Raw genomic sequence first — 144,179 nt, 5'->3', positions numbered from 1 at the left:
TGGCTATGGCCTCCTTTTCTATTTGGGAATAGCGTTGTTCCTTGTCCGTGAGCGAACGACTGGCGTATGCCACTGGCATCCAGTCCAGTTCGTCCCTTTGCTTCTGCATCAGTACTGCACCCAGTCCTGCGGGACCAGCATCCACCGCCACCAGGGTGAGGTTTCGGGGGTCGAAGAACGCTAAGGTGGTGGTGTCCGAGAGAGCAGCCTTGATGTCCTCAAAGGCCTTGTCCTGACCTGGGCCCCAGGTCCACGGAGTGGAATCCTTTGTGAGCTCTCTCAGGGGCAGTGTGAGATTGGCGAGGTCTCTGATGAATCGCCCACAGTAGTTCACCATCCCTAAGAAACTGCGGACCTCAGTGACGGAGGTAGGAGGTTTAGCTTCTTTGACGTCTCGGACTTTTTCCGGGTCTGGATTGACACCATCCACTGAGAAAGTGTAGCCGAAGAACCCTATTTTTCTTCTTAGGAACTCACATTTTTCTCTATGTAGGGTCAGTCCCGCTTCTCGTAGTCTCCGGAACACCTGCTCCAGTCGTTGGTTGTGCTCCAGGATTGTTCGAGCGTGTATCATGATGTCATCACTGACATGGATCACCCCTGGTATGTTCGCAATCAGTTCCTGTATTACATTCTGGAAGACCTCCGCAGCACTGGAGATTCCAAAACTGAGTCTAGTATATCTCCGGAGGCCTACGTGCGTCGAGAACGTGGTTATGTTCCTTGACTCTTTGTCTAGCACCAATTGATGGTATCTGGATCGGAGATCCAGCTTCGAGAACCAGCATGCTCCTGCCATTTCTCCAATGAGATCATCAATGGTGGGTGTGATGTGGCGTTCCCGTTTAATGGCAACATTTGGGAGGCGCATGTCCACACAAATCTGGACGGCTCCTGGTTGTTTGGGCTTCCTGGTGACCACGATAGGCGATACCCATGGAGTAGGTCCCGTCACTTTTTCGATGATGCCAGCCGCCTCCAGCTTTCCAAGCTCTTCTTCCACAAGGGCCTGAGATGGAACGCAATCCTACGATGTCGCAGTGCCACTGGCTGAACTGTCGGGTCCACATGTAGGTGGATTTCGCGACCCTTGAAGCGGCCTATACCTTTGAAAATGTCAGAAAAGTCCATTATGAGCTGCTGTACGGACTCTTCGTGAACCCCAAGCGCAAAGGTGACAACTCCCAGATCCTCCGCGGCCCGACATCCCAAGAGCATGCCTTGCCCATCTTCTGATACAAATATTTTCGCCGTGATTGTCCTATCTCCATGGCTGACGGTTGTGCGGAACTTTCCTCGGATCTTGAGGGGCGTTTCCTGACCATATGCAAACACCATGATTGGTGAGGAGCTCAGGTTGGGAGGGTGCGGGATGGTCCTATAGAGTGCTGTGCTCATGATATTGATGGTGGCTCCCGTATCTACCACGGCCATGATCTCCTGCTCCGCCACTCTGATCGAGCATTGTGGGAGTTTCCGGGTTCGCCGCGCAGCTGTACCAATCATGTGTACTTGGTGCACTGTTCTCTCTTCCTCTTCATCATCGTCCATATCACTTCGGCTCTGATCACCTTCCGGCACCGTATTCACTACCTGTCGGGGCTTGCGAAATTTCTTTGAGCGGCATACCTTCTCAAAGTGGTTGAGTTTGCCACACCCTGAGCACCGCTTCCCTCGAGCCGGGCATTCTGGTGCGGGGTGACTCGGGCCTCCACAGTATCCGCAAGGAAAACCGGATGCTCCTGTCGATGCCCTAGCAGGTTTCTTATTCCACTTAGTTGGTGATCGGACCTGAATCTTGTTGACCGGTTCGGCCTTGACCGGTGCTTGGAGAGCGGCCTCCATGTGCGCAGCCCTTGCTTTGGACAGTTCTTTTGTGCGACCCAACGTTAGGATGTCAGCTAGCGGTTTGCCAGACTCTTCCAGAATGCGTTCTCTCAACTTCGCCGACGCACACCACTGGATTATCTGACCTCGTATCTCCTCTGTAGCATCCACAAAACCACAAGACAGGGACAGTCTCTTGAGTCTGGTGTGGTACGTGTCCAACGACTCCTCGGACAGCTGTCGCGCTTGCCTGAATACGAATCGTTCATAGTCCTGATTAGCCATAGGTTCAAAATGAGCATTCAGGGCATTGATGAGTGTGTGGTGAGTCCTGGGTGTGGCTTCCGTGAGCGTTCTCGCAATGGAGTGTACATCTTTGCCACCGAGATGGAGCACCATGGCTCTCTTCTGGTCCTTATAAACTTTCGTGGCTTCGAAGAACACCAAAAGTCTGTCTACCCATTCTTTCCATTTAGGTGCCAATGAGGAAGGGGACCCCTCCACCACAAACGGCTCCAGTGGCGGAATCGTGGCCATGGCACGACAGGCAATGGGTGATTGTTATATGTGTGTCGGGCAGGCCTTGGAGTGGTGGCAGGTGGGTCGTGGCCACGCGATGTCCCCCGTGGCTTGTGTGTTCACACAGCCGTGTTGTGCCCCTGGGCGCCGGAGAGTACTGTGGACTTGTGGTAGCTGAAACACCGTAGTCCCTCCTCCCTCTGCAGAAACAGCAAGACAGGCGTCTTTTATCCCCCGCCGAAAACGCTGCGTCCGCCCGATGCGTGGGACTCGGCAGGGCGCGGCTTCAGGCGCGGAGTTCCAGCCGCACTGGGCCCAGACGGGAGCGCGCTTCACGCACCGGCACAGAAAGCCGGGTGCGCGCAGGCCAGATGGGGCACCAAGACAGTGTAGGAGAGGCGGCCCACTGGGGTAGACAGCAAGACGCTCCGGAGAGCCGTGGGGCAATGCGCGTGGGGAGCGGGTAGATCGCAGGGGGCAGAGCGGCTCACCTGCACACCTGCCAGACCAGGCGCTCCGTCAATGAGCTCGCACAGCGTGTGAGCGGCCGTGTGGCACGAGCACCGCGAGCGGATGGACACGCTCGCGGCCGCCGCACAAGGACGCTGGCACCACTCACGCGCAGCGAGGGATCGGCAACCACCCTCGTCGCCAATGTTGTGTTTGAGGGTGACAATGAGATCCCTAGGGGTTCGATCTAGGACCCTACACTCATGGGGCATCTACAGTGGCCTGGCCTGACACGTGGCCTTATAATAAACACAGACAGACACTGGGGATATGGTTATGGCTCTCCGCACCTCGCCCAAGTGGCGTACGTGCGTGCGGGGTCCCTTTTTATTCTAACAGCACACGTGACCCGGCTCCTCACGCCTGTGACGTACACGACGTGCAGAGCCGGGAACATAACAGGTCCCAGACAGAGCACAAACTCCTCTTGTCTCGCAATATTTATTTATTTACCCTTGCCAGAAATTCATTACGCCTTTCGGTCACCAAATGACCTTGCTTACATAACAAAACGCTATACAATGCCTCTATTTAAACATAACATGTGATCTCCTCAAGTGACATACTGGGGCATAGGCATAGTAAGCAGACTATTAAATGGCATAATCTCGATTTTGCAAGTTGAGGAGACTGTCCTTCTACTATTGAAAAAAAAATATTATGTATTTGTATATATGTTTTGCATGAGACAAAGCGCAATAAATATATAAATATATAAATAAATACATGTATGTGCAAAAAAATATCAATTTATACCTAATAGTAGTTATATTGTATTTGGCAATTTTAACAATTTGTAGCAACATAATTCTTTGACTGAAGGTTGGATCTGGTAATTCAACATTACTTTCTAATTATATATACATATTCACAGAAAAAACATACATTTCAGGGACGTTATAGTTAAAAATTAGCATTTCAAAAACCAGAGAAATTCGCTGAAAAAAACACAGGTTTCAGGGATGTTATAGTTATTTGGCCATCTCACTTGTACAACACCAGAGAAATTTAGTTGTTATACTTAGTTGAGCTAACTATAACGTGCACCCTCGCAATGCACAGCTGATGACATCACATTTTACATCTCTCATGACATGGTCAGTGACATCACTGATGGCATCTCAAATGACATCCCTGATGACATCACTGATGAAATCATCCAGTGGTTGAGTGTTTCTAAAAAGTTTAAATATGTGATATATATATATATTCACTGAAAAAACCATAGGTTATAGACCATATATAGTTAGGAATTAGCATTTACAAAACCTTGAAAATTCACTGAAAAAACCATAGGTTATAGACCCTATATCGTTAGGAATTAGCATTTACAAAACCTTGAAAATTCACTGAAAAAACCATAGGTTATAGACCATATATTGTTAGGAATTAGCATTTACAAAACCTTGAAAATTCACTGAAAAAACCATAGGTTATAGACCATATATCGTTAGGAATTAGCATTTAAAAAACCTTATTTTACTCACACAAAACCATTGAAATTCCATATATAGTTAGTTGCACTAACTATATATCGCGCACCCGCAATCCACTGCTGATGATGTCACATATTACATCATTCATGACATGGTCAGTGACATCACTGATGACATCACTGATGACATCTCAAATGACATCACTGATGACATCACTGATGACAACATCCAGTGACTGTATGTTTCTGTAAAGTTAAAATATGTCTTACTTATTGAAGAATGAGTGGAAGTATAAGTGTCTGGATGAAGGATTTAGTAGGTGCATGACTGAATGTATGAGTGAGTGATTAAATGTGTCTCACTGAGTGCATGGGTTAGTGACTAAACTGTCTTAATTTGTGCATCATTATGTCTGTTGTTCTGTAAACTGCTGCATGTGTTGATCAGTAGCTATATGATTAACTATATGGGTTATTGATTGATTGTCCAAGTATTTGTATGGGAGACTGAGTGTGTGTGTGGCTGGCTGGGAGGTGTGTGACTCTGTGCAGATCAATGTGTACTTGTATCAATGATTGTATAAGAGAGTAAGTATATGTTAGTATATGTTTGAAAATGTAAGGTGCTCTATGTTTAACTGTATAGACAAGAAAATGGAAGTGTGATTGATTCTTTACAGGACTGACTAGGTGTGTGAGTAACTCCATGGATGAGTGGCAGAGTGTGAGTATCTGTATAGGTGTATGAGTGCGTATGATAGTGTTGTAAAGATGAGTGATTGTATGTATGAATGATTGTATGGGTGAATAAGTGAATGTGTGTGTAGACGTAGGAATCAGTGAGTGCGTATGTAGTAACTAGTATTGGTGTGTGAATGGTTTCAAAAATTATACTCTGTATTTAATACTGGGTGTAACAAAGGTTATATTAAAATGTGAGGAGATGCATTGTATTGTCACATGAATGATATCATCAGTGATGTGGTCATTGATGTCAAATGAGATGTCATCAGTGATGTCATCAGTGATGTCATTTGAGATGTCATCAGTGATGTCATCAGTGATGTCACTGACCATGTCATGAATGATGTAATATGTGACATCATCAGCAGTGGATTGCGGGTGCGCGATATATAGTTAGTGCAACTAACTATATATGGAATTTCAATGGTTTTGTGTGAGTAAAATAAGGTTTTTTAAATGCTAATTCCTAACGATATATGGTCTATAACCTATGGTTTTTTCAGTGAATTTTCAAGGTTTTGTAAATGCTAATTCCTAACTATATATGGTCTATAACCTATGGTTTTTTCAGTGAATTTTCAAGGTTTTGTAAATGCTAATTCCTAACGATATATGGTCTATAACCTATGGTTTTTTCAGTGAATTTTCAAGGTTTTGTAAATGCTAATTCCTAACTATATATGGTCTATAACCTATGGTTTTTTCAGTGAATTTTCAAGGTTTTGTAAATGCTAATTCCTAACTATATATGGTCTACAACCTATGGTTTTTTCAGTGAATTTCAATGGTTTTTTAATAGCAAATATCATAAGCTGTCGAATGTCAAGTACGTGGTAAGTAAAAACATTTTCGTGTTTATGCACACTGATCTGCTTTGAATGCTGCCCCCCACCCCTCATTTCTATTAGGAGTACTCTCTCTTTGCAGATAGTGAAGGGTATTTAACGCAGGCCTTTGCCCCCGTTGTAATCCGTCGTGCCTGCTTCTCTCTCCATTTGATTGATTGTTCTCTTTGGTTCATTCTCTATTTACAAACAAGCACAGAGTCGCAATACTCTGTTTAGTCTTTGCAGATAGCGAAAAATCGTGTAAAAAAACAAAAGAAATCGAGCAAAATCAGTAGGCCACTAATGGGATCTCTTTTTGACCTCGCTAAAATAGAAACATTAGGAACAACCTGTTGAAAATAGCAATGTGTATGTACATAAGCGGCGTTCATTTGTGTTCACAGTACCCCTTGTTGATTGTTTGAATCGAGCATTGAATTGTTCGAAGTTGGTTCTCTTAAGGATCTTCTCTGCCTGCAAACGACGAAGAATAGGAATATTCTCTCTCCCTTTGCAGATAGTGAAGGGTAGGTAACGCAAGCCTTTAACACGTCGTACCTATTTCATTCCTCATTGATTGATTGATTGTCCGAACATTAACTGTTTGGGAATTAGTTCTTTTTGGAGGTATTCCCTGTTTGCAAATAAACGTAGGAAAATCTTTGCAAGTAGTGAAAGGGTACGTAATGCGGACCTTTCTCCCCCGTTGTAATCTGTCATGCCTATCTACTCCCCACTGATTGATGCACCTGTTTCACCCGGACCATTTACTAGAGATAGGTCATCTGGCCCGACAAGAGAGCACCCCTAGTGAAAAGGACATATGCAATAATAACGAAGTGATCACTGTATCCTGTTAACAGAAACTTTAGCATGAAACAACCTGGAAAGAAAAGAATAGGAAAACGAAAATCAGTAGGCCACTGATGAACTTTTTATTAAATAACAAACAAAGAAACGATAACAATACGTAATGATAAAACCTATTATTGTCCTAGAAACAAGAAACGTTAGAAGTAAGCCCGTAATAAGAAACCTGAAAACATCGACCCTCACTGCCCCAAAACGTGTCTGTCCCACCGCCTGCCACGGCCAAATAACGGCAAACTGGGAAAGATAGAAGTCAGCAGACATCCGCCCCATTCTAGAAACTTCCAAAGGGCAACAGGTTTTCGGCTACGCCCAGCCGGAAGCAACACATATAAGGCGGGTCCTGCTGCCACGCCTCGGCCAGGAGATCATCACGTAGGGTGTAGCCGGAGGAGAGGCCGAGGCCAGCGGGACCCGGCCAGGGGGATTGACAACACTGGAGAGTTTTAGGGGGGGGAATGTCCGTGTCCTCGACCCTCCCCTCTCTCTCCCAGTCCGGCCGCGGTGGCCCTTGAGAGTTGCAGGTTGTCCCTCCACACTCTCTCCCGGTCCGGCCACCAACGGCCGGGGGCTGGGGCCGACGGGATCCTGCTGCAGCCGATGAGCCAAGGAACCCGTTCATGGGGCCAGAGCAAAGGGCGTCCGGCCGCCATCCACCGGAGGTCCGGCCCAAAGACGGACGGGACATTTCTTCTTTCTTGAATAATTGCTGCAACAACCCTGGGGGGGGGATGTCTTGCACATGCCTCCGACCCCCCCCACCCCCCTCTCGTCCTCATCGCCTGGTCCGGCCATAACAAATCTCAAGCGAGACGCCGTGGGGTGCACTGGGAGGGAGAGACGGTGCGAACAGGCCTCTCCCGCCTCCCCAGGTGGAGGCTTCCCACCTGCACCCTCAGCGCTCCAGGCGCCCGGAAAAGGGTTCTTCCACTGTGGCGATGCTGCAACGTCTCGCCCGGCAGGGTGGAGCCCGTTGGCTCATTTGACTCCGCGATCGCCAGTAGCTACCGAACTCTCAAAATGGCGGTCGACCTGGCAAGAGCGGGCCCAGCATAAAGAAATGGCCCGGTCACTGGTTGACTCCACCACCGTAGTCCTCCACGACCTTGAAGATTCTAGAGGAGCCGCGGGAGTCCCCGACCCCCGCAGACACCCCCGATGGGGAATGACTGCCATGATCGCCCGTGGAGTGACGAAACTGTAGCCGCGGGACGTCGGCGCTCCCATGCTGGCGCCAGCCTCAGTTTGAATGACTAGAATCCTGCAGACCTCAGTTCCGGTGAAAGCACAGTGTGACCCGGTAGGAAAAATTGTTGCACCCCCTCCCCTTTTTGACTGATGGTTCAAACCACCGATCCTTTCCTTTGCCCTTTTAACGGAACTTTGGACTGCCTCCCCCCCCCCCGCGGCACCCCACGCCGTTATTTGCTGGGCGGCAACTTACTAGACATCACCTTCGTGCCATCTAGATTTCAGCGCGTTCTGCTGCCTTGGAACTATTCGCACAACAGACTGCTACTGACGACCCACCCCTAGGCAACATCTTCTGAATTTTCATAATTTTAAAGAACTAGTAACATGTCCTCATCAGGAATTTCCTCTTCAATCATCTCATCAGGAATCTCCTCATGAAAAGTCTGCAATGATGATTCTTGTTACTCTATGGTCTCCAAACATTCGATAAATTCGCCATCAAGAGATTGATCAAAAAAATCATTCAAGTCATCTCCTCCTTGTGAGAATATTTCATTATTGGTGCTGTCAATTTCATTAAATGTAGTGGATAATTCAAAAGAAATTGCCACGGTCTCTTCATTGTTTAAATGTTTTTACTGTTTTTGTTTTGTTGTATATATTTATAAGTTATTAAAGTTTTATATTCCTACTACTTTGTTGGAGTGCTATATATTTTTAATGTGACACATAATTGTAAAAACTTTGATGTACAAAGAGTCATCCCTGGAATCTTCCGCTTCAGGCTCGGTCCCCTCCCCAATCACAATACAGGATGGTTTTCAGATAGTATGAACACGTGTGGTGTGACGGATCTCATCGGGTGTGGGCCTTGATCTACTATAACTCCTTTGAAGAGGGGTGATTCTTTACAGCTGGGGCCATAAACTACATCTGCAGGGCTAGCTGATAGCCTAGGACCGGCCTGGACAATCGGACACAGAAGAAGAGGAGTGTCAGAGGGTGCGGTAGTGAATAGGGCGAAAGGGAGGTGTCGGGCGGGCACAGAGTGTGATTCTCAGGGAAGAGCAGCGCAGATGGGGGAAGGTTTATTGCCCATGCATAAGACAGAGAGCGGGGGTGAGCAGTGCCTGGGGAAGATGCTTGCGAGGGTGGGGAGCCATGCTACGAATCGACAGCGTGCAGAGAGTGGGTCTGGTCAAGGCATCTAAAATGGCTGCCGTGCACAACAAAAGTGTGGCATTTCAAAAAAGGCAAGATGGCGCAGACAATGTTTTTCAACACTTCCTCATTTCCTTCGAATCGAACGTTAACAGACGTTGGTGCATATTGCCAAATTTAAGCGAAATTTATCGCTAACGATGCTTAGCAACGAATTTTTTTACCGCTAAGCATCGTCAGAAATTATCGAAGATAAACCTTGCTATTATCAAGGTTTATCGCAAATGCGATAAAAAACGGCCGCAATGCATGAATATCGCTAAAAAGTCAGCGATATTCATGCATTACCGAGCTAATGCTCTTAGCCATGTTATCCACCTCCCATTGGATAACATGGCTAAGAACTGCTCAGGGCAGGTGTTAGTTTTTGGAGATATTCGCGCTTAGCGCGAATATCTCCAAAAGTTGGTAATAGGAGATAGATATCTTGCATGTTGTAATGCAAGTTATTGTGGTATATGGAACTCATACCATAATCTCTCAGGAAAGCAGAAACTCATCCTTTTGGGACCGCCTGAGAAGGCCTAGGGGGTGAGGGGTACTCTACTTTGCCCCCTTTTCACGTTCCGAACTATTTTATTTTACTCTCTTCTGTAATTACACAAAATGGCAGCGATAAGATGCATCAGAGACAGACAGTGAGAGAAAGGAGGCCGGAGATGAAGAAAAGATGTCAAATACACATTGGAGATAATATAGTGGAAGAAGGAAAGTAAATATGAGTAAACTTACCATGTAACATAAAAATGTTCCACTCTATACTATAAGTCTCATTTTATACTACAATCACTTCGCTACAACCTCATAAATTAAAAATAAAAATGAATAATGTCTCAAACAATTTTTGTATTTCTAAATATAAATTTATTCTTCTGAATTTTCAAAATTTGAAAGAACTAGTAACATGTCCTCATCAGGAATTTCCTCTTCAATCATCTCATCTGGAATCTCCTCATGAAAAGTCTGCAATGATGATTCTTGTAACTCTATGGTCTCCAAACATTCGATAAATTCGCCATCAAGAGATTGATCCAAAAAATCATTCAAGTCATCTCCTCCTTGTGAGAATACTTCATTATTGGTGCTGTCAATTTCAATAAATGTAGTGGATATTTCAAAAGAAATTGCCACGGTCTCTTCATTGTGAGCCATTTTATTTTGAAATTGCTTGCTGTAAATTGCAGAAAAAAATAATCACTTTCATTTATCGTTTTTAGTAATACATAATATAAAACTAACTTTATCAAGTATTTAGTATAACAGAAGGACTGTAAATAAATAACAGAAAACATTTTTCAAATTATCCTAAAGTGTACAACATAGTTCCCCTTACAAATTAACAACTCACCTTTTTAAAAGTAGGAGAAGTGTTAGTACTGTGTAAACCAAACACCAGAAATTGAGCACCAAAAATTCCTCACAAATGTACCTCAGACAGTAGTATCACAAAATGGCTGTGGTTTCCTCTCATTTTAGATATATACATAACCAATTAACTTTCATCACACACAAATACAAAATCAAAGTAACATTTTAATTGGTTCTAAATTTCAACACTTTCAAATGTGTTTTCCCCATGCAATTTTCCATAGGACATTTAGATACGTCTACAGCCTGAATGGCTGAACGGAATTACACCAAACTTGGCAAAATGGTACATCAAACCTAAGAGGTCAGGGAGGATCTACTATGCCCCCTTATGGTCATTTGCCCCTTCGCTTTGGCCTCCTCTTGTCTCTCGATCCTACCGAGAGACAAGATGGCGGCCGCTACGGACTGTTTGCAATGTTTACAGACGCCGGAGAACCAATCAGCTTCGCAAAGCTCCGTTACGCGAAAAGTACGCGAAGCGGAGCGCTGTTACAGATATATATCTTTTTTTGAACGTTAATTTCTCAAAATCCACTGGAGCACATATATTGAGACCTAGCAAAGGCACATCGGGCTACCAGTCCCTACAATTTTGCCAAGTTTCGTGCAAATCCATTCAGCCGTTCGATTATTATTATTTTTTATTTTTTTGCCCCGCGGGGCCCTTTTAAAACCTCCACATCAAACCTAGAGGGTCAGGGAGGATCTACTATGCCCCCTTATGGTCATTTGCCCCTTCGCTTTGGCCTCCTCTTGTCTCTCGATCCTACCGAGAGACAAGATGGCGGCCGCTATGGACTGTTTGGAATGTTTACATACGCCGGAGAACCAATCAGCTTCGCTTCACAAAGCTCCGTAACGCGAAAAGTACGCGAACTGGAGCGCTGCCTGGTCCGCTGTTACAGATATATATCTTTTTTTGAACGTTAATTTCTCAAAATCCACTGGAGCACATATATTGAGACCTAGCAAAGGCACATCGGGCTACCAGTCCCTACAATTTTGCCAAGTTTCGTGCAAATCCATTCAGCCGTTCGGGCTAAAAGTGAGGCCAACCGCCCTATGGAAAACTCAATGTTAAAAACACGTTTTGGGACCCCCCTTTTTTCTCGGCCCCCCCTTGACGAAACCCCCCCAAATTTTCAGGGGCTGCTCGGAAACAAAATGTTCCATTTTCCTGAAAATTTCAGCCAATTCCGTCCACAAACGCCAAAGTTATTAGACATAGAATTTTCAAAAATCCCATAGAGAAAAAATCCTAACTATATATACCTACTGGCGACCGCCAGTAGGTAATACAGAAGTGACCGAAATGCATCGGATTAAAACTTTTGAGAACGTGCTGATTGCAAATTAAAACATTGTACAAACGGATGGAGTGGCGACTCATTCCCCTCTCGAGTGGAGGGATTGCTGTAATTTAATGAGACTGGGCCCAACTCAAGAGACACGCACCGCCCTACAAAGAGTGCCAGTGCACCCGATCGAAGGACCAACCTTTTTGTAATGTGGAAACATGCCAGGGTGCAAGGTGATGCCACGGACTGGACTGTGGTAAAGGGTCCTGTTCAATGTTGAAAAGGACATTGGACGGGCGTTCAGAGAGAGCACTGAAGAGGTCTGCTCACAGGCAAGTAGCGAACTACACATCCCACAACAACTTGCACTTAATTGATAACGTAGCGCCCAGCAGGGAGCAATCAATAACGGGTGTTACAAAAGCTGATGGCCGTGTGGAGAAAATGTTTGCTGCCTTAACCTGCGAAGCTTGTACCTCATCTCTGACGAAGGTCACAGAAGTGACCGAAATGCATCGGATTAAAACTTTTGAGAACGTACTGATTGCAAATTAAAACATTGTACAAACGATGGAGTGGCGACTCATTCCCCTCTCGAGTGGAGGGATTGCTGTAATATAAATGTATATATATATATATATATATATATATATATATATATATATATATATACGGTGGTGTATTGAAGGATGAGTGGGTGTATGAGTCTCTGAATCAATGATTTAATAGGTTCATGATTGACTGTATAAGTCAGTGATTAAATGTGCCTTACTAATACATGGGTGACTGACTACTCTGTATGAATATCTGTATCAGTCTGTCAGTTGTAGTGTAAGTTGCTACTTGGGTTGACGAGTAGCTACACGAGTGTCTATATGGGTTTGTGATTGGTTGTCTGTGTACCTGAATCGGGGCCTGAGTGTCTGTATGGGTGGGTGGGGTGTGTGTGACTCCCTGCATGGATGTGTGAGTTGGTGATTCACTGGGTGTACGGGTTCAAGAGTGCATCTGTGAGGAGCTGTATGGGTGGGTGAGTCTGTGTATGACTGTGTTGGTGAGTGAATGGATGTTTCAGTGGTACATGTGTGAGTAACTACAAATGTGAAAGGCAGTGTATATGAGTGTTGGAGTATATAAATTATTATATGTGAGAGTGAGTGATTGTGAGAGTGGCTGTATGGATGAGTGTGTGCTTGTAACAGAGTTTGTATAAGAGACTAAGTATGTGCTAGTATCTAGAAATAAGTGAGGTGGTGTGTGTATAACTGTGTAGGTGAGTAGATGGGAGTGTGATTGATTCTTTGCATGACTGACTAGCTGTGTGAGTAACTCAATGGGTGAGTGGCGGTGTGTGAGTGTCTGTATGGGTGTATACGTGCATATGATAGTGGCTTTATTGATGAGTGACTGCAAGTATGAGTGACTGTTTGGATGAGGGAGTGGATATGTGTATAGACCTAGCCGCAATTCAGACGCTGTCCGGCTGCGCATTGATAGGCGCATTTCCAGGAGCATTACATCACGAGGAGAACAGCGGGAGCCAAGAGTCGTCGCAACAGAAGGCAGCCACCGCGAGTAACCGCGAGCACCAGGCACGCCACCGCCGCCCCGGGACTTCAGGTCCCGGCAGCCACAGCGGCGGAGGCGCGTTCCCTGACGCGTCTGTTACGCGACAGGAGGGGCGTATTTAACCAGGAAGCCCTCAGCTCCGCGGGACGCGAGCGGGACGCCCGGGGCTAAGCCCGGGCAAAGGGCGGGCCCTCTTAGGCCCTCCAAGGCACGAGAAGGCCAGGCAAGGCCAATTCCCTGACATCTAACTCGCGGATACCAAGGTACTGTGCACTTGTCTTGATATCTGGCATAGCCTACTGTTTAGAGACCTTCCATTGTTATTCTCATCATAGTTGCATGACTCACATTGTATAGTGCAATCGCTTTTTTACATTGATTGTTCTCCTGAGGCACAGCTCATAGCATGGGGAAAAAACTGACACCTGCCCCAGTTGAAGCTGTGAACACCTTAGACTCGTATCTAGTTCAAGTCGTTAGCAGTATCAATAATAAGCGTAGACAATCTTTGGGCCTGAGTCAATCACCGCTGTTGCCTGAAGACAGTCCACTAACAGGTGCTGCTAGCACTGCAATGTCTGACTCATTGCTAGCTAATCCTCCGCTTATTATGGCCGATCCTGATTCCTCTGATAATGTCATCGAGACCGCTGACGATCTGGAGTCCTCGATGGGTAGAAATGATTTGATAGATTTGTCTGACAATACCCTCATTGATTCCAACAGTGAGATTGCCACCCAGAATGAAGACCAACAATCTCCGCAGCCAGAGACACGCGCGGTTAGAGCGTGTAGAAAGCTACCTACTAAACGAGGGGGAAAACATTTAAGCAAGAAAAAGCCCGCAACACCTCCCCCCAGGAGGGCGGGCAAACACTCTGTCGTCGAGGTGGATTCCGAGTCTACACGAATCAGTGATGATTATCTTTTCAACAGGATCCAAGATATGATTGACCTCAAAATCAGGACTATAATTAAACCTCTGATTGGTAAAGTGGATAAATTAACTGCTGAAGTGAGGAAGTTGAGTGGGGTCCACAATGTTTTGGCTAAGGAGGTAGAGAATCTCTCTTCCCTCGTAACAGATCTTACATCTACGGACGAGGAGGACTCCCCCACTGAAAGTAACTTACAGCCCACTCAGATTATTCAACAAGGGCCGGTTCCTTCTCCTTCATTGCTTTCACCACACGTCATGGATCAGAACGTTGAAACCGGAGTCCCTCACGTCGGCATAACTGACGCAACAGTGGTTGCGCACCAAGAGACTCCCGTAGCAGAATTTATTGTGGAAGCCTCACCGGTAGTTTTGGTGTTGGCCAATGTTCCAGTCCTTGTTCAAGATAAAATTGAGTCTAGCCAGGGTCTAAAAGACAAAGCCCTACATTGGCTCTCTAATAACATGCATATGGCTCAAGAAGGGCTGGATAAACTGGCTGGGGACATAGTTCTGACCAGGAGGGTATCCTGGATTGGCAGTAAGCCCAAAAAGTTTAAAGGCGACTGCGTTATTTTAAATTTCGCAAACGCCGAAGTTCTCCCAGACATTTTAAATAATGTGTTTCCACCACAACGTCGCAGTGGTTCTATAATCCCACTAACTCTCAAGTTTTTCTATGATGAGATTCAGTCTGCCACTGTGCCTAAAGCCATCAGGCAACATAAGTCTACTAGTGCTAGTAGCTGGGGGAGGGCCACTAGTCTACTACACCCAACTGAGTGGTTCCAGCCGATGGTACATCGGGATGTAGGAAGACCTAGCTACCCGTACGAGCAAAATCATCAGTTTGATCACCAGCATGATTTAAGAGTAAACGGGTGGGGGCCAGGTCCTTGGGGATTCAACCATAATGAGCGGGGCTTTAGGCCCTCATTGTGGCAGAGTTCGGGCCCTTTCCCGAACCACTCAAATAGTTCATACCCAAGTTGGAACGCAGCTTACAATGGTCACATTCAGCCATCTAATCCATCCGTGTGGGGTTTTGCCACAGGAAACAGATTTGGCCCCCTATCTGACTTAAATACCTGCGACTGACTTGCAATAGGAGCAGATCAGGTACGCGAGGGGCCCAGCAATCAAAATACTAGTAATAACGGTTCTATAACAGAGAAACACTCTAGCTCGCAAATGTGTAAGGCAGCGGTTGAGTCTCACCCATCTATAAATCTTACCCAGCAACTAAATCTATCTGGGCTTGTGGCCGGTGAGAAACCGGGTGTCAATGGAGAAGACACACAGTGTCGAGGTCATGGGGAAACTAGAGAGGTATTTCCATCGTCAGTCACATCGGAAGGAGACCCTGTGGGCGGAAATGAGCCAAGCGAAATCATTGATTCGTGTAAGGTCATAAGCTGGAATATAGCAGGACTAAACTCTAAAAATCTGGACCCAGTCTGGCGGAGCTTTATTGCAGAACATCATATTATCGCTCTGCAAGAAACCTGGGTCACATCCAGCGATATCTGGTGGGATGGGTTCACTAGTTTCATAAAACCTGCAGTCCCAGGTAGAATGGGCAGGGCTAAAGGGGGTTTGGCGCTCTTCTTTGCTCTGAACTTAAAAGGAAGTTACAGGCAGATCGACTCTGATTCTGACAACATCTTAATAGTAGAAAGGGTGATCAGTAAAACTAGTAGGACTCTATACGTTAATTTTTACAATTCTGGGAATAGTGATTACGCCGGTCGTAATATTTACAGCCTGGACAGCATTTTAAACAAAGTCTCACAGAATATCGTATTTGCTTCTGAGTTTATTTTAGTAGGTGATTTTAATATTCATTTATGTAATCTAGATTGTAAGGGATTTGAAGTTGATGAAGTGGATGATGCGGCACCTTTAGGTCCTCATTTTGTACATTCTGCAGAGGGTAAGGAACTTGAAGATTTACTCGCCACCTATAATCTGTTTGAACCCGACTATGGTTTGAGAACGCCAACTTTTGTGGGCGGCAACCATGGAACGGTGATAGATTATATTTTTGTCTCAATGGGTATTCTCAATCGAACTATTGCCTACCGTACTGTAGAAACCCACTATAGTGATCACAACCCAGTATTATTGGAAGTGGCATGGGGAGCCCAGATGGGCGCTTCACCATCAATTGTAAAAGCTTCACACCCCCTGAGGACCACCGACCAAGACAGAAGATTGAAGTGGGCAAAAGTGATCCCGGATAATTTCTACAAAAAATGTTTCCCTAAGATAAAAAAACAGGTGGAGCTTTGTCAGAATCCGGATGCCCAGGGGAAACAGATTGTAGAAGCTTTTGAGGAGATATGCGTCCAGGTCTCTAGTGAGTTGTTAGCTAAACCTATTCAGAGACCTAAAGGACACAAGCGCTGGTTTGACACAGCATGTTCGAAGGCCCATAGAGACCTGTTGGCGGCATTAAAAATCGTACCAAGGGCAACAGATAACATTGCGAGGCTAAGGAAAGTCTATAAGTCAGCAATAAAAAACTGTAAAGACTCCATCAAACACGAAACATGGGAAAACCTCCAGTCAGCGGCAATATTGAAGGACAGTAGGAGGTTTTGGGAGATTATTAAGCAGCCTTTATTCTCCGAAGACAAAAATGAACCCATGGATTGCGTGATTGCTGACGATAAATGGTTGTCTTTTTTCAAAAGTGTATATGGGGCCGACGAGGGGGATGAGGGCATCAATAAGGGTTTGTCTAACGGACACGCATACCCTATCGTCTTTAACCCACAAGAAGTTGAAAATGCACTTAAGGAAACTACAAAACACAAGGCACCCGGTCCGGACGGAGTCCCGGCTGACTTTTTTATGCACTCACCTAAACTATGGTCGAACGTTTTGTGTAGTGTGTTTAATGCTGTTACCGACAACTCAGCCCCCGCTTCTTGGGCAATATCTACCATCGTCCCTATTTATAAAAATAAAGGTCAGCGGGACGACCCAGCATTCTATAGACCCATTTCACTTTTGGACTCAACTGTAAAAGTTTTGGGCAGAGTCCTTTTGCATAGATTAAGGGAGAATGTGGAGGGCTGTGGTGGGCTGTCCGAACTGCAATATGGTTTTAGAGAAAGAAAAGGCACAATCGAGCAATGCATTAACTTGCACTTACTCATTTCAAAGTATACGGTGGCCAAGGAGGGGTCCGTGTATTTAGCTTTCATGGACCTCTCTTCGGCTTTCGACCTTGTTAATAGGTCCAAACTATGGTTGATCCTTTTGGAATTAGGCATAGATAAAGCATTGGTCACATTTATGGCCACTTTGCACCAGGAGCTTTTTGCAGCCGTCTGAGTGTCTAATAATGGAAGGTGTACCCCTTTATTTAAATCTTTAAAGGGGGTTCGGCAAGGCTGCATTTTGGCCCCCACGCTTTTCACGATCTATATTAATGGCCTGGGGGCATACCTGCGAGGCAGGGGCACGGACGTTCCACGTGCAGGAGAAGCCCAAATTCCGGCACTCCTGTACGCGGACGATGCCGTGCTTATTGCCCGCACCGGTATTGGTCTTCAGGTTCTCCTGAATGCCTTTGGCTCCTTTATGGAGAAATTGGACCTCAAGATTAACGTGTCTAAATCGCACACCATGGTCATGGGCCGGGATTGTGCAAAAAAGAGCCATAAAACCTTTTTTTGCAGTGGGGTTCAAGTATCCAAGGTCACAACATTTCCCTATCTGGGCGTTTTGTTTGACCACAAAGGGACGTGGGGCCCACAGATAAGCGCAAAGCGCCTGGCGGTAACCAGATCCGCCTCAGCTCTCTTAGGTTTTGCAAGCAAGTTGGGAGCAAGACCCATGGAAGCCTTGTTAAAAATCTACAAGTGTAAACCTGTGGCCATAGCCTTATACGGATCCCCCTTGTGGGGATACGTAAATCTTGACCCCATCCAGAGAGCTGAGAATAGATTTATTAGATCACTCTTATCTGTCCCTCAATCAACTCCAACTTATTCTATCCACAAGGAAGTGGGTTTAGCGTATTTATCAGACCTATTGAGCCTAGCGCCCCTGACTATGTGGATGAAAATGTGGTTAAATGAAGACCTCTCATTGAACCACAGTATCTTGAAGGACGTTCTATCTTTAGACAAACACAGGAAAATCCCATGGCTGGAGTATTTGATTAAATCCTTCACGAACTTGGGTCGCCCAGAACTTTTCTTTTGTCCAGAAAAAATCAGGGCCCAAGATATAGGTCAAATTAAAAAGCTATTTTATGAAAAGAAGGAAGCGTGCCGTGAGGCAGCTGAACTGCAGAAACCAGCAGTCAGGGCACACTACCTTTTGGTAAGTGAACCCCATCTTGCACCTTATCTCAGCTTCGTTACAATCCCTTACCATAGGTTTTTATTAATTAAATTTAGGTTCAATCTTTTACACTTTCACCTTGGTTCTTTTAACGGTTGGCAGAAGCCGGAACAAGCTGCCCCCTGCAGCTGCGACAATTTTTCGGTGCAGGACACAATGCATTTTGTCATGTTTTGTAGCTTGTATCATGAGCAGAGAAAAAAATACCTGCTCCCTATTTTGAAAGAAGCAGGGTTCACACAGGTGCGCCCTGCGCTGCTCTTTTTACAGCTCTTGACAAATCCTTGCACTACTTTTAGTATTGCAAAATTTTTAGTGGCAGCTGCAAGTGCCAAAGCCAAAGCCATCGGCAATTCTCTGTCTTAAAAATGTCCCTATTTAGGGGAAATAAACATGCATCTTCTTGTATAAAATGAATTCTTAAACTTGTATATAGTATTTAATATGTGTTTGTTTTTAGGCAGATGCTTTTTAGGAATACTGTACGTTTAAACATGCTTTTTATGTAATATTATATGTTTGTTTTGTTTGAATGTTTTTGTCTCTTTGTATGACTTGGAATAAGTCGAATAAAGATATTCTGACTGACTGAGTGGCTATGGAGTAACTGGTATTGTTGTGTCTATGGTTTCAAGAATGGCAGTCTGTTTTTTAGAGTGAGTATATCAAAGGTTATATTAGACTGTGAGGAGGTGCATCAGATTATCACATGGATGATGTCATCAGTGATATCATTTGGGATGTATTCAGCGATGTCATCAGTGAAATCACTGATTATGTCATGAGTGATGTAATATGTGATGTCATCAGCAGTGCATTGCGGGGGCGTGAGTTATAGTTAGCTCAACTAACTATAACGGCCGAAGTTCTCTGGTTTTGTATGAGTGAAATGTCTAACTAACTATATTGTCCCTGAAACCAGTGGTTTGTTTCATTGAATTACTATGGTTTTTTAAATGCTAATTTCTAACTATAACATGCCTGAAACCTACGTTTTTTTCAGTGAATTTCTATGTTTTTTTAAATTATAATTTCTATCTATAGCATTCCTGAACCCTATTCCTTTTTCAGTGAACTTCTAAGGTTTTTTAAATGCTAATTTCTAACTATGACTACATAGGTAGAGGCATGTGCAGAAAGAGGAAGAAAGGCCCAGAAAGAAGCAAGAAAAGTGCAGAAAGAGGCTAGAGAGGTACAGAAAGAGGAAGAAAGGTGCAGAAAGAAGCCAGCGAAATGCAGAGACAACAGAAGTCCAGAAAGAGGAAGAAAGAAGCAAGAGATGTGCAGAAAGAACCAACAGAGGTGCAGAAAGAACCCTACTTTGACTGTACCTTACAACAGACTCATACAAAGTACCTAACTCACTAATCCTTCTCTGAAGGTGTGTTAAACTTTACATTTTCCTTGAAGGTTCGCTATTAATCGACTGCTCAGAATGTCGGGCCTACCAAATAGAAAATAGCAATCGTAAGAATATCACTGTTGTAAGTCTGATCATGTTTGTGAATGTATGCCTGCGTGTCTAGGCTTTTACCAAGTGACATGTTAAATGAAAATAAACATACATATACCTGTGTTTCAAACAGCATACTCTGTAAATTTGTGTAAATAAAGTGTATGCATTTCTTTCTGCTCACAATACAGGGCACATATGTATTCATTACTATATTTGAGGTGCTCTATAACACATATATACATAAGAGATGTCTGCCTGTGCAACCGAATGACAGAGCAGAACTAAGAAGATTTGACCACCTCTAAGAGAAGCTACCCGCTTTTTAAGCTAGCATCTTCAGATGCATAACAAATGTGAGAATACATGGCAATTAGACATATACCTCAGTCACGAGAGTACGCAGATCTTTAAACCTGACAGCTTGCACTTCCCATTTGTATATAAAAACAGGTGAGAGAAGTACAGAAAGTAGCACGATAATTTCAGAGGTGCAGAAAGAGTAAGAACTGTGCAGAGCCAAGAGACGTGCAGAAAGAGGCAAGAGAAGTGTAGAAAGAGGTAAGAGAAGTGCAGAAAGATGCAAGAGAGGAGCAGAAAGAGGCAAGAAAGGAGCAGAAAGAGGTAAGTGAGGTACAGAAAGAGGCAAGAGAAGTGCAGAAAGAGGCAAGAGAAGTGCAGAAAGAAGCAACTGGGTTAGAGACAAGAGAACTGCAAAAAGAGGCACGAGGGTTGCAGAAACAGGTAAGAGAGGTACAGAAAAAGGGAACAGGGATGCCGAAAGAGGCAAGAGAGGTACAGAATGAGGGAAGAAGGGTGCATAAAGAGGGAAGAGGAGTGCAGAAAGAAGCAACAAGTACAGAAGGAAGCAACAGAAGTGCATAAAGAAGCAACAGAGGTGCAGAAAGAGGAAAGGAGGTACAGAAAGAGGCAATAGGGATACAGAAAGATGCAAGAGGGGTGCAGAAAGAAGCAATAGAGGTGCAGAAAAAAGCAAGAGAAGTGATGAAAGAGAGAGTTGCAGAAACAGGCAAAAGATGTACAGAAAGAAGCAACAGAGGTGCATAAAGGGGAAAGGAGGTGCAGAAAGAGGCAAGAGGGGTACAGAAAGATGCAAGAGGGGTGCAGAAAGAAGCAACAGAGGTGCAGAAGGAGACAAGAGAACTGTAGAAAGAGGCAACAGTTACAGAAACAGGCAAAAGAGAGGTGTAGAAAAAGGGAATCGGTACAGAAAAAAGCAAGAGAGGTGCAGAAAGAGGGAAGAAGGGTGCAGAAAGAGGCACGATAAGTGCTGAAAGAAGCAACAGAGGTTCAAAAAGAGGCAACAGAGGTGCAGAAAGAGGGAAGAGGTGTGCAGCAAGAGGCAAGAGGGGTGCGGAAAGCAAAATGTAAATGTCATGGTACTTATAGAGCGCACTGTCACCAGACAGTCACCTTGCGGTGTCGCCTATTCGGCTTCCTGGCGCTGATACTCATACCACTTTGAAACCCCTCCTGGCTTTCCCTGTGAAGTGTCCACTCCTGGGCACCCCCATGGTGAAGCCAGGCATTCTTAGCGCTGTTAGGGCTGGTGTGGAGGCTAAGCAAGCTATTGCCCAGAGTTGCAGCGTGGGGCCCGTGATTAGAATAGGCACAGAGGCGAGAATTAACAGGTCCGAGGAAATTAAGCCCGAGACCCCGCCGAGGCAGGAATTGAACCCTGGTCCCTGGCCAGAACTCTGCATCAGGGTCTGCCGCTCTAACTATTGAGCCACACTCTTCCACACAGCAGCAACAGAGGTGCAGAAAGAAGCAAGAGAAGTGCTGAAAGAAGCAAGAGAGGTGCAGAAAGAAGCAAGAGAAGTGATGAAACAGACAAGAGCGTTGCAGAAAGAAACAAGAAAGGTGCAGAAAAAAGGATGACAGGTGCAGAAAGAGGAATGATAGGGTCAGAAAGAGGCAGGAGAGGTGCAGAAAAAGACAAGTGAGGTGCAGACAGAGGAAAGAAGTGTGCAAAAAGAGAGGACAGAATGGCAGAAAGAGGGAAGAGAAGTACAGAAAGACAGAACAGATATGCAGAAAAGGGAAGGGGATACAGAAAGAGGCAAGGAGGGTGGAGAAAGAAGCAACAGAGGTGCAAAAAGAGGCAAGAGAACTACAGAAAAAACAACAGTGGTGCAGAAGGAGGCAAGAAAAGTACAGAAAGAGGCAGAAAGATGGTAGAGGGGTGCTGAAAGAGGCACAATGGGTACACAAAGAGGCACCAGGGGGGTGAAAGAAGCAACAGAGGTGCAGAAAGAGGCAAGAGAAGTACAGGAAAAACAAACAGTGGAGCAGAGAGAGGTAGGAGAAGTGCAGAAAGAGGTAAGAGAGGTACAGAAAGAGGGGAGAGGGGTACAGAAAGTGCCACAAGGGATGCATAAAGAAGCAACAGAGGTGCAGAAAGAAGGAAAGAGGGTAAGGAAAGTGGCAAGAGAAGTGCAGAAAGAAGCAACATAGGTGCAGAAAGAAGCAACAGAGGTACAGAAAGAGACAGGAGGAGTACAGAAAGAGAGATAAGGGGTGCAGAAAGAGGCAGGAGGGATGCAGAAAGAAGCAAGAGAGGTGCAGAAATAAGCATAAGAAATGCATAAAGAAGCAACAGAGATGCAGAAAGAGGGAAGTGGGAGAGATAAATAAAGAAGCAAGAGAGTTGCAGAAAGTAACAAAAGAAGTGCAGAAAGAAGGAACAGATGTGCAGAAAGAGGAAAGAGGGGAGCAGAAAGAGGGAAGAGGGATGCAGAAAGAGGCACAAGGGTTTCAGAAAGAAGCTAGAGAAGAGCAGAAAGAAGCAACAGAGGTACAGAAAGAGGGATGAGGGGTAGGAAAAGAGGCAAGAGAAGTACAGAAAGAAGCAACAGAGATGCAAAAAGTGGGAACAGGAGTGGAACAAGTGGTGAGAGGTGTACAGAAAGAAGCAAGAGAGGTCCAGAAAGAAACAAAAGAAGAGCAGAAAGAAGGTACAGGGGTACAGAAAGACGCACGAGGGGTACAGGAAGATGCAAGAGGAGTGCAGAAAGAGGCACAAGGGGTTCAGAAAGAAGCAAGAGATATGCAGAAAGAAGGAACAGAGGTGCAAAAAGAGGCAACATGGGTGAGTAAAGAGGGAAGAGGAGTGCAGAAAGGCAAGGGTCGCAGAAAGAAGCAAGAGAGCTGCAGAAAGAAACAAAAAAGTGCAGAAAGAAGGAGCAGAATTGTAGAAAGAGGCAAAAGGGATGCAGAAAGAGGCAAAAGGGATGCAGAAAGAAGCAAGAGGTGCAGAATGAAACAAACAAAGTACAGAAAGAAGGAACAGAGGTGCAAAACAAGGCAAGAGGGGTGCAGAAAGAAAAAACATAAGTGTAGAAAGAAGCAACAGAGGTACACAAAGAGGCAAGATGGGTGTAGGAAGAGGCAAAAGAAGTACAGATAGAAGCAACAGAGGGTCAAAAGGAGGCAACAGAGGTGCAGACTGAGGCAAGGGGGTGTAGATAAAGATTAGAGAAGTGCAGACAGAGGTAAGAGAAGTACAGAAAGACAGAAGAGATGTGCAGAAAGAGTGTACAGAAAGAGGCAAGAGGGGTGCAGACAGAAGCAACAGAGGTGCAGAAAGAGGCAAGAGAAGTGCAGAAAAACAACAGTGGTGTAGAAGGAGGCAAGATAAGTGCAGATAGAGGCAAGACAGATGCAGAAATATGGTAGAGGGGTGCAGAAAGAGGCACAAGAGGTACAGAAAGAGGCAATAGGGGTGCAGAAAGAAGCAACAGAGGTACAGAAAGAGGCAAGAGAAGTACAGAAAAAAACAACAGTAGAGCAGAAAAAGGCAAGAGAAGTGTAGAAGGAGGCAAGAGAGGTACAGAAAGAGGGAGGAGGGGTACAGAAAGAGCCAGAATGGGTGCATAAAGAAGCAACAGACGTACAGAAAGAGGGAATGAGGGTAGAGAAAGAGGCAAGAGGAGTGCAAAAAGATGCAACAAAGGTGCAGAAAGAGGTGACAAGGGTGGAGAAAGAGACAAGAGAAGTGCAGAAAGAGCAACAGAGATGCAGAAAGTGGTAAGAGGGGTGGAGAAAGAGGTAAGGGAAGTGCAGAAAGAAGCATCAAAGATGCAGAAAGGCGGAAGAGGGGCAGAGAAAGAGGCCGGGCAAGTACAGATAGAAGCAAGACAAGTGCATAAAGAAGCAACAGAGGTGCAGAAGAGGCAAGAGAGGTATAGAAGGAAACAAAAGAAGTGCAGAGCTGCACATGAGGTAAGAGGAGTTCAAAAAGAGGGAAGGGGTGCGGAAAGAGGGAAGAGGGGTGTGAAAGAGGCATGACAGATGCAGAAAGAAGCAAGAGAGGTGTAGAAAGACGCAAGAGAGGTACAAAAAGAGGCAAGAGCAGAACAGAAAGAGGGAAGAAAAATGCAGAAAGAGGCACACAGGGTCCAGACAGAAGCAAAAAAGGTGCAAAAAGAAACAAAAGAAGCACAGAAAGAAGCAAGAGAGGTGCAGAAAGAGGCAGGAGGAGTGCAGAAAGAGGGATGAGGGGTACAGAAAGAGGCAGAAGGGGTACAGAAAGAAGCAAGAGAGGTGCAGAAAGAAGCAAGATAAGTGCATAAAGTAGCAACAGAGATGCATAAAGGAGGAGGTAGAGAGGAGAAAGAGATAAGAGGGTTACAGAAAGAAGCAAGAGAGTTGCAGAAATAAACAAAAGAAGTGCAGAAAGAAGGAACAGTGGTGCAGAAAGAGGTAAGAGAGGAGCAAAAAGAGGGAAGAGTGATGCAGAAAGATGCACAAGGGTTGCATAAAGGAGGGACAGAGATGCAGAAAGAAGCAAGAGAAGTGAAGAAAGAAGCAACAGAGGTAAAGAAAGAGGGATGAGGGGTAGAAAAAGAGGCAAGAGAAGTGCAGAAAGAAGCAACAGAGATGCAAAAAGGAGGAACAGGAGTGGAGAAAGTTGTGAGTGGGTTGTAGAAAGAAGCAAGAGAGGTCCAGAACGAAACAAAAGAAGAGCAGAAAAAAGGAACAGGGGTGCAGAAAGAGGCAAGAGGGGTGCAGAAAGCAAAACAAGGGATGCAGAAAGAAGCAAGAGATGTGCAGAAAGAACCAAAGGAAGTGCAGAAAGAGGAATAGAGGTGAGGAAAGAGGCAACATGGGTGAATGAACAGGGGTGCAGAAAGGCAAGGGGTGAAGAAAGAAACAAGAGAACTGCAGAAAGAAGGAACAGAGGTGTGGCTAGAGGCAAGCGGGTGCAGAAAGAGGCAAAAGGGGTGCAGAAAGTAGTGAGAGGTGCAGAAAGAAACAAAAGAAGTGTAGAAAGAAGGAACGGAGGTGCAAACAGAGGCAAGAGGGCTACAGAAAAACAAAAGAAATACAGAAAGAAGCAACAGAGGTACACAAAGAGGTACACAAAGAGGCAAGGGGCGTGTAGAGAGAGAGGGGAGAGAGGTGCAGAAAGAGGCATGAGGGGTGCAGAAAGAACCAAGACAAGTTCAGAAAGAAGCAAGATAAGTGCATTAAGAAACAACAAAGATGCAGAAAGGGGAAAGTGGGGTGGAGAAAGAGGCAAGAGGGATACAGAAAGAAACATGAGAGGTGCAGAAAGAAACAAAAGAAGTGCAGCAAGAAGGAACATAGGTGCTGCAGAAAGAGGCAAGAGGGGTGCAGAAAGAGGGAAGAGGGGTGTGAAAGTGGCACAAGGGATGCAGAAAGAAGCAAGAGGGGTGCAGAAATAAGCAATAGAGGTAAAGAACGAAGCAAAAGAAGTTTAGAAAGAAGGAACAAAGGTGCAGAAAGCGGCAGGAGGACTGCAAAAAGAGGGAAGAGGGGTGCAGAAAAAGGCATGAGGGGTGCAGAAAGAAGCAAGAGAGATGCAGAAAAAAACAAAAGAAGGGCAGAAAGAGGGAAGAGGGGTGCAGAAAGAAGCACAAGGGTTGCAGAAAGAAGGGACAGAGAGGCCGAAAGAAGCAAGAGAAGTACAGAAAGAATCAAAAGAGGTGCAGAAAGAGGGATAATGGGTGGAGAAAGAGACAAGAGAAGGGCAGAAAGAAGCAACAGAGATGCAAAAAGGGGTGAAAGGGGTGGAGAAATTTGCAAGAGGAGTGCAGAAAGAAGCAAGAGAGGTACAGAAAGAAACAAAAGAAAACCTGAGAGAAAGAACAGAGGTACATAAAGAGGCGAGAGAGGTGTTGAAAGAAGTAAGAGAGGTGCAGAACGAAGCATAAGTGGTGCAGAAAAAAACAAGAGAGGTACAGAAAAAAGCAAGAGTAATGCAGAAAGAAGCAACAGACGTGGAGAAAGAGGCAAGGGGGTGCAGAAAGAGGTAAGAAGGGTGCAGAAAGAGGCACGGGTGCAGAAAGAAGCAAGAGAGCTACAGAGAGAAACAATAAAGTGCTGACAGAAGGAACAGATGTGCAGAAAGAGGCAAGAGGGGTGCGGAAAGAGTCAAAAGGGGTGCAGGAAGAAGCAATAGGTAGAGAAAGATACAAAAGAAGTGGCAATAGAAAGAACAGAGGTGCAGAAAGATGCAATAGGGTTGAAAAAGAAACAAAAGAAGTGCAGAAATAAGCAACTGGGGTACACAAAGATGCAAGAGGGGTTCAGAAAGAGGGAAGAGGGGTGCAGAAAGAGGCATGAGCGGTACGAAAGAACCAAGAGAGGTGCATAAACAAGTAAGAGAAGTGCATAAAGAAGCAAAAGAGATGCAGAAAGGGGAAGTGGGGTGGAGAAAGATGCCAGAGGGATACAGAAAAAAACAAGAGAGGTACAGAAAGAAACAAAAGAAGTTCCAAAAGAAAGAACAGAGGTGCAGAAAGAGGAAAGAGGACTGTAACAAGAGGGAAGGGGGACAGAAAGAGGCACAGGGGGTACAGAAAGAAACAAAAGAAGTGCAGAAATAAGCAACAGAGATGCAAAAAGTGGTAGCAGGGATGGAGAAAGTGGCAGGAGGGGTGCAGAAAGAAGCATGAAAGGTGCAGAAAGAAACAAAAGAAGACCAGAAAGAAGGAACAGAGGTTCAGAAAGAAGCAAGAGGGTTGCAGAAAGAGGGAAGAGTGGTGCAGAAAGAGGGAAGAGGGGTGTGAAAGAGGCACGAGGGATGCAGAAAGAAGCAAGAGGAGTGCAGAAATAAGCAAGAGCGGTACAGAAAGAAACAAAAGAAGTACAGAAAGAAGGAACAGAGGTGCAGAAAGAGGCAAGAGGACTGTAACAAGAGGGAAGGGGTACAGAAAGAGGCACAAGGGGTGCAGAAAGAAACAAAAGAAGTGCAGAAAGAAGCAACAGAGATGCAAAAAGGGGTAGCAGGGGTGGAGAAAGTGGCAGGAGGGGTGCAGAAAGAAGCAAGAAAGGTGCACAAAGAAACAAAAGAAGACCAGAAAGAAGGAACAGAGGTTCCGAAAGTTAACGACAAGTCCAATGGAAGAATGGACTCATGAATACCATCTCTTACTGTTAGGTTGGAAAGATAGGGGCCTAATCGATTTTGATGAGTATTGCTATTTGAAGACAGAAAATCCAATTGTTGCTACGATATACTTCTTGCCTAAAGTTCATAAATCCCTCGTGCGACCTCCAGGAAGACCAATTGTGAGCTCCATAGGGTCATTGTTAGAATCAACATCAAGATTTATTGACATCTTTCTAATGAACTATGTGACAGCATTGCCCTCTTTTCTAAGGGACACAATGGATTTCCTCAAGAAGATTTCAGAAAGTGAATGGAAACCAACTTATCTGATGGCAACCATTGATGTTGGCTCCCTTTACACTGCAATACGCCATGAGTGCACTAGGAACACGCTCAGTGAGTCTGTTAGAACATACAGCAATGCTGTTGGAGATGCTTCACTACTGTTTAACACACAATGTCTTTCTGTTTTTGGGGAAAATGTATCTCCAAAAGCAGGGGACCACAATGGGGACATCATTTGCGCCCACTTATGCGAACCTCCTGATGGGGGCTTGGGAAAGTGAGGTGGTGAAGAAAGAAGAGGAAAACATAAATGGATCCAGAATAAAACTTTGGTGTCGTTTTATAGATGACTTGTTCATCATATGGGAAGGAGACAACAGCTCATTAGAACAATTTATTGAATCCCTAGAAGTTAATGATTATAATCTACACTTCACCTCAAGCATCAGTTCCACAAAACTCATCTTTTTAGATGTAGAGATATTTGTGAAGGACGAAAAATTGTGCTCCAAACTCCACAGGAAACCCACAGCGTGTAACAGCATCCTCCACGCCAATAGTGGACATCCTGTAAAATTAAAGTGGAGCATTCCATATGGCCAAATGCTTCTAACGAAAAGAAACTGCTCTAAACAAACAGATATGGATGAGGAAATAAATAAAATGAGCCTTCGATTCCTTGAGAGGGGATACCCTGAAGAAGTAATATCTTCTGCAAAATTGAGGATGCAGACGAAGAATAGAGTGGATTTGCTTGTACCAAAAAATCAAAGATTTGAAAACAATTTAAGCATGGGAAGCAATGATGAGAATGTAGTAATGAGAATAATCATGGACTTTGACAACCAAAGTAACGAATTGAAAAGGGCATTGCAAAAACATGGGAAAGTCCTGCTTCTGGATGAAACCTTGAAAAAGAATTTAACAGCTTTTCCAAGTATTGCCTACCGGAAGACTTCATCTTTAAGAGATATCTTAACACAAAGCCATCTTGAGTTAAGAGAACCGGACAAACATACCTGGCTAACAGCTCCTGGGTTTTGTAAGTGCTACAAGTGCAAAGCCTGCGAGCATGGCGTGAACATCAAAGAGTACAAACTTCAAAACGGCAAAACGGAGAAAATAGGGGACCACATTACATGTGAATCCAAATGTGTGGTCTACAAACTCCAATGTCCCTATGATAAATCTTACGTCGGGAGCACGATCAATAAATTGAAATTAAGAATATTGCAACATCTAAGGGCAATCAAGAACAAAGACCCTAGCTGCCCGATGGCCACACATTTTGCCAAATACCATCAGAGCAATCCCCCTATTGAAATATTCAGGAATAAAATTGAGTAAAATCTCAGAGAGAGGTGGAGATCGAACTCTTCAACTTCGAAAACTGGAATCTAGAATGATTTTGGGCATGGGAACTGAGTGAGGTCCCATTTGGACATAATCTGGATGCTGAACTGTTTGTACATCTATAAAAGGGAGTGACAGGGGAAATGAGAACTCCATTTCACAGACTATTGAAATTTAAGAACAGTATAACTAATGTAAATAGGTGTGAGGAAAATTGGAATTTGAATATAACAGATCAGCCAAAACCCACTAAACCAAGAAATTTTCTTTTTTACAAAAATCTCTTTTTTTCAGCATCCCATGATCTATACGGCAATATTATGGATCATTGTGACTTAGGTAATGGACAATATTGGTGACAACATGAAATTGATGGGCGTTTATGATATGATCAAAGTGGATATATATTTGTACTTTACATAAATCTCGAATGATCAAATTGCATAACCCAATGATAGAGTGCCAATTATACTAAAAACAAACCCCCCCCCCTTTTTTTGTAGATTGTAATCATTTACATGTAAATAGTGTACATATATACATACTAGGGGAATTAGAAATTGGCCTTAAGACTGTGTAGAAATACAAACTTGTCCAGGACTTTGATTTTGAAAGTGTACTTCACAGAATATAGTGAGAAACAATGTATTCACAACCTACTGTGGGAACCGTATTTGTAAATAGAATTGGGATACTGAAAATGGTAAATTGTAAATATGTACATAGTATGATTTGGTTTTAATAGGGTTGACCAAAACAGAGTACTTTACATCAATAGGGAAATGTAAAAATGGCTGCGCGAGTATGCCGATAATTAACTGTGCAGGGTTGCCGGTTTAGATGACCAAGGAAATGGAAAAGGATACTTATCACTGAGCACTTTAAAAATGGGGTCTAGACCAGAGGACTCTGTGGTCCAGTAGAAGGCTAGGAGTAGCCGAAACTCGTAGACCGTTATTTGATGCACTTGATTTTGCACATGGTGCGTAAATAAAATAATTGTAAACTAACCTGTTGCTGTGCCGTGACTTCATCCATGTGGAATTGTGGTGAGAAGAGTCGAAGCAAAATATATATATATATAAATATATATTACCTACTGGCGGTCGCCAGTAGGTATATATAGTTAGGATTTTTTCCCTATGGGATTTTTGAAAATTCTATGTCTAATAACTTTGGCGTTTGTGGACAGAATTGGCTGAAATTTTCTGGAAAATGGAACATTTTGTTTCTGAGCAGCCCTTGAAAATTTGGGGGGGTTTCGTCAAGGGGGGGGCGAGAAAAAAGGGGGGTCCCAAAACGTGTTTTTAACATTGAGTTTTCCATAGGGCGGTTGGCCTCACTTTTAGCCCGAACGGCTGAATGGATTTCCATGAAACTTGGCAAAATTGTAGGGACTGGTAGCCCGATGTGCCTTTTCTAGGTCTCAATATATGTGCTCCAGTGGATTTTGAGAAATTAACGTTTAAAAAAAGATATATATCTGTAAGCGCGCTCCGGGCAGCGCTCCGGTCCGCGGACCTTAAGCGTACCGGAACTTCGCGTAGCTAAGCTGATTGGCTCTCCGGTGTCTGTCAACAGTCCGGAGCGGCCGCCATCTTGTCTCTCGGTAGGATTGAGAGACAAGAGGAGGCCAAAACAAAGGCAAAAATGACCATAAGGGGGCATACTAGATCCTCCCTGACCCCCTAGGTTTAATGTGGAGGTTTTAAAAGGGCACTGCGGGGCAAAAAAAACAAAAACATTTTTTTTTTTTTTTTTTTTTGCGTGGGGAGCGCCCGGTCCGCGAACCGGGAAGCGTTCTGGGCAGCGTACTGCAATGAAAAATGAATGATAGACTTTTCAAATGCTGTATGTTAATTGATTGTTGTTTTTGTTGATTATTTTTTATTTTCTTTATTTTTTAAGCATTTTTTTAATGTGATTGGGTTTCATAATTTATTAAACTTTCTAACATTTCATTGTCAGAAATTTCATAATTATCATGGAATATACATTGTAGTCTCTGAGGGTGTAAAATGTCCTCATTTGCAAGGAGGTTATCTACTGCTTGTACACATTGCAGTAGTTCATTGTCCCAAGTTTCATCGAAAAATTCAATGTCAATTTGATCAATTGTATCAATCAATTCTTGGCTGCTCTCTTGCAGGTCCATTTAAAAAGAAACTTGGTTTTCGCCTTCCATTTTGCCTGAAATTTGAATTAAAAAAATATATATTAGTAGAGATAGGGCAATGTTGGGAATAATTTTAGATAGGCATTTTTTATCAGTGAATTTATCTTTGGGCAGTGTATAGTATCAGAGTGGAAGTAGGAATATAAAAATGTGTATGTGATTTAACGTAAGTAAATTCATAATTATACAAGAGAAGCCTAACTCCATCCATAACTATAACAGAGAAGTCTCTCTAAATCTATAACTACTACAGAGGGATAGTATATATCTATCAGAAAAAGTTTACCATATTAACTTATAGTGCACAATATACTTCAGTTTTAAAAATAAAAACTTACCTTTAGAAAGAAGTTGAAGGAATTAGTGAAAATACTATTGAAATGTACAGCAAGAAGTAGTAGTCAAAATGGCTGTGTTTTCTTCTCTTCCTTTATATATATTCAGGTATATAACCAATGAAATGTCAGGTAAAAAAAATAGAAAATGAAAGTAACATTTTCATTGGTTGTCAATTCCAACACTTCAGATGTGTTTTGTGAAGTAATTTACCTCAGGGTATTTAGAGAGGTCTACAGGCTAAATGACTAAATGGAATTCCAATCAAATTTGTGAAAATGGTAGGGATTGGTATGTAGTATGAGCTAATCTATATTTGGTGAAATTGTCTCCAGTGGCTTTTCTGTGAACTACTTTCCCACCTTTTTTGATGGTGCGCTTCCCAGGGAGCGACCCGGTACGCGAACCGTTGAGCGCCCCGGTTCGCGAACCTTAAGCGTAACGGGAGTCCACCATTTTGTGTTTCGGTCGAATTAAGATACAAGATGGAGGGCAAATAATGTTCAGAATGGGTAGAAGGGGGCACGGTAGACTTATCTTGACACCCTAGGTTTTGTGAGGGTGGCTGAGGAGGCTTATATGTGCGGAAAAAAACCATTTTTTAAAAAAATTTCGCGAGGTTAGCTCCCGGTTCGCGTACCGGGTAGCGCCCCAGGGAGTGTATTTTGTTGGAAATTAGTGAAAAATGTTAGAGTAAAATAATAATTGTGAGTGATCAGATGTAGGGTAGCTCTGAGAAGAGCTTTTGGGTTTATGGTACATTTAGGTACTTATAAGTAGGTACCAATGCACATTCTTAAATTCAGAGTGAAAACTCTGTTGCCCTCATCTGAGAAGTGAACTCCATCTCCTCTGTAGATATCTTGCATGTAGTAACGCAAGTTATTGTTGTACAGGGAGCCCATTCCATGGTCTCTCATGTAAGCTGAAACAGATTTGTTTACATGCTTCCTCGACTTCTCAATTTGTGGACAAAATTGGTTTGACCACCTCCATTTCTGTCTTTGGCATATATTTGAATATACCAAGGCAGTCTGAGGAAAAAGTGCCATTAATTGCTCAAAGGTGTCCTTTAAAAGCATTTCCAGACTTACACCAGTCAAAGTGCCCAAGTCATTACCTCCACAGTGCACAATTAACAGGTCAGGTTTGGGCAAATGCATAAAGGTTTTCACCAATGGTATCAATTGGTGACATTTTAATCCTCTGTGGCCAAACCACTTAATTTCCACATCTTGTAAATTGAGGTTAGGTAATTTCCTGTTTTCAACGTACCTTTGAGCCCAGTGAATATAACTATGTCCAACAATCCAGACAGAAAACATGGTGAGAGAAGGTTCTCCTGCAGTCAGATGAAGTGTGGCAATGAAATGGCAGTTGAAAAAATGAGAGTTTAAAATGAAAAAAACTGTGGAGTTTCTGTGTTCATGAAGCAGTAACAGTGATTGGTGGATTTTGATTGCTGAAAACAGAAAGTTAGGGTGCACGGATGTGTTCTTTGAAAGATGTATTTTGAATGGTCAATAAAAAATCATTAAATGAAAGAATGCACTGGATATGCAGGTGCACTGAGAGTTCAGAGTTCAATTGCAACAAAGTTGTGTGAACTTGCAAACACCAGAAGTCTTCCAAGAGGTGGTTGCCATGCAGAAAAGACAGAAAGGGCAGAGGGGGGAAGGGTTTTCATTTGAAAAAAAGTGAGGGAAGAGTTTTGATTGGGTGACATGAGAAATATGTGTGAAGAATTACAGCATTTCTGTGCTTTTGATAGCTGCAGACTCTGGAGTGCATACCTTTTGCTCTGCTGAAGACAAATTGGTGTGTTTCTGAGACTGTTTTCAAACTCAAAGTATTTGCTAAGGTGAGAAAATATTTCTTTAATTTAGATAGAGAATAGTGTGCTTTAAGGAGAAAATTATGAATTATGTGGCGCAAATTGCTTGTAAATATGCTCCCACCTGTGCATGGAAAATTTAGATTTTGAATGTTTGTGTTACATAGCCATGTTAAAAGTGACCCAACCATGCAGGAAAGGCAATCAAAAAACGCTTTTATGTGTCTTAAGGACATTTTAAGTAATTTTCCCATGTGCAGTGTTTTGAAATTATGATTTGAAAATCGTTTTTGAGGTAAAGGAATTGTTTTTAAATTGATGACAAGGACATAATGGTGTATGCTTCTTTATAAGGCAATTGACTGTCCCTGATGTTATTTTTCCCATTTTAATGTAAGACTTTTCTCTGTGGCGCAAATTGCTTGTAAATATGCTCCCACCTGTGCATGGTAAATTTAAATTTTAAATGTTTGTGTTACATAGCCATGTTAAAAGTGACCCAACCATGCTGGAAAGGCAATCAAAAAACGCTTTCATGTGTCTTAATGACATTTTAAGTCATTTTCCCATGTGCAGTGTTTTGAAATTATGATTTGAAAATCGTTTTTGGGGTAAAGGAATTGTTTTTAAATTCATGACAAGGACATAATGGTGTATGCTTCTTTATAAGGCAATTGACTGTCCCTGATGTTATTTTTCTCATTTTAGTGTAAGACCTTTCTCTGTGGCGCAAATTGCTTGTAAATATGCTCCCACATGTGCATGGAAAATTTAGATTTTGAATGTTTGTGTTACATATACATGTTAAAAGTGACCCAACCATGCAGGAAAGGCAATCAAAAAACGCTTTTATGTGTCTTAAGGACATTTTAAGTCATTTTCCCATGTGTAGTGTTTTGAAATTATGATTTGAAAATCGTTTTTGAGGTAAAGGAATGTTGTTAAAATTTATGTGCGCCATATGCCCCCAAATTTCTTTTTCAGGGGTGCAGCAGGGTGTTATTGAGACACCCCTGCAGCTTTTGAAAAATTCCTAATTTGTGATGAGCACATTGTTAATCGCAAATTGCACCTTCATTTATATGAGCCTCCTAGCCCATGGAAATGAATGGGTAATTTGCAATTAGCAATTTTCTCATCGCAAATTTGGAATGGTAAAGAATCGCTATTTATTCCTTAAAATTCGCTTTTTTGGAAATGCAATATAGTTATATGATACATATGGCGGTTGATGTCTAACAAGATAAGAAGCTTAGGCATACATTTATGATGACTGGCGCAATGAAGTAGAAATCACTTACTTCATTGGTAGAGCTTTACATGTATTATCTCCTCTGTATTCTTCATCAAGCGTAACTTTAATCTGCAATCCTGAGTAGGCCTCACTTTAAACAAACCTCTGGATAGGCCACATCTTATTGTTATCTTGATTTAATCATTTAAAATGCTAGGGACAGATTTATGATAGGTGTATGCCTCTTTTGCGCCACTTAGAAAACATTGTCCATGGGGAAATGACTTAAAATGTCCTTAAGACACATGAATGTGTTTTTTTAAAACGTTTGCAATTGTTTTGGGTCACTTTTAACATGGCTATGTGACTCAAACAGTCAAAATCTAAATTCGCCATGCACAGGTGGGAGCATATTTACAAGGAATGTGCTCCATGGGGAAAGGTCTTATAATGTAATATGGGAAAAATGACATCAGAGACACTGAAATGCCTTATAGAGAAGCATACACCATTATGTCCTTGTCATAAATTTGCAAACCATTACTTTTCCCCAAAAACGATTTTCAAATCATAATTTGAAAACACTGCACATGTGGAAATGACTTAAAATGTCCTTAATTCAAAATGTGCGATTCCTTAAATGCAATGTATCAAACAAAAAATATGTAAAAAATGATATTAAGGATTTGGAAACTACCACCAACTTCTAGTTTGTGGTAATTTGCGAATTCTTTTCAAAAAGCATTTTTTTCCAAAAAACAAAAGGTCCCATATGACGCCCATACATGCCCTTAGGGCATGTAGGTGTGCCATATGCCCCCAAATTTCTTTTTCAGGGGTGCAGCAGGGTGTTCTTGAGATACCCCTGCACGCTTGAAAAAATTCCTATTTTGTGATGAGCTAATTGCTAATCGCAAATTGCAACCTTCATTCCTATGAGCCTCCTAGCCCATGGAAATGAATGGGTAATTTGCAATTAGCAATTTGCTCATTGCAAATTAGGAATAGTAAAGAATTGCTATTTATTCCTTAAAATTTGCTATTTAGGAAATGCAAAATAGTTTGATGGTACATATGGTGGTTCATCTGTAACAAGATAAGAAGCTTAGGGATACATTTATGATGACTGGCGCAATAAAGTGGACATTACTTACTTCATTGGTAGGCCTTTACATGTATTATCTCCTCTGTATTCTTCATCAAGCGTAACTTTAATCTGCAATCCTGAGTAGGCCTCAACTTAAACAAACTTTTGGATAGGCCACACCTTATTGTCATCCTGGATTAATCATTTAAAATGGTAGGGACAGATTTATGATAGGTGTATGCCTCTTTTGTGCCACTGTGCGTCACTTTTATGATGCAACGGCGGTGCTAATTTGCAATTAGCAATTTGCTCATTGCAAATTATGAATGGTAAAGAATTGCTATTTATTCCTTAAAATTTGCTATTTAGGAAATGCAAAATAGTTTGATGGTAGATATGGTGGTTGATCTGTAACAAGATAAGAAGCTTAGGGATACATTTATGATGACTGGCGCAATAAAGTGCACATTACTTACTTCATTGGTAGGCCTTTACATGTATTATCTCCTCTGTATTCTTCATCAAGCGTAACTTTAATCTGCAATCCTGAGTAGGCCTCACCTTAAACAAACCTCTGGATAGGCCACACTTTATCGTCATCCTGGATTAATCATTTAAAATGCTAGGGACAGATTTATGATAGGTGTATGCCTCTTTTGTGCCACTGTGCGTCACTTTTATGATGCAGCGGTGGTGCAAAAGATTTGCTATGAGGCGACAACATTACAAATTGATGCATTTAGGCAGATATGTCATGGTGTAAAAAAAACGTACCACATGAAACCGATGCAGCAGTGATGCAAAAGATGCACCATGTCGTAAGACAGGCCTCACTTGGGGCCATATGTATCAAGCTAATTAGCATTCGCAAAGATCAAAATTCTACGAATTTTGGCCTTTGCGAATGTTAATTAGACAAATGGTATGTATCAAACAAGTTTGATGCAAAATAAGGAGTAGCAAAATTTGCTATTCCTTATTTTGCAATTGCACTGAAGGATTTGCAAATTTTGTGACTACTTAAATGCAATGTATCAAACAAAAAATATGTAAAAAATGACATTAAGGATTTGGAGACTATTGTGGTAAATTGGTGGTAATTTGTGAATTCTTTTCAAAAAGCTTTTTTTTAAAAAAACAAAAGGTCCCATATGACGCCAACACATGCCCTTAGGGCATGTATGTGTGCCATATGCCCCCAAATTTCTTTTTCAGGGGTGCAGCAGGGTGTTCTTGAGACACCCCTGCACCCTTGGAAAAATTCCTAATTTGTGATGAGCAAATTGCTAATCGCAAATTAAACCTTCATTCCTATGAGCCTCCTAGCCCATGGAAATGAATGGGTAACTTGCAATTAGCAATTTGCTCATCGCAAATTAGGAATGGTAAAGAATCGCTATTTATTCCTTAAAATTCGCTATTTAGGAAATGCAAAATATTTTGATGATACATATGGCAGTTCATCTCTAACAAGATAAGAAGCTTAGGGATAGATTTATGATGACTGGTGCATCACCAGGGATGTGCCAGTCATCTTGCGCCGCTGTTCCGCCACCCATGGTGTGCTGCATTTACAATGCGGCGCAGCATGGGGCAAAAACGGCACAGATGCTTGACGCATCTGTGCCGTTAAGGTGGCGCATTGCTGGAGTTGTATCGCAAGTGCGATGCAGCTCCAGCAAGGCTCAGGGGTGCACCATCTCCACAATGTTTCGTCAAGACCTATGCCTGCTTCAAGCAGGCGCAGGGTTTTGACACAGGTTTCTCCTATCTGATTGTAAATGCGGCACACCATGGGTGGCAGAGCAGTGGTGCACGTTAACTGGTGCATGCCTGGGGATGTGCCATTTAACATAAATCTGCCCCTTTACATTTAAGTTTGTGCAGGGGACACAGAGTCGGTGAGGCTTATCCAAGGTTAAGAACAGATGAGTCCTGTTCAGTGAAAAATTAGACATAGGCTTCACCTGCTCAGCATCGCTGGACATGGCTAAATAATAGCTGCAAAATGTTACTCTTGTTAAACAATTTTACTATTATAATCTGTGAGATTTGTCTCTTACTCTGCAACATCTCATTGTTGTTATCTTTCTTTAAAGATAAAGACAACTTCAACATGAGCGACAATCTGCAATCAGTTGATTTTGACCTCATCATTGAACTTGTAATTGAAACATCAGTGGATGTTGATCCATTGGATGATTTAAATCCTGAGGATGAAGAAGAGCGTGATGAGGATGCAGATTTGTCCGAATTATATGATATAGGATGGGAAGCTGACCTGCTTGAGCCTTTGGAACTATAAACATTTATTTTTAAAATTTATAATTATTAAAAAGTAAAAAGGTAAACCGTTTAATTTAAAAATAAAGACACCTTCAAAAGCAGGTTATGTGTAGTGTCTTCAATAAAATATTAAAATATGCTCATAAAATTAGATCAGATTCACATATAAAATAGCATAGGTAACATAAATATAAATGTCATTTCTTTTCTGGTATTTCTGTATTGTAAATTTGCCAACGACTAAAAAATCTTCTAATTAAAATGTCAAGTAGTGTGTTAAGTTTTTTATCACTGTTACTGATTTACTGTTTGGTAATAATGGTTAATAACATTATTTATTATATTTTTCCACAGATTCAACTGCAGATCATTTCAAGATTTCACCATGCCTACAATAGAAAGACAGAGAAAGGCTGCAAAACGTCAAAGACAGCAGGTGAAAAATAATACGCAGCAGTCCTCTAACAAAAAGATTTGTCAAGTCACGAAGAAAGCACCGGGTAAGAGCACAAAACACTTTATAAGAAATATGTGTAATAAAAAAAATATTACTACAGAAAATGTTTCAGTCCATAAAACGAGAAGGAAATCAAATGGAAAAGAAAGGCCAATGAAAAATGTTACTGCTAGAGCAAGAGATAACTCTGTGCATGATAGTAGAAGGAAACAACAGTTTAGGGAGATTCGTAAACGAATGTTCCGGAACAGGATAATTGGCAATTTGTTAAAAAATATTAAGAAAGGTCAACATAAACTAGTTTTTTATAAGACAAAAAAAAAAGTTGAGAAAGTTATTGATCAGGCATTTGAAATTAAACGTAAGTTATTTATTTTGATAATCAATAGAATTAGGAAGCTAAACAAGGCAATTTTTGATTTCAAAAGAAATAGTAGATGGAAGAGAATAGTTAATCGTAGTAATTTTTGTGAAGTTTTTTCTGGAGAATGGATGCATAGTTCAAGCTGTGAGGCATTTTTTAATGAGGAGAGTTATTTCCAGGATAATGATTTGGTGCATGCAGTTGACACCAGTGGTCGTGCTTATGAAGTGAAAGATGGTTGTCCAGTTGAAAAAGAAAAACTTGTGACAACAGAGGCAGAAGAGGTGTTAGGTAATGAGGTTTTAGGAAGACGTGCTAAGGGTCCTGTGTACACCTGGAAGTGTAGTAGTATTTGCAGTGTGCGACAGGATTCCATCAATTTGCTTTGTGATTTTGTACGGTCATTTAATAAGAATAGTTTGAAGCAGAAAATGATGTTGTTGCAAGAATTAGATCCTTGCAGAGTAAGAGAAGTGACAGGTTTGCATGGACATTCACTGGCTTGTCTTTCCAGGAGAGTATGCCAGAGTGTTTTTCATCATTTCAGGATGCTAGCAGTGCATCATAACAAAGTGAGGAAATTAGTTAGAATGTTGTATTATGCTAAGAGTCCAGCAATTATGCTTAAACAATTATGCGCTGCTCTTTTGCATGGTTCTGAAATAGATGTGAAGAATATATGTGAAGAAATTGAGTTTTGTTACTTTGGAAGTAAAGAGGATAATGTTGAAATTGAGCAAGAAGAAGAGGGTCTTGTGGAAGATAGTGTACAGGTTTCCAGTACAGATAATTTCCAGAGGGAAATTGCGACGTTTGAGGTGAAATCAAGTGAGAGGCCGAATTTCACTTGTGTGTGTTGTCGACGCACTTATTATAAGAATCAGACTAAGTTAGTGGATTTATATGCAAAAAGTGAAAGGGAAAATAATAGTGAATGGAAGGATTTTGCAACATACTTGATGGTAGAAAATTGTTTTGATTTGGGATTGGATCAACGTGTGTGTACTTATTGTTCTTGCAAATTAAATCAAAACCAGATGCCTGCTAGAGCAGTTCATAATAATCTGGAATTGGTTGAGATTCCTTCTGAATTGAAGGATTTAAATACTTATGAATCTATTTTGATTCAAAGTATCCATCCCTTTCAGGCTATTGTAAGAATGGAGCCAAAGACAGGGAAATTGCCTCCATCAGATTTACAGAGAGGATTAAAGGGAAGAGTTGTTTATTTGCCTCTAGATTTGAAGAAAAACATTAACACAATAGAGTAGAAAAAGTGGAAGAGGAACCTCTGGTTATCTTAGTTAATGGGGTTCCGACAAAGAATACGAAAATATGGCAAGATTTAGTAGATGTTAGGAAAGTTAAAAAGGCAACATTGTATTTGAAAAAAAATAATAAATACTATAAGAATGTATATGTTGCAGAAGAGGAAGTAAGTGAGGAAGAGGATAGCGATTTGTGTGCTGGTCAAATTGAGAAAGTAGAACCCTCTACTAGTGAAGAAATATATGAACATTATAGTGTTCATCCTTTGCATTCCAAGGAAGTCATGGGGAATGCTATTGAGTTGTTTCAAATGAAACAAGCCAAAGGGAGTCCCATTAGTGTTTGGGAGGAAAGTTTGGAAGCTCGGTGTTTCCCACAGCTTTTTCCAACAGGTCAGGGAGGAAGATATGATGAGCGACCTCATCAAATTCCTGCTTCTGAATACCGGACTTTGCGATTGTATGCAGGAGATGCTAGGTTTCGACAATGCATTCCTTATTTGTTTCATCTCCTGTTTGAAAGCGATCTGTCTGGACTGTCATATGCAGTGAACCACATCTTGAAAAGTGGTATACACATGCAAAACATCTCGGCAAGTGACTTTATGGATAAAGTCAATGTCCAAGATAGTATTTTGGATTCTCACCTGATTAATCTCATGGCGTGTCAGCGTGGTACTAATGAGTACTGGTACCGTCGTCATGGTGATTTAAAATGTATGCTGAGGAACTTAGGTACTCCCACATGGTTCCTCACTCTGAGCTGTGCCGAGTATGGCTGGGAAGACTTACTTGAATTTCTACGAGAGGCAAATGCTAACGTAGATAACATCGAATTCAAGACACCCGGAGAACTGTGCTCTTTGGATCCAGTCAATGTATGTAGGTACTTCAATCATAGATTTGAAGCTATGATGTCTTTCATCATGAATAAGAAGAATCCACCTCTTGGAGAGGTGTTGGATTTCTTCTGGAGAAAAGAGTACCAAGCAAGAGGTGCTCCTCATATACATATGTTGCTGTGGATCAAGGATGCACCTAAATTTGGAACGGATCCAGAAGACTCAGTGATGAGTTTCATCCAACAGTATTCTACGTGTGCTGTTCCAAACGCAAAGGAGAAGAAAAACCTAAGAGAAAAAGTTCTGTGTTTCCAAAGCCATCGATGTGGAAAGTACTGCCGTCGTAAATTCCGAAACAAAGACAAGTTCTACACCAAATGTCGTTTCGGCTTTCCACGACCGGTGATTTCTAAAGGAAGAGTAAACAGTTTGATGTCTTCGCTGCGACACAATGTCATGAAGAAATCACCTAAAAACACTTACAATTTGAAGAGGAACGAAGAGTCCAAGTACATCAACGACTACAACCCGGTGATTTTGTCCATGTGGAATGCTAACATGGATATACAGTTTGTGGCTGATAACTGTATGGCTGTGGCTCGGTATGTGACGTCTTACATCACCAAAAAAGAGAAGACAGAATTGAAGGATATGTGGGAGGACATTTCCCATGAAAAGAGCCTCAGCAAGAAGTTGTACAGTTTCAGTCTGAAGATGTTGTCGCATCGAGAAATCGGAGCGTACGAATGTTCTGACCGGTTGTCTTCAGCAAGTCTCTATGCCAAGTCCAGGAGTATCGTTTGGGCGAGTCTTGGTCTTGCAGCAACGCGTACTCGAGTTCTCAAACCTGTGCGGGAAATTGAGTATTTGGCGGAAAAGGAGCCAAACAGTACCAACATTTTGAAGACAAACATGTTGGATACATATTATCCAAATCGAAGCAGTCACCTCGAGAATGTTTGTCTGTATGAGGTTCTGCAAAATTACATATTCAAGAGGAACATCAAAGAAGATACTGAGAAAGGAGTGTATGCTGTAATAGGAAGTGAGGGATGTCTGGTCAAGCAAAGAAAATGCCACTTGGTAAACCATCGAAAATTGAGTGGTGAATCTCCTGAAAAAAAGGAGTTTTTCTATTTAGCACTTTTGCAACTTTTCAAGCCTTGGCGTGCAGAAGAGGAACTGCTTGGAGATTTCCTCTGTTACGAAGACTCTTTCAATGCCGCCAAGGAGACCATAGAATGTCCTGCTTTTCCCAAATATGTAGAAATGTTGAATGCGGAAATTGAGCAGGAAGCAACGATTGCAGCCGAGATTGCCAGAGACAGTTCTCAGGACAGTCAGAGTTCTGCTTCATTGAGTCAGGATCCACTAGGAGGACCTGTTATTGAAAATGAAGCTGCCACTGCTATGAATGAAGTGGAAAGAGCCATGGCACATGCTCAGGAGGATGCGGTTAACTTAGAAGAGTTGGAAAGACAACTCAACGTTGAGCAGAGGAAAATATATGACGAAGTTACCATGCAAATTGATCATGGATTAAGTCATGACAAGAAAGAGTGCTCATGTACGTCGTTGAAGCCTGTCCGACTGTACGTGAGTGGAGAAGCGGGAACTGGAAAAAGTTTCCTCATTAAAGCAATTTCATGCTATTTGCAGGAAAGGACAGAGTCATCGCTGTCTTGTGTTGTCACCGCTCCAACTGGACTGGCAGCACATAACATTAAAGGGATTACTTTACATCGTTTACTGATGCTGCCAGTGGAGCATGACAACAAATTACAATATCACAAGCTATCTGGAGATGCTTGTTTTGAAGTTTCAAGAATCTTGAGGAAAATGAAACTTCTTATCATTGACGAAGTAAGCATGGTTTCCAATGTCATGCTTGCCTTTGTGCATTTGAGGATGCAAGAAGTTCTCAAAACAGAGTATGATGTGTTATTTGGTGGCAAACACATCATTGTTTTCGGAGATCTTCTGCAGCTGACACCAGTGAAAGGGCAACCTGTGTTCAAAATGCTCACGCATGAAGATACCAGGAAGTGCCTAGGCAGCATTGGCAACGTCAATATATGGTTAAACTTCAATTATGCTGAACTGCATGAAAATATGCGTCAGGCGAAGGATGAAGTTTACAAGACTATTCTACAAGATGTTAGAATTGGAAAAGTGACCGAGCATGGGAAAGAAGCTTTACATGCACGATTACTGTCAAATTTATATCCAGAACAAGATGTTGTGCCTGAGAATATTTTTCAGAAAATTACTGAGAAGAAATCTGGAATATGTTTGATGCCAACTCTTGCAGAATGTGCCAAATTTAACAACAAAATGTTGCATTTAGAAAAGCAAGAGATTGTGAAACTGGAAGCTATTGATAGAGTAGAGCATATGGGATCAACAATTATTTTGTCTGAGAATCTGAAAACAAAATTGGATTCATTAGAGAAGAGTATATCTAAAACTGCAGGTTTTGAAAAGACTCTGAATGTGTGCTTGAACTGCCGTATAATTTTAAGAAGGAATTTACATGTTGAAAGAGGTCTGGTAAATGGATCAATGGGTAATGTTGTTGATTTTGTGAAATACAGAAATAGAGATGGAATTGAATTTTTAAAAATTAAATTTGATGGCATTGAGGAAGTACAGCTAATTGCTCGTTGTTCTGCTAGATTTTTGCTTGTAAAAGACTTATATGTTCGCCGTAAGCAGTTTCCTGTTTGCTTGGCATATGCGGTGACAATTCATAAATCGCAAGGTTTAAGTGTAGACAGTGCATTGGTGAATATTGGCAGTTCTGTGTTCAAGGAGGGTATGGCATATGTGGCATTGTCACGAGTTAGAACTTTATCGGGATTGTACTTGATTGAGTGTGATGTCACAAACATTTGTGCGGATCTAGATTGTGTTAAGGAATACAATAGGTTAAGAAGAGAGTATGCGCCACATTTGCCTCAGTATCCTTTGTTTGAGAAACGTGTGGTAGGCCGGAAACGAAGAAATGAGAACAATACTGGGGAGGTTGTAGCAAAAAGACAAACAGTCAATGAACCTAAAATTACAAGCAGAAACAAAAAGGATTCTGTTGAAGATGTTGTTGGTTTTCAGTTTGAAAACAGTTCTGGTGTCAACTGCTATGCTAATGTAGTGGTTAATGTTTTATTTTCTCTAAAAAATGTAAAAGAAGAGATTGTGGTCAATTCTGATCAAAGATTTTGCAGTTTGTTAAATTCTGTGTTAGAGAAATGTACCACTGATAGAAGAAACATAGAAAGTGTGTCTGAAATTCGAAATCTGTTAGACAGATGTTCAGGCCAAACACAATTCTCTCAAAATATTCAGCAAGATTGTCAGGAGTTTTTAATGTATATGCTTGATGTATTACATGCTGAAGGTGTAGATGTAGATCAGCTGTTTGGGCTTTCTTATCAATGGCAGCATGACTGCGAGAACTGTATGGTATCAAGTACTACTAATGTAGACTCAGAAAGATTTATATATTTAACTTTGCCAGACAGTAAATCTCCTTTAATAAGCTAGTAAAAGCAGCTGATCACAACATGGAGTGTAGCCAATGTAAATCTGAAATGATGTCCACATTATTTATACGAACATATGGCCAGTATGTCATTTTAATGTTCCAACGATGTAGGCCTGATGGAACAAAATTGACAACTTTAATTAAAAATTTTGTAGCTTCGCAGTTGTCAATATCAGGAAGGACTTTTGTAACTGCAGCAATTATATATCATGACGGCCCTTCAATAACATCAGGACATTACACAGCTTATTTAAAGTCTAGAAATGGCTGGTCATTCTGCAATGATTCTGTTTTAATTTTCAAAAAAAAATTGCCGTATGACCTTAAAAACTCTTATCTGGTGTTTTTAAAACCAAAATTTTAGGGAAATAATCTCGGGATGTGCTCTGTGGAATTTCAAGAAGTTCTAATGGCTCCTACACAATTTGGCCTTGAGGATAAGTGTAGTTCAGAGACATAACTTCTAACCATAGGACTGGACATTATGGAGAAATACGTGCACTTTGAATGAGTTCAGAAAAACTGTATCTTTTTATAAACTAATTGAAGCAGCCAATCAAAACATGGAGTAGAGGGAATGTAAGTCTGCAATGCTGTCTACTGTTTTACATTGCTTTGTGATTAAAAGTGATGTAGGGAATTAAATAATTGTAGTAGTCATAGAGGTAGTGTAAGTCTGCTTGTATCAGTGTCATAGGAAAAGTAGAACATGACTGAGCAAGAAGGGGAAGATATTACTATTCCAGGATTGTGAAAATGATCTTCAACATTTTAATTCTGAAAGTTGCGGAAATGCCAAATGACGGGATTGGCTTACAAGAAATCCAAGAGTTATAAATGGCTCTGACAAGATTTGGCCTTGTGGAAAATTGTGGTAGAGAGCAAGAAGTAATTTATTGCATGTAACGTGTTTTTAAAAACGATGGAGATTTTCTTTCAGAAAGTGGCGGGCTGAAAGTAATAACAGCACAAAAGAGTGTAAGCTGTTCATAGGACATCCTTGGACGTCATGGAAAGTAAGTTAACTTTAAGGAGTTCTGAATTTTGATTTCTGATGTTGTATGGGTTTTTTAAACACAATCATTTTGATTGTGGTTTTTTTCCCCGCTGTTACATGATGAATACCTTCAAGTCACTGTTTTTAGTGAATTTTGATACATTCTGAGAACAGCAAAAATAAACCATTTAACATGTATAATTAATTCTGTACTGTTTGCATTTATGATGTATATGTAGAACTGTGTAGGAGGCATGGAGAAGGTGAGGCTTCTGTAAGTGTCAAAGTTGTTGCATGCAGTGCTGCACTTCTGCGTATTCTTTCATATGCTAGACTACATCTGCACAATGAGATACCTAAGCAAAGGAAACGCAAGTGATGTGATTGAGAAATGAGCAAAATAAATTGCATGTATTTCAATTAGATCACCTGTGTTTCCTATCATTACGAATCACATTGTGCAGATCAAGTTTAGGTCTGTCCAGGGAAACATAGGAGGTTTGGACTTTGTTGAAGAGTGCAGTGGACATGACTCACTTCATTGGTAGACCTTCACATGTATTATGTCCTCTATTCTCTTCAACAACTCGAAATTTCATCTGCAACCCTGAGTAGGCCTCACCTGAAACAAAACTCTGGCTAGTAGACAACTTATTGGCATCCTGAAGCAATTATTTAAAATTTTAGTGTCTTGCGACACTTTTCTGAAACAACAGCAATGCAAAATATGCACCATGTTTTAAGATAGGCCTCACTTCATCTGCATCAAGATACTGTTAGTTTAAAATGTATATCTTTAGGACTGTGTAGGGGGCCTGGAGAAGCAGAAGCTTCTGTAAGTGTCAAAGTTGTTGAAAAACTGTTTGTCCTTCAATCTTTGCCCTTGTCTTTTGTAATTTTTAAATACATGTTTTAATATTTTTCAAATGTTTGTTCTCTCTTTCACAGATTGAAAGTATAAAAACAAAAAGTGAGTAATTTAACGACAATTATAAGGTAAATATTTTGTACTCTTTTCGTTACATTTCTATCACATTGAACTTCTATTAGTTCCACTGCTTCATTTCTTTAACCCTCAGTTTCCTGCCTTTGCTACTTCCCTCATTCCTTTCTCTATTATCTACTTACTCAACTCCTTCCACTCTTTTTCTCAGTCCCTCTCTTCTCATAGTTCCTCACTCTTGTTCACTCACTCCGTCTCTATTACTCTTAGTGTCTTTGACTGATCACTCTATCACTACTTGTTCATAATGCTTTCTCTGTGTAGTTGAAGCACACTAAGGGGAATATTATGAACACAGCCAATAAAATTATTGCTCTTTTTATTGGCAGAAAACTGGTTAAAAAGTGGTTTTAGCGGCAGTTTTCTGCCGCAAAAGCGGCTTTAGCGACACATTTCTGCCAATAAAAGCTGCAAAACTTTTATTGCCTATGTTGATGATATGGCTCTATGTTACTTACATTTCTTTGCTGTTTCAATTAATCTTTTTCTGTTATTTTTTGTTTTCTGTTTTCTATTTTTTCTCTCTGTTATTCCCCATATTTTAATCTTATTTTGAACATTCACTCACATTCTCCAAGAAACTCTTCTTTGTTAATGTTATACTCTCTTTTTTTTTCTTTCACTTCGTTATCTATTTTGTTTTTCACAATTATACCCTCTTCTGTCTTTTCTTCGGTAAATAGATCTATTAAACAGTATCTCTTCTTTACTCCCTATAGCTGTCTTTCTTTTAACATCACTCTCTGTTTACTTTCCTTATACTTACACTTTTTAAAAAAAAAAAAAAATTTTTGGTTAGCTCCCGGTCCGCGTACCGGGAAGCTAACCCGGGAGCGAACCAAAAGAAATAGAGCTTGTCAGAGTGCTAAACATTGTAGCAATTTTTTTTGAAAGGGAAGGTAGTTCTGAAAAGAACTTTTTTTTTATATTTTTGTTGTTTTATATTTTTTTTTATTTTTTGAACATTTTTAGTTTTTTTTGTATTTTTTGAACGATTTTATATTTTTTGTGGTTTTTTTGGGGGGGGAAACAACAAAAAACAGGCGTTGAAAAGGGCTCAACAGGAGCAAAAAAAAATTACTGGGGGCGGTTAGGGCAATCATGGTGTTCATATGAAAGGTTGAGTGCATTGATGCTCATGTTGCCACAAGCTAATAATGCACGACAGTGCATACATAAATGTATCATATGCCCAAAATGTTCTTGGATATTTGGCACAGTTTCCCGTGCCTCCTCTGGTGTTAAAGAAACCGGTATTGTTGGTCTGGCCACAGGAGTTGGTCTAGGATTGTCCAGCATATCCCTTAATTCCGCCCGGCTGTAATTTAGGGGATGTTTCCTCGTCATGTGCCTATGCATGGTGTGATTACCATAACTGTATTTTTTGTCCGTCCCTCTGGACAATTGTTCCTTGCATATGAGGCAGGTGACATACCTCGCGTTGACTTTTTTTTGTCCACGAGGCATCGAAAAAAACTGCCAGATGAAACTGGCTTTCTTTCTGGAAACCCGGGGCAACTCTTCCAGGAATTGTGGTTCTTCTCCCTCCTCATCCATTTCTTCATCTTCCTCCTCAGTGTTGGTAATCACCTGGGGAGGTGGTCCTCTCTTCCCATGAGGAGGTGGAGGTGGTGGTGGGGGTCCACCAGCTGAAGCAACCAATGAAGCCATTTTCACACAAGCAAAATAGGTCTTCCAACAAGCAAAATAGGTCTTCCTCTCACAATGATGAAAGTCAGAGTGAGGAAAGAAGGAGGGGTTTTCATCATTTGGAAAAAACAATACTTCTCAACCAATGAAAAGTGTTATTTTTAGGTCACCTGACCTAGCCTTCCATAATTATGAAACTAAAAGTGAAATGAACCAATGAAAAGTTTTATTAACAAGTCACATGACCTCTCACGCTCATGTTACGCGCTGCGGAACGCGCCCCGGTTAGCTTCCGGGTCGCTAAGCTTCGCGCCCCGGTCCGCGCCCCGGGACACTTCCGGGTGCGCTAACGCGATACGTCACAAGACGCATTTCGCGGCAACGCGATACGTCGCGCTTTCGCGCCGCGGATCGCTTCCGGGGAGCTGCGTTTCGCGCCTCGGTCCGCGCCCCGGGGCACTTCCGGGTGCGCTAACGCAGTACGTCATAAGACGCATTACGCGGCAACGCGATACCGTCACTATGTTGATTTCTTACCGGTTCGCGGACCGGATCGCGGAATCAAATTGAGCTAACGGGAAGCTTCCCGGTTCGCGGACCGGGAGCGAAACAAAAAAAATATTTAAAAAAAATTATTAATAAACATATAAAATATATTTTTGGATTTAAAGAAGAATAAATTTTACAGCTATAGATATTAGCTTTTAAAAAACCAATGAAATTCATTGAAAAAACCATAGGTTATAGACCATATATAGTTAGGAATTAGCATTTACAAAACCTTCAAAATTCACTGAAAAAACCATAGGTTATAGACCATATATAGTTAGGAATTAGCATTTAAAAAACCTTATTTTACTCACACAAAACCAATGAAATTCCATATATAGTTAGTTGTACTAACTATATATCGCGCACCCGCAATCCACTGCTGATCATGTCACATATTACATCATTCATGACATGGTCAGTGACATCACTGATGACATCACTGATGACATCTCAAATGACATCACTGATGACATCACTGATGACATCTCAAATGACATCACTGATGACATCACTGATGACAACATCCAGTGACTGTATTTTTCTGTAAAGTTAAAATATGTCTTACATATTGAAGAATGAGTGGATGTATAAGTGTCTGGATGAAGGATTTAGTAGGTGCATGACTGACTGACTGTATGAGTGAGTGGTTAAATGTGTCTCATTGAGTGCATGGGTTAGTGACTAAACTGTCTTAATTTGTGCATCATTATGTCTGTTGTTCTGTAAACTGCTGCATGTGTTGATCAGTAGCTATATGAGTAACTATATGGGTTATTGATTGGTTGCCCAAGCATTTGTATGGGAAACTGGGAGTGTGTGTGGGTGGCTGGGAAGGTGTATGACTGTGCATAATGTATGGGTTCAAAAGTGCATGTGGAAACAGCTGTATGGGTGGTTGACTGTGTGCATGACTGTATTGGTGAGTGAATGGATATCTCAGTGCTACATGTCAAAGTAAGTACATATGTAAAACACAGTACATGTGAGAGTTGACATATATAAATAACTGTGCATAAGAGCCAGTGAATGTGTGAGTGGCTGTATGGATCATTGTGCTCTTGTATCCAGGATTGTATAAGTGAGTAAATATGTTTAGTATATGTTTGAATAAGTAAGGTGTGTTTAACTGTATAGTTAAGGAAATGGAGGTGTGATTGATTGTTTGCATGACTGACTAGGTGTGTGTGTAACTTCATGGATGAGTGACAATCTGCGAGTCTGTGTTTACACTGAGTGTATCTAAGGTTATATTAGAGTCTGAAGAGGTTCATCGTATTATCACATGAATGATGTCATCAGTGATGTGATCAGTAATGTCAAATGAGATGTCATCAGTGATGTCATCAGTGATGTCATTTGAGATGTCATCAGTAATGTCATCAGTGATGTCATTTGAGATGTCATCAGTGATGTCATCAGTGATGTCATTTGAGATGTCATCAGTGATGTCATCAGTGATGTCACTGACCATGTCATGAATGATGTAATATGTGACATGATCAGCAGTGGATTGCGGGTGCGCGATATATAGTTAGTACAACTAACTATATATGGAATTTCATTGGTTTTGTGTGAGTAAAATAAGGTTTTTTAAATGCTAATTCCTAACTATATATGGTCTATAACCTATGGTTTTTTCAGTGAATATATATATATATATATATATATATATATATATATATTTTTTTTTTTTTTTTTCACTGAAAAAAACATAGGTTTCAGCCACGTTATTGTTAGGAATTAGCATTTAAAAAACCCTAGAAATTCACTGAAAAAACCATAGGTTTCACCCATGTTATAGTTAGCTGGACATTTCTCTCATACAAAACCATTGAATTTCCCCCGTTATAGTTAGTTCAGCTAACTATAACTCGCGCGCCCGCAATGCACTGCTGATGACGTCACATATTACATCACTCATCACATGGTCAGTGACATCACTGATGACATCATCCACTGAATGTGTGTCTTTCTGAAAAATAAATATTTTTATATATGTATATCTAAAGGTCGATGGAAGAATAAATGGGTAAATAAGTGTCTAAATGGATGTTTTTTTGTAAATTTCATTGTATAACTGACTTATTAAGTGTATCTTAGTGAATACATGTATTAGCGAGTAATGTTCAAATATGTAAATATCTGTATCAGTGTCTCACTTTGTGTATAAGTGGCTGCATGGGTTGGTGAGTAGCTACATGAGTGTCTATATGGGTTATTAGTTTGTTTTTTGAGTATCAGAATGAGTGTCTGTATGGTTTGGTGGGGGGTATTACTTAGGGCACAGATGCATGAATGAATGACTCACTGTTTGTATGTGTTTTGAAGACAGCATGTGTGCAGGACTGTACGGGTGGATGAATGTGTGTATGGGTGTGCTAGTGAGTGAATGACTGCCTCAATAGGGTCTTTATGAGTAAGTACATATGTTTTAAACTAGTATATGTGAGTATTGATGTATATAAGTAAGGATATATGACAGTGACAGATTGAAAAAGTTCCTGTATAAATAAATATGTGTTTCTATAACTGATTGCTTAAGAGAGTAAGTATGTGTACGTTTCTGTAAAAGTAAGTGTAGTGGTGTGTGTATAGCTGTATATGCAATCAAATGGATGTTTGATAGTTTATTTGCATGTGTGACTATGTGTGTGAGTAACTGTATGGATGAGTATCGGTGTGTAACAAGATGTATAGGTGTATGAGTACATATGATGAGTGAGTACATGTTTAAGTGACTATATAGAACTGTTGGTGGATGAGTGGATGTGTATGTAGATGTTGGAATTACTGAATAGGTTGTTGTAACTGGTATTGGTATCTCCATTTTTTTGAAAATGTTAGTATCTATTTTTGAATGTGTGTATCAAAGGTTATATTAGGGTGAGAGGAGGTCTGCCACTCTTTCACAAGGATGATGTCATCAGTGATGTCATCAGTGATGTCATTTGAGATGTCATTAGTGATGTCATCAGTGATGTCATTTGAGATGTTATCAGTGATGTCATCAGTGATGTCACTGACCATGTGATGAGTGACGTAATATGTGACGTCATCAGCAGTGCATTGCGGGCGCGCGAGTTATAGTTAGCTGAACTAACAATAACAGGGGAATTTCAATGGTTTTGTATGAGTGCAATGTCCAGTTAACTATAACATGTGTGAAACCTATGTTTTTTTCAGTGAATTTCTAAGGTTTTTTAAATGCTAATTCCTAACTATAACGTGGCTGAAACCTATGTTTTTTTTCAGTGAATATATATATATATATATTTGTATAACAAATTGCCCTGAGGCAAGGATGTGCCGGAAGCGTGGTGATATCAAAATCATTTATTGGTGGAACCTAGCATTCTCAGCCAATAAATTCATCCATTCCTAACGCGTCTCGGAGCTTCACAGCTTCATCATCAAAGGAAGACTTGCACACCACTCGTGGCTCCCAGGCGCCATTAACCACATGCTCAATAATTTATGCATCCCCAGTGGGCTCTCAAATGAGTTCTGCTAAAGGCATGCTGGAACCTGCAGTCATTTTAACTAGAGCAAAGTTTTACCTCGGTGGGTTCAGTGCGTTGTGCAATAATTTTAGTCAACGTCTCCAGCCACAGAGGCCCTCAGCACCGGGATTGCTGGATAATTCATTTCTTTCCCAGCTGCGCCATAAAGAAGTCTCCGCTGCTTTGTGAGTACTTTGGGCTTCATGTCGTTTTCCCCATGGTGTGGCATCTTCTACGGCAAGGCTGCTGCATTAAAATCTACAACAAATTACCCTGAGGCAAGGATGCGCTGGCAGCGGGGTGATATCAAAATCATTTATTGGCAGAAACCAGCATTCTCAGTCCTTAAATCCATCCATTCCTAACGCTTCACAGCTCATTCATCAGGGGAAGACTTGCACACCACTAGCGGCTCCCAGGAGCCATTAACCGCATGCTCAATAATTTATGCATCCCCAGTGGGCTCTCAGGTGATTTCTGCTAAAGGCATGCTGGAACCTGTAGTCATTTCAACTAGAGCAAAGTAATACCTCAGTGGGTTCAGTGCATTGGGCAATAATTTTAGTCAACGTCTCCAGCCACAGTGGGCCTCAGAACCAGGATTGCTGGTTAATTAATTTCCTTCCCAGCTGTGCCATAAAAAAGACTCCGCTGCTTCGTGAGTCCCCTGAGCCTCATGTAGTTTTCCCCATGGTGGCGCATCCTCTACGGCCAGGCTGCAACATTAAAATCCACCACAAATTGCCCTGAGGCAAGGATGTGCCGGCAGCAGGACGATAGCAAAATCATTTAATTGCGGAAACCAGCATTCTCAGTTCATAAATCCATCTATTCCTAACGGGTTTCGGGGCTTCACAGCTCCTTCATCAGAGGAAGACTTGCACATCACTCGCGGCTCCCAGGCATCATTAATGGCATGCTCAATAATTTATGCTTCTCCATTGGCTCTCAGGGGAGTTCTGAGAAAAACATGCTAGAACCTGTAGCCATTTTAACTAGAGCAAAGTATTACCTCAGTGGGTTCAGTGCGTTGTGCAATAATTTCAGTCAACATCTCCAGCCATAGTGGGCCTCAGAACCAGGATTGCTAATTCATTTCCTTCCCAACTGTGCCATAAAGAAGACTCCGCTGCTTTGTGAGTCCCCTGGGCCCTATGTAATTTCCCTATGGTGGCACACTGAACCCACTGAGGTAATACTTTGCTCTAATTAAAATAACTACAGGTTCCAGCATGCCTTTAGCCAAACTCGCCTGAGAGCATAAAGTTAGAGTCTCAGTTTACCTATGTGAATCGGGCCCAATAAGTCTTTGTCTCTGAGCAACAGGATGGACATCTTCATTAATATGTAACTTTACTTTCATAATCCTAAGATTTTCCAAACCATAAAACAATGAAGGACATTGACTTACTATTTATAGTGAGCATTCATGTTGTAATTCACAGAAATCAGTCCCAAATCAGCAGCAGTACGGAAACTAAGCCGACATGCACTTGCCACTGTACCTTCAAGCACATGGATGGGTTACACCTTTGTTTTCTTGTGTTTCAGTCTCGTTGCAAATGAACCTTGACTTTTTATGGGCATCAATGCAGCCCATTTGTACACCTTGGTTTTTGATAGTGTAAGTTGGGGCAATAGACATAATTTATTGTATTTCTCTTCAGGCTGTATGTTTATCAAGGTACCACTGTTGATGATGCAAACATTTATTTTCAATGCATTCTTTGGACAATGTTAATATGAATTTTGTGCTTTGGTATGTCCACTTTTCTTTCACTGCCATTTTTCCTCAAATACAGCCAGTCCAACATGCACCTGTTTCTCTGAGGTAAACATCGTCATGGCGCAACCATCTTCCTCACTTTCACTACGTTTACACCACCACCAGCAGGATTTTTTACACCACAAACACATGCCAAGAGTTGGACTTGGTGCCCTGTACAGGGTCACCCTGAAACATTTTGCCTTTACCTCTTCTGTTTTTCTGAAATTTATTTTGTTGGCATTAGTACCCTGTGCTCATTACCACTGCTAACTAGTGCTAAAGTCATGATGTTTTTTCCCTAAAACATGGTAAAATTGGGCAACGACTGATAGACAGATTTAATTTACTTATAAGTCCCTAGTATATGGTACTATATATGTTTAGGGCATGTAAACTAAATACTACTAGTGGGCCTGCCACACTCATTGTGCCAACCACTGTAGTAGCTCTGTAAAGCATGCCTCAGGCCTGTAGTGCAGTTTTAAACTGCCTTTTTCACCTGCGTTTTTAATTCATACAGATCACCCCTAAAGTAAACCCTACAGATACATGGGACAAGATGCATTGTACGTAAAAAGTAGGACATGTGGGTTTCAGTTTTACATGTCCTGGTAGCGATAAACTCCTAAATGTGTTTTCCTCCACTGTAGGACCTATTTCTCACATTTATAACATTGGGTTATCTTATTATATTTATTAAGTGCTAACTTTTGATTGGGAGCTGTTGGACCTGTCATCCTTGGTGTGGTCTTCCCCCAGACATTTCCCAAACTTTGTTTTCTGAAATTCATTTTTGTTGACAATAAGACTCTATGGAGGGGCGTGGCTTGCGCGCCGCGGCAGAATGGCGGTCTGCGCTTGAGCTCTGGCGAGCCGAGGGCCGTGATGAAGGAATCCGCTTTACCTGCAAAGAGAAGGGTGGTCATACCTAGTGTAAACGGCATCGGAATATGCCGTAAACAAGCAGTGCGGCTTTCTGCTCAGAGGCTATCGTTCCTGTGCTCCATTTTCGCCGCAGAAGCTTTCCTCATTACGAGCGCAGGCGGCCGCCATTTTATACTGTGGTGACGGCGCTCCCGTTTTTTTTTTTTCTTTTTTGTGTGTCTCCTGACAGGCAAGACTGTATTTAACCCTTTCCTTGCTAGAATTTGAGGATATTTTGGTTACAATATCTCTCTGTATTCCCTTGGGGGTTTGTTTTTCTACAATACTACCCCGTTTTTGCACTTGTTTCTGTGGAGATGGAGTGAGTATCTTTACCATGTATGTCTGCAGTAATATGGATTGTCCTACAGACCAGAACATATGGTGAACCAGTGGCACTATGAAGGTGACTCTAATTCCTCAACTTGATACTTTTCCAGCTTGGAGTATTGGTTTACATTTTTTGTACACTAATGGTCGCCATTTTGTGTTCTGCAGCAGTTTTTGATTTTTCTTCATTCTGACCCTGCCGGTCTGCTACTAAGGACTATTTCTTTGCCACTTTTTTTTGTATCCGTATTAATAGCTGTGCCATTTTTGGATGTGGTCAGTGGTCTTACTTTGATTGTAGTACTGCTTATGCTTTAAACTCAGGAGTAATGTATATTTCCTTTCCGCTAGTTGGATGGCTTTTTGCGCAGACACCATACTGATATTGCGAGTCATCATATTCTGAGTTTGTCTTTTCTCAGAAGTTCCGTTTCTTCTCTTTTTTTACCAGAATTTAAAACAGGATTTCCTTGGGTGTGTATTGGTTTTTATTGTGTTTATATCTTATGGCTGACACCATGGGTCCTTCGCCCAATATCAATATTAAAGACTCAAAAGGAGCATTGAAGAGGTCCAAACAAACTTCCCCTACCCCGGAGTCATCTCAAAAAGAGGCTAATTCCACATTAAAGACTATTCTGGCACGTCTGAAAGATGTTCATGATATTGCGCAGTCTACTTAGACCAACACTGACTTGTTACAAGTTGAGGTGGCGGATATCAGGAATGATTTCAAGGTGCTATCTATTCGTGTCACGAATGCGGAGTCACGTATTAGTGATGTGGAGGACACGGCGCAACAGTACTCAAAATCTCTACAACAGATGGAACGCTCAATGGTGGCTTTGCGGAGAGATCTCGCGAAGCAGGAAGATCGCAATCGTAGAAGCAATCTGCGTATTTTTGGCCTACCTGAAGATGCAAAGAAGTCAGCCTCCTCGATGATAGACTATATGGCTTCCATCTACCTTACAAATTTCCTTTCGGGAGGATTTTGAAATTGAACGGGCTCATCGAGTACCAACTTTTAGACCCAAGTCCTCCTCATATCCTAGGGCAGTAATTTTTAAACCGTTGCGTCATCAACATACAGAACAAATTTTGGCTCACATGAGGAAGATCAAGATGGTGAATTGGGAAGGTCATCGGATTGCTATATCGCAAGACTTTGCCAGAGACACTGTCATTCGAAGGAAAGGTTTTCTTAGTCTGCTGAAACGTCTCATTGACATGAACATTCCCTTTTCCTTTGGAGGTCCTTCGAAATTCCGTATCACTGTTAAGGGTTGGTCACGAATTTTTGATGAACCTTCTGATCTTTCCTTATTTCTGGATAATCAGTCTGAATCTCAGATGGACTCTTCTCCTGAGCCTGATCCTTCAGGTTCTTGATTGCTTGCTACGTCTATGGAGTTTTTACTTCCTTATATCCAGATGTATACTATGTTGTAGATTTACATGCAAAGATTTCTCTATCATTAGATATTGAGAAGGTTTTTCACTAGATTTCTAGTTAATAGGTTGTACGCGGTTTCATCTTATGTTAACTATTGTAACAATTGCTTCAGGTTTCATATTTGTGCCTTTTCCTCGTGTTTTTCCTTTTTCTACATTGTGTTTTCTTCTTTTCTTTCTTCTTAGGATTACAGATTTATGTTGCTGAGCCTCAACGTCCCTGGTGGTAGCTTCTTTTTTTTTCTTTCTCTTCTGAGCTGTTGGTCCTCTTTTGTTCTCTCTGTTTACTTTTTTGGTACAATTTATGTTCTTGTGGTGGTTTTTCTGATGGCTCTTTTTCCTTCTAGATATATTTATGTTTCATTGTATGTGTTCTTAATTTTAGTTTTGTTTTCTGCATATTGTTATGATTATCTTATTATCTTATTTCTTTTTAATTTATCTCTAACCTATTTGCTACGCTTTTTTCTAGTTACTGTTCACTAGTTTGATCTATTTCTCTAGTTAGGTGAATGAATTATATGTTTAAGATATTTGTGACTGAGGTTTTTTGCTTCATACGTACGTATTTTTTCTGACTGTTTAATTAATTTTTGTTATTCATTATGACAGAGCTCTTGAGGCGGAAAGCCGAGAGCTAGGAATCCCCCCCACAAAAGTTGATTTTAAAAACTGTTTAGCTGTTATTATTGTGTGCTTTTTAAAAAAACTTACACTACCTGCACTCCTGGGAATTGCCTCGCCGCTCAGCCGAGTGAAGCGCTGAAGCAGGCAGCAGGCTACCGCCGCGACCTCCCGGGCTCCGCCCACCGAATAGGCCACGCCCCCTTTGTATATCTAGGCGCGCCCTGGTGACCAGCGCTGCTTAGACAGAGCTCTTGAGGCGGAAAGCCGAGAGCTAGGAATCCCCCCCACAAAAGTTGATTTTAAAAACTGTTTAGCTGTTATTATTGTGTGCTTTTTAAAAAACTTACACTACCTGCACTCCTGGGAATTGCCTCGCCGCTCAGCCGAGTGAAGCGCTGAAGCAGGCAGCAGGCTACCGCCGCGACCTCCCGGGCTCTGCCCACCGAATAGGCCACGCCCCCTTTGTATATCTAGGCGCGCCCTGGTGACCAGCGCTGCTTAGACAGAGCTCTTGAGGCGGAAAGCCGAGAGCTAGGAATCCCCCCCACAAAAGTTGATTTTAAAAACTGTTTAGCTGTTATTATTGTGTGCTTTTTAAAAAACTTACACTACTTGCACTCCTGGGAATTGCCTCGCCGCTCAGCCGAGTGAAGCGCTGAAGCAGGCAGCAGGCTACCGCCGCGACCTCCCGGGCTCCGCCCACCGAATAGGCCACGCCCCCTTTGTATATCTAGGCGCGCCCTGGTGACCAGCGCTGCTTAGACAGAGCTCTTGAGGCGGAAAGCCGAGAGCTAGGAATCCCCCCCACAAAAGTTGATTTTAAAAACTGTTTAGCTGTTATTATTGTGTGCTTTTTTAAAAAACTTACACTACCTGCACTCCTGGGAATTGCCTCGCCGCTCAGCCGAGTGAAGCGCTGAAGCAGGCAGCAGGCTACCGCCGCGACCTCCCGGGCTCCGCCCACCGAATAGGCCACGCCCCCTTTGTATATCTAGGCGCGCCCTGGTGACCAGCGCTGCTTAGACAGAGCTCTTGAGGCGGAAAGCCGAGAGCTAGGAATCCCCCCCACAAAAGTTGATTTTAAAAACTGTTTAGCTGTTATTATTGTGTGCTTTTTTAAAAAACTTACACTACCTGCACTCCTGGGAATTGCCTCGCCGCTCAGCCGAGTGAAGCGCTGAAGCAGGCAGCAGGCTACCGCCGCGACCTCCCGGGCTCCGCCCACCGAATAGGCCACGCCCCCTTTGTATATCTAGGCGCGCCCTGGTGACCAGCGCTGCTTAGACAGAGCTCTTGAGGCGGAAAGCCGAGAGCTAGGAATCCCCCCCACAAAAGTTGATTTTAAAAACTGTTTAGCTGTTATTATTGTGTGCTTTTTTAAAAAACTTACACTACCTGCACTCCTGGGAATTGCCTCGCCGCTCAGCCGAGTGAAGCGCTGAAGCAGGCAGCAGGCTACCGCCGCGACCTCCCGGGCTCCGCCCACCGAATAGGCCACGCCCCCTTTGTATATCTAGGCGCGCCCTGGTGACCAGCGCTGCTTAGACAGAGCTCTTGAGGCGGAAAGCCGAGAGCTAGGAATCCCCCCCACAAAAGTTGATTTTAAAAACTGTTTAGCTGTTATTATTGTGTGCTTTTTTAAAAAACTTACACTACCTGCACTCCTGGGAATTGCCTCGCCGCTCAGCCGAGTGAAGCGCTGAAGCAGGCAGCAGGCTACCGCCGCGACCTCCCGGGCTCCGGCCACCGAATAGGCCACGCCCCCTTTGTATATCTAGGCGCGCCCTGGTGACCAGCGCTGCTTAGACAGAGCTCTTGAGGCGGAAAGCCGAGAGCTAGGAATCCCCCCCACAAAAGTTGATTTTAAAAACTGTTTAGCTGTTATTATTGTGTGCTTTTTAAAAAACTTACACTACCTGCACTCCTGGGAATTGCCTCGCCGCTCAGCCGAGTGAAGCGCTGAAGCAGGCAGCAGGCTACCGCCGCGACCTCCCGGGCTCCGCCCACCGAATAGGCCACGCCCCTTCCCTCTGATATTTAAGAATGTGCTGTTTCCGGAGGCGCAGCGGACGGGCGCAGCGGGCGCGCCGGCGGTGCGCCGAAGGCGCGCCAAAGGCAAGCCCGTCTGCGCCCGTCCGCGACCAGACGGGACCAGGGGCCACAAACCCTGGTTCCCCCACTCCCCAGGGCAGGTCATATAGCTCGACAGCCTTACACAGCATAAGAAGAACTGTTGCTGTCCAGTGCACGCATACATATGCTCCTACAGAGCTCCCCCCCCGCTGCCCAGACTGCAAACACTCCTTTCGTAACATCTCCCCGTTGGCCACAGCCCAGAAATACTGCATGTACATGTTAAACTGTCGATCACTGCCAAAACATTGTACACAAATCGCCATGCTGCTAGAGGAACACAAGCCAGAGGCGATCTTCTTAACAGAAACCTGGCTCTCGGCTCAATCAGAGCCTGATTTAGTCTCAGCCTTATCAGCTGGCTACCATATCTTCAGAGTAGGCAGACCAGAAGGGAGAGGCGGAGGTCTGGCCATTATATTAAAGGACCAGTATCATTGCCGCACCACAGCAGAAACTATCCCTGGTTGCGAGAGTGTAGAATTCTGTATAGAGTTCCACGCGAATAGTTCATTCTCTGGCACTTTGATCTATCGCCCCCCCGAGTCTGCAAAATTATTCTATACATCTCTCCCAGAGATTATAGCGAAAAGAATTTTATCCTCTGCCAATCACACGGTTCTAGGGGATCTTAATCTCCATTTTAACTCCCCTTCAGACCACATTGCTAAGGAGCTAATAGATGACCTTGGAGCTCTTCAACTGGCCCAACTAGTCACAGCCCCGACCCACGAAAAGGGGAATCTACTGGACCCTATTTTCAGTAATTGCATTGATTTGACTGTCGACCAACCTATTCCTCTCCCATGGTCGGACCATTTCTTGGTCCCGTTTACCTGGGTCACCCATAAAGACCCCCAATTAAACCCTCAAGTCACAACTAGGAGAAACTGGTCAAGACTCTCCGTGGAGTCCTGGACGCATGTTCTCGACTCCACCCGTCCGCCACCCTGTCCAGACCCCAACGTGGCAAACGGAAACTATGTAGGTTGGATCACAAACTCATTAGATATGATCCTCCCTCTCCGCAGATCCTCCTCAAAGAGAACGCAGAAATCAGCCCCCTGGTTCTCTGACTCGCTAAGAGAGCAAAAACGCCTCTGTAGGCAACGAGAGAGAGCCTGGCGACTAGACTTTCTCTCGGAAAAAAAGGCATCCTACAAAGAGGCGATTAAAGCCTACAGAGAAGGGATCAGGACGGCCCAGGCTACTTATTACTCTGATAAAATCCTGGAAGCTAAATCAAAGCCCAAGGAAATCTTCCAGATAATAAAACAATGCACTAGTGCCACCACTGCCCCCCATCCGATCAAGACTCAAGATCAATGCAATGAGCTGGTGGAATTCTTCCATAACAAGGTGCTGAAAATCTACTCCACTTTCCCAACAATAGTCTCGACTCCGGTTGCGATTGACCTACCTCTCCCGAGATCCCCCCTCCCCCCAGACCAGCCTGTTCTTGATCATTTTCCCCTTTTGGACCTTGACACCCTAGACAAAGTGGCATGTCAAGTTAAGTCGGGCTCTCCACGTGACCCAGCGCCTCCAGAAGTCCTGATGCAGGCAGGTGAAGCCACCTTGCCTGTGATCCTGGAACTGCTAAATTCATCCATATCCGCATGCGCAGTTCCCATAGCCTGGAAACAAGCAATGGTGCGGGCGCTGTTGAAAAAACCGAACCTGGACCCTGATGACCACTCCAGCTACCGTCCCATCTCACTCCTCCCTTGGGCTAGCAAGGTGCTGGAGAAATATATAAATGCCCAGCTGGTCCAGTTTCTAGAGAACCACTCCCTACTACATACGTCCCAGACAGGCTTTAGACCAAAGCATGGGACTGAAACCGCCTTATTAGCAGTCACCGAAGAATCTCGAAGGATACTGGATCAGGGAGGATCAGTGGCAGTGATCCTCCTTGATCTAAGTGCCGCCTTCGATACGGTCAGCTATGCCATCTTGCTGAACCGTCTCTATAACATCGGAGTCTCGGGTGATGCACTAAGGTGGTTCGACTCCTTCCTGTCTGACAGATCTTTTCAGATCTTCGACGGCGATACAATGTCACCCAGTAAACATCTCAGCTGCGGAGTACCACAGGGCTCTTCGCTGAGCCCTGTGCTATTTAATGTATACATGAAACCACTGGCTGGGGTAGTCGAACCGTACGGCATTAAAATCGTGTCGTACGCCGACGACACTCAGCTAGTGGTTTCACTGGCGCAAGAGAGCAACAGGCAATCCCCGGCAGGTCTGTTGAAATGTTTAGAGGACGTGAAGGAGTGGATGACCAACTCCTCCCTTAAGCTGAACGGAGGAAAAACAGAGCTCATGCTCCTAGGCCCAGCATCGCCAGTACCATTTACCTCCTTGTGGCCCTGCGGTCTGGGCACTCCCCCCACCCCCAAGGAAAGTGTCAAGAGCCTGGGAGTATGGTTGGACAAAAACCTCTCCTTCTCCACCCAGGCCACTAAGTTATCCGCCACCTGTTTTGGCCTACTTAGAGTCCTGAGGAAGGTCCTCCCACTTCTGCCTCTGGAGGCCAAAAAGGTGGCAGTACAAGGCCTCATCCAGTCCCGCCTAGACTCAAACAATGCTCTATACGTTGGGGCCCCTGAGATGACCCTTAGGAAGCTGCAAGTGGTACAAAACTGCGCCGCACGAACCTTACTCCAGATTCCGCGAACCCAGTCAGCTAGACCTGGACTGAAAAGCCTGCACTGGCTGCCAGTGAGGCTAAGAGTGACATTCAAGGCGCTGTGTATTGCGCATCGGGCCTTTTGGAAGACGGGATCAACAATAAATAACAACCTTGTTATCCCCTACCACCCAAATAGGAACCTTCGATCTACGGATGCTTTCCTTGCAGTAGTTCCTAGAGTGAAAAGAGCCAGGACCGGGGGTAGGCTGTTCTCGCTTAACACCGCCAAGCTTTGGAATGCTCTCCCCCTCTCTCTTCGCTCCAACCCTGACCTGCTCTCATTCCGGAAAAAGCTGAAAACTTTATTGTTCGCCAAATTCCTTTAGTCCTAATCTCCCTCTTCCGTCACATCTCTGTTCTACTCAGCGTTTGGACGCCCGTAGGCAGCAACCGCGCTTAACAAATCCATTTCCATTTCCATTCCATTTTCATTCCATGTATGTTAGATAGATAGTACATATTTATATATTATATATTTTGCTGTGTATTTTATTCTTAGTGATGAAATTGTATTTATTGTCCGTATTTATTCATGATGTTTTTATTATACTATATCTTGCGATTTTATCCTGTTTATTGCCAGTTAATATGTTTAGAGAACTTCTTGTTTATGATATAAGCCTTGTTTGATTAGCTTATGCTTATATTGTCACATATCTCTTGTCACCCTTTTTGCCTTTTCTTATTTATTTTATTTTTTATTTTTTTATCTATATTATCTTCTAATATGGGGTTATTTGGATCTATTACATTGTCCTTCCTGGTGGCCCCCTTGCTTGCCCCTCCATGTCCCCCCTGGTATGAATTTGGTCCTTTATAGACCTCCCCTGGTGGGTCTTTGTTTCCTTGCTTCTCTATTCCTCTTGTTGCTTTTATCTTTCTTTTCTTTTCTCTATACTCTCTCTTTTTTCTCTTTCTCTCTCTTTCCCTGGATCTCCTGTTGGTGCTTCCCTTTCGTGGGATTTATTGTAAGTCTTTGGGTGATGGTCTTGCTTTTTGTTTTGTGACCTTTTTTATCAATGCTTTTCGGACTGCTTTTTGGCGGGCGATCACTAAAAATCTTGCGGACACACCGCACAAAGGTAATTTAATAGTTGGTGGTGATTTCAACTTACCATTAGACCCTTTGTTGGATAGGAACTCTGCTTTTTCAGTCCATCCTCCCAGAGCTCACAAACAAATGTTAAATATGTGCTCCTCGGTTAATCTTCAGGATATTTGGCGTCTTCATAATCCTAAAGGTAGTGATTTTTCTTTCTTTTCCTCTCCTCATTCTAGCTTTTCTCGTATTGATTATCTCTTGGTCCACTCGTCTCTCGTGCAATCCTCATCTTCTCCATATATTCATCCTATTCTTGTCTCAGATCACGCAGCGGTTTCTATTTCTCTCTTAAACCTTGCTCTAAAAAAAGAACCTCGCTCTTGGAGATTAAATACAGAATTCTACATGATGATTCCCAAGTTTTGGCTCTGCATGAAGAAATTGAACATTTCTTTTCTGAAAATGAAGGCTCAGTCAGCTCGCCAATAGTTTTGTGGGATGCATTTAAATGTAAGCTCAGAGGTCAAATTATTCAGGTCATGGCGAAAAGAAATTCTATTATTAAGAAAGAACTTAAGGATTTAGCAGATAATATTAAACAACAAGAGCTTCTTTTTCGAAGTTCTAAAGATAAACAATTATTACAAACCATTAAGAACTTGAAGTATTCCTACAATACTATTGTTACCAAGAGAGCTCACATTGGAGTTCAGGCCCAGAAATCCAAGCGTTTACTCCTGATGAATCGTGCTGGTAAAATCTTAGCAGCAACGTTGAAATTTCAGGATTCTAATTTTAAGTCTTCTCAGATATCTTCTGTTAATGATAGCTCTGGTGCTAAAAAATTTCAGACCAAGGAGATTCTTGAAGTTTTTCGTGAATTTTACAGTAAACTCTATACTCCCATTAATCAATCGTCTTTTGAGCAATGCCAAGACTTCTTAAAGACAATCACTATTCAGTCTGTGTCGATGGAGGATGGTGTGAAATTGGGTGGCTCAATTACGGCGGAGGAAATTATTCAGCCTATTAACCCCTTCCACGCTCATGACGAGCTGGGCTCGTCATGAGGTAGCCTCCTCGCACGCTCATGACGAGCCCAGCTCGTCATGAAACATGGGAATGATCAAATCCCAGCACAGGAGGGGAAAATGCATAGCATCGATCTGGTTAAAGCCAAACGGTCGGGCAAAGCTCCAGGCCCTGATGGATTTCCCATTGTGTTTTATAAAACCTTTCTTTCTTCTGTTGTTCTGTTTTCGACGCTTTTATTCAAGGAGGTTCGGTCTCGGGTTTAGCGGCAGATGCTACTATCGTTGTGATCCCGAAAGATGGCAAAGATCACTCTGATCCCAAAAATTATCGCTCTATTTCCCTTCTTAACATGGAAGCAAAGATTTTTGCTAAGATTTTAGCTAAGCGCTTAGAATCCTACATTCCTAATCTGGTTCATCCATCTCAGACGGGCTTTGTTAAGAGTAGACTTGCTAGGGACAACATCCGTACCTTTTGCCAAATTCTGGGTACAGCTAAGGGGTCTAACCTTCCAGCAGCTGCTCTGGCCCTTGACGCCGAGAAGGCTTTTGATCAGGTTTCTTGGCTCTTTCTACATGCTGTCCTTCGCGCACACAATCTTGGAGACTCTTTTGTCAATATGGTTATGTCTTTATATGCCCAACCTACAGCTAATATAAGAGTCAATGGGGCTACATCTGAGTTTTTTAGTCTTTGTCAGGGCACTAGACAAGGTTGTCCCTTGTCCCCGCTTTTGTTTTTATTATCAATTGATCCTCTCCTTAGATTAATTGATCTCCATCCAGATATTAAAGGGTTTACTTTCAGCTCACATTGTATAAAGACAGCTGCTTATGCGGATGATGTTCTCATTTTTTCGGATGATATTGTTCTGGCCATTCCCGCTATTACAGATATTATCACTCTTTTTTCTAGTGTTTCTGGGTATACCCTCAACAGAGATAATATGGAAATGTTTCCCTTGAATGTTTATTGTTTCCCAGCACATATGGGCACAGCAGGTTTTAAATGGCAATCTAAACAGCTTACATATTTGGGGATCTGGTTCTGTGGTACTCTTTATGATACGGTGGCCTACAACGAAGCTCAAACTCTACTTAAAGTGCGACATCTTTTGGATACCTGGTCCCCTAAGCATATTTCTTGATGGGGCCATCTCCAAACTTTAAAATTATGATCACACCTATCATTAACTTCGTGTCCTCTATGCTCCCTGTGATGTTATCTTCGTCCTTTTTTCATGAGATTGATTCCCTCACTTCTAAGTTTTTATGGAATGATAAGAGAGCTGGAATTGCATATACATTTTTAAGAAAACCTTACGATATGGGTTTTCTGTAATTTTCCCGATTGGGAAAAGTATCAGGTGGCTTTCTTAGCTTCACATGGGGCTCTATGGTTTTCCTCTATCCCTGGCCACACGCCTTCCTGGGTCTTGATTGAACAAGACCTTTCTTTTCCCTTGCCAACTGCTTCCTTTCTCATCATATCCACCTTATCTATTCCATTTTCCTGTACGATCATCCTAGATACCATTACTGCAATTAGGTCAATCGATAAGAAGATTGCTATCCCGATTCATAAATCGAGATGGTCTTCATTGTGGCACAATCCTAGAATTAAAATTACTATTGATCCTACATTGATAACTTATTGGGCTTCTAAGGGTATTACGCTGGTCCGTCATCTCTATGATTCCAACAATGATCCGTTACCCTTTTCCTCTTTAGCTCAACAATTTTCTCTCACTAACTTAGATTTTTACACCTTTCTAAAAATAACAGTTGCTCTTGCTAAATTGCGTCTGGATCCACATTCTCCTACTATTGCGTTGTTACAGTTGTGGCTTAGATCTGGACATGTAGCTTCGAAAATTTATACATTTCTGTCTTCCACTCCCTCTGCCTCGTTTACCGTTACCCAATAGAAATGGCTACATCATTTTGATCAGAATCTCACTGATCATATATCTCCAGAATCCTGGCAGCTGATTGGAAAACTTTCTCTTCATAATAAAATTGCCCCTTCTTTAATCCAATCTAAATTCTTTTCTATCAATCTTCTTCATTGGACTCCAGTGCGCCTACACTCTCTGGCTCTGAAGGATGTTGATCTTTTTTGGAGTTGTGGTTTGACTGCTGGGACTTTTCCACATATGTTTTTTGAATGTTCACTTTTGCAGCCCTTTTGGGATCTAATACATAAACATCTTATGTTCATTTTTCAAACTCAATTTCAGCTTTCCTTTCCCATGATTATGTTGGGCCCATTGGCTTCCCGAATACCTCTGCCCTTGGATTCCTTAGAGTTACAATTACTGGATCTTTTATTGACTATTGCTGTTAAAGTGATTCTTATGGAGTGGAAGTCTTTTTCTTCCATATCATACCATACTTGGTGGGCATGGGTCTCTTTTTTAAGAAGTGCGCATACTTCGGTGAATGAGGCTCATCTTTCCCCTACTATCTCAGTAGTGTTTGGAGAGCTTTGGATACATATATGGATTTGGCCTCGAAAGGGTTGGTCAATCAGTATCCCTTTGCATCGTCTAGTTTATTGTTGTAATTGTTATATATATGGAGCACTGCAGGAGATCCTTCCTTCCTTCCTTCCTTTTTTCCTCTTCACTCTTCGCTCTCCTTCTCCTTTGTCTTCCTTTCTATTTTCTCTCTTTCTTTCTCTCACTGTCTTGTTTTTCCTGTTTTCTTTTTCTTTCTACATATATTCTTGTCTTATATTATGGTGATGCTTTTCATGGTTATTAAAATTCCTTTGTGTAATATTTTTTTCTTTCATATTATCCTTATGCAATATTTAAGAAGACTTATTGGCGACTAGACCAGATATATGCTATTATTCTTCTTCACTCTCCATCAATTGTATCACTCTTTTATTGTATTCAACTATTTATATGCTTCTTTAAAACTAATAAACTTATTGAACAGACAATAAGACTCAATAAGACTATATGTAAGTAAGTAAGTAATCTCTTTATTGCTATGCATGTGAGTTAAGTCAACGTTGGGACGTGTAAATCTATCATTTGGTTAAAAATAAGTAATTATACCATATCCGTCTTAATTATCGTAAATGTCCACTGTCTCTACCCTGCATAGTAGGCTGTGGGAAAGGAATTGTAACTCGCACACATAGTGCGTGACAGCCCAACATGACATTTGGCGATTAAATTAGGATGAGGCAGATTAGATGATTTGTTCCCTTATCACATGACCGTGCCTAACCAATGTATGGATAGTACACAGGCTAAATGGTCTTTACTAAGAACACAGCAGGGAAAGCCAATGGAATACTAGATATTAGGAGGTGTGAATCATCCACCAATAAATTGTACCCACACAGGAAATAGGCGGGACATCATGACGATAGAACCAATGGTCAAATGGAATTCAGTAGTTAAAAGCACGAACAATAAGGGAGTGTTTGCCGGAATTTCGCAGAACCCCATCACTCGGAGGCAGAAACTATGTCAAACTTTAAGGTGAGAAGGGTATTTAGAAAGACCGTAAGGGGGGTTATAGGTAATAGCAACACCAATGAGTGGAATCAGGGTATGGCGCTCTAATGTCACTTTTTCACTTTGTCCCTTTTAAAGCGGCATTTTTAAAGAAAGGATTCTTCACATTGCGTCCATATAGAAGGACAGAGAACACTCGTATGACCAATTAAATAAGAAAATTGGAAAAAGAACACGCGGGATTCTTAAGGTAATGAGACACACTAGAACAATGTATAAAAAGAAGAGTAGACATTTAGTTTAGAGACTGACCATATACAATATATCCACCACAGTGTTTTTCCGGTAAAGAACTACGGAACAGTAACGTGTGCAATAAGCCACAACAGATTTTATTGAACAACTGGCATGCCGGGGAAGTATTAAACAAATAGGTGAGAAAACGAAACTAAAATAAAAGCAGTGCCATACAGTATACAATGGGAATCCATACTCTAGAGACACATTTGTCTCGTGATTTATGGACTACACAAAGGGTAACAAAGGGCTCTCTTTGAATGTATTTGTGTTGTGTTATTAGATACGACCAACAGTCCTTAGTCCTAAATAACACACTAAACAAGCAAAAGGCCCAGAAGGGAGAAATGAAATAAAAAAACGCCGAAAGAAAAGGTATTTAATTAAAAATCCTTCTATCACGTTAGGCTATTCGGTATAATGAGGGTCCATGAGTAAAGAGTAAGGTTTCCCATTGGTAGTACAATCCCGAATGGAGGGGGAGGGAGGATTCCTTACCATTTAAATAGAACCGGGGAGGTCTTGTTTGTGTATAGTGAAACAGAAGTCCTCTTTGTATTTAGTGAATTCAGTCCAGAACATGTCAACATGGTGGATGATAATTAATGACAATGATTAGGTTGTATAATGTACAGATGCACATAATGATTTTATGTATGTTTATTATAGGTTAGAAAGTAACAATCCTTACTAAGACAGAATTATTGATTGTCTTGAAAAAGATGGTGTGACAAGTGAAAAAGCCATCGAAACGCGTCGACGCAAATAGGAGTACAATCCAAAGGATCGGCACAATTGTTTAAATACAGATTGAATCAATGTATTGAGCAAAGTGCTCACGAATTAGATTGGATGTACATGAGTATTGGACAATTTTTATGTCTTACAACTTTCTGCCTGATTTAATTATGCAGGTTATAATTATTATGTATCAGAAATTAATTTTATTGGATTATTATGTTGTTTTTAATCTAGGTAGACACTAGTGATTGAAGTGTGTCAACTGTATAACGTCATGCAAATTTGTGTTTTTTATGATGTTTGGCAAAAACATTTTTTTTAATAAAGTGTTATTGTAAATAGCCATACAGTTGTGAAGGAATTAGTATTTAGTCAATCATTGCATTTTTACATAATTTTTGGGTCAAGGGAATCGCATTTCTTCTCGGTACATGTACCTTAATTCCCTTGATAGCTTTAAGGGGTACCTCTCATATTTTCTGGCCCACATTACTAAGCCAGGGGTAACACAATGGATTTGGAGGTTTTATGTCGCAATTACTGACCCACAAACCTTAAAAGACTATTTAAAATCCCAAAGGAACAGTAGTTGTAAACAGTAAGTACCACAGTAGGTCTCTTTTAAGAAGGATTCAATGAATAACTAGGAAGTCGGTGGGCCCGATGTGATTACCGATTTGTTAGAGTACTGCTGGGGTTTGCTTTGTTTTGACTGCGCTTATAAAGCGGACGAAGCTGCAGGCCAACTGAACATCGCCTCCCTCGAAACAAGCCTTCACCGCCTGTCTACATGTTTGTTTCTGACTTTCAATCAAAAGCGGCTCTAATAGCTGTTTTCGTTCCTCATTTAAACCCTTGCACATGCACAGTAAGTGTAAAACATCCTCTTTGGTGTCGCCAATAGTCTGCAATTATTTGTTGTATCTGTGCATTTCCATGGTGAGAGGTGCCGCTTAACGGGTAAGATTCCCAACCTCAGAAGCAAAAAACTTTCCTTCATGTTTCTCGAGAAGCCTATTCCTAGGTATGTTTGTTGCTTGCACCTCGAGTAACTCCCTCATGCTTAGTGCTGCTTTGTCTACTTCGAGGGATACAATCTTTACTGATTTGTCTACCAAGCCCTTGAAGCTTTTGTGGGGCATACTGGTTTGCCATAGGTCCTGTAAAGAAAGCAACCTTATTGCTGACTGAAGGTAGACCATGGCGGGCTGCCTTTTTTCCTTAACATATGAGTTCAATGTGCTGGGCTCGGCTACCTTTATTTTGTACCAGCACTTGGCGTAGGCACCCTTCTGCGTTATTTGCTGCTTTTGGAGGCCGAACTCTAGCCTTATTTTTCCTGGCAAAGTGTACTGTAGGAGATTCAATATTATTCTCATGGCCTTGTAGACCACCTTATCCAAAATGTTCTCATCTCTCCCTCTCAGTGATTCACTACTATAAGTTATGTTATGCCTGATATTTTTTTAATGCAACTGCCAATAAGGTCCTCTACTTTTGATAGCCACTTTTTGTTTAAGGTACGTGCCCTTCATGTAGAAGATTATTCCCAGATACTTGTATTCGTCAACCGTGTTCAACAGCCTGCCCCCCAGGATCCATCGGGGTTGGTGTTTGTTGCGTCGCTGGTTTAATACTATGACTTTAGATTTTTCAAGGTTTATACTTAACCAGTTCTTGTTCGCAAAGTTGCTTGTGGTATTTATCAGGTGCTGCAGGCCAACTGGAGTTCGACTGATCAGTATCAGATCGTCGGCATACAGAAAGTCTGAAAGTATTAAATCCGCCAAATTCGGAGCATGACAGTTGCAGTTATCCAACTCAGTAGAGAGATCATACACAAAAAGGATGAACAGGGTCGGGACCAGGGCGAAGGGCTGCCTCCAGCATACTCACAAGGGAACTTGACGCCAGTCTATTGTCACTTCAGACTACTCAGAGCTTTGGGAGGGTTAGGAAAGAACTTTCCAGAACCAGATGCAGGAATAGTTAGGATTTCACCCTCATTTCAAAGGCTGGCATGAGGTATAAATATTGGACCTCTTGAACCACCTCCTCTGTACAGTCCTAGACCTGTGGAGAAATCACGACTGCCTGCTGCCCTGCTGCCAGAAGGACTGGCCCTACTGCCCTGCTTCTGTAAGGACTGCCTTGCTGCCCTTCTGACTGTAGAAGGACCAACCCTGCTCCTTGAACCCAGGGCCACCAGTGTGACTCCAAGGACTAGTTGCATGGCCTCCTGTGTGAGCTAAAGAGACACAGCAAGAGATATTGAACCCTGTACCTGGCCTCTGCTATAGTGCATCTTAACTCCCCCAAGTAGGGCCTCCCACGTACTGAACAGTTGGAAGTGGTGTTAGAGGTGCTGTTCTTGCCTAACTTTAAAAGTTTTGAATGAAACAGTTTTTCACCAAAAGGTACCCTGAGAACCAACAGAAAACTGGGACCTACCTGTCAGCCAATCTGCCCAAGGTGCACCTCCAGTCGGCTAGATTTTGCGGTAGCTTACATTACATTCTTCTCTGTAGCAGCATATCCTGTTTAGCTGGACCTCTACAAGATAGTATCTGGACTAGTGGAGCCCTCTTTGGCTACAACCTACAGCTTCGTCCTGCTGGAGGTGTTCAATTTTCAAAAAGATGTCCAATGGTAAAAGTCTTTATCGGGGTCGTTGGCGACCAGAACCCTATCAATGAAGGCAACCTCCTCAGCCTGTAAATCAGCTTTTCCTGCTCTGAGCTTTTCCTGCCATCATCAACAGATTCAGTGAGACCTCGTCCAGTAGTTTCCCCGATGTCGATGACTCTTTCTTGGACACAGCCTGCTGCCTTGCCCCACTGAACTTTATGTCCTCATTAATGTTCCTTTAAAATTTCTTCTAACTGTGAAAGTAAGTCAAGACTGGGGCCCAATCCACCTTGTGTATCTGACCCACACTCCATGACAATAAGCTCTAACCTTTGACTTTGCCCCAGTCTTGCGTGACGATTCCAGTGGTTGACGATTTGAACTTTTAGGGGCTATTTAAACACTAGAAACTTTTTAAATTCATAACTGGTTCTATTGATTGGATTAAATTGATTGTTATGCTATTTTATGTATTGGAATTTACTCTATATTCTTAAATTGGTATAGGACTTTTCTTGTGTTATGTTTTCACTTTATTAATGCTTGAGTGCTGCATACATTCTGTAAACTTCGCTCTAAGTTAGGCCTGACATCTTTTGTACCAAGCTACCAGAGTGTTAAGCACAGGTTAATTTAGTGACTTTTGTGGTTTACCCAGACAATCAAATAACCCAATTTCTTACACCAAGGTTTCATGCTCAATAGTACTGTAATGCTGTTAATCTCTTTTATGGGTTAGGTGAAACAAATGCCACAATAATATTTGTGGTTATTCCATTGAGAAAGAACAGCTCCAAGGCCAATTGAGCTAGTGATAGCACATTTGGAATCACTATCAAATGGCTTGAGGGAAGGCGCACTCACAATCATGCCATGGATACACCCTAAAGCTGTGTTTTGTTCATCACCCCAAGAAAACATTTGCTCGGAAGGGTTTCAACCACAAAAGTGTACTGAGGAACAAACCAAGAATAGTATTCACTAAGCCATAAGTATAACTTGAGAGAATCCTAGTGATTTAGGCAGTGTACATTCTAATGATTTCAATAAAATCTAATTTGGGCTTAATCCCCTCTGCAGAAATTGTATGAACCAAGTGGTATTTGGACAAAATATTGAGTTCTAAATATCAGGATAAAGAAATATCGGAAACAAAATATAGTGATGCAGAAATATTTTTGTCAAGAATATAGTGGTCCTTCCACTACCTAAGAAACTGCACATTAGCCCAGACCAACTTGATAATTTGCGTCCTATAACCTTGCTACCCTACTTCGCTAAAGTTGCGGAGAAGGTTGTTAACACGTAACTTATAGCGCATATTGGGAAGCACAATCTCCTTCACTCAACTCAGTCCGGTTTTCAGGCCTTCTATTCTATGGAATCGGCCCTGCTGTTGTATTTTGGCATCGATCGGGCTTCGCATTTAGCTGAAGCCATCTTGTATTCAGCAGCCATCTTGTCTGCCATGTGCTCACCATGTGCTCTGTCCTACCTTGCTGTCGTTTACTCTTGTACTCTGCTTAGAGACAGACTGTATTTAGGCTCTGCCACTCTGCACATGCGCAGAAGAGATTGTGACTGTCCATGCACCTGTCCTTAGTGTGTAACTGTCAGGATGTGTTTACTAGAATTAGCAATTGCTAGCTCCTCCCATTTGTTGACTGTGCATTTCTGTATGACCTTTTATGTATGTAACCCTTCTCTTCTGTACTGGTACTGCCTTCTTTTGAGCCCCTCTGTGGGTATAAAAGGGCCATGCTCCTTCTGTTCAGTGTGCTACTTCATACACTATGGAAGGGTGGTGTGTGAATGTAGTTCCACCTCATGAGGTTAATAAAACTTTGTTTTATATTCCAGTTTCCGTGGCAACTTCTATCCTATTGGTCTGAGGACTTTGTGCAGAGAAGGGCGAACCCCTAACACTGGTAGGCCCAGCTGAGGCCCACCACCACAAAATGTCGCCCAACCTGTTGTAATTCTATCTAGGACCCTAAATTCGATAGTCCTGATTTATGCCCTTATGTGGTTATAATAAATAATATCCCTATATAGGCATAAGAATCCTATCCATATTTAGTCATAGCCCATGCTGTCCAAATTAAGCAAGGCTACTTCCCCAGGCTCCTAGAAAGTACAACGAGTTCTGTAAACCTCCAGCAACCTGGAAATTCCCCATTGCTTCTGTTTTGATTTCGTCCTAGAACTCCTATGAGCACTCTAAGAACGGCCAGTTCTTAGTGACATCTTTATTGATGTCTTATGTCCAACCTACGTCAAAACCCGGCACCTTTCAGGTATAAATATACCAACGTTGCCTTAAGCAAACACACGGTTGTGGTTTTGGAGCAGAGCAGCTATCTAGTTGCCCGAGAGCCCAGCTGATGCGAGAGCCCACGGACGCTGCCCCTCCTCTTTTGACGCACTGAGAGAGACGCTGTCTTTTCTCCAGCCGAGAAATCCAGCTCCGGTGTTTCCAGATACCTTCGCAGGTTACTGGGATATCGAGTCCAGAGAGAGAGATACAAGACCTCCTGCTTTCTAATACCCAGGTACGGAGCTGACTAAAACCGTAGAGAGAATTCTTGATTCAGATTCTTGGCAAAACCAACTTAACTTAAACTGCTACTTACTTACTCCTTACCACGTATTAGGCTTAGGTCAGGTACACCGGGGTAGGCGTATTTAGAAGCACCAGTTGAGTACGTTAGTCAATGTATATAAGTATGTATATATTTTATCTATTTTAAAGTATCTTATGGCTAAGAAACCATATCAATGCTTTTACAGTATTATTTCTTAATCCTCCTTTTACTGTACGCACTTTACTTTACTATGAGTATTGCAATTGTGGCAATTCATTTCTCTTGCATGAGAAAGAAGACTGCTCAATAAAGAACAGCCTTTGATTGAAAACGCCCGTCTCTCTTTTTTCTGCACTCTGGTGAAACTAAGTATGCACACTTGACTGAGTGAAATAGCTGTCTATTGTTTTCACACGACTCTAGAGATACACTCTTATTCTGAGGGAGCAAAGTTGTCATGTTATATGGTTGTCAGAAGCTAATACCTTCTTGTCTATCCAGGGAGGTTAAACTCCTCCTCGTTTATTGGAGAAAGTTTCTAGTGACCTTTGAGCTAGCTGGCAAAATTTAAGTCTAATATAGTCAGTAGAGACCTAGTCGACCTCAGTCCTACGTCTACACTGCTGAATATATTATTCCAATGCGCAGAGCCTATTGGGAATATAGGAACTACACTAGAAACCAGTGGGGCTCACTGGCGACTCGGATGCCCGAAGGAGTGGTCGAAATGAAGGATTGGAATCTCGCTACGGACGATCATAGCCCGAGGAGACCCGCTTCTTGGCAAACCAGGGCGTTTTTCCTCTCTTTCTGATCAGACCATGCAGGTGGTGCTGATCCTCGACTGAGATCTCTTCCTTTGATTCGCCGTGCAGTGACCGTTTGGTCGATTCAAGAACTTGGCAGTTGGATTCTGGACACCAAGGGATTGGTAAGGGTTGTTTCGATGCAACATTTGCTGTTGGTTTGATGCCTGGGATTAGTAAGGTCATTTTGCGGCGCTTGCTGTGGCTTTGAATTTGTATTGGCTAATTTGGGATATGTAAGTGATTGATATATGAATTGCAACTTATATAGGCAGGTAATGAGGATAATTTTCTCTGTTTTGAATTGATTGGAATGGCGCACCGTACAAGCGTACTTTAAGCGCTACTTTGCGTATAATACTGCATATTCTGCACTATTTTTGGCATGCCTGTTTCTAGCACGCTTCGTAGGATGTGTTGCTTTTGTAGTGGTACCAGTCTGAGACTTGATGAAGCACAAACGCCCCCTCCCCCCCCCCAGAGGGGACGCCTAACAGGGACATGTATATTAAATATGGTATTTCTTCTATAATGTACAGCACGTTATGAATAAATATACTAGTAAGGATCCTGAGTTGCGTTGGCCTATGCATGGGTCATTTGTTTTCCGAAAGATTCGGTATGTGGAACATTGTATGTTTAAGCGAAAGACTAGGCAAGATATGTTTGACTGTGTACGAATGAGGGAGAAAGAAGTGCGTAAACGAATGAAGCGTGAACAAGCCTTGATTGAAAAAGAACAGCGAAAGAGCATTCATGAGAAAGCGTTAGAAATAAAAAATAAAGAAATGAAAGAACTAAAAGAGAGAGAGGATAGGGAACGCCCTTTACAGGTAACTGGCCAATACGCTGTTCGGCGGCCCCTCTATCCTATCCTTAATAAACCGCAAGATGATTTCTTGTTGTTGGATCATTCTCCGCCTCCGTATATTTTTCCTTCTGCTCCTCATCAGTCAGATGAAGACTCTTCTCCAGACCAGGAGAAAGCACGGGAAACTCGTTCTATGTAAGGGTGGGCGAAGTGCACGTAGCAGGGCTACGCGAAGCTCCGCAAAGTGAGGTGGGCGCTTCGTCCACCCACACACATCACGTAGCCCCTCTACGCGCCGGCGGCCTCCTTCCAGCCTTCTTCTAGTCCCATATTTTTTACTATTAAAGACATTAAAAACAAAAGAAAAATACACTTACCTGGATGCGGCGTCCCGGGGCTCCCTCTTCCTGTTGACCCGCCGGCTTCTTCATAGGAATGCGCATGCACGGGGGCCCGCGCGTGCGCATTTCTTGCAAGTGATGTGCATGCGGGTATGCCCGCGCATGCGCATTCCTCTGAAGAAGTCGGCGTGTCAACAGTAAGAGGGAGCCCCGGGACGCCGCATCCAGGTAAGTGCTTTTTCTTTTATTTTATGTCCTTATTAGTAAAAAATATCGTACTAGAAGAGGGCGGGAGGGAGGCGGGTGGCGGGCAACTTCACGCCGCCACGGAGTGGGCGTAGTGTGCCTACTACGCCTACTTTGCAAAGGGCGAAGTAGGCAACACTACGCCCACTCCGTGGGCGGAGCGAAGTCTTTTGCCCAGGGTTAGTTCTCTGTTGTCCGCTGAGCACGCGTCTGATCTTAGATCCACTGCTCATAAAGCCGTTCATAGTGTTGCCCCTGCTTATGACCTTTTAGATGGAATGAAGGATTGGCTTGAAGGGGAGAAAATATATTTTACCTAGGTATTTGCCGCAGAGGCCCGTGAGCGGTTTAGGAAACATTCTGAGGAATTAGAGCCCGTTGATGTAGGAAATGACTGTAAGCAAATGCGTGATGGTCTTTTTGTTTTCTCTCACGTGGCTGATACAATCAGATGTTTGGTTAAATTGCCTGCTGATGCAGTTTGCGAGAAGAGAAAAAGGCAGCAGAGGCAGCTGCACAAACATCTCATATCAGCGTGACACAGGCTTCTACTTCTGAAACAGATAAGAATGTAGTAGTTCATGTGAGACCTATGCGGGAAGCCGCACCTTTGTATGTTCCTCCTAGAGGCGAGGGAACAGATGATAATAAGTATTCCGTTAATGCAAAGGGTTATTTTGTTTATAATTGGGTTTACACTCCTTGGAATAGAGCGGATGTCATTGCTCTTAAAACTGCATTACCTGATCCGTGGAAAAATCCAGCAGCTTTTTATGAGTAAGTTGAGGGTGCTATTAGCTCTTGTACTATGACTCTGCCTGATATTGACTTGTTTTTTGGATTGATATTACCCCCTGATATGTGGAGAACTGTTCGTAAAGTTGATGATCGTGCGACTTTTGGGGCATTATGGAAAGATTTAGAACAAATGGATGTAGAAAGGGAGCCCGCACAGAAACCGTGTCGGTTAATTTTAGATCTTCCCGCAGCTATATTAATTAAGTTAAAGATGATTATTCCCCCTAAAAAGATAGATTGGACTGTATCAGCGACTTGCAAGCAAAAAGCAGATGAATCAGTTTCTGACTTCTTTACACGCTTTGAGGAAGCATTCCACGATTTTAGTGGCCAGTCATTGACAGATGACACGGGCAGGCATCTGTTATGTTGATAAAAATGTTGCCAACCTGTTGCCAGGAATAGCTGGTTGCCTAAAGGTCAGCAAAAGTTTATGGACTACCTCTTGTCCGGTTTCTCTTTTGACTATGAACGCCAGGAGTTAGAAGCAAAGGGCAGTGAGGATAAGAAGACTAAGGAGTTAAAAATGAAGGTTATATTGGCTGAGGCTTATGGTCCGCCTTCTTGAGGTAATGATAGAGGTGGACGTGGATCTTATGGTTTGTCTTTCCTTCTTATACTCGTTTGAATTTGTCTGTTGACCAGTGTGCATACTGCAGGAAATTTGGACATTGGGCTTCTGATTGTCCAGCGCTGCGTGCTCAGCAGTATCCACGTGGATGGGACCAAACGCGAAATCGTTAAGATATTCAGGGCCTAGAGGAAGCACAGATGATCGTGCTAGGTTTGATGCTAATACACGTGGACAGGGTGGATTTAACACTTTTGGCAGCCAAAATCAATATCAAATGTCTGATTATGTGCCGTCTGATTTGAAAGATTCTGTTTATGCATAGGATTGCCTAGGATGGGGTAAGGAATTTATTTATTTCTTATTTATTTATTAAGCTTATTGAGCACGACAGCTACCCAAAAAGGGTTTCCAGGCGCTGGACAGGCAATGTGCTAGGAAGCCAACGTTTCAACAGTTACTGGAGATTATTGATTGAAAAGCCAGGTCTTGATGGCTCTGCGAAAACGGACGTAGCTGGTTTCCATACGAATACTCAAGGGGAGAGAGTTCCAAAGTGTGGGGCCTAGGTATGCAAAAGACTTGAAGTTCCAGTAGATCAGAAGGGTCCCTATGTTACAGCACATGTTTTGGGTTCTACTGATCAGTTTCTGGTTGATACAGGAGCTACTCGTAGTGCCTTATCTAAACACTTGGTTCCAAGGGCTCCCCTGTCTGCCTTAACTATTACATCAATAGGTTTCGATGGAACACCTTCCCTTAGCCCACTATCACAACCACTTGCATTTAATGCTGAAAAGTTTACTGCTCCATGTCCATTTTTGCTTTCTCCAAACATACCAGACAATATTGTGGGTCTTGATATGCTCAAATATTTCAGGGCTACGATACGATGTTCTCCGGAAGGAGTATGTGTCATATTAAATGACAACTACCCTGTGATTGCGAGATCATGTATTGTTAAAGAGGACATTGCATTAGCTTCACTCCCTAGTACTTTGTGGGCTACTTCAGATACCGATGTAGGGCAAATGGTTATTCCGCCAGTATATATTAGTGTCAAGGAGGGCACTTCATTGCCATGATTGCCTCAATACAAAATTTCTCAAGAAGGTGAAGCAGCACTTATACGCATTGTCCAGGATTTGATTAGGGTGGGGGTTGTGGAAGAAGTTCCTTATAATGTTTGCAACAGTCCTATTCTTCCCATTTTGAAAAGAGACACTGACACTTGGATTTACAGATTCATCATTGATCTACGAGAAGTTAACAATATTGTAATACCACAATACCCTGTGGTTTCTGACATAACGATGCTGTTTACCTTAGTTCCTCCAACAGCAACTACATTTTCTGTGATCGATCTGAGGAATGCTTTCTTCTCGATTCTTATTCATCCTGATAGCCGATATTTGTTCGGTTTCACTTTGAACAATAGATCATACAGATTTTGTAGAATGTACAATGGTACACTGAGAGTCTGAATATTTACAGTCAAGCACTGAAAGAACAACTGGATTATTTTTCTTTGCCTGAAGGAGTGTCTCTCATACAATATGTCGATGAGCAGTGTGAAAAATGTACTTTGTCTCTACTTTCTTTTCTTGCTACACATCACCATAAAGTGTCACGGAAGAAATTGCAATATTGTAGACCGAAGGTTACCTACTTAGGTCACCTTCTGTCTAAGGAGGGGCGTGCACTTACACCAGATCGCATACAAGCAATTTTAGACACACCAGTGCCTTCTACTCAGAAAGGTGTCCGTGCATTCATTGGTCTGACTTCGTTTAGTAGACAATGGATATTAGGTTTTTCACACATTGTTAAACCCCTGTTAGCGCTTTTGACTAAAGACACTCCAATGCCCCTTCCATGGACAGATGGATGCCAGGATGTTTTTCGTCAGTTTCGGCAAGCTCTTTGTTCTGCACCAGTGTTAGGCACTCCAGATTACACAAAGGCTTTTACACTCTATATGTACATGAGAAAGATGGGTGTGCATTGTCAGTTTTAGTGCAGCCGCACAGTGACCAGCAGCGTCCCTGTGCATATTTTTCAGCGGTTCTTGATCCTGTTGCTCGTGCATTGCCTGGGTGCTTCCGTTCAGTTGCAGCAGCAGCTGTGTCCATACGTCAGAGTGAAGGAATAGTTTTGTCACATAAATTATTGGTGCTAGTACCCCATGCAGTCGATGCCCTTTTGAATCAGACTAAAACGCAACACTTAACTAGTGCTCGCTTGACAGGATACAAATTTACATTGTTAGCCCCTCACATTACACTGAAGAGATGTGCGACACTGAACCCAGCTACTCTGTTGCCATATCCAGCGACTCAGACTCAGTCACAGGAGTCTCATGATTGTATCTTCCTTACTGAGGAACAGACAAAGGGTCACGCTGACTTGCAAGATACGCCTCTTTTAGATGTAGATGGGGAACTGTGGGTTGATGAGTCCTGTTTGAAGTTACCAGATGTCGCGACTTCAGCTGCATATGCAATTACGACACTTCAGACAGTAGTGGAGACAGCTCCTATACCACAGAAGTCGGCCCAAGCAGTTGAAATAATAGCTTTGACACGAATGTGTGAACTTAGCACTGACTTGCATGTGAACATCTATACAGACAGCCGCTATGCTTTTGGAGTGGCCCATGATTTTGGCCTACTTTGGAAAGAAAGAGGCTTTCTTACGTCCCAAGGGATGCATATAATGCACGGAGAATTAGTGCATAATCTTCTGACTGCACTGACATATCCAAAGAAAATAGCTATTGTTAAGTGTAGTGCACACAAGGAAGTCATTGATAAGATAGGACAAGGCAACGCCTTTGCAGACCGCGTAGCTCGTGAGACTGCAATGCAACGAAGCACTACATCCATGTACGTAGTGAAATCACAAGCTGAGCGTTTGCATGATGCTAGAGAAGAAGTATTAGATATACAGAGATCTGCCTCAGTGGAAGAACTTGAGCAATGGTCTAAAGAAGGAATGTTAGATGATGAGGGCTGTTGGCATAACAAAGAGATGAATAAGTGGAAATTGCCTGCTGCTTATTTACTGCCTATGGTTCAAATGGCACATGGAGCGATGCATGTTGGAGCTCTAGCAATAACGAAATTGCTTACGCAAGTTTGGGAGCATCCAGAGATTGCCGGTACAGCTAAAAGGATAGTGCAGTCCTGTTTGATCTGTTGTCAGTACAATCCTGGAAAAGGGACATGGACTCCTACAGGAGGGTTTGCTACACCAACTGCACCTTTTGAAGTTTTGCAGATGGATTACATCCAACTTGAACGCTGTAACAACTTAAAGTATGTTCTAGTGGTGGTATGTGCATTTAGTATATGGATAGAGGCGTACCCTACAAAGGATAATACAGCTCTCACCACAGCAAAAGTGTTTTTAAAGGAGTTTTTCCCTAGATATGGTGTCTGTAAACTTTTGTGGAGTGATAACGGACCTCATTTTATTGGGCAAGTTGTTGGGCATGTCCTGAAAGGATTAGGGATCAAACAGAAATTCCATGCAGTCTTCCACCCACAATCAGCGTGTTTAGTGGAGAGGTATAATGCTACTTTGAAGCTGACATTGGCAAAAATACTAGCTTCCACGTCTTTGAAATGGCCTGATGCACTACCCTTGGCATTGTTGTCCATAAGATCGGTGCCACATTCACGATCTGGGCTTACACCATATGAAGTGGTATTTGGGAGACCGATGAACATTTGGGGAGTTCCTAAACCACCCCCCATACATGATGTACCTTGTGTTCTGATGAATGATGACTTGGAACAGTTAACTGACAGTTTGATCTCTATCCATCAACAGGTTCGAGAAGTTCTTCCTGACAGATTTGTTGGTGAGGCCCACGAACTCCATCCTGGTGACCACGTGATGGTCAAGGTTTTTGAGAGGTCGAACAGCTTGGAGCCAAGGTGGCGAGGACCGGAGCAAGTGCTCCTAGCAATGAGGACAGCGGTTCGAGTGATGATCAGGAAGAACTGGATCCATAGCACTCACTGTAAGCGAGTGTTGCCTACCTTGTTGGAACCTGCTGTGCTGACCGACCATTGAGAGATTCTGGAAATGGAGAAAGGCCACGCTATCTCACCTGACGAATCTGAGGAAATCTTCCCAGACCACACGATCCCTGGAGTATCCCGATACCAACTGAGACCAAGGAAGAATCTGCAGTGTTGAAAAAGACTGGTTGAGCTACCATCCTAGGTTGGTGAAACGGAGTGCCGATGTGGCAAGGGGGGATGCGTAGTGACACCCGTCTTGACCCTCGGTGAAGAAATCAACGGCTGCCCAGGGCAAAGAGCTCCAAGGATTGTTTCAACGACGAAGTGATCATGTCTACAGGGAGATCAACTGTTTCTAAGAGCTGTAATAAAAAGACCAGTTGTGCTGTAGGATTTGTTGTTGCTATGGTGAATATAGCAATGATAACCTGGTTTGTTGAGAAAGTGGCTCCTGTTCGACAGCTTTTGATGGCCACTACACTAGTACCAGTTGAGCACCATTACTTTACGCTTCCTTACCATGAACAAAAGCATTGACAATCCTACCTAAATATTACATTTATTCAGATGTTGCATCACACTCACAATGCCACAAATACTACCAACTGTTGTGTGTGTGGGATGATACCTGCTCACCAGAAGAAAGGAGGAACACATTTTATTCCTCTTCCTTTCTCTCATAATGGTTCTTGCCAAGCTTGGTTTGCACTTTTAATTGCTTCTGGAAAGGTGGCAGTTAGAAGTATTAATTATCATCTCAATAAAGTGTGTTACCCAGATGAAGATGGTAATCCGCGAGCTGAAGGAACTAAATGGGAATGGGAGGAGTATCGACCTGAGAATATTTCTACGCCATATGTTTTCCCAAATATGAGAACTATTAGGAACAAAGGACCTTTTGAGATTTCTGTGACCAGAGCTAGGAGAATTCCAGTGGGGAGAAGTGAATGTGCTGTGGTTTTGACTATTGAAGGTGCCAATAACAGCAGCTTCATATCCTCACATAATACATACTTTGCCAGCGGTAACAAGGGATATTATCACCTACCTGTTGGATGGTCAGGAGTATGCTATGTGTCCTTTTTGTTGCCCCCTGAGTTTCTGGCACCTGCATTGTATCACAGAGACTTTAAGCTATACAATGATATCTCTAAGAACATGTCGACTTTAATTTGGGCTTGTTCTTCTTTGTGGGTGCTGCATTAAAGAGTAGAAAGATAAGACGATTGACTCTTGTTGTAGAAGCTGTTACAAAGCAGACAGCTATGGCACTTGGGAACATTACGGTAGAGCTACAAATTGCAAGGATTGTAGCACTCCAAAATCGTGTGGTTCTTGACGTGGTTCTAGCTGATCGAGGTGGTGCATGTCGCATCATCGGCAGTAGCTGTTGTGTCTATATTCCTGACCACTCACCTTCAGTGTTTGATGCAATCTCTAAACTGCATAAGATCGCTGCTGAACTTCATCCAGAGACTGGCACCTGGACTTTTACTAGCTGGATTTGGACACTTTTTGCCACTTGGGGCTGGAAGCTACTGACCATCCTATGTGTAATACTCATGATACTATTTACATGTTGTGTATGTATACAATGTGGTCCAATGCTCTGCTCCGTCTGTATTCCTGCCTGTACACCTGCCAAGCGAAATGTTGCAGAAATGAAGGCACGACGTTTATTAAATAAAGAAGTCACTGAAATGATGAACATCAATGTACAGGATATGAACCTAGATTACCCCAAATGAACAAATGTCTTTAGCTAATGCTAAAAGGGTCGTCTGTTGTAATTTGGCAACGATCGGGGTTAGCATTTCGCTGAAGCCATCTTGTATTTGGCAGCCATCTTGTCTGCCATGAGCTCACCATGTGCTCTGTCCTACCTTGCTGTTGTTTACTCTTGTACTCTGCTTAGAGACAGACTATATTTAGGCTCTGTCACTCTGCATATGCACATAAGAGTTTGTGACTGTCCATGCACCTGTCCTTAGTGTGTAACTGTCAGGATGTGTTTACTAGAATTAGCAATTGTTAGCTCCTCCCATTTGTTGACTGTGCATTTCTGTATGACCTTTTATGTATGTAACCCTTCCCTTCTGTACTTGTACCGCCTTCTTTTGAGCCCCTGTGTGGGTATAAAAGGGCCATGCTCCTTCTGTTCAGTGTGCTACTTCATACACTACCAAAGGGTGTTGTGTGAATGTAGTTCCACCTCATGAGGTTAATAAAACTTTGTTTTATATTCCAGTTTCCGTGCCAACTTCTATTGTATTGGTCTGAGGACTTTGTGTAGAGAAGGGCGAACCCCTAGCACTGGTAGGCCTAGCTGAGGCCCACCACCAAACTTCTACTTTCCACAGAAACCATTAGGAAATACTTTGATGCGGGACAGACTGCGGCCTTAATTCTTCTTGATGTAAGTGCCGCTTTTCATATTGTTGCCGACCATACTCTGCTGCAGTGTTTTGTGGAAAAGTAAATTTTGCCATGTTCTGTGTCCCTACGTGTTCCCCATCTTATGTTATATGTGCATGATTAATATGCATATGTATTCCCCATGTTTGATTAAAGACGCAATTACAGTTGTGTCCATCTCTAGTATGCCAGTTTCCAGTTCTCGTGAAAGCTACGAGTATTAGGCCTATGTAAAGCTACGTTGCCATGTTTCCCAGTGTGCACGTTATTTCATTGAAAAGTCCCCGTTTCTAGGCCTCAAAAGGGCCTGGACACCAGATTCAGCTCCTGTCTCCTGAGCCCTCGCTGAGGAGCGATACAGCCCCCACCTGTATCCTCGACCCTTCACTTACTTCCTGCCCCACAGTGCCCGGCTCAGCCTGGCTCTGCCTACGAGTCTGCCAAGAGTATGTTATGATTCTAGTTATCAGTCCAGCCCTCCTTCTCTGCATTCCTAAGCTACTGAATCGCATCAATAGTTTCCGTCATCATCTAGCCTTTACGTCTCCATGTAAGAGAAATACTGTATTTATGGTCATTTAATATTCTTCATCACGCACTACATGTAGAATAATGCATGCTCCAGTCTTAGAGTCTGTTAGCCTCTCCCCTCCTGACTCTTAGTTTATATCAACATGTTCTCCAAACATCAGATACTAGATAGTGTTTAGGTACATGTCGCCCTGACTCTCCAGACTTTCGTCTCTGCTCCTAGCACAGAGTTCATAGCCCCCAGCTTCTCCTAGTAACACGTCATTGTCAGTTTGTGCGCACCATTAGGTTAGAGGTCCCGGCTCCTTAGGTAGCCCCCTCCATGTTTCCGCCCCATTTATGACATATTCTGTTACGTTTACATCACATGTCCATGTATACGCCTCCTGTTACACCCACTTTCACCCTTATCTTTCGCGACTGCTATTGACCACACCCACTGCTCCGCCTACTGTATTCATTGTAATGCAACTGTTTTAGTATATATGCTTGTGTACTGTTATTAAATGCTAGCGCGCTCATTCCCTGTCCCCCCTGCAGGGCTCTGCCATCCTATTCCTGTGCAGGTTGTCCTGTTCCTGTCCTTAAGCTGTATTAAACCTGCAAACTCCTACTACCTCGAATCTTGACTCTTATTTATTGAGCTATCTGTTATTGCTATGTCCAGTAAAACCTAGATCCGGTATTATTTATTTATATACCACATAATGGCGCCCGAACAGGGACTTGCCCTTTCCCCACGCGCCGGTGAAGCCACGCCGGCCCCCTGACCCTCTGCAGCCGTGACGGAACCATACCGTGCACGTGCAGATATTTCTGCTTCAAGTATCCCTCAGGCCCACGGAGGAGACGGAGGTGGCGGTCCAGCATCCAGACGAGGCGGTGGAGGAACGCGGCGAGTCCCGACCAGAGCCCAAGCCGAGAGTCCAAGGTCCGAGGTATCCGGAGGCCCACCCGTAACTGAAGTCCGAAGTTCGTCCGTCCGGCGTCGGAGCAGTCCAGTCCAGTCCGAGGCCTTCCGTTCTTGCTGCCCGGTGAGTACCGTTGCTGGGGTAGTATCTAGACAGGGTCAATCTAATTGTCTCTGGTCCGTGGGGTTTGGTGGTACACAGATCCCAAAACGAAGTGCCCACTTCGGTGGATACGGGTCCTGACGTGTCTCTTTATGAGACCGGTAAGTTTCGTACTGTTTTAGCAGTGCATCTAGTTTCTGTTCCAGTCAGTCCTGTTCTCGAGGAAATTCATGTATTCTGTTTTCCGTATTCCAGGTAGTATTCTGTTCGAACTGTTATTTTTTTAATGTTTTTCATGTATTTTAGTGTCGTGGTATGAGAGTGGTGTAATTATCGTGTTCATTTTGTATTGTATTGTGTCTAGATTACAGTTCAGTCATGCCGTTATTTTCCAGACTACGTCAGTTAAGAACTAGAAAAGGTCTGTTAGAAGCAGCAGTTCCTGTCCCGCCTAGGGACAGTCCAGGTCACTTTATGTATCAGAAGCATGGCATAAGTGCCATATTATATCTAGATTTATGGGTAGAGTATACCAAACAGTTAGAAGAAAAGTATAGATGGCCTGTATCAGGCACATGGGATGCCGAGTGCATCATGCGAGTAGAAGAAGCATTATGGAAAAAGAAAGCCAGACAGTCACAGAAAGATGCCATCGAGTTATGGCGCAAAGAATCTCATAAGAGAACCGAAAAATAAATCAGAAAGTCAGAATTAAGTAGAGAATCCTTAGAACGAGCCCACGAAAGGGAATTAATCGAGATAGGTGAACGAGTCAAAACTGAACAGTCAGACAGACAGAGGAATGCCCTTATTAAGGGTATGTACCCTCTTCTTGCCGAGGGCTTGCCAAAAGCAACCCCGGAGGCATCCAGTAATTTTCCGCCACCATTAGTTCCGACCAAGCTACGTCACAAACCGACCGCAGCTGATATTTTCATCTCGTCCTACTTGGACGACACGGTTCCAGAATATGCAAATCCTGTTCCGCCAGCTCCTGTAAATAATGTAAATCCTGCTCCTCCAGACACCGGAGTACCTGCCACGGTACCCCCGGTCCAGCCTACACTACAATTTCCCACTCTGCCAGCACGAAGAGTATCAGTCGATGATACCGGTTTAGGGGCCGCAGGAGGAGGTCCTCCTGGTACCCCGCCACCACACCAACGTTTAACGTTAGTCGAGTTACATGAATGTGCGTTACAGCGTACGCCCAAATATAAGTCCGTTGCAGATATCCGACGAGCCCTTACTGAATGCCGCTATGATCCAGTCACAGGTGATGATAGTACAGTTATATATTCCATCCGTGTAAGACGGGTGACCGGGTATTTGGACACCCTACCGAATATGAAAGAAGATCTAGACAGAATATATCGTTTCATCCGTACAGGGGATGATCCAGAAAGTATTGGTGAAGCCATGTCTCAAAGGAAAGCTGAGATCCAGCTCATGCTATTAAAGTTTCTGATTAATTGTTTAATAAGAGAACAAGATTATCCGACCAAAGATCCGGCCGAAATGAGAATCCTGACAAGGTGGAGTGATAATATAGCCGAGGGTAAGCACAGAACTATCAGTAGTATAGAGAGTATGTACAAGAGAATTCGTAAAGAAATAATAAAGTTACACGAACAACGTAAAGCAGCACAAGTAAGCGAGAAAGAGAATGACTCTTCTACAGAAGAGGTAGAGGACGAGAATACCGCCAGAATAGCGTATGTAGGAAAATCTAGATTTCCAGACCGCCACTTACGCCTAGAACACAAGTCAGTTTTTCATCACCCAGCACCAGAACAAGGTTCTCTAGAACAAGTATTTCAAGCTACCGATCAAATTCTGAAATCACGAATCGGTTATAGTGAGTTAAGTACTATGCATGAACAAGAACTAGCCCGATCAGCAGTCCGATGGATTACTGATTCTACCACTTTTCCAGATGAGATAGTGGCTCAAATGTTTCTGAAATTGCCCCCAGCCGAGCAACGACTGGTGGGTATGTATATGATCCAGCACCTCATTACTCTGTATGAGGGTCAACATTCTAATCCAGGTCCGTTACACGATGTCCTGAACGAGTTACTCCAGTATAGATGGAAAGGTTTAGGTACCGATTTAATTAGTATCATTCTAGAACAGCGCCACAAATATAGAACGTTCCTGAACCCGCATTTTGTTCATGTCTCACCCCCAGAAAGTAAACCGTTTTACATAGACAGACAGAACCCGTTACGAGAAGTACACCCAGTCAGTACAACAGATGGTGAAATGCAACGAGTGTTTGTTTACACTCCGATTACAAAGATGGAACTCTTAGAGATGAAGAAATTAATTCCCTGTCACGACAAAGATCCAGCAGGGTTCCACCGAGAATTAAAAGACATGCTCCGTATGGGAGAATACACGTATCTAGATATAATTAAAATGTTAAAGGTCCTGTTGCCCGCAGGCATATATGAAAAACTCAAGGAAAAAGAATGGGAGGTGGGAGAGAAAAAGATCGATTGGGCAGTTCTAGAAGCTGAAGATAAGATACGAGTACCAGGTACCGGTCTTGGAGAGAAATGTAAAGAATTACCAGAACTGTTAATACAAGTTTTGCCCAGATTATTAGCAACTAAAAAGGAAGACTGGGATGCAATCTCAGCCTGTAAACAGAAACAAGATGAAGACACTAGTGATTTTTATTCTAGATTTGAAAAATGTTTTATTATAAACAGTGGCCTCAAGACGAGTAGCGAGTCATACCCTCATCTCTTTGTTACTAAATTAGTCGAGAATTCAAGTCCACAAGTTAAGAATCGAGTTTTGAAAGTCGAAAGTACCTGGCAAGCTAATACCCCGTCCCAGATGTTACAGATGCTTCAGTACCACCAGAATAGAATCAGAGAAGAGCAAGAACACGAGAGAAAACGTATGAAAGACACGAAAATGAAAGTACTAGTTGCACAATCCATTCCTCAAGACAGTCAGAAGAGGGGTACGAATCAAGCCAGTCATCCTACAGCTCCCGTTAAAGGGACATGCAATTATTGTAAACAGCCAGGTCATTTTATAAACGAGTGTGCAGTTCTGAAACACAATATAGCTACTGGTAAAACTAAAGAAAGACCACGTCCGCCTAGACAAGAACAAGTTTCACAGACTTCTCAGCCACAGAATGCACAACAGACAGTTCCAGCACCGCAGCCTATTGCTGCAACACAGCATGTTACACAGCAGATGTACCAGTATGCACAGTCCGAGTATCCAGAGTATCAACAGTATTCATGAAACAGCCTAGAGAGGGAGGTAGGCTTGCCTCTCATCGAGATTCCTGTAGATCAAGAAGGTCCCTATGTTCATAGTCAAGTACTAGGGAAAGACAGAAAGTTTTTGATTGATACAGGGGCAAGTAGGACCACCATTAGTCACGCCGAAGTTCCAGGGGCTCCGCTCTCAGGCTCTAGAAATGTTTCCCTTGGATTTTCAGGAAAACCTATTGTAAACGAGATATCTAAGCCAGTTACTCTAGAAGTAGGTCCATTGTCCCGCACTACTGATCTGTTACTTACGAAGTCATGTCCAGAAAATTTGTTAGGCATTAAGACACTGAAAGAATTAGGTGCAGTCATATGTTGTTCCCCAGAGGGAATACGTTTGTTTTTACGTGACTTCAAGGGTCACTATGTATTACGAGATTTTGATCCGAGATTGTCTAATGTTCCGCAGCATCTATGGGCGCAAGGTCCAACTGATGTAGGTTATATGCAAATCACACCCCATCGTGTGACCCTCAAACCAGGTGTAGTGTTACCCCGAATCAGACAGTACAGATTACCACCTGAGGCTGTAGCAGCCTTATCCAAAATTATTGACGAGCTCATGGCTCAAGGAGTAGTTGTAGAAACTGACTCCAATGTATGTAATTCTCCGATCATTCCAGTCATGAAACGTACTGATCCAAATGCACCGCCAGTATATCGATTAGTGATTGACCTACGAGAACTTAATAAATGTATTATTCCCCAGTACCCAGTTGTCCCAGATATCTCTTCCCTATTGACAGCCATTGATTCCGAAGCCTCATTTTTTACAGTCATAGACCTCAAGAACGCGTTTTTCAGTGTCCCCATTCATCCAGACAGCCAGTTTCTTTCCGGATTTTGTTTAAATGGAAGGAGCTATATGTTCACACGAGCTCCTCAAGGTTTCACAGAAAGTCCTAGTATTTACAGTCAAGCACTTAAAAGACAACTAGACAACATTCACATGCCAACTGACACTGCCCTGCTCCAGTATGTCGATGATCTACTGATCACGGCCCGTTCTGAACGTGCTTGCGAGCGAGCATCACTTACAGTTTTGTATTTCCTTGCCGAGATGGGGCACAAGGTGTCCCCTTCGAAGCTTCAATTCTGTGTCCAGCAAGTGATCTATTTAGGCCACTTACTGTCCAAGTGGGGTAGGCAGTTGACACCAGACCGTATCCAGTTAATAGCGAGTCTTCCTCAGCCCAAGACACAGAAGGAGGTACGTGCTTTTATCGGCCTTACTTCTTATTGCAGACAATGGATTCCTCAGTATGCATTTCTAGCTAAGCCACTGATACAGTTAACGACACAGGAGGCAGCCCTATCGACTGTCCTCCCTTGGACATCTGAACATACACTTAGTTTCAATGAGTTAAAGAAAGCTTTATGCCAAGCTCCAGTTCTAGCTACACCGAACTACAGTAAGCCTTTTACACTTTTCGTCACTGAACGTGAAGGTACAGCATTATCTGTTCTCACACAAGATCAAGCAGGACAATACAAGCCTTGTGCTTATTTTTCGAGCACACTAGATCCTGTAGCCCAGGCTCTGCCTGCGTGCCTCAAGTCAGTTGCAGCCACAGCACTAGCTATCAGACAAAGTGATTCCATAGTATTAGGACATTCCTTGACAGTACAAGTTCCACACTCCGTGGAAGTTCTTTTAAACCGAACCCAGACTCAGCACTTGACAATTGCACGATTAACAGGTTATGAACTGACACTGTTCCAGCCACACATAGAAATCAGACGCTGCAACGTTCTAAATCCTGCTACACTGTTACCGTCAGTTACTTCGAATCCTGTCACACACGACTGTGTGGAAGTAGTTAATATTATGACTAAGCCAAGACAAGATCTGACAGATATTCCATTACCAGATCCCGACCTGACACTTTATGTGGATGGTTCATGTATGAGAACAAGTACAGGAGAACTAGTAGCCGCGTATGCAGTGACTACTGACACTGAAGTTATAGAAACACACCGTATTGACACCCTGTCTGCTCAAGCAGCAGAGCTAGTTGCTCTGACCCAAGCCTGCATACACGCTAAGAACCTGAAAGTCAATGTTTACACAGATTCACGTTACGCATTCAGAGTTGTACACGACTTCGGAGTGCTCTGGCAGGAGAGAGGTTTCATGACTTCTCATGGAACCAAGATTCAGCATGGTCTCCTTATTCAAGCTCTGTTAGATGCCATACATTTACCGACATCTATTGCTATCATGAAATGCAAAGCACATACGAAAGTTACTGACATTATTTCTCAAGGTAATGATCTAGCAGATCGCACAGCCAAGCTTACAGCACAGACTCCAGACATTTCAGTTAATCCAACACAGACACCTACTCCAGATCCGACTACTTGTATGACAGTTAAGGACCCCACTCAAGATGTCATAGATATCCAGTTACATGCTACTCCCGATGAAATCAAGAAATGGTCCGAACAAGGAGGGGTCCAGACAGATCAGGGATGGGTAACGAAGGGAAAAGCCACATGGTTCCTCCCCGACTCAATGGTTCAAGTCATTATCAATACCGCACATAGTCCAGCACATTTAGGAGAAAAAGCTATGTTAGACAGTATCCAGAACATTTGGTTCAACAAGCATTTACGAGCTGCAGCCAAGCAGAAAGTCCGTACCTGTATGATATGTTGCCAGTTTAATCCAGGTAAAAGTGTCCCGGTGGAACAAGGTGGATTCCAGCCCCCTGACCACCCTTTTGAAGTCCTCCAGATGGATTATATTCAGATGGAGCGATGTCGAGGTTTCAAGTATGTCCTTGTAGTTGTATGCGCTTTGTCCAGGTGGACAGAAGCATATCCAGTTCCAGATTACACAGCCACGACCACTGCCAAGCAGTTGGTTCGTGAATTCTTCCCCCGTTATGGACTCCCTAGGGTCATATATTCTGACAACGGCCAGCCATTCTCATCTGAGCTCATGAAACATGTTTCCCTGTTGTTAGGGTACCAGTGGAAGTTCCATTGTGTACGCCATCCAGAAGCAGCCGGTCTCGTAGAGAGACATAATCAGACCCTGAAAATCCGTATTGCCAAGATTGGTAAAGAGAAAGGTGTAGACTGGCTAGTAGCTCTGCCAGTCGCTTTGTTTTACATGCGCATGGTCGCACATTCCAGATCAGGTCTGTCCCCGTATGAGGTCGTATTCGGCCGCCCCCCTAACATGTGGGGTACACCTAGACCCCGAAGTATTACAGATGTTTCAAGTAATATGCTGACAGATTACCTAGCTTCCTTGATGTCTGCCCTACACTCTTGTCGTTCACAGGTTGCCGCCGCATTTCCAGACAATACCGAGGTGGCACCGCATGAAATCGTTCCCGGATGCATGGTCCTTGTGAGGAATTTTGATCGTTCAAGTCCGCTGGAGCCCCGCTGGAAGGAGCCCAAGCAGGTCCTCCTGGCCACCCGTACTGCCGTCAAGCTGGAAGGCAGGAAGGGCTGGGTCCATTTGTCTCATGTGAAGAAATTTTACGGACTAAAGCCTGTTTCTAAGAACATTTCCGAGAATTTAAAAGACTGCCAAAGTACTATTCTTAAGGACTGTCCCGCAAAAGACAATGATACTGAACCCTCCCTGTTAGAGAAAACTCCGCAACAGGAGTATAAGCTAAAATTAAGGTCTAGTAAAATAAGTCAGCCAGTTTGATTGTCTAAGTCCTCCCCTAGGTGAAACGGTTAGACCGGTTTCTGACATGTATAAAATAGACCCCCATAGTGAGAGAGTTAGTCAAAACTCAATCCGATGTATCGTTTTTCTAAGTTTCATATTGTTTTTCAGCCTTATGACTACCTGCACAAGTTATGCTTTTTATTTGTGTTTTCCAGTTTCTCATGTAAATAAGTCTTCTATTGCTACAGTAGAGCACACGTTTAGTGATCTGCCTCCTCATGAACTATCTTATCGTCTTGCTATGCGTAATAATTCCTTTATCCGCATGTTACATTACTCACACCAGACCAGCAATGCCACTAATTGTTGGGTGTGTGGTCGACTCCCCCCATTCCAGACACCGAAGGGAGTTCTGCCACTCTTTCCTTATCCATTTTCACATAATGGTTCGTGTGGAGCATGGTCCACGTTAACGTCATCCTCAACAGATATGTCTTTTCTTAACAGTACATGTTTCCCAGACAAGCAAGGTCTTCCCCACAGAACAGGGTTAGATCTAGAAAATGAAGTTTATAATTTAGGTAATTATTCTTCGAATTTCATGGTCCTGAATGTTCAGTCTGATACTACTCCAGACTTACCTGCTATGTCAGTATTACCAGTCAAAGGTGAATTATGTGTCCGAAAGAATGGTTCCGTACATGTAGGCCATAGTGATTGTACTACTATTGTCAAGTATAGTGACAGTAGGAAATCTATTTTCAAAGCTTCACGTCATTCTTATTTTGTTTGTGGTCAGACCGCATATGTTCGTCTGCCCCTCGATTGGGAGGGAACCTGTTACATTGCCTTCCTACTGCCACCAGTTTTCCTAGCCCCACCCGACTACCATAGGAATTCCCACCTAGTACATACTAGACACAAAAGAGACCTCCCGATTGTCGATTATACTGAAACTGCTCTAGAACAATACATAGATATCAATAAAGGTGTCTTCCCCTATTTAGGTACTGTCGTGAATAGTAAACTGATACGTAGATTAACGAGAACCCTTGAAGCAGTAGTGATTGAGACTACTTCTGCTCTAGGTAACTTGACCGAAGAGCAATCCTTTATGAGAATTGTCGTGCTCCAGAATCGTCTCGTCCTTGACGTCATACTGGCCGATAGGGGCGGGGCATGTAGAGTCATCGGATCTAGTTGCTGCATTTTCATTCCTAATAACGCGTCGTCTGTTTATTCAGCTATAACCAGACTCCATAAAATTGCCCATATGTTACACCAAGATCCAGGCACCTGGACATGGTCCGGTTGGTTCTGGAATATAATTTCCGCCTGGGGATGGAAAGTATTGTCTTTTCTGGGTATTGCAGTAGCGATCATATTCAGTTGCTGCCTCTGTATACAATGTGGCCCTGCGATTTGTGGCATTTGTGCTACCTCTTGTATTCCTAGTCCCAGGTCCCGTTCTAAATCCCGTTCCAAGAAAATTCGAGACGAGCAAATGATACTGTATGAAATGATAGATGGTATCATGAATATAGATGTTTCCTGATGGAAACGTAGTGACAAGGAGGGAATGTGGAAAAGTAAATTTTGCCATGTTCTGTGTCCCTACGTGTTCCCCATCTTATGTTATATGTGCATGATTAATATGCATATGTATTCCCCATGTTTGATTAAAGACGCAATTACAGTTGTGTCCATCTCTAGTATGCCAGTTTCCAGTTCTCGTGAAAGCTACGAGTATTAGGCCTATGTAAAGCTACGTTGCCATGTTTCCCAGTGTGCACGTTATTTCATTGAAAAGTCCCCGTTTCTAGGCCTCAAAAGGGCCTGGACACCAGATTCAGCTCCTGTCTCCTGAGCCCTCGCTGAGGAGCGATACAGCCCCCACCTGTATCCTCGACCCTTCACTTACTTCCTGCCCCACAGTGCCCGGCTCAGCCTGGCTCTGCCTACGAGTCTGCCAAGAGTATGTTATGATTCTAGTTATCAGTCCAGCCCTCCTTCTCTGCATTCCTAAGCTACTGAATCGCATCAATAGTTTCCGTCATCATCTAGCCTTTACGTCTCCATGTAAGAGAAATACTGTATTTATGGTCATTTAATATTCTTCATCACGCACTACATGTAGAATAATGCATGCTCCAGTCTTAGAGTCTGTTAGCCTCTCCCCTCCTGACTCTTAGTTTATACCAACATGTTCTCCAAACATCAGATACTAGATAGTGTTTAGGTACATGTCGCCCTGACTCTCCAGACTTTCGTCTCTGCTCCTAGCACAGAGTTCATAGCCCCCAGCTTCTCCTAGTAACACGTCATTGTCAGTTTGCGCGCACCATTAGGTTAGAGGTCCCGGCTCCTTAGGTAGCCCCCTCCATGTTTCCGCCCCATTTATGACATATTCTGTTACGTTTACATCACATGTCCATGTATACGCCTCCTGTTACACCCACTTTCACCCTTATCTTTCGCGACTGCTATTGACCACACCCACTGCTCCGCCTACTGTATTCATTGTAATGCAACTGTTTTAGTATATATGCTTGTGTACTGTTATTAAATGTTAGCGCGCTCATTCCCTGTCCCCCCTGCAGGGCTCTGCCATCCTATTCCTGTGCAGGTTGTCCTGTTTCTGTCCTTATGCTGTATTAAACCTGCAAACACCTACTACCTCGAATCTTGACTCTTATTTATTGAGCTATCTGTTATTGCTATGTCCAGTAAAACCTAGATCCGGTATTATTTATTTATATACCACAGTTTGAGGAAAGGGGGTGTGTCTGGCAGATCTATGCGCTGGGTGGAATCTTTCTTGTCGGAGCGTAGTTTTCAGGAGTCGCAGGGCTCTTTTCATTCCAAAGTTGTCACACTTAGACAGGGGGTGCCTCAGGTATCCACCCTGAGCCCGACCCTGTTCAATCTCAATGTCTCTCCTTTAGCTGAGATTGCAGAACAATTTGGAATTATGGTTGTGTCCTATGCCGATGACATTCAACTGGTGGTTTCCCTTACACAGGCACAGGACACAGCAGCTTCCAACTTCGTGGCGTGCATGCAAGAACTTGTACTCTGGATGGCCAATAACTGCTTGAAGTTGAATGGCAATAAGACCGAGGTGCTTGTGATAGGGAAAGCGACTTCAGTGTGGTCATCGGCATGGTGGCCTCAGATTCTGGGGCCCCACCCCTGCGCTCAGGCATAGAGCCTTGGGTATGGCTGGATACCAAGCTCTCCTTTGAGCATCATACCAGGCGGGTGGCAGGCGCCTGTTTTGGAGTCCTGCGGGGCTTCCGGAAAACCTTGAGTGTGTTCCCTACAGCAGCCAGGAAGACCATGGTACATGCCCTGGTGACATTGCGCCTTGATTATGGTAATATACTGTACCTGGGTGCTACCGCTAAATGCATGCAAAGACTCCAAGGCATCCAGAATGCAGCAGCACGCTTGGTTCTTATGCTTCCGAGGAGGGCCTCTTCAAAGAGAGCGCTGGTCTCCCTCCACTGGTTGCCGATTAGGGAGAGAGTCCGGTTCAAGGCGCTGATCGTCTGCCACCGGATCATTCAAAGGATGGGTCCCTCCTATTGTTTGATCTACTTACTCTAGAGTCTCCAATTCGGCAACTTATAACAAGCGGGAATATGTCTGATGTGTGTTCCCCCCATTAAGAGAGCAAGGATGGGTGGACATTCATTCCACTTTTTGGCCGTACAGCAATGGAACAAACTCCCCCTGAGCCTCCGGTTGGAGGGTTCGGAGGTCACTTTCCAGAAAAAACTGAAAACTTATCTTTTTCCAGCTGTATAGCCTCTTCTGTAGGATAGGTTTTAGCTGTTGAGCGCAGTTCGCACCGCAGCGCGTGGACACACTGGCCTAGTGTAAGCAGGCGCTTTATAAATATGATTATATATATATTTTTTCTTTTCTTTTTTCTATTATGGTAATATTATTGTCAAGAATATTGTTGTTGTTTGTATTGTTTTCAATAAATTAGTTGTAAATAATATTGTTTAAAAAAAATTAACAATGTGTTTTAGTTCACATATTAATTTTATGTGCTATTGTTGGTATACTTTTAAAATATATATTTTTTAATAGATTGTTATTATCAGTGATTTATACATTTTATATTAATTACTGATATTAATGTATACTGTTGAAGTTGGTTGCTAGGGTTTTCGGGGTATAGGGTGAGACATTAAGTAATAATTAGTTAAGAATTAATTATTAATTCATTAATAATTATTTAATTGATTATTAATTATGTCATATTGTGACACAATTATGTTTTAAGTTATACATTAGGTGGGAGCTGTTGGGCTTTAAGGAGTTTGGGGTGGGAAGTTAATTAGGTAATAAATAATATAGTTAGAGCTAGAGTTCTGCAATACTCCTGACTGTTTCCTTTCATTTCAGCCATTTGATAGCAGTTAGAAAATCATCTTGCTCATCTTGCTGCTGGTTTGAATGAGAGGAGCAAGATGATTTTATAACTGCTTTCACATGGCTGAAATTAAAGGAAATAGTCAGGGGTTTTGCAGAACAAATTCATGGCACAGCGCCCGTGAGCTCTAACTACATTTCACGAGTGTCAAGATCCTGGACAGTTTTTAAATTTTTATAAAGAGCTTCCGCACACCCATAAAATGTAAGCCTCTAATAATACTATGAATTGAAGAACAGATAATGGACATCTGTGTGCAGCACAATTGAGAGCCAAAACAAATCCAAGTCTGAGTCCTTAAGAGAATCCCGGAATTGCTGGGGATTCAAAATGCGTTGGCTGTTGAGTGTGGGGGAATGTAAAACAGGGTGTGCCACGAGGGGACTGAATAGAAATGATTTCCCCCTCTTTCTAGGTTATCAACACACTTAAGTAAGATATCTATCCCCACTCTCCCATAGGCAGGACAGTAGACATGTGTGTTTGAATGAGCAATTGTCCGCCTTGTGTTTTCAGTGCAAATGCAGGACTGGTTTAATTTCAGGCTGTCACACACAATTTATCGATGTTTGTCTTGTGATCATTGGTTTGCTGTATATATTTTTGTCATAAATAACGTTTGGTATTATGAGCGTGTTGTATATATTGTCTCACAAAAGAAATGGTTCTAAATCACGCATACAAAAAAATGTGTGGCAATTGTGTGATTTACTAATGTGGTGTTTTCTTTTAAAAGACATGTCTTGTTGAATTATCAAAACTAAGCAAAAGAAATGCTCAAAAAACCTCAGAATTAGTAGTCTCAGGTTTATCGCAAATATTTAAAAAAAATCTCCCTTGTGCCCTCACTGAAGTCAATCACTTTGCACAAAGAACAGAAACAGAAAATGAATTACAAATATTCTATTATACTTGTGGAAATGAGCTGTGTGAAATCTGTAGCTGTTTCCCAACAAAAGTGGACTGTAGTCCAGTGTGAGATTTCACAAGGAAGTGTAAATAATCAATGTGGTTGTAACTACGTAATGTTTAGGTTTTGGCTGCTAATCTCTGTTTAACAAAAGACAGTGAGGCATATAACGTTGAAAGGGCTTCTGAGGAGCCAGCCAAACTGATTGTTTGAGGGCATGTATCTGTTGTGCCTGCAAAAGCAGTGTGAGAAGCTGTGAAGTATGCCCCTTGTGGTAACAGAAAAATGTAGCAGAAACCAAAAACCATTAAAGTTATGCAAATGCCTTTAGGAAAGTTGGTATCTGTTGTGGCTGCAACAGTATTTAACAAGTCATGGGAGAAGAGGCAGAGGACATGGCGCCACGCTTTACCCGCCCGTGTAGGTAGTATGAAATCGGGCGCCACACTGAAGAAAAAAGTTTATGCTGCAGCACAGCGCCCACTTTCATATTCTCAACACGGGCGCCACGCTTTAATCGTTCTTGTTGGTAGTATGAAAGCGGGATCACTGCTGTGAGAGGATGAATAATATTGAGCAGGGTCGGCCACCATTGTTAAAACCAAAGCACAGCGTGCCCGCTGCTTTAAAAAAAATATAGTAGGGTGCATGTGCAGAGTTAACGGCGTGGTCGCCATTGTTGAAGTAAAAACACTAGATAAGATAAATCCAGGTGTGCTGTGCTGCTTAAAAAAGCAGCTGAAGCAGCGCACGTCGTGCCTGCACACAGAGAAACTCATTAAAGAAAAGAGTGCTCACAGAATTAAAATCACGTACCCTGTAACAGCCGAAGTAATGGGGCCAGCCGCCATGGGAGGTTACGATTGAAGACAAGTCATTACTAAGGAGCAACTAACAAGCCTATGAACCAATCAGAAGCCTGCATTTGCGAAGGACAACTGCACAATCGAATGACAAATATGGGCGGAGAGTGGGGGAGGCTTCTCCATACTCCAGGACAACAAGTCTCGCAGAGCAGTGCATGCGCGCTGACTCAGGCTCGACCTAAAAGAGGCGAACACACCGAGTCAAGGGGGAGTGGGAATCTGGTGTGTTGCATCAACACAGTAGAGACCAGTGGAGCCTGTAGCCTTTCAGCAATTCACCGCTGTCTAGGGTGACCAGGCGTCCCAGATTTACTGGGGCAGTCCTGGGTTTTCACCAGCAGTCCCGGCAGATTTTGGGAAATTTTGCGCATGTCCCAGTTTTTCAGGTGGGAAGTGACTTTTTCAGTTTTCCAAAGCAGGGATAGTTATCAGCTGCTAAAAGAGAGTAATTTAATTAACAGGCATGATACTGCCTTTAAAAATAGCATTTTATTTATGTTCTTACTGCCTCTTCTGTAATTCTCTGAGGAGTGCTGTCATTCATTGCGCTCAGTTGATTCAAAATTGCAGTCCTTCTTCTATTTTTGTGAAATGTCCCGGTTTTTACCTTTAAAATTCTAGTCACTCTAATGCAGTCCTATTCACCTTGTGCAGCAGGAGAATGTCCCTCAGGGACACCGCCCAAGGGCCTAGAGACTGCTCCCTGTAAACAGAAGCAAATAGGCAAGGCAAATGAGGACTCGTGCAGCTTCATGGACCATCACACTGCCAGGCCTGCTATATTGAAGCTCCCCCAAAATCTGTAGCCAGTCAACATATGGCTCCATCACCTCAATTCCGATATCAGGGGTTTTTCTCATGCCATGTCTTGGGGGCAGTCCCCATTCGCTAGATGCCCATCAAAGTCCAGGCGGCTCCTCAAGTTTCGAATCACATTGTGTCTCAGCGCCTGGCTGCCATCTCCGGCAGTGCAGTCACCAGCTTTGAGGCTGCTCATGGCTGTCTAGGTCATGCCCCTGTGATCAAACATATTACAGTTCCCACTGGGGACTCCGCACTTCTATGTTAGACTCAGCGCTGTAAGGCCCTCTCCCCACAATCTCCTCCTGACTCCGCAGCCAGCCACCCACCAGCCCTACCTACTCGCCTCTGAATGTCGGAGCCCTGTCTCAAGCCTGGGGTTGGGGGCCACCAACAAACACTAGTGAAGAAATGCTTGTCATGGCCTGGGGAGCTCCAGGAGTCTCTGGGCATGCTGTATCTCAGCATCAGGGGCCGACCGCCATCCTGCTCACACCCCAGTGGTCAGCACTGCTGGTCTTCCAATGGCACAGCCATCTGCTTTCTGGCCACTTTCAGTAGCCTGACTCATGCCCTTTTGGTCGGGCCTGTCCCCATCCGTGTTTGGGCATCTTAGACTGCAGAAGTAGCACAAGATGCCAGTGCATGTTATTGGGGCTACTGGAGACTCCTCTTAGAGTGTGCAGTCTGTCAACTTGCTTGGCAATGCCCTCGTGCTCTTGTATACTTACTGTTTTGTTTGGCATGGTTTTGATGCTATGAATGCGAATTTCAATTCTGTAAAGCATTTCATTTGTATGGGGTTGTTCATGAGGAACATTGTGCAAGTATTTTTTAAACTTCAGCTGTAGGTATGATGGTCCTTTTCCTTGGGAGGCTCTGTGAATGATGCAGAGTGCCCAGCTAATTGTAACCAATGAAGTACTGTAGCCAATGAAGTGCTTGCAAAATTGGTGGTATGTGTTCTTTGGGTGTAGGCAGAGGATACGCCTTGCAGCAGTATACTGTCATTCGTTTAATTTCCATATAAGGAGACACAGGGCCCTATGAGGATGTTGGTATAGTCTACCTTAGTGTTCAAAAGATCAGGGACAGCTTGTAGAGTTTGTTAGGATCCAAGGTATTGAAATATGCGTCACAGTGTATTCATTGATTTAAGATGTTCTTAGTGGCTTTGTTGTAAGAACAATTGATGGACAGAAGGCTGAACAATGTCAAACATTCACCCCAAGGTACGGAAATCTGGGCCTAATTCCATTGTTTGTTTGATCATCATGCCATTATGGTTTGATCCCAGCCATATGCAAATCAGTCTCCCCATGGGAACAGTCCAGCCGAACAGCCAGGCCAGGTCCTTCCTGGATGGGAAACAAGCATTCTGGGACTGTTTTTTTGGGTATCATCCCTCATCAGCCAGGCTAGCTTGATTCCAGTGGCCTAGTGAGAGACTTTGTTCACATGTGAGGTCAGGGACAAGTCCGCATCCATGGTTACCCTTAGGTTATTCATTTCTCATGATGCGACTGATGGACCGCATGGTCATAGGGCGGTGTTTATGTCACTGTCCACATCTCATGATCTCAGTTTTTGTGCTATTTAGTTTTAGGAGGTTATTAATCATTCATATGTCTAAGGGGGTGTGGGTAATCATAAAGTGTTGACATGTGGAGGCTTACCAGACTGCCCATTTTACAATTGTTTGATTATCAGCATAGTTGTACTATGTCAGGGTGCAGAATTTTATCAGATCCAGCAAGGCGCTTAGGCAGATATTAAAAAGAATATGAGGGATTATGGATGCATGTGGTATTATCGGTGCAGGCTGCAAGATTAAGGATGTCAGGAACACCAGGCCATGTCTGTCTCTGAAGTAGGAAGCAATCCTATTTCGAATGTTGTCATGTATGCCATGATGTTACAGTGAAACTAGTAGCATGTGATGCTGGAAAATTTAGAATGCTGCCAATATGTCCAGTTGTAGTAATCCTGCCATGCCATTCTCGTCAATCATAAATTAAAGGTCATCCCATGTGAGTTTTATAGCTGATTCTGCTTGTAGGAAAGTGCTCCTTTTTGTCATGGTCCTGCTAACTTTTTGCTCTCCAGCACTGATATTTTTGTCCGAAAGTGCACTGGAACCCTGCTACCGTGGCCCTAGTTCCAATGCTCTTGCCCTAAAACAAGGTAAAAGATAAAAATTGCGATACAATTGGCATATATTGTGTAAATACCTAGAAAATGCACCCCTCGTGCCTAGGGCAGGTGTCCCATAGAGGATCCCTTGGGATGCAACATGTACTATGCCACCCTAAGGGCCCCCATACAAATTGCATGCAGAGTGCCATTGCAGGTTATGTGACATGGTGCAAACATGTTGAAAACATGACATGTTGAAAACAGGACATGGCACACAAGGCTGTGTGCCATGCCCAAACCACTGCATATGATATATCTAAGTCTCGCCTACAGCAGGCCTTACAGGTCTACGGTAGGGTGCATTAGTTCATATGTGAGAGGACATTCCTATCTGAGCAGATATGCTCCTGTGATGGATTTTTTTTTTTTTTTGCAGAGTTTTATATAGCGCGAAATTGACCCGAACCGAATCAGGTATCGAAGCGCTTTACATAGCACTAGTTACGTTGCATGACATTTCATATTTCCTCAGTCCTCCCTTTTGCCATGCACTGGCAAATCCTAGTCAGATTCTACATTAATGGCCATGAGTTGGGAGTTGTAGCATTATTTGTGTATTCTTTTCTTTCTTCTTACTTATCAGTCGGGGTATACATAATGTGGCACAAAGGCCACAGATGGCCAGACCGCATTGTAGGCAGAGGCAACAGGTAGTTATCACAGCTAAAATGGCTCCAATAAATGTCATAATCCTCCAACCCCAAGTGGACAGCATTCCCCAGAACCATCCTGTTAATGACCAATTTCCTTTGTCTTGATGGATAGACTCAGCTATCTTATGGAGTTTTGAGATGGCCTGGTATACCGTAGGGGCATTGTCAGGAATATAAATACAGCAGCTAGATCCGATCAATTTGCATACGCCTCCACGGTCAGCAAGGATAATATCTAATACCATCCTATTTTGGAGCGTGACAAGGCGGTCAGCAGCAAGCTCTGCTGTAATATTCCTTAGAGCTCCAGCTGTTTCATTGACAGTTGCCTCTGCAACTCGAATACGTTGTCTTATGTCTCTACTGTTGGCTATTGGACCCCAGAATGGAAAGAGCCCTTTTAAGAAATCTCCTGCTTCTTGTCCTGCTGTGTCTACAGTAGACACCACTCCTCTTTTCTGCAGGTGGTGTTTGGCATCTGCTGTATACGTAGGGGGCAGTAGCCAAGCAATATAACAGGTGCCTTTCCAGTTACTGGGTAAAGAAGTGTAGGCCTTACTCCCACACACGAAATATGTGTTACGTGAGGGTACCATGCGAGCCCAGTCTGTTCCATTTAGTGTTACAACATGCAGACACTTACTAGTACCCTTGTTCTTTGATCCCCCTTTTTAATACAAAATGGTGCCTGTTCGGACGTTACTAAAAGAGTTTGTCCTTTGCGAGGAGTCTTATTAGAGGGCAAGAAATACAAGTCTGTAGACCTGTTCTGGCAATCAGCATATTCTGACTTTTCACCGGTCACTCCATATACTCTTTTCCCATCTGGCCAACACAAATGGTACAGATATATTCCAAAATCCCATATGTCCGTATTATCTCTGTTGGTATTAAATGCCCAACTGGCGCTTAACTCCCACCATGCACTACAGGAACCATTAAAGGAAAAGGGAAGAGGGATATATGGTATCCCGGTGCTTACAGAACTCGGCAGAAGGCCGCAAACCCAACAATTAGTTGTGTTAATGGCCAGCTGTTGTTGATGCAACATAGAAACAAACGTATTGTTGTGGAACTCGCTCCTTCTTGACTCAAGATGCGGGGATAGAGTAACATGGGAATGCATTTCACTAATAACCTTGGTGGTAGGCTGTGCAAGAGTTATATGAAACACCCATCCTGTACAAGAAATCATAATACATATTAGGACCACTATTATTAAAGTTATGACACAACGATTATTTAATAATTTACAATATTTCTTTCTTTTCATTTGCATTTTGTCCAGTGTCCTAGGGACAGCCAATTCCATTCTCTAGGTGTTGCCCGTGATTTGGTGGTTGTTTCACTCAGCCGTGCTTATTTGCAGTCCTATGATCCTACAGGTCCTGCAGGCCTAAATGCCACTACTCGGGTCACGAGTCTGAGACTTAATCACGGCTCTGCAACTTGAGTTCAATTCAGAATTCCGTTGACAAAAAATCATGGACAAAATCACTGAGGCATTGCTGAAGTGTTCTTGCTTAGTCTTGGCCTCAAATTGTATCTTTTTGAACCAGGTACAGTTTGGTCTTGAAAAAGGAGGTGAGGCTCGGTAGTGTCTAATCTCAGTGAAGATGGCACCGCTGCTTGGAGAATCTCATCGTCTTCTTTCTCAGACTTGGTGTACTTTAAGCGTGCATCACTGAAGGGCACAAATCTTGGAACTTTCTCGCACTCAACATCTCCTAGTCCATCTTTCACCCATTGATCATAGGGCAAGGGTAGGGGTACCTTTTTACAATGTACCCCATGCACCCAGTTTTTTCTTCCGGCAACCTTGACAGCTGTTCTCGTTGAAAGTAGGACCTGCTGCAGAGTTTTACACCTTGGCTTGAGATTCTTGGTCCTCTGGAAATTCCTCACACACACCCAGTCTCCGGGTTGCATGGAATGGCCCTGGTCAGTGGAAGCTGGAGGCAAAGCGTCATGCACCTGTTGATGAAGGACAGACATTCTTTTAGTTAATTTATGCAAATAATCAAGTAATATAGGATATTCAACATCAGAATATTTCTTTGGTCTAGGGACGCCCCAGACATTGGCTGGACGTCCAAACACAATCTCGTAGGGGCTAAGCCCCATGCGCGAGTGTGTTGTAGTCCTCGTGGATAGGAGGGCAAGAGGCAATGCATTAGGCCATACTAGGCCCGTGGTCGCCTGTATTTTTGCAAGTTTAAGTTTTAAGGTTCCATTATAGCGTTCCACTAAACCTGCTGATTGTGGGTGGTTTGCTGCATGAAATTTCTGTCGAATACCTAGACCAGTACAAACTTTCTGCATGACTTGGCCCACAAATTCACTTCCATTGCCACTCCAGATGATTCGGGGTAAGCCGAATCTTGGAAAAAATTATTTTAAAAGAGCTTTGGCAGTTGTCAAGGCTGTGTTGTCTTTGAGGGGGTAGGACTCTATCCATTTGGAAAAGGCACATACCACCACAAGTACGTATTATAGGTTGTTACACCTCTCCAAGTGAATGTAATCTATTTGGAGGACTTCAAAGGGACATGTCGGTGGTGCAAAGTGTCCAGCTGGAGTTGGCATTCCTTTTCCTGGATTATACATCAGGCACACCATACAGTTTTTCACTAGATTATCTGCGTATTCGGGAATGTTGGAGTTTTGCCAAACTGGTGCTAAAAGCTTGCATATTCCTTTGGCGCTAATGTGAGCTGGACCATGTGCCATTGTCACAATAGGAAGAACATAAGCATTGGGTATTAACCATCTTTGTTGATCAGACAAATCTGTCCAATAACCAGTGTCATCTAGCTGGCCAGTCATTTCCCTCCATTTGTCTTTCTCTTCTTGAGTGGCTTCTGCTTGTATGTTTTTCACATTTTCTAGCGTATCCTCACACATTCCTACCTCCACAATCCATCGTGATGAACCGGCCATACACATTCGGTTGGACAAATCTCTAGCTGTTTCTTTTGCTACTTGGTCAGCATAAGCATTTCCCTTTCCAATGTCATCTGTTATCTTTTTGTGAGCACTACACTTAATGATTGCTACTTGTGTGGGCAAAGTAAGTGATTCAAGCAAGTGACTAACTAACTGCCCGTGTTGTATTTTTGTCCCATGAGAGGTAAGAAAACCTCTTTCTTCCCAGAGGCATCCAAAATTGTGCGCCACTCCGAATGCGTATCGACTGTCCGTATATATGTTAACTTTTTTCTCTTTCGCTAATTCACAAGCTCTTGTCAATGCTATTAATTCTGCGGCTTGAGCTGAATTGTATGGTATTTTAGCTGTCTCAACGATTGTGTGCAATGTTGTAATCGCATAGGCTGCTGTGGTATCACCGTTAGGCAATTTAAAACATGAACCATCAACATACAGTGTTCCATCAGGATTAGGAACCGGAGTATCTTTGAGATCTATTCTACCTTTTGTCTCTTCCTCTGTTTGAAAAATGCAATCATGATGCTCAATAGTGTCTGAATCTGATGGAAGTGGCAGCAAAGTGGCAGGATTTAGTGTAATACATCTTTTTTTTGGTGATGTGGCTTGCTAGCAATGTTAATTCATACCCAGAGAGACGGGAACTGGTAAGGTGTTGTGTCTTCGTTCTGTTCAATAATGTATCTACAGCATGGGGAACCATAACAATAAGTGGAGAATCTAATACCAATCCTGCTGACTGGCGGATTGATACTGCTGCTGCTGCTGCTGCTTTCAGGCAGCTTGGTAGTGCTCTTGCAACAGGGTCCAAAACTGCTGAAAAATATGCACAAGGGCGCTGTTTATCACCAAAATGATGTGTCAATACTGATAATGCACAACCTTCTCTCTCGTGGACGTACAGTATGAAGGGTTTAGTATAATCAGGGGTTCCTAGTACTGGTGCAGAACATAAAGAGGACCATAGGTCCAAAAAACTCTTCTGACATTCTGGTGTCCAAGGGAGAGGGTGCAGTGTATCCTTTAGTGTCAAAGCTAATAGAGGCTTGGCTATCAGATGCAAATTTGGTATCCACTGACGACAATAAGAGGTAATGCCTATGAAAGCATGTACCTCTTTCTGTGTGCGTGGGATCGTCATCTGTGAAATAGCTTGTATTCTTTCAGTAGTCAGTCTACGCCCTTCTTTTGACAAGAGATGACCTAAATAAGTAACCTCTTGTTGACAGTACTGTAATTTGGACAGGGAGACCTCATGTCTATATTGAAAAAAGTGTTGTGAAGCAAAAAAGTAGCCTCTTTGCACAATGACTCTGAATCTGCTGCTACCAATAAGTCATCCACATACTGTATTAGGACAGTACCTTCTGGTAAGGATAATGCATCAAGCTGAGATTTAAGTGCTTGACTGTAGATAGAGGGAATCTCACAGTAACCTTGAGGAGCTCTACAAAATCTAAAACTGCGACCTCCTAAAGAGTATCCAAAAATATCTCTGCTATCTTCAGCTATCGGAATGCTAAAAAATGCATCCTTGAGGTCGACAACAGAAAACCATGAAGCAGTAGAAGGTATCATAGTAAGCAATTTAGTAATGTCTGGAACAACAGGGAATTGAGGTAAAAAACAACTTATTGATTTCGCGTAAATCAATGACAAAGCGGTAAACAGGAGGCTGTGTCGGATCTGTACGTTTAATCACAGGAAGAACAGGGCTGTTACACATATTTCCTCTTGTTTCTTCGATAACACCTTCTGTATCAGATCAGATAATATTGAAAGTAAAGCCTGTTCACCTTCACTAGATATCTTATATTGAGGAATGCGTGGTAACTTAACATTACTCTTCAATGTGATAGAGTAGGGTGGAATTTGCAACAATCCGACATCGTTAGGGCCTTGCGCCCATAGGGAGACAGGTAACTGTTGGAGCTCATGTGGTAAGGCATTAATGGACAAATATACTGGGGACACTATTCGTTGGCCTAAGGTCAAATGTACTCCTTGAGGAGAGCAGTATAGTGTGGCATATAATCTCTTCAAAAGGTCAAGACCTAACAAATTCTCAGCACAGCCAGTAGTAAGAATAAGAGGCGCCTCCAAATCACATAGTCCTACCGATATGGGCAAGGGGCTAGAAACAGGATTCTGTACAGGTGTCCCAGAAAATCCTACTGAAACATTTGTAATGCCAGACAAAGGCGTCCCAGGGAGCTTGGAGTGAACAATTGAGCTTTTAGAAGCGCCGGTGTCCAATAGAAATTGTTCCTGCACCCCTATTGTAGTGACATTAACATAAGGACCACGCTGATCCACAGGAATAGTCACGACTCCCTCACTTTGTCCTAGGCTGTCCTATTGGGAGACAAAAGCCTGTCCTTCTTCTCCTAGATAATCATCATTATAATAGTTTCCTGTCTGCCCTAATGGTTGATCAAAATAATTCGCATTGGACTGTGGTAAAGGTCGCTGATCTTGTATCAACGTTCCTCGTCCCCTGCCTTGTGGCACAGATTGATATCCGCCCTGGCCTCTAGGTACTAGTCCCATATTCTCTTTCTGGGTCAAGTGTGGACATCTATTTTTGAAATGACCATCTTCCTTACAGTAGGCACATTGATTAGGACCAAGAGGTGGGCGTGGAAAATTATATCCCTGACGTTGATACTGATACGGTTTCTGATATTGAGGCGCATTCTGAGGGATCCTCTGTTGGTCCCGTGGAGAAAAAGCCTGTTGCAAAAGGACCTTCGTTTTGAGGTCTTTATTTTTCTTATCCAACCTCTCTTTCTCCTCCAGATCCCTATTCTCATAATATTGAACCATCGTCAAAATCCCTGAGGGCGTTGCTACAGGCCATGCGCTTTCAGACATTTTGAGTCTAGTAGATAATTCCGGCAGTAAGTTAGAGACAAATTTATCCACAAATAATCTCTGGCCACCTGGTGCGGCCATATCTTGTCCGCTATGATCAACAAATGATTCCTCAAAACGGGTAAAGAAATCGGATACCGACTCATCTTTCTTTTGTTTACACGCGCAAAATTGATCCCAATTGACTGCTTGGGCAGGTATTAGAGTTTTCATAAGTGTTACTATTCTGTCGGGCAATTCTGCTATCATTGGTTCTGGTTTAGCCCCACCCATCTGCCTTTGGTCTGCTTGTACAATGGATGCCCAGTTACCGCCTAACTCAGCTGCGTGATCTTCCCTACAAATCTTATTCCATATTTCGGATGGGACTATTTGGCCCATCAACATGTCTATATCAGATTATGTTAGTTAAAGTACAAGAGGACAATGTCTGCGTTAATTCCTTCTAATAACGTGCCGGATTTTTACGTGGATCAGGTAATACTTGTTTTAATGCAATAACCTCTGATCTTTTCCATGGAACATGTACCTAAACTTGCTGAAAATGAGCAGCCACAGGATTAACTCCTCCCACAGCATCACGTCATAATGGTTGTACCTCTCGCATAGGGTATGTTCTTTCTAATGTAACAATTCCTCCTGCTCCCTTATTTCTACAAGACAGAAGGTCTCAAAATGTCACTAAATTCGCTACTGCATCTTGATAATCCTGTCCTACCACTGCTCCAGAAGCTACTTCCATTCGTAATTCCATTAATTCCCTAGGTGGGCCATTCTCGACTTCGTTCTCCCACATTTGAACTAATATTTCACACATGAGGTCAAAAACATGACGCTGGGTGGATGAAGGCCATTGCAAGGTCACAATTTGGATATCGGATGACCCATACATGTTTCCATTTGTCATTGACTTTCGAGCCTGAGTTTGGAGTATTGTTTCCTCATGGAAGTCAAGGCAACTCTGACTTCGAAGAGTTCTTTTCATGATAGGGGAATTACGAACTCGGTCTATTATAAGGGAAAAGGCTGAAAAGAATCCACTCTCCTTTCTTCGAACCGTTTGTGCGGTAGAAGCTTGTGGCAAAGGAGTAGAGGTGGAGACATGTGTCTATGCGGGAGGTATCACAGGGACTACAGGACCCACAGAAGTAGCTGGGACTACTGGTATCAGGGGCTGAGGCACAGGCGGAGGCATAACAGGTACTGGCGGGGGAGCAAGAGCTGGTACATAAGGCGGTGGAGCAGACAACATAAGGGACATTAAAGGGTCTTTTTTATTCTCCTCGTCTATTGACGGAGAAGTAGGCAAAGCCGGATAACACTTATCTATCTCCATTCTATGCTTCCTATCTACTATCTCTATGTCCTTTTCAATTCGATCGTCTTCATGTTTCTGAGCTTTTTGTATAATAGACATACAAACTTGTTTATCCTGAGATTTCTGTTGCTTAATTTCTTTCTGTTTTGATTTTTTTTTGCCAAATGTGAAACGAATCAAACATTGCCAGCCGGGCTTTTCTTTTGTACAATCTCTCCTCTAAATTGTCCAACACACATGGCTCGAAACTACCATCTCTCGGCCATTGTAAAATACCATAATTCTTTTGTGTATTTTCCCCAAAGGTCCGTAAAAATAATAGGCCTAGTCCCATGTTTGGAGTAAACTTCATATTTCGGAGTTCCTACCGGAGGCACTGGACAAGTGTCTTCCAGTCGGGAGTCCCTAGAACAAGAACAACAAAACCATTGAAGGAATTTGCTAAAACCAGGCATCTTAAAAATCTCTGGCTCGAAAAACAAACATCAAGAGGTAAAATTAATCATGTACTTTCTCAATTCAAGTACTTACCCCTCGGTTTCGCCTTTTGCAAAATGCGAACAAATAAACCATTTATAACTAAACCAGACAAGTGGGAGCTATCCACTCTTACCTGACCAAATTCTCTTCTCACCGATAGAGGTCCATCTAATGTCTAGCTCTCTCAGCTAATGGGCCCAGGACAGGGCGTCAGTCAGGGCGTCAGTCAGGCACCCTTCGAGAAGGAGAAGTAGCTCTACAAAACCCTCAGGTCCACAAAGACATGCAGGGGTCTTATTAGATGGTGCGCTTCCTTCAGAGTTTGTTCACGAGACCTCTCACCAACCTCTGGATTGACCGCAACCACTGATGACGCCCGACGTTGGGCGCCAATTGAAGAACCGGACCTTTTAATGGCCCAGCGGCGCAGGGCTCGTCTATAATCTCCGAGTTCACCTGTCCAGGTATACAGAGACACGGAACACTCTATTCATGAGAAAGAGTAAATATTTATTTGGAAGCAGCCATGAACAGTGGTCCCAGAAGTAAAATATAGTAAGTTCTCGGGAGACTGCTGCTTCAATCCGGAGCGTACAATCTTTTATAGCAATAGACACACCCATATCCAGCCCACACTCAAATAAATCTGAACCAATCATCAGTGACTTTCTTGTTTGCCAGAGTGCGGCGTGATCGTCGCGTGCTTTAGCTTTTTTACTCGCGCAACGTCTTTTGCAACATGGTTAATCATGAACGTATCTAGTAACTTATACCACCCGCCACAAGGACAGACGAGCCCAACTACAAACATGAGCCACAATACACAAGGACAGACGAACTCTACCACAAACATGAGCCATAATGCACAAGGACAGACAAACTCTACCACAAACATGAGCCATAATGCGGGCTGGGATTTTACACAATCCCCTTTGTGTAAAGGATTGGTCCTCTCGAGCAGAGCCAACAAGGACTAGTTTGTTTTCCCAGCGAGCGTTGCATGTGTTTTCAGGGACAAGGAGTGCTGAGTGCTGAGCACGAGACTCAAAAAGCTAGGCCTGGGTAATGGCAATACAAAATGGAGTCTAAATGCAAGATGGACCCGGTATTTGGATATTTCATATTTCCTCACAGGGAGATTAAGTGATTTGCCCAGAATCAAAGGATGTTTGGCGTTCTTACCGAGACTCGAACCAGGTTCCCCAGGTCCAAGGTCGATCGCCCTAGCCATTAGGCCAACTCCTCTCCCCAGTCTGAGTTACTAGATATTGCAAGTGAACAGGAAAGCCTTGTTAAGATATGTACTGGGTACTGGTCATTACATAATGGCTTCACTGAAACCTATGGTGTTTGGTATCACTGGCCTCCTCATCTAATCCTCATCTAAAGTAAGGCCAATCAGCATGGGCATGTAGGGCCCCCTATAAATTTAATATTTTAAGAATGTTGGTGATCACCAACACTAAATGCACCACTTTTAAAATAATGAAAGCAAAAAATCAGAACGACTGGAGTCACAATATTATTTACATGCCATTAGTATTGCCTTAAGAAGGTCAAAAACAGTTTTAGTATTAAATGATGAGTGTATTATGGAGGATGGTTGTTGCCCATCCTTATCCTGTCACATGGTGGGACTGGCCTATAGGGCAATCAGGCAGTGGCCAATGGGTTGGTCTGACAGGTCAGTGTGTGGGCAGTTTTTTGGCTGTTTGTGGGCTGGTTTTATGGTCCGCCCGGTTGGTTTTACTGTTGAATTCCCTGATATTACAACCGACATTGCCTGCAGAAAGCTCAGCTCCCTGCAATTTTCCAAACCATGCAGAACTATTATCGACATTGTCTTTACCCTCTAAAAAGTGCCCCAATTTGCAAACAAGGGATACTTTTCTTTAGGTATTGAATCCACTAATGGGGACGGAGCACTTCTATTTTGGTTCCTGGGCCTATTTTCTGTCCCAGTCCAACATTGCCCTGTCCTGTTCCAGTAGCCACTAGTCTGATCTAACCATACGCCATCACTGCTAAAGGGAATTGGTACTGAGTAGTTCTTGCACCTTCTGTTGCAATATGTTTGCACTGTAAAAGGTACATCTGGGGCCGTATTATACAAGTGCCCTGGGGGTGCAACTGCCATTTGCGCCCGCTTTGCTTGCCCCAGGACACTTTGGTATTACAGAAAGGGCCACAGACGCTTGTGTGGCCCCTTCTGTAATACCAATAGCGCTGGCACACTCAAAGCGCCAGTGCTATCTTAAGAGGGCATTCCTTCATATGCATGGGGTCGTGGCACATGCAAATGAGGGAATCCCTTTACCCATGCCGTATTACAGACGCAGGCGCAGAGGCAAAGAAGCTCTCAGTAGACGCACTGGCAGTGCACCCCCTGCTTGCAGTCCTCTTGTGGAGTGAATGGGGGTCCCATGGATCCCCCAGAAATCACCTTGCAGGCGGGTGAAGTCACTGACTGTAGCCGTCTGCAAGGGGATCTCTAATCCCCTAAAAGTGCAGACAGGTGCCGTCTGCACTGTGAAAACATGGAGCAGCTACAAAACAGCTGCTCTGTTTTTCACATGAATGCACTGCCCCCAGGGGAGCGGGAGTACACAGCTACCCTAGGGCAGCACATTCACCATAATGCAGCACATTTTCCTGGATTGCTCTGGGTGCACCTTTTGAAAGGTATGCCCAGCGCAATCAGGAAAATGCAGCGCATCCATATTATGTCCCCGGGTGTCATGTGTGCTATTCTTAAACTGCAATGATGGTGTTTTCTTTTTTTCTCATTGCGTGCTCTTTTGAAATAAACTGCATTAGAGAACCTAAGGAGAAGAAAAATGTTAGGCTATGCTTCTTATGATGTAAGCAATTCACCCTAAGCATTGCATTTTATAGTAGATTACTTATCAACATCCACTTCGGATCAAAGTTAAAAAATAAAATTGAAGGGACACCAACATGTTCAAGAGGTCAGGGGTCACAAGTGTGTGGCTACTGCCAACTATATGCAGGGTTGCATGACAGATCTTTGATAGGAATATTTTTTATGACAGAAAAGGACATACGATGGTACGCATTATCCTAGTTATCATTTATTTCATTTTCCAATGCGTTTTAAAGACACTTCGGGGCTTATTTACAAGGCCCTTGCGCAGCCGGTACCTCACTTTTTCCATATTAAAAGTGACGCACCGACGGCGCAAGGGGCTTGTAAATAAGCCCCTTAATTTCTAGAATATAAGGTATGTCCCTTTTATCTTTCGTGTCTGAATTTTTCCGCTCACATACAACAAAAAGGTTGTTCCATCTCCAACCAACAGATCCCTATATTTATCTGCTCCATGCTGTGCTTCTCCATTCTCAGCTAAAACGATAATCCTATCTTTTAAAAACCAATTGAAGGTTTTGCTAAAACTCACAGTAAACGAATCAGTGTCCCTACAGATTGCAGCAACATATGCATGGAAGTGAAAGACGGAATATGAATCACTGGCAGATGACAGGCCGTCGATTGTCGGGGGAAATGAGCGGGAACCGCAAATAGGCTCACCGGTGACTCACTCCTAGTTTTTCAGAATGGATACGTTCTGAAAGAAAACGTTGACTATAATAATTACAAATACGGTCTGCAGCCCCTTCAATAACGGCAATAGCTTTCATTCTGCAAAGGAGCAGCCAGTTGTCTGCGTCACTTCACAGATTTTTTAGGAAAGGAGGCCCTAGTATCCGACCTCGACATAAAAGGATTTGACTTGAACGACGATTATTTTGCAAGGGTCCTTAACAAAGGGAATGCTGCCATTTTAACTTAGCGTTCCTCATTAGCAAAACCAGGGCTTTAAGTGGGTTGAATAAACTAGGGGGTCTCTCAAAAGGGCGGGGTCGATGTAATTAAGGACGTGGTGCAAAACACTTAGTATAGAAATCAGTGCTTAGCAGTATGCCCCCCAACTGGTATTTTGGTGCTTCTGTCATTTCATCCAGATATATAATACAAGTAATATTACGTCTACAACAAGCCAGGACTATTGGCTTTGTCAATCGTTGCTAGTTGTATAAGCTAAATAAGCAATAACTATGGCTTCTTTGTATATAATATTGAAAATGCTTTAATTCTGAAATGATGAGACTGCAAGCACTATAAAGAGTCTCTTTGAAGTTTCATCAAAGGAAGTGTAGGTTGGTACGGCTGTAGGGTTAAGATTGTTTTTTTCACCTTGATAGTGATGACAGAAATGGAGAGCCCGATCGGGACCCGTCTCAGCACCTGCTTTTTTAGAAATGCTGGTGCTCAGCACCAGCAGGACCTGGCCCGCTTAAAGCCCTGAGTAAAGCTCAGTGCAATGCCTTAATTTTTTTGAGACTATTCATATTAATTTAAGCATACATTTGGCACAGTCAAATAAAGAAGGCACATTTGAAAATATTTCGGTATGAATATTAAATGAGTGGGTGCATATATTTCTGGTGCTTGATTTGTGAAGGAGAGAATGCCGGTGCCCGAAACTCTTCTCAGAAGCTCGCGGCCGGTGCAATCAAGTGTCAGCGCCGGAATACCAAACCTGGAAGTTTTTAAACCACCATAATATACCTGTTTAATCCGCTACAGGACACTACAGGACACTCCTTCCCTCTTTTTCTCTCTCTTGCAGTCTGATTTCGCAATCTGTGAGTGGTTTGCCGTCCGAACTGTTTAATTTCCTTCTCTTGCGCTTGAAAAAGAAATGATGTGGAAAAAAAGTGCCGGGCCCTGTCTCCTAAAATAAGAGTGGGCTACCTCAACAGGAAGCACCAGCTCAAACTAAGAACTATAGCTTGTATAGAATGCACTGGTATAAAAAGCCATATTACAGAGGTGACCATAACATATGGAAAATATTTGAGTGGTGCCTGCGAAATATGTTCAATCCTGATTAGCAATGCCAGTAAAAATAGATGTGACCAAATAAAACATGTTATTCGAAACCAGTGCGTTAATAACTTTGTGATGTGGAAATTTCACATAATTATGCAACATTTCAAAAATATGCGAAATTATGTGTAATGACGCAAAATACATCACTGGCATTACACTTAAAAAATTCATTCTGTAGACATATTTGGCATCCAAAAATATCACGAACAACAATTAGCATTGCTCAAGATTGTAGACATTTTGTTTACTCCAACTGCATCCACCTCTATTCATCCCCTTCTGGTCCACCTCACTCCTTTTTTCAACTTTATCTCCACTTTTTTTGCACCTCGAAATGTCTATTTTCCAATTTAGGTCGAGCCTAGCAGCGCGCATGCGCTGCTCTGCGAGGCTTCTTGTCTCTACTCTATGTGGGTCTGACTCTTCCCACGCATTGGATTGTGTCTTACTATAATGAAAGCACCCCAATGGCTAAAGGTGGGCGCATGTCCCCCTCTTTTGAAAGGTTCATTCCCATGGCGTTTTGCCTGCGGGAGTGAGCAGCAGCGTGCAGGGTGGCAGCTGCAGTGCCTCCTTGTCTCCCATGAACAACTCCCCCTTGTTTACTTTCTGCCATCACTTGTTGCAAAACAGGTGAGGAAAAACATGTTTTTATATGATTTTTTTTTATATTTCTTTTTTTTACAGAGTTTTATATAACGCAAACTTGACCCGAATCGGGTATCAGAGTGTTTTACATAGCACCCGTTGCATTACATGAGGACACATACCTTTTTCTTAGGCACAGGGAGATTAAGTGATTTGCCCAGGATGTTCAGCGCCATTGCCGAGACTTGAGCTCAGTTCCCCAGATCCGAGGTAACCCGCCCTAGCCATTAGGCCAAATCCTCTTACATTATGTTTTTCAAACAATAATTAACTGTGGTAAATGCCAAACACAGCTGTTGTGCTTCACACGCACATATTTACTTTCGCTTAAGTTTACTTTCATTTCCTTTTTGAGGTCTCGCCTAGGCAGGGCATGGGCTGTCTTGTTGAGAGATGGTGTTTACCAGGTGCGCAGCAACACCCATTGGGCTCACGGGGCTTCATCCCCCCCCCCCGTCGTCGTGTGTGCCAGCCCGGGCTGCGACAGCTTGGCGTGCTGGCGAGCTTCTAATTGCAGCCGCACCCGAGTACTTAACAGGTCTTTAAAAGACCATTTACGTGTAAATGAGGCTTTTGTTGTGTGTTCACCACTTCTTACAGCCACTCTGTCTATGGCTGGAAGAATTAGGCGCCCCCCCGAAATATTTTTCAGCCCCCCCCCCCCCGAAATTTGGCTCTAGTTACCTGCCTGGTGTATACTGTATAGTGGGGGAAGCTCCGCCCACTTTCCTCCTATCTTTTTGATTGGCCGAATTCCTAAATGCTGCAATCTAATTGGTTTTCCTCAACTTAATCCCACCTCCTGACAGCCATGTCGTCATTTTTCTCCTTCCACAGCTATCAGCCCCTTTACTTTCAAAACTGTTCGTTCTCCTGCCTCTACCCGTTCCCTCCCGCAGTCCATCACTTCTCTGCCCACAACACCCCCACCCACTCCTGTTCCTTCCTTCTTAGACACCACAATTTTATTTACAATGCAATAGGGCTCGCGTAAATACGAGTCCTATTGCATTTGTAAATGCTCTTTTACTTACGGGGACTGTAATGTCCTTAGAGAGGTCTCACTTCCCGCAGCCTCCACGCAGTGCCATCGCTGCGTGGAGAGATAGCACCGAGCAGCCTTCCCAGCGCTTTCCAAGCTTTGTGTGAGCAAACGCTCAATAAACAATACATGTTCAGGTTTGGGTGGGGGCCTGTGAGCGGAGATTGCCAGATACGCTCCCTCATTCTCACGTTCTGCAGAGTCCGGGCCGCGGTTTATTTCCCCCCTCCTTCCCTCTCCCCGGCACACTCCAGGTCTCTCCCATGGTCGGAGCCGGCCTCTTCCCGCACCCCTATTGTTTGCTGGCGTTTGTGGATTTATAACAATACAAGATAAGTCAACCCCCCTCTGCCAGTGGCAATGTAGTGAGTGGCAGGAATAAGGTGCGTTGCGTGCTCCCCCCTGCGCTCTGTTGCAGCTGGGGTCCGCGGGTGCATTGAAGTGTCTGGTGTAGGAGGAAGGATTGAGAGACGCAGGATAGTAGTACCAGTAAGTATCCCACTGTGTTGCCGCGTGGAGAGGCCTCTGGCGCTGGGGGAGGGGGTGAGGGCGTCGGTGCCTCAGTCTATCCTTCTGGATGTGTTTAGATACAGTGTGTAGGCAGTGCACGAGAGCTCCCTAAGTGTCCCCATCTTGCTGTGTTCAGGGTCCTTGCAGAGTGGCTGACATGAACTCCCAACAGCAACGGATGGCCGTTATCGGGACGGGACAGACAAGGAGTTGAGTGACCTGCTGGATTCAGTGCACAGCTCCCAGCATTTTTAGGCCTCTGAAACTGTCACCATTGCAGAGTTATTAACTTTAACTCCCTTTTCGAGCCGACACAGATTTGTGCCAAATTTTCCAGAGTCCATTGGATTCGTATGGTAATTACTTTATTTTTCATGTACACAGTTCTTGATTTATTGTCCACCGTTGAGAAGGTGGCAGCGATCAGTCAGCAGCAGTTTCAGCAGATTAGCAGAGAGGGGTGGTGCCACCTTGGAAGCAAACAGTCCTCCCTCCCCCGTGTGTCTCCCTCTTCCTCCCCCTCCCCCTCATCTTCCCCCTCCACTTTCCCCTCTCCCTCTCTCTCTCTCTCACTCTCTCTTCCCATCCCTCTCTGGTCCTGGCCAAGGATGAGTGGTATGGTGCTATTCAAGCCCTGTCAGCACTCCTGCGCTTGGCTCTCCCTCTCTCTCCCCGGTGAGACTGGCCAGAGTGACAAGAGAGGTTTTAATTCCCGCCCTCACTACATGAGTAGGGCTCCCGGTTTTCCGTTTATACGTATTTTTACATATAAATACAGACGGAAAACTATTTTTCCTTTGTCTGTATTTATATTTAGAAACGGAAAAATACTAGTACATTTTGCCGCGCTGCCTTGCTTCAGAGTTGCTGCCCCACGCCCCTGTTCCTGATGCTTGAAATTCCTTTTGGGTCTTTTAGTGACCTGCTGTTGACCTATTGGCTCAGGGTCTTTTAGTAACAGCGTGACCCTGAGCCAATCCTGGTCGTATCCAGTGTGAGAGGGCAGCAGTGCAGGGAACAGCGGCAGGTGTCAGTGAGGAGCAGGAAGTGCTAGGGCCTCTACTCCACTCTCCCAGGGCCTCTCGCAAGCCCTCGTGCACATCGTAGCAGTCGGCCTGATGCACCTCGCACCCCAGCCTCCGCTTGCCAGCTGGACCTTCCCTAGCCCGGTTCTGCTGGTGCCCTGTGCCTCTCGTCCCAGTATGGAGCCAGACAGGGGCCCCTAATGTCTCCCTGAATGCCCACTGTTGCTTGCCGCACTTCAGCGTGTATTGTTGTTTCACCACCCTTCCTGGAAGATTGCAGGTTTAATTGTGGGAGCTAGCTTCTGATCACTGAGAAGTTTGCTTGTGATCGCGGGGAGAGATGCATTTAAGATCGGTGAGTCGCACCTTCTGGAGGAGAAGGTGCCATTTCTGGAGTGACTTGACAAGATAGTAATTTAAGGGGGCTTCATTCTATTTCCCTCGACACCCATTACACCAGCAGTCCCGTTTCCACTACAGTAATTGTTAACTTTCTGCAATATGCAGAGCGTAGCTGCAGGGGCTCTAAGGGGTGAAAAACAACAAGCCTCGTTAACGCGTGAATGGTCTTTTAAAGACCTGTGAAGTACTCTGGTGTGGATGTCTGTGTGCCCTGGAGGGAAGCTGTTTCAACCCGGGCTGCCACACACCACAGGGAGGGGAACCCTTTGAGAGCCTGGCAGGCTGTGGAGTGTTAGAGCTCCAAGGAACATGCTGGTATGTTATTTCTCAGCAAAGTAAATCAAATGAAAGTAGCAGGCATCTTGGAAGGATGAAAGGAGGAGTAGCCTTGTTAAAAATTTATCACATGGCCTGAGTTCCCACTTGGTATACACAACAGGCGCACCAACCCACTGTGCTATAGGATACCGATGTGCCATACTCTGGGTCAATAGCAGGGCTAACCTTGGCACTGGTACGAGCGCCACTGTTCAAGAAGGCATCAAGTAACTGGCAGAACTAATTTTGATAAAAGTGCCCAAGGGTAGTAGGTGGAGAGCAGATCATGGGAACAGAGCAAAAGGGGAAGAGAAACCAGACATCTTACTTGCATATCCTAGTAATATCAGAAGCGAGGTGCAATGCGCTATAAAGCACTATATGTCTGACTTCCAAACCATCACTGTTATCATAGAATTTGGAACAACGTATTCATTGACATGTGCTCGGGAAGGAGGAAATCCGCCCTTTCTGAACCTAGCTGTTAGTTCGCCTTACAGTCAATCAATCAGTGGTACATTTCTAGAGCATTTCTGGTCACCCATTAGGGTATGCAGGCGCTGGGAAACGCCATTCCATCTCCTATGAACTAACAACGCCATTTAACAGGAGCCCAAAGTAAGATTTAAGCAGGGATCTACGCTTTCATCATAAATACGGGGTCAACTTAAATAAATGTGGAAAAATACTAGCTGTAGCGTCGTCTTTTGCTTGTTGCAAAAATAGATGTGGATAAATACAGATGAAATGGGCAAAAAATAAATATGGATAAATACAGACGGAAATGGCAGAAATATAAATACCATAAAACTGGGAGCCCTATACATGAGCCACAAGATAGGAGTGATTATATTGCCCTCATTTACGGCCCGATGTAGGTAATCCCAGATTACTGATTCTTAAATACCGAATCATACCGATTTGGTATTTAAGAACAGGCAAATGGGATGTAGGTAATTTTACCGAAAAAATTACTGAATCGGTAAGTTTCGGTAATTACCGAATCGGTAAATACCGATTTGGTAATTGCCATTCATTCCTATGGGCCTGGTGGCCCATAGGAATGAATGCCAATTACCGAATCAGTATTTACCGATTCGGTAAAAGGGGGAAACATTGAAGGGTGGCAGGGTGTCACTTTGACACCCTGTTGCACCCCTCTATTGTGTATGGGTGCACATGTTGCAGACATACATGCCCTAAGGGCATGTATGTCTGCAACATGGCACTATTGGAAAAGCAAAAAAAATGCCTTTTCCAACGTTTTCATTATTTACCACCAACTTGTAGTTGGTGGTAAATAACGAATCCTAAAAGGGGAAAAGCACTCATTTGAGTGTTCCCTACATAGCAAAATCGGTAATTTACTGATTCGATATTATAAGGAATCGGTAATTTACCGATTCCTTAAAATACCGATTCGATAAATTACCGAATCAGTAAAATGCCCACCTACATCTCATTTTCCAAATACCGGTCGGTAACGGCCGAAATCACCGAATTTCGGCCGTTACCGACCAGTATTTGCCTACCTACATCTGGCCCCTAATCTTCCTTTGCCTCTACCCCCCCTATCCAGCCCCGCCTGCACGACACTGCTTGCCTACAGCTGGCAGCAAAAACCAAGCTTCCTGCTCTCTAATAAACCATACACTCTTCAGGGATATATGATTTTTTGTATTTATCCCTCAATGATCGGCTGCCCGTCACAAAAGATCACCGACCACTGCCACGTTTAGCTGTCACCTTTGGAACGCTCAGTAAACACAAATGCAGCACCTCGTTAAACAGATCCCATAAACTTTCAACATTCCAATTAATATTTTGCTGCGTGTCAAGGGCGCGACCACCATTGACACTTTACTGCGTGACAACAGCAAGACCAGCAGTGATTCCCACACAGTACAGATCCCTGCCATGCTGTGCTTTTCTGTTGATATGAATAGGTTGTTCAGCTGCTACTTAGTTGTAAACATGGCCGGGCAACTTTCAGGTTACTGGTTAACAGGAACTCAAAAAACAAATACCAGTATTTGTGGGGTCTTTCCTTTAACATGATAGCTGATAACAATTTGTAGATATATAACTTACAACGCCAAAGGTGGTTAATATGTAATCTTCCATACATTTCATTTCTCGTACCATGAGGATTTTTGTAAACTCTCTCAGTTGCCGTCGTGCTGGGTACGTAGTGCCATTTCTGTGTAGTGTATTTTCAAAAGACCCATGGTACAAGCCTTCTTAGTGTGTGTACATTTTCTCTGTGTTAAGCCGCATTTGCAACACACAAGGCTCGTGTATTCTTCATAACTGCTGCAGAGCGCCTCTCGAGGTGTTTTAAAACAGAAAGAAGTTTCACAATGTTGTGAATATAACAAGTTGGGAGGGAGGGCGAGGTGGGGGGAGTTAAAGCAGTCCCAAAAACTTGAGTGTGGAAAAGGCCGCTTTATTAGGAACAGGTGCACATCACAAATAATAAACCTTGGCAAAGCCTTCCAAAACTAAACCTCACTAAATAAATAAATAAACCTAAACCCCGCCCCCCACCCCCTCCCCTAAATTTTTATGGCCCCACCCATACAATACATCAATTAAAACATTACAACAACATTATAAAACATTACATCATCATATAAACATAACGTCATCATTATAAAACATGTCGTCATCATTATAAAACATACGTCATCATAATAAACTTACGTCATCAACAAACCCAATAACATTATGAATATCAGGCCCACCATAAACCAATCACCTGCCTGACCCTTCACCCCTGTCAAACCCCCACAAAACGTCTAAACGGTCAACCAATGACCAACTCATTGTTCCCTGACGATAAACCAACCTGATCATCAATCACAAAAACTGACACCAACAGCCCTGAAACAACTAGACCCCGCACCGCACCTGTTCCAAGCGACAGTTACAAAAATTAAATCCCCTGCAGACCTGCTCCAAAGAAAAAAAATATGCCATACAGATAAAGGGAAAAAAGGGGAAAAAAGGAAAAATTTACACAAAATGAAGGGGAGAGGAACCGATATAAGGACACGGCAAAAGGAAAACATTTTTGCACTACAGAAAAATAAATAGGGAGGGAGGGAGGGGAAAAAACTTTTAACTATCTAACCTCCCAGCCACCAGGTCACCAAACCTAAAATGGTGGCTGGGAGGCGGAGTCAGGGACCTAAATAGCCATACTACCAAAACCTACCAAAAATAGCCCAAAACAATCTAGAATGTTCTGGGCTTCAACTCCTCCCCCCCCGGCAGCCCTCCCAAAACGCTCGGGGGGGGGCCTCCCTGCGGTCGGCTACCCCCCCAATCCCTCCTTGGGAGGGAGGGCGAGGTGGGGGGAGTTAAAGCAGACCAAAAAACTTGAGTGTGGAAAAGGCAGCTTTATTAGGAACAGGTGCACATCACAAATAATAAACCTTGGCAAAGCCTTCCAAAACTAAACCTCACTAAATAAATAAATAAACCTAAACCCCGCCCCCCCACCCCCTCCCCTAAATTTTTATGGCCCCTCCCCACCCATACAATACATCAATTAAAACATTACAACAACATTATAAAACATTACATCATCATATAAACATAACGTCATCATTATAAAACATGTCGTCATCATTATAAAACCTACGTCATCATAATAAACTTACATCATCAACAAACCCAATAACATTATGAATATCAGGCCCACCATAAACCAATCACCTGCCTGACCCTTCACCCCTGTCAAACCCCCACAAAATGTCTAAACGGTCAACCAATGACCAACTCATTGTTCCCTGACGATAAACCAACCTGACCATCAATCACAAAAACTGACACCAACAGCCCTGAAACAACTAGACCCCGCACCCAGGAAGGTGGGGGGGGGAACTACCCTACCTCTCCTTCCTGTCCCCCCAATAGGAAACGAAAAAGAGAAAACCTGCAAAAAATTACCGCTGCATCGTCAAGGACCTTGATAACACTTCTCGTAACTCCAACAAGTACAAATCCATACCGACTCTCGAAAGGTGAACCCCATCACCCCTGAAGAACTCCACTGACTCAAAACGAATCTCCCTATGAGAAATTCTCCCAAAGCCAAGCTGGCGGCAAAATCTAGAGACCTCCGCATTCACCTTCTTCCTGGCTCGATCAACCGCTCTAGGGTTTACTGCTCCTCTCCAAATCCTACGAGGAATCAATTCCGTCCAAAATACATGGCAACCAGCCCAATGCTCCTTAATAAGAGCCAAATCCTTCTTGATGGCCCGCAAAAGCACCACTCCTTTGGTTGCGCAAAGATCGTTTTCACCCAAATGTATCACTAGAATGACCAGGCAGCAACCTCCCACCAAACCATTATTAAGGCATGAAATCAGTTCCCTTCAAAGCATCCCACCTTTACCTTTCGAAACCATATTAAACATTCTGACATTAAAACCTAATGTTTCCCCGAAATAACTTTGGGCCGCTTGATCCCGGGCCCATTTCACGAACGAGTGCCCCACAATCCAAACAGTCACCGCTGAAGAACGGGGCCCAGCAACTGAACCTGAAAAAGAAAAAACAGTAAATACTCATGTAAAGGAAGATGATGCAAGCGCCTCAGCCGGGGCACCTCTCACGTAATGCTGAAAGCAGTTCGATGACCATCGCCCCAACCTCATGATGTCCCCCTGTGACCAACCCCTGTTAAACGCTTCAGTCGCAGCGCCAATCCTAAAAGAGTGCGTGCCATAATGCTCCCCGTCCAGACCAATGCGCTGCAAAGCCTTACGCAAAACCATGCGAAATTGATAGGCAGTAACAGGGGATTTATTAATATGCTGAAAAACAAGGTCACTATCACCACCTCCTGATAAAGAACGCCAACGGCGAGCCAACAGCAATGGACACGTAACGCTAGGGGAACTCGCCTCCAACCACACTCCCTTACCCAAGTGCTTCTGATCAGTTTTAGAGCCAGACAGCCACACATGAACACCTTCCTCTGAGCAAAAAACATCTCGCCAACAAATCCCACCCCTTGATTTAGAACCCAACAACTCGGATACCCGAAAAGCACCAAAGAACATAAAGGCCATTAACATGGCAAACAAACAAGCCTCGAAATCATCTATACAAACAGAAGGCAAAATTGCTAATAAACGAGCCAGAGTCTGCCAAGATAGTGGAGCCCTCAGCTTCCTATTACTCCCCTGTTCCCTAGCCCAACCCTCAAGCATTCTCCTGCCAATCTCACCAGCAGAGGGGGAGTAACCCCAAAACAATTTTCCCATAAAGGAAATGCCCGCCAACTTCCCCGAAATAGTCACTCTGGACAGACCCTTGTCCATGAGGTCCAAAATGAACTTAACTACATCCTCTGAACGACGCCAAACCTCTTCACGCCTGGAAGCTCCAGATTCCAAAAACTCCCTCCAAGCCAAGGAATATGTAGAACGCGTAGACACAGAACCTACCACCAGTTGTAAGACCCGACGTTGCCTACGTGCCACAGATGTATCGGCATCGGTGTCGGTGATATGTTCGCCTCCCAGGCCAGTCCACGGAATCTCTTCCACTGTGAACGAGACAAAGCATCCACTATGTCATTGTCCACACCAGGTATGTGCAAAGCGTGAAAGTTAATGTCATGTTTCAAGCAGCCCAGCACAAAGACTCTCATGAGTTTCAAAACCTGTTCATCTCTGGCAGATTGCCGATTCACAATCTCTACCACAGCCATATTGTCAACGCGGAAAATAACTTTTTTGTGTGCCAAATCCTCTCCCCAAAGAGACAAGGCAACTAGCAAAGGAAAAAGCTCCAAAAAAGTTATGCTCCTACCACCATTCAACCAATCCTCAGGCCAATGTTCCGCACACCATTTACCATTCCAGTACAAACCAAAACCCTCACTGCCTGCAGCATCAGAAACCATTTGCACATCCCATTGGAAATCAACCTCTCTCACCAAAGGCACACCATTAAAGGAAGTGAGAAAAAATTCCCACATACGCAAATCTTCTTTGACACCTGCTGACAAACGTACACGATGGTGAGGCAAATGCTGACCTGCCAAAGCCCTACCTAATCTGCGACAAAAAGTCCACCCTGTTCTTACCACTCTGCACGCAAAATTGTGATGTCCCAATAGTACTTGAATTTCTTTCACCAACACCTTCCGTTTAGGCAACATAACACTCAACAATTCCAACATCTTCACTTTTTTGTCAACTGGTAAGCGGGCTTCCATTGCCACCGAATCGATTTCGATCCCCAGAAATGACAAGGTGGTGGCAGGGCCCATTGTTTTTTCAGGAGCCAAGGGAACCCCCAAATCATCCATGAGCCCTTGGAAGGTGTCCAGAGCTGTCTGGCACTCCGCGGAGCCCGGGGACCCAACCAAGCAGAAATCATCTAGATAGTGCATTACCAGTGAATGACCAGACTGGTGTGTAAAATTCCACTGCAAAAAGGTGCTGAAACATTCAAAAAGGGCACATGATATAGAGCAACCCATCGGCAATGCTTTGTCCACGTACCATTTACCTTCAAAATGGATACCCAGAAGACACCAATCATCTGGATGGACTGGAAGCAGCCGGAGAGCAGACTTAATGTCACATTTTGCCATCTCAGCAGCTGCGCCCACGGTCACAACAAGTGAAATGGCCACGTCAACTGAGGAATATGAAACCGAAGCAGCATCCATATCAATAAAATCATTTACAGATGACCCCTCCGGCCATGCCAAATGTTGAATAGGTCTGAATTGCCCCAGCTCTTTCTTGGGGACCACTCCAATAGGTGAAATAATCAAATTATGGATCGGCCAGTCATGAAAAGGGCCTGCCATCCTTCCTTCATGTACCTCTTTATTCCATTTTTCTGGCACCACTGCACTATGCTCAGACGCTGACTTCAAATTTTGAGCCCAACGTCTCTGCCTTGGTCCCGAATAGCCCAAATGAAAACCAAATTGAAAACCCTCCAGCAATGTCTGTTTGACATCTATATCCTCATACTCCTGAAGGGCAAGCTGTAGCTTCTCCAGTTTAACTGGCGTATGAGCCCTTGGTCCCAGTACCCTGTGCACCTCTACTACCCCAAACTCCTTGAAATGGTCGGGACATCCCAGAACCTCCCGCACCTGACTGCTGTCCTTGCTGGCCACCTGTTTGCTTGTTATCCCAACATTTAACCAAGGGGTGTCGCTTACCACAGCCGGAACATTCATGCCTATATCTGCAATATTCTCTGCTACATGTTCCCTTATTAAATTCCCAGCAGGTGCCAGTACCAGACTGTGTATTGGATGTGTTCCCCACCCCACCACGGGTTGGCTTGCCTAGAATGGGCCGATAAATCAAGGGTAGACCGCTGGCTGTAAAAATTGTCTTACCCCCTGAGGCGGCCCCCATCGTATGCTGCCACAAATCTGTATCCAGCTCCCCCCATTTTGCCTCCGAATCCCAAGCCATCCTAGCCCTAAACTCCTCATCATACTGGGCCCAAGCATATCCCCCTCCTGTTATTTGTGCCTTCCGAATGACATCCATGTATTTAAAAATAGATACGATGCGCTCTGGAAACTTTTCACAGTAAACACTTGCATATATAAGAAATGCTGCCGTCCAGTTTTCAATAGTCAAAGGAACTCTGGGACGTTTAGCAAGCTCATATTCTTCCTCTTTAGAACCCTCTTTAGATCGTACCTCACAATGAAGGAGTTTCAGTATTTCCACATACTCACCCTTCCAAATGCGCTCCTTTGTGGACAACATTAAATGAGCGCCCAAAGGTTTTGTAACACCCATGTAGGGCAATTTTTTAATCTTCAACTCTTTACTGTCAAGGGGCTCCTTAACTCCTCCAGCAGCCTCAGTGTTCGTACTACTTTCAACCTTTCCCCCTGCAGACCCAAGACCTTCATCCGTGCCCACAGCAGTGTCCCTCACATACCTCCCTTTAAACAACCTCCCTTCACCAACCCCAGGAACCCCAACCACCTCCGTCCCTACAGACACCATCGTAGGTTTGGCCTGTGTCACTGAATTCTCACCTGGTAACAAAGAGGCAGTTCGTACAGATTCCATTCGTGGTGCTGAAACATCAAGTGTATGTCGCCCTCGAGGAACCCGGATTGGCGGGCCGCGCTCTCGACTCTCCTGAACTGGCCTTGTCTGAAAAACACTATGAGATACATTAGAGGGCTCCCCCCCATCCACCTCACGCAATTCACCTTCTTCAGGAGTATCTTCCTCATAATCCAAAACAACTGCCTCCACATCAGGAGGGAAAGCAACACTCCGGGTCTTACCCATCCCTGTATCAACAACATTAGTCTTAAGGTGATGAGAAGATCTTCCAGGCGGTGGAGCAGACTGTACTCGCCTGTACCTCCCCGTGCGTTGAATCTGGAGCTCCATAGCCGATGGTAAGGTAGACCACCTAGACCTGCTATTCGGTGGGGCCAGCGAGATCGCGCTAGACCTACATGTGCTGACCGCGACGGGCTCCCTCGGTGGAACAGAAAGGGCCGCGCTAGTCGCTCTCCTCACTTCACCTCGGCGAAGCTGGGCTGGGCCATGCCCTACCGAGTCTGGACCGCCGTACCTATCCCTCTCCTGTAAAGAAAAAGTTTGGACTAGTGTGCTGGGTTCCCTAACAACAACACCTGCCCCAAGTTCTGGCCGCTGGAATACCACAGTATTGACTGACTTCCCCTGCAACCTATCAAGGGACAAACCCTTACCAAAATTTCTTAGTGGCACCTCCCTCACCGGAGAAGCACCTACCACATCCTCCTCATCACTCCAATCCAATCTAGTATCAGAAACCGCCGCAGAATCACCTCTATGCAATAAACCCTCCGGCATTGCCTGTGTCTGTACCTCTCTAAGTGCGCCATCATGGCCCGCAGGCCCATGACAAAAACTGTCGAAAGCAGAGTGATGTGCCTCGAAACGTGGGCCACCTGTACCTTCCAACCAATGAGGAACAGACCTAGAAGACCCATGTAATGAAAAACTAACTGCCTGCCCCAGACCCCTACCATATTGAGGAAGTGGACCAGGCATCACATCATCAAAAGCAACCTCATTCACATTCTGCCAATCACCCACAGACCCAATAGTCACTGGCCCTCCCATGCCTACCCTACCCTCACCCTGAAGAGAAAAACAGGACTTGCTGGCTGCCCTTGTACCCAAAATTTCACCAACCCCACCCCCACTAGAAGTGTGCAGTTCTAAATCTTGAAAACCACCAAACTGGCCCACAACGCTACCATGAGAGGGAAAAACATCAGGAGCCAATTGATGTGCACCACCATGAACACCCCGAAAAGTACTCTGGGCTGCTATTAATGAGCCACCAGCCCGAAATGATGTGCCTTCAGTATACAAAATAACTCCAGGAGTAAAACCCTCTTCACCCATTTGAGCCCACTCCCCTTCACCCCTAGAACTCCCCACCACAGATACTGCAACTGCTTGGGAAGCAGGGGTAGAGAACAACAAAGGACTACCCACATTACCTTGCTCATCATAAAGCGCAATCCTGGCATCATTATCAGAATACACTTGACCTTCTTGCAAATCAAACTCTCCATGCCCCCCTGCCCCACCTGACCCTTGAATGACATTGCCACGCGCTCCCATGAGCTGTGTCTCAGCCACCAAGTGCCTCACAGGAGTCAATAAAGGCCCAGCTGACTGCAAAAACCCTCGACCTACACCCTGTCCATCCCCCAGCTGCAGAGAACCTCTCCGCGCAGCATGATTCATCACGCCTGAAACCGGCCCAGAAAAACGCTCAAGCACAGGGTCAGAGGCGGAGCGCTTCTTGCTCCCTCTCCGCCCCCCCCCCCGTTTAGCCATAGGCTTCGACGGAAGCGCTTCCACATGCTTCGCCAGCGCGCGAGGCGCCAACCCCGCCTGCTCCTCAACCGGCACCTCAGCCGGCCCCCCCACTGCCGCAGAAACACACAGAGGAGCGCCGGGCAGCACAAAAGCCTCCCCACCCCCCGCAACAGCGCGCGCTGACACAGGAGGGGCCGGCTTCCTAGTGCGAGACCGGCCCTTCTCACTCACCTGACCAGCCCGACGTCTTTTCGGGGAAGAGCACGCTGCCACCACCGCCGCTACATCGGCAGAAGCCTGACGCTGGGGGCGCGCCGGCCCCCCGCCGGCCAACAAATCAAGCCGTCCAGCCTCTGATAAAAGGCGCATTGCCTCGAGGACACGAAAGTCTTCCATAATAAAGCGAAGAATCAAACGCTAAGCTTAAGACAAAAATACCCTAAATGCCACAATAGTAATACGACGAAAAAACTTTTAACTATCTAAACTCCCAGCCACCAGGTCACCAAACCTAAAATGGTTGCTGGGAGGCGGAGTCAGGGACCTAAATAGCCATACTACCAAAACCTACCAAAAATAGCCCAAAACAATCTAGAATGTTCTGGGCTTCAACTCCCCCCCCCCCCCGCAGCCCTCCCAAAACGCCCGGGGGGGGACCTCCCTGCGGTCGGCTACCCCCCCCCAAGCCCCCCTTTTGATACTGTCTGATCGTAATCGTACAGTAGCTGTGGAAAAAAATGGATGGTATATGGTTTCCCTGCTGTGTCTATCTCCTGCCACTCTTCGCCCCACCCCCGCTGCTTCTTACCTACCACTCCTTTCCTCTCCTGCTTCCCCTCTCTACTTCCACTATACTGTTTCCCTTCTGTATTGTGTGCTTGTTATGTTTAACAAGATGTAACTCTTTCATGTTTAATGTTGAAGCATCATATGTATTCGACGGCGTGTACTTCTTGAAGAATGCTTATCTTCTAAGGTGCATCGCTCATGGTTGATGTTTCTCTGTGTGCTCCAACTGCTGAATAACTCATTCAGCAGTTAGACATCGGATGAAACAGACGTACTCCAGTATTTGTGCTGCTGTCTTTTTAAGAATAAATTCCTACTTGAAAATCAACCCTTCGTTTCATATCTACTTCATCTCTTACAATTTAACAAAGGGATTCATCTTTTACAACTTCTCACCCCCACCTCTTTCCTCGCTCATCTGCCTATGCCAATGCTTCATTTACTCCTCTTGACTGCATTGATGCCAGTGCACTGGAATGCGATCCACAGCTCCAGCAGGAGCCCAGGCGGTACGGATTCAAATTCATCCACCTCACCAGCCTTATGAAGAGACAGGATACTGGGAGAGAGGTGCAACAGCACACAGTAGGTGCCATATAAAAATCGGCTCTTAATTGTTATTCATTCTGTAGTTATTGTAATAAAGCATTCCTCTGCTGAGTGAATCTTTTGTTTCAGAGGGGACGAAAGGAAGGCTACTGATCTCTTACTGTGATGCAATGTAGCATCAGCCTTGGTGGTTTAAAACAGCTGGCAAAGAGGGCACTAGCTACACTGTTAAGAACAAGGACAGCCCCCCTCTCAACACTGACCATGTGCAGTCATGTGGGATTCACAGGATATGGAGGCGATACTAAGACTTTAAACTTGGTTCCCTGGTTTCAAAGTTGGTAACTCTGGCCATAGCACATTCCAAGTCAACACAATCTAAGGCCTGCATATATCACTGGACAATTTAGCCAGCTGATTCACACTGCGCACACATTCACATGGCTTATGAAGACAACAAGCATTCAACTCCACATAATTCAACACAACGCCACACAATTAAGTGACTTACAATTCCACAACACACAAATGCACAGCACATCATTCCCCTACACAACACATTTCAACATCTCATTATTCCAAACCACACAATTATATTCTGCATCATTACACTATATAACACATAATGGCAATCCATCAAACTCAACTCCAAAAAGGTCCACTCCGCTCCATGCCACATAATTCCACTTCACATAATACCACCCCATGCAAGATAGTGCCATTACACTCCATGCAACAGATTTCAAATGCATAAAATAACATTATACAAAATTACACTCTAACCTACATAATTACAATTCACACATATCCACTCAGCTCCAAAAGACATATTTACACTCGTCAAAATTCAACTCCGTAACATGTCTCAGATTTACACTCTCATAATTCCACACCATGCCACACAGTTCCACACAATGCCACACCACACAGTTCACCACATACATTTCATGCCACACAACAACATTACACTCCACTCCATACCACATAAATCTACTCCATGCCAAATAGCAACACTCCACATAATCCATTCCACACCATACCACATATTTCGGCTCAACATAATTTACTCATTGCCACTCAATATCACACAACACAATTCAACTCCACACAATTCCAATCCACACCACATAATTCCACATCGTGCCACAACATTCAATACCACGCAACCTAATTCCACTCAATACATGCTACTCCACAAACAATACCACTACACTTAAGTTCACTACACTTAATACCACATAATTACTATCCACATATTTCTATTGCAAACACACCACTGATCCAGCATTTCTCATATTGGTTCACTTCAGGTTTTTCAGCACAGTTTCGTCACCAAAACGCAAACACACACTAGCGCTCCAGCCATCATCTCATTGTGTTTGCTTTGCTACGAAATGTAGCCATGTTATTTTCCTCCGTACATAAAATATTGCCTTTCCCACTCAAAACATACTGTGTAACCGAAACCGAACTCACTCACGGGTCTTCCTTCTCTGGCTGTAATAAATAATGCGGGGCTTTATGTTAATCAGAAACTGTAATCACAGGAGTCATTGACAAGTTCCAAAGTATTTAATGTGTTGTAGTGATTACCGTCAACTGGGGATGTCATTGTGCTGAAAATGCATGTCAACGAAGCTGCATTGCAGAAATGTGCGTTAATGTGCTGCATCGTAAAATACTTCCAAGGTCCCAAAAGCAAGACCAATTGCATTGCAAATGCTGTCCTTAGCAAAGTGAACACGGCACAGATTACATGGCTTTACAGCCGAGAACGAGCAACACACATTCCTAAAAGTGCTAATATTGCCATGGGAAGTGTGTCTTTTATACAAAATCAGGGGCGTAGCTTCCATTGGTGACGTGTCAAAGGGGCCCGAGACGTGGGGGGGGGGGAGGGGGGGGCATTCAACCCTGAATATCGCTCTTTTACAATTCAAATAGTGGCTAGCGACGCTCGACTCCTTCCTCGCACTAGGGCCTATGACACATTGCTAAACTTTAAACAAGCTCAAATAATGCTTAAAGCAGTTGCAGCTACTATCAGGTCATGCCGTGATACATGGCTGTGCACATGGTCACAATCAGGAGTCTAGGACTACCCGCCCCCCCCACCCTCCATTTCAGGTCTCTATGACTTACTAAATTAGATAGGGGCTGAATTAGAATTGTATGCCATCTCAACCAACCCCCAACTCCTCCGGTCTTACTTGAACCATTCCCACCCCTCCCCCTCGTCCATCTCAACTCAATGCACCACACTGCTCTCTGCTGGCAACATAGTGAGTGCTGCGCTCCCCTAAGAAGAACCTTAAGTACCCCCAGGTTTCCTTGAAGAGCAGCTCTGCGGTCCTAAATCCTGAAGGGCTCGTGTTCCACTGACAGCAGCTCTACTTCAGGGACACTGTCAAAACCCCCTCGCCTCTCATCCTTCCAAGGCGGATAGTAGGAACACAGCTGTTTAAAAGCAACATCTTTAATGAACGCTGTAGCATCGTGCTACAAGGAAACACAGACACTTCTTGTTGTGTGACTGGAGCTTTATTACATACTTCCAACACCTTCCCTGTCCCTACTCTGACTGACCCTCATCCTGTCCTGACCCCTCCTCTTCCCCTCGGCCCACCTAGCTCCTCCCCCCCAACTACTAGACTGTTAACTTCATTACAAACGCCAAATAAAGTTGTATAGTTATTGCTGATTTGTCACACTTATTTTATTTTTGCAGTTCTATGTAATGCAAACTCGGCCTAAAAGCATTGAAGCGCTTTAAATGAGCACAAATTACACTACACAAAGTGAGATTTGTTTTTTAGTTTTTAGCCCAACCGAAGAAAAGGTGTTTTGTCAGAATTAAAGGCTATCGAGTTGACGTCGGGACTCAGACTTAGCTCTACAGTTCTAAAGTTGTCATCTCTGGCAGACACACCACATTCTCCCTAGGATACCTGGTGGCTAGTTATTCCTTTGTGTACACGAGGAATGCCAGCGCATTCTATCTGCATTTTTTATTTAAATAGTGGCTTTTATTGTCCGGCAACATAAATAATGACTACTGTAATTATAAAATGTATAGGTGTTTAATGGTAACGAGTGAGTTGTTTACCTTTAACCAGCATGCGTCATGACGTAGGTCATGTGTGAACTCTACAAAGCTGGGAAGCTGGGCTTCCCTTGTTAGAATGTTGATTTCAACTTTGTTTAATTTTATTTGGGAGGTCACTCCCTTTTCTCTGATCACAAGGCGCCGTCAAAAAGGCCGCGGTGCTTTGTTTCAGCATAGCAGACTGTCGGGCCCCTAGGCCCATGTGCGCAGCGCCGTTCTCGCTGTGCTGATAGACGGGACCCGGGACACCATATTCGCTTTCCGCGTGGTCCGGACTAACTCCGTGACCACGCCTCCTTTATTTATAGTTACCGCGGGGTGACGTGTTACGCCCCGCCAGCGCACGGCTACGTGCGCAACAACTAGACTGCACGAATGCAGTCTAAAGACATTACATTCCTTTCAACCTTTAATAAAACAGAACATAACAGTTTTCCAAAATAAGAGTCAATGTGCATGTTTAGGCCAGGAAACAAAACAGGAAAATGTCCGGCAGGCCGGTTACCCATCCGGTGATCAGGCGCCTCGATCTCAGCCTACTGCAAAGTCCGCCAACTGTGAAAATGGAGCCGGATTTCTTCTCAGTCCATAGCCTGCTGCTTCTCCACGAAACAAGACTCTCCGGGGAGCTTCGTGTCGGGTCAGGGTTGGCGATAACTCCCCCCTCGACAGGCAGGGGCTGGCAGCACTGGACCGTCCTGAGATCGAGGAGTCCATTGTAGACCTGTCTGGTGTGTTTTCATGTTCGCTTCCTGATGGGCTGTTGTTGTCGCCCCCGGCTGGGCTTGGTGGTGATCCGTTTGGTTCTGGGCTGGATTGGTCTCCAGAGGGGGTGGACGCCCGCTTGAAGGAGACGTTGCGGGTGACGGTCTCTCCATCGCGTTGAGCTGTTATCATAGTGCCAGATCGGCGAGTGACTGTCCAGGGCCTGGGTTCGAACGGGAGTCGGAACTTTCTCCCTGGAAAGCGGTCTCTCACATAGACGTGATCTCTTTCGTCAATGGATGATTGCTCGGCGTCTGAAACTGGCGTAGTCATTGGAGCGCTTTCGATTGAACAGGGTTAGCTGGGAGCTTGCTTTGGTCGGGGTCCAGGTAGTATGATGTGGTATTGTGTCTTGGACTATCCTTCCCACAGCTGACGGCCCCGGGGCCGCAGTGGTCGTGCGATGGGGTGTGAGCCGGTACTCCCTCAGGAATGTGTATATGGCTCTCTCCAGCGGTGCCTCTTCAGCATGGGCGACCCGGATGACCTTGTTAAGGGTCCGCATGAACCGCTCTACCTCTCCGTTCGCTTGAGGCCATCTGGGCGTCACTTTCTGGTGCTGGATTCCCCATTCTTGAAGATAGTCCGCAAACTCTTGCCCCTGGAAGGGTGGCCCGTTGTCGGTCTTGACCTGCTCGAAAATACCGTGGGTGGCGATGACCTTTTCGAACTTTGCTACCACTTCCTTGGCGGCCAATGATGTTATTATTTCTACTTCTGGATATTTGGTAAAATCATCAATAATGACGAGCATGTAACGGCCATCCGGAAGGTGTCCAAAGTCTGCGCTCACTCGCTCCCATGGTTTCCTCGGGTTGTCTTCGGTGATGACTGGGGGCGGGGACTGAGGTAGTCACGCTGCTTGGCACCATCGGCATTCCTTGACCGTCTGTTCTACTCTGGTGTCCATGTCCGGGAACCATACCTTTGCTCGAAGTCTGCTTTTCGTCTTCACCATTCCCTGGTGACCCCGATGAGCTAGTTCAATTGCTTGTTGGGTCAGACTCGTCGGCATCACAATTCTCGGTCCTCTGAGGAGGCACCCTTGGTTATCCACTGACAGTTCATCTTTTACTTTGAGGATGGTTTCCAGTGCACGCTTAGCTTCCGGTGTCCTCTTGCTTAGTGATGCTTGAAGTGTCTTCCAGTCGTTAAACTGCACGGCATTCACTACGAGTTGGAGAACTTCATCGGTGCGAGTCGCCTCCACGATCATGACGATGCCCATGGGCAGGGGTCATGACCTTTCTAGGATTATTTTCACATATTCCTCCGTTTCTTCGGCATCTTCTCTTTCCCGGTCAGTTGCCGCTCTGGGGTGCCTGGAGAGGTAGTCTGCCGGATTTGTCGCCCCCGGTTTGAATTCCAGTTGGTAGTCGTACTCTTGAAGTTGGAGGATCCATTTCTCTATTCTGGGCGGAGGTTTGGACACTGACCCTCTGAAGAGTGGGATCATGGGTTTGTGATCCGTAGATACTGTGAATGGATGTCCATATACGTAGACATGGAAATGTCTGCAGGCCCAATGAATTGCGATTGCCTCCCTCTCGATTTGAGAGTACCGTTGTTCGGTTTCGGTCAGGGACCAGCTGGCATAGGCGATGGGTGCCCAGTCATCACCACCTTGGCTCTGCGTTAACACCGCTCCTAGTCCGTACGGGCTGGCGTCCACGGCTATGTTGGTGGCTTTAGCAGGATCAAAGTACGATAGAGTCTTGTCAGCCGACAGCGCCGCTTTGGTGGCTTGAAATGCTAGCTCCTGTTCTTCTCCCCACTGCCAGGGGGTGGTGGATTTGGTGAGTTCACGTAGAGGTCTGGTGATGTTGGACAGGTTAGGGATGAACCGGCCACAGAAGTTTACCATTCCTAGGAAACTCCGGACTTCCGAAATATTGGTCGGCGCGGGAGCTGCTTGAACGTCTCTCACCTTGTCCGGGTCTGGGGCTACTCCTTTGTCGGAGAACGTATATCCGAAAAAGCTGATTTTATTTAGCAGAAACTGGCACTTTTCACGGTGCAGGGTGAGGCTTGACTCCTTAAATTTTTGCAGCACACTTCTGAGCCTCTGATGATGTTCTTCCACAGTGTTGGCGTATATTAGCAGATCGTCACTGACATTCAGGACCCCTGTGAGTCCGCTCAGGACCTCCCGGATCGTGTTTTGGAAGACTTCGGCAGCACTTGATATCCCGAAGTTGAGTCGACGATAGTGCCGGAGGCCCACATGGGTGGAGAAAGTGGTGATGTACCTGGAGTCCGGGTGTAGAGGTAGCTGATGGTATCCTGATCTCAAATCCATTTTGGAGAACCACTTGGCCCCATTTAACTCTCCCAGGATATCGTCTATTGTAGGGGTTAGGTGCCGTTCCCTTTTCACAGCTGCGTTGGGTAGGCGCATGTCGACGCAGATGCGGACCTGCTCGGGCTGCTTGGGCTTCCGCGCCACCACGATTGGCGATACCCACGGAGTGGGCCCGCTGACTTTCTCGATTATGCCTTGCTTCTCGAGAGTCTCAAGTTCTTGCTCCACTTTTTTTCTCAGGTGGACCGCTATCCGGCGATGTCGGAGAGCTACTGGTTGAATGGACTGGTCTATGAGGAGAGACACTTCTTTTCCCTTGAGACATCCGATGCCTTGGAATGTGCTGTCGAATTCTTCGAGAATCGTGTCCAATTCTTCTTCCAGCACTGCCATCACGAATGAAATCAGGCGGAGGTCTTCAGCTGCTTGGCCGCTGAGCAGCATCCCACTGCCTTCCTTGGTGACGTAGATGGTTGATGGATTTTTTTGGTCTTGGTGTTGTATTTCTGTTTGGAAGCACCCGATTAACGGGATTGGCGTTTTCTGTCCGTAGGCAAATACTCTGATTTTGGCTGCCTTTAGCACAGGCTTTTCTCGCAGCTGGTTGTAGACATTTGCCGCCATGAGTTCAATTGATGCCCCTGTGTCGATTGTTGCCCTCACCTCTTGGTGTAGTATTCTTACTCTGCACTTCGGGAGTCGCCGTTTCTTCTTCTGCGGTTGGTCTATGGCAAACACATAGTGTACCGGGTAATTGTTGGAGTCGTCGTCCATGTCTTCGCTGTCCGGGTCTTCTCTCACAGCGTGGGCTGCTTCGGGCTTTGGCTTTGATGATCTGCACACCGATGCGAAGTGGTTCATCCGCCCACACGATCCACACTTTCTCCCACGCGCTGGACAGTCACGAGCCCGGTGTGGTGCGCCACCACAGTACCCGCATTCATTTCGATGTTCAGGCGGTCTACCTCTCCCAAATGGGAGTTGCTTCGGTCGGACAACATTGACTTGCTCGGCCACATTGGCGTGTTCTGTCTTGACAGGCCTGTGGAGGGCTGCTTCCATGTGCGATGCCCTTGCTCGCGACAGCTCTTTGGAGCGGCCTAGCTTTAAGATGTCGGCGAATGGTTTCCCGTCTTCTTGGAGGATTTTCACCCTCAGGTCGGAGGAATAGCAGTTTTGAATGATTTGGCCACGAATTTCCTCTTGTTCGTCCCGGAAACCACATGTGCTCGCCAGTTCTTTAAGTCTACCATGGAATGTGTCGAGGGATTCGTCAGCTTCCTGTCGCGCCTGCTTGAAGATGAACCTCTCATAGTCTTTACTGGCCATGGGTTCAAAGTACGCATTGAGTACGTTGAGGAGCGTGACATACGTGTGAGGGGTTGCTTCCACCAGGGTCTTGTAGATCCTATGGATATTCTTCCCACCCAGGTGGAGAAGGAGAGCTCTATGCCTCTCCCTTGCCGTGCCGGCTCCCTCAAAGTAAAACTGCAGCCGCTTCGTCCAGTTTTTCCACCGCGGTGCCAGGGACGCTGGAGCTCCGTCGACTACAAACGGTTCGATGGGCGGAATGAACGCCATGACTGTGTGCAGTGGTCAACCGTTCCACATGAGCAGGCAGGGGTGGTCGCCGCAGGGCAGGGGCTCCCCTCTGAGCAATCCCTCATTTGGCCGCTCCGAAATGCAGGTTATGGCCTAGCTGGCGGGGACAGGGTGGTTAGCTTCTGGGAAGGGCTCCCTGTGCCATGGAGGAGGTGCTTGTGATGTGTGGGACGATCGTGAGTGGGGCTCTGTGGCCACTGTCTTCAATGCCTTCGCAGCGCGTCTAGCGACGCTCACCTCGGTACAGTAGCCGCTGCAATTCCCTCTCGTGAGGCCTGCCGGCACGGCCGCCACTCCCACGGGGGGCAGACAGCCACAATCCGGGCCGCGGCATGCGGGGCCTTGCCGAGATTCTGAACGCGAATATGCGCGGCCGCAGATCAGGCCACGAGAACACCTCACGGCACCTCGTGGGCTCGTTCAGCCCTCGTCGCCATTGTCGGGCCCCTAGGCCCATGTGCGCAGTGCCGTTCTCGCTGCGCTGATAGACGGGACCCGGGACACCATATTCGCTTTCCGCGTGGTCCGGACTAACCCCGTGACCACGCCTCCTTTATTTATAGTTACCGCGGGGTGACTTGTTACGCCCCACCAGCGCACGGCTACGTGCGCAACAACTAGACTGCACGAATGCAGTCTAAAGACATTGCACAGACGTGACTAACTTTACGTTTACAAATACTGTGCACGCGTCCAGGGCGTGTTTTTCAAATGTTTATTTAAACACTAACTGGCAGATTTACAAGCCCCTTGCGCCACTTTTGCGTCATTTTTAACATGGGAAAAATGACGCAAAAGTGGCGCAAGGGGCTTGTAAATCTGCCCCTAATGGCTTTCCCCGTCAACTAGTGTTTAATACCCCAACTGGCCCATCATCAGGGTCTCACAAGATCGCAGAAAATGGATAAATGGGTAAATAAATGCATTTCTCTGTCATTTAAATAGTCCAAAGCACCTGCTTTACACAAGAACTAGATAGCGGTCATCCTTGGTATGCTTTAGAAAGTGTCCAATTATTAAAGAGTCCAGATTAATTGTTAAAAGCTATAACATCTTTCTCCATTTGCACATTGAGCACCTAAATTAGAGCACTATTATACGGCATGGTAACATGGAGAGAGGATATGGCCTTACGGCCAGAGCAGTCAACTTTGAAGTTGGGGAAGCAGGTTTGAGCCTCTGCGTCAGTTCAGCATCCTGTGATTCTGGGCAAATCACTTAATCTCCCTGTGCCTAGCAAAAATGAATGTGTCCTTGTGTGTAACATAACTGGTGCTCATTTAAAGTGCTCCAATGCCTTCGAGTCGAGTTTGCGCTATATACATCTACAAAAAACAAATAGGGCACGGATTGCTTTCAGGTTTTTAGTTCAATTTGAAGTTGTAATAAGAGCGCCCTCTCTTGACCATTTATCAAAACAATCCTCTTATTCTTGTTATCCTACATATTTCTAAAAATTCCAGTTTCTGTTGAACAGTGTTCCATTATTTTAAAAATACAAATAGACCCTTTAGACAAATAGCTTTATTTGGTATTTTGTTATATTTTAAACGACCAATAAGTCCGTCTGGATTCATTAGAGCGTAATTCCAGTTCTTTGTCACCTGGGCAGTAACCTATCAATTGGACATTAAGTAATGTAAATCCCAAATGTAGTAGCCACTTTAAAAAGAACCAAAAATAATAATTTTCACAGTTTGTCTCATCATTATTAAACATTTTGAAACAAATACGTGCATAATACGTTTCTGTTTACGTCGTATCTAAGAGTGTATCGCTGCACATCTATGATCATTTACCCCACCCCCTTCCGCTCTTAAGTAATAATGCAAACAGGGCGCATTGGCAAATACTACTCTGGCCACAGATAAATACTCCTACATGTACCAGCAGTAAGATTGCATCCGGCCGCCTTTTGTCTGTGAAGCTTGTGCCAGACACACAAAATACCTTAAGTAGATAGTCCATCTTGTGACTACTAACAAACCCATTACCATCGACAACAATAAATGTGATTGTTGGCAAGATGTGAGTTTAAATGGGTTTGAGGTTAACAGTAAATGTTTAAGCACCCAGAATAATGTGCGCCATAGCTAAACACTTATAAGGTCCCAAAGGCGAGACCTATTGGCTAGGCCAATGCTTGTTTGTTATGGTATCCACATTCCCACTTCCCAGCTATGGCACAGACAAGCAGCTTGCCTTCTCCAAGGCCCGCACCCGCTGTGGATGGCGGCGGCGCAAGAGGGTAATGCCTACCACATTTTTAACAAGGCAGAAATGGCAGCGCTGATTTCGTTTTAGGCAGCACCATTTACCCCTCATGCTGGCAGCTGGCCTAGGTAGGGCTACAGCTTATCCAAGCACAAGCTGCTATGGGGGAGAATGTGAAGCAGCATGCGCCTGCGACACCAGATGCTCCTACATCCAGTGCTGGGCTGACACCACAGACCAGAAGAAGGACCTGCTTCGTATGGAAGTTCAAATCAAGAAAAAGAGACACCCTGTATTCCAGTGGAACTAGTGTATGAAGACCATAAATGTAACCGATGTTCTAAAGGCAATCATTTAGAAGACATTAGTTAAATTGGCAGGGGAATACAACTCAATGGTCCCTGCTATCAAAATAAATGGTATGAAATTACTTCCATTTTAATGATTAGATAAATCACATCAATGAAGTAACAATTCCATCCATGTGTGAGTATGTGTGTAAGTGGGTGTGTGGGTCTGTGAGTGGCTGTGTCACTAGCTGTATGAGTAAGTACATGGCTGTGTGAGTGTCTGAGTGGATGTATGAGTGTCTGTGTGGGTCTGTGAGTGGTTCTCTGCATCTGTAAGTGAGGGTGTGAGTGGTTGTATGAGTGTGTAAATGGGTGTGAGAGTGGTTTCTGGATCTCTAGGTGGGTGTGTGAGTGGCTAAATGGATATGTGAGTGGTTGTGCAACTGTGTAAGTGGGTGTATGAGGGTGAATGGTTGTGTGGGTGCCTTTGTCTCTGAATGGTTGTCTGGGTCTCTGAGTGAATGCATCAGTGACTATAGGGGTGTGTGAGTGGCTGTATGGATGTGTTACTGGGTGAGTGAGTGGTTGTGTGGGTGTGTTAGAGTGTGTGTGAGTGGGTGTATGTGTTTCTTTAATCGGGTCCGGATCTGCACATCCACAGCAGATTCACAAAAGGGGGCGGTGCTGAGCACCGCAGTGCATTTGCAGATCCTCATGCACTCCAAAAATCTATCCTGATCCCTTGTATACCAGTTTCACTTTATTTTCCCCCTCTGGAACCATGTCCTGATTGACGAAATGGTAGGGGCAACTTTCTCTCAGGTTGCGGCCAGCCATTCATGGCATTGCTGTTCACGCGTAGATCGGAGGATCGACTGTAGTGAATCCACAGTGGATCTGTGTCTCTAGATATACATGAATCTTTGTGCTTTAATAACTCCCAAACTACTGAAAAGATTTAGATCAAACTACAAAAAGCACTATTTCGTGACCAAGATCTAGCTTTCTGCCCAATTTGGTTTACTTTTGTTCAGCGGTTCGTGTTGTAGTTGTGCCTAAAATCTCTATAGGGAATTGCATGTGTAAAGCGCATTTTGGGACCCCACCCCCTTTTTATCAGTCCCCACTTGATGAATCACCCCAACACTTTCCTGACAGTGTTGCAAAATTTATTAGAAAAATAAAAAAACACCTATAAATACTTACTGGAGGCAATATATATATATATATATATATATATATATATATATATATATATATATATATATATATATATATACAGCAAAGAGTCGACAGCATGTTGAGTAGAAAGACGACAGCGGACCCAAATTTTCAAGGTGCAATTACTTTATTGTGCAAATCCCCTGCACCTCCGCCATGACACGTTTCGAGCCCCCTTGGCCCTTGATCACATGACACGCTATGGAGTGATGTCAATCTATTTAAAGTGACAGTGCACAATACTGAAGCATAAACGTCATCATAGACATGGAAGTTGTATGTTTCAAGATTTAAGTCGTATTACATTCTTTAAAAAAAAAAATGTTTTTTAAAAAAAATTATGTAATAAAAATCTACAAGATAAATGATAACCTTGTATAAAAACAGGATAAATAAAATCAAGAATTGCTGCTAAAATTGCAAATTCAAAGAATTCATATAACATCCTGTGTACACCCTGTTGTTTCCAAACATAACTGTAAAATACATGTTTAAAGATAAAAACCATAATGTTTTATCTATACAGTAAATAGGATGTATTTGTATATCGACTTTTACTACTTCATATCGCATATCATCCCTATCTGGTAGATAGTCGATACTGCTATCACTAAAGTGCAAATTGTGCTAATTTTATTAAAGTGCAAATGAACCTGTGCAAAAAGTGCCCAAAATTGGTGTGCAAAATATGCAATATTGTATCTGTCATCAGACCACAAGTACATATCTTAAAATAAATAGTGTTGTTTAAAAAATGGAAATAATTTTCAGTTATCCTAAAAGACCCCACACACTGAGCATCAACAATATTACATATGCTAATTGTATCAAGAAAAGGGCCAACCATTAAAAATGAATGAATATCCAACCTTTAAAGGCATGTATAGAAATCCTCACTCGCATTAAGACCTGCTGGATATTTACTATCTAAATTCAGGATATAATGAGGTTCTAATTTGCGGAGGATTCTCTCTCTGTTGCCACCTCTTCTTAAGGGCAAGACTGCATCATTTACATAAAACTGTAACAGATTCAAATCTCTTTTATGGCAGTCATTAAAATGCCTGGCAACAGGATATGCTTTGTCACAGTTGGTGACGGCCCTCATGTGCTGGAGTACCCGTTGTGCACTGGAAGTTTGGTACTCCCTGCATATTTGAGGGCACACGGGCACTCCAGCACATATATGGCATACTCAGTTTTGCATGTGAGATATTTGGAAGTAGGAATTCGTTTCTCAAAAAAGGGTGTGGAGTATGTTGTTGTATTAACTCCATGTTTGCAAGCTTTACATGTGGTACATTTAAAAAAGCCCGTACGTGAACTGAGCCAGTTGGTCTTAGCCAAGACCTCTGGACTACTACTCACAAGACTATTTTGCATGGAGCTTGCCTTCCTATAAGTAATGGTGGGTGAGCTATGAGAACCCATTTTAAGAATGGGGTCATTTTGAATCAAAGCCCAGTGCTTGTACATAATATTTCGAATTGATTGATATTGCTTGTTATATGTGACAATGAGTCTGATGGGATCAGACTCTGATGCAGGTTGGCTTACTTGTCTCATGCCTTTAGTAGTAAGAGCCTCAGCTCTAGAAAGGGTTTCAGTGCGTTTCATGGCTGCTATAATAGTTTTGTCCGAGTAGCCTCTCACCAAGAAACGCATACGGCAGGCTAATTGTGCTTCTACAACATCCTCCTCTCCGCTACAAATTCGTTTAATATGTAGCATCTCCCCATAGGGGATGCTATGAATTAAATGCTTAGAATGGTGACTAGCAGCATGTAGCAAAGTGATGCCTGCTGTGGCCTTACGATGCAATTTAGTTTGAATTACATTGTTGGAGATGAAAACCTCAACGTCTAGAAAGTTCACTGAGTTTTTGCTCATATTTGAGGTAAACTTTAAATTCAATGAGTTGTTATGAAGTTCCTCAATGAATGAGCATGCCAAATTACTCTCTCCTTTCCAGATCATAAATAGGTCATCTATGTATCTATGTAAGCATACCACATGGCTGTGTATGGTTTCAGCGTGCAGGACTCCGAGAACCTGCTTCTCCCACAGTCCCATATGCAGACCAGGGGCGGTTTCTCCTTGAGGGCGTCGGGGCTCCGCCGCCTTAACTTTAGCTGGCACTCGTCAAACAAGCAAAGTGTTGTGTTTCACTGTTTTGTGTTAGAGACACAGTGAACACACACAGCCTAAAAATGCAGTTTCTTCTTTTTTTTTTTCAGGGTCGGGGGTGCGCACACACTACCTGCGATGATTCATTCTGCAGCGAGGCTGACGATCTCAGAGTGGCAATGTCTACAGATTTTGCCGGCTGACGATCTCACCGCCCTGGGGCTTGTGATGTCATCAGCTCGGCAAAAGCATGGAGTTGCGGACCAGTCTCCACCCCCTGATGCCGTGGGGATGAAATCAGCCCAGGATGTTTTCAGTGAAGCCCTGTAATCCCGGGGCTTCACGTCAATCAGAGAATGGAGAAATGGTCATACCGCCCATTCCCAACTCGTCACTGTGACGAGTTGGGAAAGGGTGGGGTTAAGGCTGTAAACAGACTGGAAGCTGAGAAATCGAGTCTGCGCAGACTCGAGATGGCTGCTTCCAGTGTGTCAC

The sequence above is a fragment of the Lissotriton helveticus genome, chromosome 4_1 (assembly GCF_964261635.1).
Source record: "Lissotriton helveticus chromosome 4_1, aLisHel1.1, whole genome shotgun sequence".
Classification (NCBI taxonomy): Eukaryota; Metazoa; Chordata; class Amphibia; order Caudata; family Salamandridae; genus Lissotriton; species Lissotriton helveticus.
Note: the sequence above shows the minus strand (reverse complement) of the source record.